This window comes from Rhamphochromis longiceps, linkage group LG20 (assembly GCF_057381845.1).
Source record: "Rhamphochromis longiceps isolate RC_006_pf linkage group LG20, R_longiceps_female_GT1.1, whole genome shotgun sequence".
Taxonomy (NCBI): Eukaryota; Metazoa; Chordata; class Actinopteri; order Cichliformes; family Cichlidae; genus Rhamphochromis; species Rhamphochromis longiceps.
In genome coordinates this window covers 26,002,201-26,144,425 of record NC_140576.1, presented here as the reverse complement: position 1 = coordinate 26,144,425, position 142,225 = coordinate 26,002,201, and the positions used below count along the sequence as shown (strand labels likewise).

Here is a 142,225-nt window from a genome sequence, read left to right as displayed (position 1 = left end):
TTGCTCTAAATTCAAGTTTAATTTGTTGTTTTTTCGATTCTTGTGTCAAAGGTAAAACCTGATGATCATATGCTAAACAAGTACCATGCTTGGCTGTGGGAGAACCATGAGAAACTGGGAATCTGAAGGACCAGAAACAAGAAAATCACTTCTATCACACAAACTGCAGTTACCCAACAATATAACAATATTAGCATTATGGAGGACTTGAAATTTTAATCGTGAATTTCTTCAATATTATGCAGTATTACGCTGGCTAGCCTTTAAGAACTTTTACTATGTGTTGAATAAAATGTTTTAAGCTGGTTAAAAGTTGAAATGATTCATGAGTGGTTTATTCAGCCTTCTCGCCTCAGGCTTTCTACATAGATGAGATCCAGGGACACCCCCTAAATATAGCTATTGGCACAGTCTAATCTTTCTTTATGAGTGCATTGATGCGTACCACTTAATGCAGCAGCTTTCTTTTGATAGGGTGTAACTTGATTCCCAAGGCAACTGTTGCCACCGCAAAACACTAAACACATACATCGGTACGTCAATATAATCTCTAACTAGCACCACTATAGCAATCCGGTATATTTAAACTTGGATTTGTTTTTTTTGTGTGTTGTTGCATGTTGATTTAATGCTAAGGCAACTACGCCTTTAAGAAGAAAAGTAGAGCTTTGAAAGTTTCATTGGACTCCTCTGGTGTGCCAACAGAAGTGTGAAGTATAAGATGAAACTACGTAAGGAGAGATTTTGTTTTCCATTTGTTGTCCTTTTTTTAAGTATTACTGGTTTTATTTAAAAGTATCTTTTAATTCTTTAATTCTGTTCACTTCTTTATCCTCACAGCAGCCATCTCCATAGCTCCCACGCCAGTCTGTATTCCTCGCGCACCTCCTGTCCGGCAAGCTCGCTGCCTGGTGGATACAACCGTAAAATTTCCCGTAATTTCGGACTCCGCACAGTTTTGGAAAAGCAATCAGGTAAGCAGAGATTTCTTAATTGTGTGGTTTATCATAGAAATAGATTGTTCAAAACAACAACAAGAAAAACCAAACCGATCCATAAATATGCTTCTTAGAGTATTCCCAGATTGAACCCTTTACACCCACCATTTGTTCATAAACGGACTGTCAGTCTGGAGACACCAGATGTTCACCAGCACAACCACCAGAGGACACTGATCATGCAGAGAAAAGAGCATTACAGGTAGGTGCACTAAATCATTTCACTATCACTGAATCACTTGTGCCATTTCCCTCTTTCCTTTGAAGAGCTGACTTCAAAGACAATGACTGAAAGTTGCTGTGTCAGATATCATCAGGTATGGCGAAAACCCTTCTATGGAACCAGCAGTGAGAGAGAAGAGTACAGGTAAAATAGTGGAGGATACCATTGACCTTTTTATATTGAAAAACAACAACAATTGTTTCTGGCAAAGAAAAGCTGCTCTTTTTTATCTCCGTAGGAAGGAGTTGCGAGAACAGCTGAAGAGACAAATAGAGGAGAAATGTGCAGCAATAAAGCTGCAGCTGGCCAATAAAATAAAGGAAGCGGAGACTCTCCGAGAAGCAGACCGCCTCGATCTGGCCAGTGAACGAGAGCAAAGGATCCAACACAGCAAAGCAATGGCGGTGTACAGAGATGAGAACAAGAGGGTACAGCCCCACACATACATTATATATCCACTATTAATGCTTTTGTGGTTATGGCCCCATCCGGTAGTGCCCTGGAAATGTTTCATCATGCTCTCAGGTTACAAAAATACAGCGAGTGTCTGAGTGTGGGTGGGTTTTTTTTTTTCCTTCTTGTTTCTTTCTCTGCTCGTGAACAGCTAATGGAGCAGAGCTGGAGGGACAGAGCACTAACACGTTCCCAGGAGGCCCTGAATGAAAGAGAGCTGCTGCGCCTCAACCCCATCAACTGGAGTGGAACACTGAAATAGGTCAAACCTCCCCAGGAGGTCAAAACGTCAGACTTAGGCCTCACTGTAGCATGTGTGTCAGGTGGAAAAATGGGATCCCAAATGTACAGTGCAGAATCACTAAAGGAACTAATTTTAAAACATTTTGGATTACATACAGTCGTGTGAAAAAACGGGTACACAGTCTTTCAATTCACAGTTTTTGTATCAGGTCATTAAAAAAACAAAATCTGGTCCTTGGCAAATCTTAAAATTAGGTCAATACAACCTACATATCATACAATGTCATAATTTATTTAAACACAAATTCAGACAAAATACAGAAGCAGTGTTTTAAAAACTTAGTACACCCTTATTACTTCTATAGGAATTCAGAAAGTAAGCAACACTAGGTGAGCTGATCAGTTTCCTCTTACTTTATTGATAACCAGGAAGCTTATCAAAAACAATTTGAAGTCCACCAGTATATGGTGATAAAGAGTATTCAAAAGTTTAAAACACTCAATACCGTCACTAAGCTTTCCAGAAATGGATGTTCCAAGAAATTCACCCCAGGGTCCAACTGCATAACACTGAGGAGAACCTGTCAAAAACAAAAAGGCTCTGCCTGTCTCAGTTCTCATGTTAAATGTTAAAGTTCACAACAGTATAATTAAAAAAAAAAAAAAAAAAAAAGACTGAACAGGTATGACTTGTTTGGAAGGGTGGCCACATGAAAACCAAACATCACTGGTACAAACACTTCATACCACCTGTCAAGCACCATGTTGTGCAGCCACAGGCAATTTGCAGTCATTGAATCAAGCGTGAACTCCTCTGTATGTCAAAGTACTCTAAAGTCAAATGTGAAGCCACCTGTTTGACAGCTAAAGTTAAGGTGAGCCATGTGAAAGGATAATGATCCCAAGCGCAGCAGCAAATAAACCAAATGGCTGAAAAAGAGAAGAATTAAGGTGTTGCAGTGGCCCACAGAAAGTCCAGACATTGAGAGCTGTGCATAAATAAATGCCTGCAAACCTCAATAATCTGCAGCAAAGACGTAATGAGTGGCACAAAATTCTTCTGACTGATAGAATCACACAGAAAAGCAGTTAGTTGAAGTTATTGCTGCTGAAGACGGTTTTACAAAGGATTCAATCAAAAAAAGACTTCAGCATTTTTACTTTGTTTTTTGTCTGAGGTTGTAGTTACATGATTTATGGAGCAGATTATTTTGTATCATTACATCCTGTAAGTAAAACCTTAGAATTGAAAGAGCGTGTACTTTCTTTTTAACATCACTACACAATAACAATGAGAACCTTTCTAATAAAAACACATTAACTAATGCCAAGAGTTTATCTCAATGATGAACTACTCCCGATTTCCCTGTCATTTATAATATGATGCAAACATGGACCTCTGACAAAGATCAAATAAATAAATAAACAAAAACAACAAACAGTGCCAGACTTTTTATTGTAATGCAAACATCGCTAATGAATTTTGACTCTGGACAACATTCCACACTCGGAAAATCATCAAGCATAACTTAAAATAAAAATAAATAGACAATTGGACGGATAAAAAGTGACGCTCTATTGAGTGGCAATCCAACATGATTCTAATGTATCTCCCAGAACTACAATTTAACTCTTAAAAATATATGCTGATAGCACACACACACAAGTATAAAGGAAATATTAATAAAATATGACAACATAAATATAACTTCAAAATAAAGGCAACACAAAACGCTTGTATGTAGAATAGAGCTGGGTCCTGTTCCAGGAGGTTTAGAAAACTGAGTTTAAAAATGAACTCCGAGTTGTTTATCTCTGAAATAGGCAACTTTGAAGTTTACCGCAAGTTCATTTAACTCTGATGACAATAACCCCAAGTTAAACGCACACATGAGTAGAAAAAGAAAGTAACCGTCAGTTACACTCTGATAATGCAATATTCCTATTCATGTGGATCTACACAGCATTTTTATCCGTTGTTTTCAAGTGTTACCTTTTGAGAAAGTGCCTAACTGGTTCTGCAGGGCATGCGCTGGCATGTACCCAGTGAAGGGCACGCCATCACTGGGTACATGATCAAATGATAGAAGGTACCACAAAGAAAATCAAGCAGCAGTATAATTTGTTGTTTCTTTGCTAGATTTATTTTTCAGTTTTGCACAGAGTAAAAATACGGTGCAAAGTGAGACAGTATGTGTGTGTCATAACTGTCAGATATTACATTAAAAAAAAAAAAAAAAAAAAAAAAAAATGGTATCCCAATCTATGGATATGTCCAAACTGAAACTGAGAAACTCTTCCCAGACAGCTAAAATGACAGTGAAATAAAACTGAAACAAATAAGCTTAACTTGTTCCTTGTTGTATTTACTTAGTTGCAACTATATTTAGCTTGTTTATGCTTAATGATGACTCTGTAAAAAGGCACAATTTACTGTCTCTTACACTAAATCAGAAAATGTTAGACTATTCAGCATTGCTGATGGATCCACTTCTGGTCACTACTGCTATCTGGGTACACGCAGCGAGACTGGTTTGGGCCATTTTCAGTGGAAAATATGTTCAGGTTCAGACACCAAACTTTAGAAACTGTCTTTCAAAACGATGACAAAATTTCATGACCGAACAACAATATGTGGAGCAAGTCGCTTTAAAATATGTTTAATTGCATTTTAGTGCCCTTTAAAGTTCTTGCAGCCTCATTTTCACTTGATTACAACATGACAAATGTGATCATTAACCAGCATCATGTGTCTAAAGCTTTATACAGATTAAAATGATTTAAACAATAAACACCCATTGTTTTAGGAACATTCAGTGGAGTTCAGACAGGTTGACAGCTACAGATTTTATTCTGACGTCTGCAGGATAATTTGCTTGGCTCTGACCTTTAACAGTGGCCTTTTGAATGAGGAAATGAAAAGTAGTTAACTCTATTTCTAGAACTGAAAAAACGTTTCTCGGGGTTAACAAACTCAGCACTGTTGGCTTAACCTGCTTCCTGTAACAGGATCCTGGTACTTAAATAAGTAATGTTGGTGACCCAGCAGCTATTAAAAAGTTATCTTCCATGCCAAGTAGGACAAATAAATACATAGGGTGCTGTATCTTTCATTTCCAATCCTATTTATCATGCATTATTATTACAAAGAATTATTCTGGGACAAAGAGGTAAAAAGTTATTCTGTGAACATAAATAAATGGCTGTTCTTAATGTAAATATCCCAGAGTTTTATGAGTGCTTCACTGGGGGAATTTGGGAAATTGTGATATCTCCATCCTACCCAATGTCCCACAGCGGTAAGTTCAAGTGCATTAGTAACCTGACACACTCACAACTCATGTGCCATTCAAACTATGGGAGGGAGGGAGAGCTGAAATGGGGAAAACGCAGATGGACTTCATGAATAGAGTAGATGAAAAAAAAAAAATCTTTTCAAGAGAGACAAAGACCAGACATCATATCCAAATGCATAAGATTTTCACAATCAGTAGTGGTCTTTATGTCACCCTTGTTCCCAACACAGCTGAGGTAGGGAAGTAAGTTCAGTTCCTTTCCATCAGTGCAGTGATGCTTCGTTACTCCTCTTAAAGCTTCATGGCTTCATGTTCTTTAAGTTCTCCCTTCTTCCCGTGTTATGCAACTCATACACATAAATTAACCCACGCCCTTTAAATTAATTCCCCAGTCACAAGTAAATCCCTGAAAATCTAGCATTGCAAAGCTAGTTTCTTGCCTCAAACTGATTCCTATTTACCCAAATTGACCCGTCTTTTTATTCAAGCTACGGTCCAATGCAGTCTAGCGTCCCTTCAGAAATCCGTCCAGCATGTAGTCTCCCTTCTCAGTCAGCCAGTATCCAGCCATAGCAGCCACACCTCCAATGAAAATAGCTGTGAAGACCATGTCACCCTTGGCAGCAAGGGTGGCTAGGGCACAGATTACCACTCCAAAGAACATCTGTTGCAGTACAAGGACCTCATCATCTGTCATATCGTCAAAGAGTCCCTTCTCTGGGCCAGCTGAAGAGGTAAAAGGAAAAGAAACCAAGAGGTCTGAAAAGCTGTACGCTGCATGTGTGTGTTTGCATATTCCTTATGGCTTTTTCTTACCAGGAGGTTTATTTTCAACACAGATGCTGTCTCTTCTGATAAAGCCATTAGCACAGTCACAGTGGAAGGAGCCCTCCTCATTTATACAGGCCTCATTGAGTCCCGGGCATGCTATGGCACGTTCACTACATTCATCTATATCTGTAAGAGGACACAAAGAAAACAAGTTTAAACACATCAGGAAAAGAGAAAAGGAAACTGATGTTGAGATTCAGTAGCCAGTTTGTGTATACATACCAAGACACTTCGCTCCCTTCAATCTGTAGCCACGCGCACATTTTTTACAGCGGGCAGGACCACTACCCATGCAGCCCACACATGCCTGGTCACATCCTACAAAACGCCAGAAATGCAGTGATCAGCATTACATATTGCTATAATAAACATTTTTTCACCAGGAATTCCACTGCACATTTATTAAGTCATTTTACTGTAAAAGTAATGAGGCTTTGTTACCATACTTGATAAATATCTTCGCCCTTTTTTCAGTTTTTTCTTACTACTTAAAATAACTTGTAGTCAACAAGTGAGGTTAGATCAAATAAATTAAAATTACTATATTACAATTGTAACCTCTTTGGGAATCCCACAAATTCCTTTGTGGAAGAAAAACTCTGTCCTACACCACCTAAAGAGAAACAACAACTAACCAGTAATTGGACTAAACTGTTTTGCATTTCATATTCAAATTAAGATGCGTTTGCAAGGTGCAGTCACCAGCCACGATGTCAGGTACACCCATTTAACTGCTTATTAACACAAATCTCTACCAATTACATGGCAGCGACTCATTTCAAGCATGCAAACAAGTTCAACCAAAGCATCAGAATGGATATGAAAGGTGATTTAAGTGACTTTGAATGTGGCATGGATATTGACGCCAGCCTGGCTATGAGTACTTTACTGATCTACTAGCATCTTCCTACACAACCATGTTTACAAAGAATGGTCCAAGAGAAGAGAAAATATGAGTGACAGTTCTCTGGATGAAAATGTCTTGCTGATGCCAAAAGTCAGAAGACAATGGCTGGAATACTTTGAGCTGAAAGGAAGCTAACAAGTCACTCAAATACCCACTAATTCCAACCATCTCTGAACTCACAACACATCAGACCTTGAACTAGATGGGCTACAGCAGCAAAAGACCACACCTGGTGCCACTGCTGTCAGCTGAGAATGAAAATCCAGACTGCAATTTACACAGCCTCTCCAAAGTTGATCAACATAAGATTAGAAAAAGGCTGCCTGGTCTGATGAGACTCAATTTTTGCTGTGACATTTGAATGCAAGGACTAGATTTGGCATAAACAGCACGAAAACATGGATCTATGCTGCCTTGTACCACTGGCTCAGGCCGCTGGTGGTGTAATGGCAAGGAGAATATTTTCATGGATCACTTTGGGCCTGTGCATCGAGCATCGTTTCAATAGGATAAAGCACGATGTTACAAACACGTCAGTGAGTTAGCGGTACTCAAATAGCCTCCACAGGCATCAACCCAAAAGAACAACTTTGGAATGTGGTGGAATGTGAGATTCCCATCAGTCATTTTAATCTGACAAATCTACAGCAACTGCATGATGCTAGCGTGAGAATATGGACCAAAATATCTGATGAACATTTCAATGGAACTTGTTGACTTTTTGACATGAAAAATTAAGGCAGTTTTGAAGGCAAAAGGGGGTCCAACTCATTAAGAGCAAAGTATAACTATCAAGTGGCCAATGAGTGCATGTCTTTATGCAGTTTGATTTAAACATTCCTTGAACTGTGAGAAGTAGCATACAATAACACCACTCACATTTTGTGATGAGACTTACTGAAACTGTATTATCACATATGCTCCAGATGTAACTAAAAACCTGCCTCTTATTACAGCAGCACCACAAAATATGCACGATTTAATAAGTTCCAGGAAAATGAAAATAGTAACTAGAGAAAAGAGCATACCTCTGCATTCATATGATCCATCTGTGTTGTGACAGTAGGTGTTAGAAGGGCAACGAGCCAGCTCTGTACCGCATTCATCAATGTCTAGGAGACATACAAGCCATGTCAAACAACAGAAAGTTGGCACCGAATCACTGAATTGCTATTGAGTGACCTCTAAAGCCACAAACTCACCAACACATTTGTTGTCATGAAGGATCCAGCCGGGTTTGCAGTCCAGACATTTGTAGTCCTGCGGCCCTGAGCATTTCTTGCATGAGTGGTAGCAGGCTACAAAGGATGAAAGACACAGTCACAGGGTGAGGGTCAAGTTTAGATGACCCCAGGCAGGATTTAACAGCGTGGAAACCATTATCTGAATCTGTGGCACCTGCACAGGCTGCTATGCTGTTATTGGAGCTTTTCTCTCTGTAGTAACCATCAGCACAGCTTTGGCAAAGATGGCCTGAGTACCCGGGATCACAGACACACTCTCCATCTCCCAGGCGAGTACCCTCCCCTTCACAGCGGCCCAGACCTCCACATGTGCCACCGGGTCCAGATGGACACTCTGTATGGGATAAGCAGGATATCAGTGCTACACTTTAAACCTACAATTAACATGATTCTGATTATCATCACTGAGTTCCATGCGTTTTTAATATTTTTTGGACCGACTAGGTTGTCAGTGCTGACATAAGGCAGCTTGTGTTTAAAGCCACACCTTTGCAGTCAGGTCCAAAGTGTCCAGGTGGACAGCAGAGTCTCAGCTCCTCTATACACAGCCACTCAAACAGGTCTGGTGCTTCCTGCTGTCTGTAGGATGTACAGATCACATCAGTTAGGAAGTTAAGACAGGGGCATGATATAAAAAAATAAATAAATAAATTTAAAAAAAATCAGCATAACCTAATTACACAGGAGAAACTGACGGTGCCACCTACACACTCTACAGACAACTTATTCTTTTAAATTACATTTCAAAATGTGCGTCAGAAGACCTTTTCCTGCTGATCTAATTCATCTCAATTTAACACAGGTTCATGCATGAAAGCAGCTTTTTTTACCTGTGGAACCACCATGTCTCCACTTGGTCCTCTATCTGCTCCAGCAGTCGATTACATTCAAAATCTGTTTTCTCACAAGCAGATTCTACTATCTCTAGTAGGCGAGTTTCACTGGAACACAAGTTTGGACAGAGACAGCAACATAGTCATGAAGTAAGAACATCCTACCCCTTAAATATGATTTAACCCCACCTTTTCCAGTAGAAAACTTTTGGCAAATATATATATTACACAATAGGGCTGGGCCATATTATACCGTTCACGGTAATACCGGTATAATGTTAGGCAACGATAGGAAAATGAAATATCGCGATAGAATGGGAGTAAAACGCGCATGCGCAGTGCCTTTGTTTTCATACGCACATGGCCGATTGTTGAGTGAAACAGATGAACCAGAATTGGTTTGTAAAAATGGTGCAACTTCAGTGATGTGGAACTGGTTTGGTGTTTGTCCGTCAGATATACGACAAAGCACATTTTTTTGCAGAACATGCAAGCGGCCGTTGTTATTGTCATATTTGTCGGACTAAGATGCTCTTAAATCTGGGAGTAATCTGGGTCCTAAACTCCGTAATCCTTCAGGTCAAACAACACTGCAGCATCACAGAGTTAAAAACTGTCTAAATTCTTTCATCTTTAATAAAACGATCAGCATTGCTGCTTTACCAGGTGTAACTATGAAGTTTAACTTCCAGGCATCCATGAAAACTAAAGTTATTACATTTAACGGAGTTAGACGTTAGCAGGAAGCTAGCGGAAGTTAGCAGGAAGCTAGCGGAAGTTAGCTCGCTAGTTTCGCTAGTTACCTAAGCATGATATTGCATGTTCTGACTGAGAGATTTCTGAAAAAAATCAAACGTACAGTTCTGCTATCACTTCCAACATAAATGAAGACAGGAAACTAAACAGCAGTGACGTTTGTAGGGTTACTGAAGTTGGGCTAGCTGGTATATAATGATGTGCTACGTGATCGCTAGCGACACAGCTATGTTAGCATAACATAAACAGTGAAGCTGGAGGACGAACACTAACACTTTTCCACTTATAAAAGTTAACGTGAAGGTTCTTCATGGTTAGAGACAAATGCAATCGCATGGCAGGATGTTGTAAACGGACCAAACTTCAGTCAGGAGAACAACTGAGATAATCCATCCACAATACGAGGTTAGTCATTAATAGACTGCAACAACATGGGAATAGAGCAGCTGCCAGAGAATTCAACATTAATGAATCAATGGTACAGAAGTGGAGGAAGCAAGAAGAATGAGTTTAATAAAGTTTGATTTATCTGACTGCTTTGTTTCGCTTAATGTGCCTTATAATCCCGTGCACCTTATGGTCCGAAAAATACATACTGCACACTGCAGTTTAATGTTGCAAAGCACCTCTTTTTAACTTCAGTGGATATTATACATGGTTATGCTCAGGATATGTCAGCCCATTTCTACTGGAAATGCCTTTTGGTTAAACTTTCAGCAAGGAATTTGCATTTGCACTGTTACATTTTTATAAAGCTTTAATGTACATAAAAACCAACTTCTTGTTTAAGTGAAAATAAATGGAAGGTTGTCTTTTTGCGCTAGTAATGTTGTGGAGTTGTATTTTGTCTCGCATCAATTATATCGTCGGTTATATCGTTATCGCAAATTTTCAAATATATATCGTGATAAATATTTTTGGCCATATCGCCCTGCTCTATTACACAAACTATCATACAAATATGCAGAGGACAGGATGTCTAGTAATATAAGTTATTATGTGAATTTAATTTAGCAAAAAGACGGAACTAGTCGTATTAGACATTGTGAATATATGAGCAGGTATTTGCTAAGTACTCCAACAAAAATTTAGTCTTACCTGGTTGCATATTTAGCCAGCTTCTCCTCCTCCCAGGCAGTGTTTCCTCCCCCAAAGTTCTTATTGGCTGTTCTCTCCAAGCCCTAGAAAGAGTAAAAGTTAGGGTCCTAAAAACATTCTTTTTAAGGTTTGCTCAAAGAAGACAAGCAAGCATTGACAGTTTCTTTGGATACAAGGACTACCTTAATGAAACTCTCAGTGAGTTTTTTGCAGGTTTGGCACGGTGCTGTCTGGACTCTCACCACAGAGAGCTCTGAGAGAAGCACCAGAGCAGGCAGGAACGGCCAGGCCCACCACATGATCCTATAGACAGCATGCATACAAACAAACGCACAAACAATTAATGTTTAAAAAAAAAACAATCTTTTTTTTTTTTTTTTTACAAGTTTTGTTTAAACATCATAGCAAGTGTCATCAAATGCACCTACACTTCCAGAAAAAACTGTGTTTCTAGAGATCTGATCACAACTATGTGGTGGACAATACAAAAGAAACTGTAATACGAACCCATAGCTGTGCAAAACGCACTAAAATTCTTCTTCTTGCTTCCTTTATGAATCAGCATGTCTTCTTCTTTCTTCACTATATCCATGAACCTCCTCTGAGCTCTTCCTCTTTTCATTCTGCCTGGCAACTCCATATTCACCATCCTTTGCCTAATATATCCACTATCCACCTGCATATGACCAAATCATCAGTTTGCCTCTCTAACTTTGTCTTCAAACAGCTCAACCTGAGCTGACCCTCTGATTTAATTTCAAATCTTGTGCATTCTGGTCACTCTTGATGAATATCTTAACATCTTCAACCTCCAGCTCTGGCTTCTGTTTTATTTATTTTTTATTAGGGCTACCATCTGCAAACCTTATGTCACAGGAAGTCTCATTGCCATCTTGTAAACCTTCTCTTTCACTTTTATGGTTATCCTTATTTCACAAGTTACCCCTGACTCCACCCTGCCTGCACTGTCCTCTTCGTCGCTCTTGCATACTGTGTACTTACTTTGGATGGTTGAGCAGTATTGACGAGTTGACAGGTATTTGTCTTTCATTCCTCTTCTCTCCAGATCATACCTTCACCTCTTCCAATTCTCTTCCCCCTGCTTGCAACTACTGCTACAAATCACACTGCCGTATGCAAAATTAGTCCACGAAGACTCCTGTCTGACCTAAGCTGTCACTCTGTTTATCAGCACTACAAACAAGAAGGTTTTTTACAGCTGATCTCTGATATAATCACACTGCCACCTTGAACCCATCTTTCACTCCAGCTATGCACCTCATCGCTACCTGACTGCTTTACATGTTTTCCCCATGCTCCCCACACAGTACGTTTGTGATGGTTGACTTTTGAAGATTGTAGTGAGTGATTCAATGCCATATTATTATGATATTACTTAAATAGCACTAGCACGGCTACATTGCAGTCATATTGTGCAAACCTCCAAGCACCTTCACCACACTAGTGTAGCTAAAATAAAATATTGTAAGACTCTTTTTCTGATCTACAAATAGCTGCATAAGTGCTGACTAAAACCAGAAGGAAAGAACTAGCATGCTTATACTAAAGCCAAGGGTGCCTGGAAGCTTAGTTTTGATTTACATTTTTATTTGTTAACATGACAGTAACAGGTTATGCACTGGAAAATGTCTCAGAAATTATATTGGTTTATGAAACAGGAAAGCCTCTCAGGTTGTTTGCTTCTCATTATTGCCACAAAGCAGAAATAAAACAAGTTGATGCTGCTTTCATCAGGTATGATTCAAGAAGCTGGAGTAGCCTTTCCACAAGATGTTAAAGAAGTTGGAAATACTCCTGTCCTTTATTTTATAATTCATTTATGTTATCATTTATGACTCATTTTCTAATATGCATAAATATTAACTGTACATTTGAGATTTTACCGAGTGTAATAAGTATGTGCGTGTGCGTGGTGGGATTAATCCTCTCCATTTTTTTAATTGACTTTAAACTGTCCAAAGTACCCATCTTTATTTTTTTTTCGAATGTATCTCAGCCTTCACTTCCTAGGTTTTTGATATAAAAATCTGGTTTCATTAAATGCAGTCCAAATTAGATCTGTGAACAGTATGAATTTTTGTTAGACTTGTTAAAAGCTAGTCTTTAAAACAAGCAGCTTTAGCCTGCCTTAGCTTCATCGTTAGCCTGGTTAGCTCAGCATCAGCACCACCAATTAGCCGACTAGCAGCTGGCTAAGGTCAGTAGTTAGCTGCTAACTTAAGCTAACGCTGTGTCTATCATAGTCTGCTTATCTGTCCGGTGTGTCTTTGAAGATTGTTGATATCGGTTACCATATCCTCCTTAGGCTATTTAGCGTTAAATATGGACTAACTAAGCCGCATTAAGGCAGCCAATTTGAAATTAGCTTCAGGCTTTATTGATGATCCAGGTCTTACCTTGCTGAAAAGCCACCACCTCCGTTGCTGCTGTCGCTGTGCCACTGATGATGATGATGATTGTCGGATTCCCCGGTGATTCAGGTTCATAAAAATGCAGGCAGAGCTTCACATTTTGGACATCCACTTCACGTTGAACGCTTCAGTCGTGTCATTTTAGCAGTTGTTTGCTAGCTAATGCTGTTAGTGCTCACAACGCAACAGAGGAGCTTTAGTACCGTAGTGCTGGGCTGCAGTGAGATGAATGAATGAGTGAACAGCTTCCAGTCGCTTCTCTGTTTTCCATAAGGAGGAACCACCCAAACCTTCTGGGATTTAAACAATCAACCAATCATTCAGCATCCAGCTTTACATAAGTCAGTGCTGCATCGTCCAAGTATGAAACAGTATGTAAACATTTAAGACTAACTCTTTAAATGTTTCATTCTGATCATATTCTGTGCCGTCATGCTATGGTTCAGGTCCATTTTGACCCGACCATGAATTCCCTCATAATAAATTTCTAAAACTCATTTTCAAGTACAGATCGAATTATAGTGTTTAAATAGTAATCGGTTCAATTCAATTTATATTGCGCCAAATCACAACAGCAGTCACACTGAGGCGCTTCTTATTGGGCTTTATAATACAGAGAAACCCCCCCCCCCAAAATTTAACAACCCTCTTAACATGAAGTAACTAACTATGTGCATATTAGTATTGTACAGCACTTTATATAGCACTTTAAAAACACACCTGGTAGACCAAAGTGCTATATAAATAAATAAATGATAAATGTTGATGATGATAATCTCAAGCAGAGCCAGGCTCAGGGGAGGGCAGCCAGAAGTGGTTGTGGGTGAACGGGAGCAGGACAGGATAAAAGACAAACCATGGAAGAGAGCCAGAGATAATGCATTCATGCAGAGTGGTGTATAAACACATGAGTGAGTAAAAGAGGTAAGTGAAAAAGAAACACTCAGCACATCATGACCCGGAGCCTAGGCCTATTGCAGGTAAGATTCAGTGTCACTTGATCCAGCCTTAACTATATGCTTTATCAAAATGGAAAGTTTTGAGCCTAATCTTAAAGGTGGAGAGGGTGTCATAAAGATCCTCATAACTAGCATTTATAATTATCAATAAATATTAAATAAATGCAGATCGGCTCTACCTTGTTTCTTTTGAGCTTGGTTTCAATCTCTGTTAGTTTAATCATATCTTTTAAAAAGATATATTATATTTTGCTATTGTTAAATTATTTTCTTACAGTGTGATTATTTGTGCTTGCAGATGCAAAGTGCACAGGCACAAATACCCAGTTAGGCACATAATGCATTCACATTTATCTACTCCTTGAGTGGTCTTACTGACACTTAAAACACTTTATCTACCTCTCATGCAATTAACCTACAATGTATGCCTCTGGACTGTGGAAGAAAGCCCACTCCAGACACTGTGGAGGTGGTATGAAAGGCCTCAGCTAGGATTTGAACCAGGAAACCTGCTGTGACCACTCTATCACCATGCCGGGCTTGACTCTTAACTGCATAATTAAAGCTTAGATGCATTTAGGCCCCCTAACTGATGATGATAATAATAACATGTTAAAAAAAATAACCCATTATTTAATAAAAACTGTTGTTGTAATGTGTTGGTTTTTTTATTCTTAAAGCTTTCACAGATATGCATGTTAAACAAATGTCAACGAGCTTATTCTGCAAATGCAAGGAAGCTTATTCTTTTGATGCCACAAAGACATACCAACATTAGCTTTTTATTTAAGACAACAAGAAAAAACGAAAACAGTATAAAACAAAATGAACATGCCAAGACAAACTGGTTAAATATATTTACATATATAAAGTCAGAAACACAACATTATGGTTTCTTTTTTCTTCATTACTTTCAGCGCATTGATACGCAGTTATACAGAACTGGTATTGGGGGGTGGGGGGGTGGGGGGGTAAATCCTCATTAGCAGCTATCGGAAATGTTAAAACAAAGGTAGAGAAACAGAGTTCACTCACTTTTTTCCCGTCTGCTCTGCCAGTTATTACTCACCGTGCTCAATAAAGACATGTAATAGCATGTATAAGTTGATGATGATGAACACATTTTATGAATAATCAATGCAGAAATTCCAGTTGTTCTTAACAGTCTGCAAAATTGCCAAAATACATGCATGTCAATCTCCAAAAATGGGACAGGTGCTGCAGATTTTTTTCATGAACTTCACAAACTTTTACTTGCAGTAGTAGTACAAGTGTGTAGTTGTGTCATAGAAACAGAAGTGTGTGCACACAGTGAGTTTTTCTCCACACTTTACTCTCATTTTGTAGCCCTCCTGAGCCATGCTACTTTTCAAAAATAGTCATCACAGACCTTTGGATCTGCTGTCACCTTTTTCTTTGGAAGTGGTGATATTTTATTGTTTTCCTAGAGCAGGGCTGATTTTTTTTAATGCCTCCTTTTCAACAGGCTAGGATTCCAGAGTTTTTCCTGAAATAAAGAAGCTGAAGTAGCAAAGGTAATGATGAGCAACCGTTCAGATTATGTCATTACTGTTTGCTCATCCCAAAACTGAACCATAGCTGTCCTGTCGCATTGTCAGGCCCACTCCATTTCACTGCCCTGCAGGTCCGTGTCAGGGCTGGATGGGGGTGTGATAAGACTGGGCTGCAATGGCACAGTTTCCCCAGAGTCTTCCCCTCCTACGGCAACACAACTCTGATGCACTCCCACAAGGCGTAATACATTTGACCCTGTTGTGAATGCTGACAGTCTCTGGGCTAGAGCCCGTGATGCCATCCTGAGCCCCCCTGCTCTTTTCCGTCTGGCTGATGCAGTAGCTACTTGACGAGCTCCAGCCAGTTCAGTCAGGAAACCCAGGCTCTGGGATGGAAGGCTGTAGACATGCAGGCCTCGGAAAAGTTCTGGCAGCGGTCGGAAACTACCTGGGGGCTCAGGTGGGAGGGATTCAAATTGCACCAGCATAAACCGTTCGCCAGCGCGGCCCTGTAAGTAGTCTGCTAGAACACAGCTCAGTGAAGCACTGAAAACATCTGCACAGCGAGAAGACCCAGGGTAATCTCTTCCTGCCTCTTCTTCTTTCACATGTCTTTTCCTCTCTGAGCGCTGAGCTCCCCATTCTTCAGCCTTTGTCCAGGAGGCCTGGGTTAGGACTAGCACCACTTTGCCCCCTTGCCTTTGTAGCTGATCAAGTTGTGAGTGGAGCCACGGCACAGGTCCCAGCATGCTGAGCTCAGCATGGCTCCACAGGTCTAGAGACACACTAAAGCCCAGTGATTGGAGAGATGAGCCCAAATGACACAACAGCTCTGGCAGGCAAGGGTTATCATCAGGTGGGTACAGCAACACAACATGAACACCGCCCACAGCCCCTGAAATAGCAGATGTCAATGGCTACAATCAGTATTTGATCAAAGAAATCTACAGAGAATTATCACTCAAATCAAGATTATGGCATAAAAGTCAAGTAAGCTTGGAAACAAAAACAAGGAATGTGGAAATACTGGTGGCCCAGTGTGAAATTAACATCAGGCTTTCTCCTACCTTTAACGTCTTCGTCTTTCAGCCACTTCCAAACATAGCCTGTATGGAAAACAAAGATACCTTCAAGATATTTTCTAAGAACACTTATTCAATTATTCTGTTTTTCAGTGACACTCGAACAGGAAACTGACCTTGTAGAATCCCTTGTATTAAATACGCTCCCAGTATTGCTAAACACACGAGTAGTAATCCAATGATGAGCACCACGCTCCATCGCAATCGAGATGCTGTAAAAATGTGAAAATATGAAACTTTAATAAAGAAATGGAATGTTCTATTTTTTTAAAAGGTCACTATGTAGTTGGTTATTTGTTACATAGTAATGAAAGAAAGTGGGATTTTTTAGATGTTGCTTGAAAAAAATAAATTATTCCATTAATCTAATAGACAGCAATGCAGTCTTACTGGCAAACGGACACTGGGGCTCTAAGAGTGATTTTGTCCCGTTAATCTTCATCTAAAAAATTAAAGGCAGACGTTTATGTTAGCACAGTCTGTATAGTGATAAATGCATTCACAGTTTCATGAATAATTTTATGTTTGATCACCTGAACACATAGCAGAGGGTGAGATGGCACATTGAACTCTCCGGTTTGCTGAAGGGTTCAAAGAAAAGTCATAGTCAATCACAGCCAATAAAGAGCGATAAAGAAAAAAGAGAAGATTCATCACCGATCCTTTTGACTTCAGTGAACCATCATAACAGAACAAAATGCAGCATGTCATTCAAATCAACAAATGCAACTGACAGAGGCTCTTCACGCATCACCTGACTTGCATTTTTCTTTTCTGTTGTTTGCTTGCAGCCAGTTGAAAAAACTTTTGTAAAAGCTTTGTTCCCACACATTGGGGCACTGGATGATGCGCAGACATTAAATATTTCAAGGATTAAAAGAAACAAAACAAAAATAGAAAGTTTGCATTCTCAAGACATTTATAAAACCTCTGTTACAAATTGTTTTTCATCTAGTTCTGATATTGTAAGATCACCGCTCATGAATGTGATCTCTTTTATGTGATCATGATAAAAGAAAGCGTCATGGCTTCACGTTCCCCATGGTTCTGCTTTTTAAGCATGTCTAAATTTCTGGTGTGTTTAAATCAACCTTCTGGTAATTTATTGGCTAATCCAGTCATTTTAAACATTCTAGTTTAAAACTGTATTTTTAGAGTTGAATTAACCCCCCCCCCCCCCAAACTGAATTAAGCCTTAAAACTTCATGTTGAGACTTCAAATTCTAGTACAACTGAATATCTATTTAAATGTTGGACACATTCTTTCTTTTCTTTGTTTTTTCTTGAGGTGAATCAAGCTTGGAACTGTTTCGCCATTCTTCTGTAGATATCTGTTTGTCTGAGTTATGTAAAAGGCAGAGGATGGTTTGAACTGAGTGACTCATGACAGAGATATTTCAAGGCAAACAAGGCAGCTCTGTATGAAGTTAAGCCCAAAATGAGGAAGATGGTCAGAAATAAGACTCCAGTTATTAAAATAATCTTAACTGACTGTTTGCTGTCTGCTTTATCTCTGGTTTGTTACATTTGGAAGAAGGGAAAAAAAAAATCCTATTTGCTTCTTTGTTTCTGCGTTTTTCTGACTATAAGGTTTAAAGTTTATTTTTGGTGCTAACAATGCATTGTTTTTCTGGAGACACAGTGAAAAGAACATATTGACTCATAGCAGTCATTTCCAAAATTATAACAGTGGCTCATGAAAACTACATTACATCACACTCAGGATTTTTGCTGTTTTTACCAAGTATCTGTTGCTTCGTTCATCCCATTTAGCTTGTAGTCTCTGTCTGGAACCCATCACCTCTTCACACTGGCCTCCCACCTGGCCTTTCTTGCACAGCCACACCTCTGCTTCCAGTATACACGGCGCACTTACATTCCAGATCAGCCCTATGCCACCATCCCTCAGCTGAGACTCCACCAAAGTTGCAGACACACTGTGCTGCATATTTTCGAGTGCACCTAAAAAAAACAACAACAAAAAAACCCAACAACAACAACATGCAATTCTCCATGTCTGAAAATTAATGTCCCATGCAAATGTCTTCTGAAGTTGATGTCAGGCAACACCATTTACCTTCATTGTTTTTGAAAGGGCAGATTTGTGTTCTTAATGATCCCTTCCACCATGCCTGTAAATAATTTTATATTTATTATATTATATATATTTATGTATTTTCCAATAGCTTAGCTGTCACTTAATATTTTGGCTTACCTGGAAGCACAGGCATGGTGCAACAAAGTCTAATGGTATGACCACCTCATCCTTCTCTTTGGGCTGCCAAAGATGAAAACAAAGTTAAACAAACAAATAAACATGCATGATGCTGATTTTGCATTACCAGAACAAAATATTGACCCACCCATTCACGCTGTTCTGCAGGAATTTTATCCCAAACCATCTGCCATGTGATTGCATCTCCTTGTCTGACATCAGCTTTTACAAGTTGCAGTTTGACATTCCTCCCCTGATCTTTCACACAGAGTCTGGGACCTTAGTTTCAATAGTCATAAATTAGAACTTGGCTGGATCAACTCACTCAATGGTGTAAAATCGTTTTTACCAGGCCTGCATTTTACTCCTGGGTTTTGAAAGTGTCTTACCACATTCCTTTATAGTTCCGTTAGGCTCCTCATCACAAACTGAAAAACAGAGGGTGTAGTAAATGTTGGGTAACACTGCTCTACAATTCATCATATTTTTGCTCCCATTAACTTAAACTCACCATTTTTTAAAGAGGGAAGTGTCATATTTTGACTCTTTGAGTCTACACTGACCATAACAGGACTGCCGAACTGCACTTTTTCTCTCAACAGCAGCTGGAAGTGCAGGAAATATGTAGTAAACTTTAAAACATTTAATTGTATATAGTAAAGCTCTTAGATTGAGTTTATGAGAATGCAGAGAGTCTATCCATAATGGAGAAAGCATTCATATCTGTTACTTAGGCAGAAACATAAAAATAGAACAGTTTAAAACAACATCCTTAATTGAATATTCAACTCAAGTGAAGCGCAAAGTACAAATGAGGTGTGATCCCCCCCCCCAAAAAAATAGTGCACTTGTTAAGCAACAAAATATCTCTAATTAATGGTTGATAGTCTGAGCTCCAAAAGAGCAACATGGGCCCGCCCTCTTGTGGGTGGCTGTAGCTCAGGTGGCAGAGCAGGTCAGCCACTAATCAGAAGGTCGGTGGTTCGATCCCAGGCTGCATCCTGGCTGCATGCCAAATATCCTTGGGCAAGATACTAACCCCGTGTTTGCCTACTGGTGGTGGTCAGAGGGCCCGGTGGCGCCTGTGTCCGGCAGCCTCGCCTCTGTCAGTGCGCCCCAGGGCAGCTGTGGCTACAATGTAGCTTGCTATCGCCAGTGTGTGAATGGGTGGATGACTGAATGTAGTGTAAAGCGCTTTGGGGTCCTATGGACTAGAAAAGCGCTATACAAATGCAGGCCATTTGTGGGCTCCAGGAGGTGTGGGGTTGTGCCGTGTCTGGGGGTTTGTGTTTTTTAATTTGTGTGCGAGTTCTGGTTTCTGTCTGCTATGTTTGCTTGCATTATGATTTTATTACTCTTACTTTAGTTTATTGTACAGGTTTGAATTTACTTTGCTTTTAGTACTTGTTGGTTTAATTCTAGTTACTGTTTGTATTTCATAAGTTTGCTGCACCCTTCAGTGCCTCATTTGTCACTGTTTAAATTAGTTGCTGTCATGTCTTGTTACCCTCCGTGTTTAACTGATTACCTCATATGTCTATAAATACCCCTAGCCTTCTGTTTAATCTTTGTATTAATATCCTCTTCATGCTTGTTTCCAGTTATTTATTTAACAAGCAACTTCCTTATAGAATTTTGCCACAACCTAAAAAAAAAAAAAAAAAAAAAAAAAAGAAAAAGTGTGACGTGTTACTTATTCCCTGTTATTTGAGGCGCAATTCCAATCTATGCTTACTTGTGCTACTATCTGGACTGGAACCGAAGAAGGAAAACCTAAACTCAGACGTTTGAAACATGAAAAATTGACACTATTTTGCCATGTTTGATAGTTAAGAGTTTGTTGTTTGAATGATTATGACATTTTAAATGTCTCTTTCATGTAGTGAAACAAAACAAATATAGTCTCCAACCCCACAGATTACTTAATTAATCCTGAATAAAAACAAATCAGACAATAAATAATACCTTCACTCTTTCCTAATGTTACCTTATATGTCGACTTGCCAACAGTGGTGTTGCTTTGTTTAAAATAGAGTATCTTCCAACAGTCTAACGTTCCCGGGACACTAAAATGCACTTTCACAAAATCTGTAATATAGAGAAAAATGTCATGGAAAAATATGTTACATTTTTTGTGCTCGAAGCACGTGATTCTAACTGCTAACAAACTCAAACTTTGTTCTGCTGTTTGACACACACACCTTCTTTTTCGCCGTCATCACCCGACTCCTCAGAAACATCCGTCACGATACCCATTTCGTCAGCTTGGATCATCATCATGTCAGCAACATTAAATACAACATTAGTTCATGACATGTGACAGGTTAACAAGCTCGACAGCTATGATAAGAATGCAGGAAAACATTTTAACATTAAGAGCGTTGCCATCAAATATGATGCTTGACATCATTATGAAATGTGCGTCCCAGTAGTCTCTCAAAATGATTTATGGCAAAGCTACCTTGTAGAGTGATGGTGACTTGAAGGCAAAGACTGCAGTTCTGTTTGTTTGAACAGCAGAGAACACTTTCGAGCTGCAACTGTGTAACGTCAACTTTACTGTATGGATCAGGGAAGTCATCAGAAAACGGAGCTGTGAAAACAAGAGCGTTTCTGCTTTAGACAAAAAGGTTTATTTGGGATTGAGATTGAGATGATAACAGTGAGAGTGGATGTGCAAGTACTGATCATGCTGCTACCTTGATCCACATGGCAGTCAGTCAAACCCTGAAGAAAGAATAAAATGTGAACGAGAGTTGAATGAATCACATCTAAAAGGTACCACTGATGTCAACAATTGTAAGTAAAATGTCTGGTAAATAGAGACATATCCTGCATATTTTTTAAAAACTAAGTTAAACGCTTTCAATTTATCACACAACTGTAGTGAGCAGCTTCAGATATTTGAAAGCCTGATTCCAAATATTTTTATAATAACATTTCGGTTATTTAAAAAAAAAAACTTTATGCATTTATATTTCCTTTGTTCTGTCTATTTTTTATTGTTATTACTTTTCTCTTGCAGTAGTAGTAGAGTAATTCTTCTACAATATCTTGCTTCCCCTTGTTTTGGCTGCTCCCTTTAGGGGTCACCGCAGCAAATCCTCTGCCTCCATCTGACCCTATCCCCAGCGCCATCATCCTCTTTTCTGAATATTCAGCATCCTTTGCCCACTTTATCAGCTCTCTCTGCTCTTCACATGTGCAAACCAACTCAACTTTGCCTCTCCAAAGTACTGTACCTGAGTTCCTCCTTTGATGTATTATTTTCTAATTTTGTCCATCCTGTTCACTACCAATGGAAATCTTCAGCTCTACCACCACCTCAATTTCTTGTCTTTTTTTAAAACATTATATTGGAGCTTTTTGCCTTTATTACAGTGATGAGTAGACAGAAAAGCAGAGAGAGAGTGGGGGGGGGATGATAGCCTCGGGTTGAAGCTAAATGCAGGCTGCTGTATTTTGCTTCCTGCCTCATGGTCACCTGCTCACTCTGGGAGCTACACTGACATCTGGCATCAGAGCCACAGACGACAGGAGGTCTCACTACCAAATTAATAACCTTCCCTTTCACTCTTGCTACCATCCTGTACTATCCGCTACTACCACAAATCACCCTGACACTTATCTCCACTCACTCCAACCTGCCTGCACTCTCCTTCACTTCTCTGTTGCTTTGGATGGTTGAACCCGGGTATTAAAACCACCTACACCTGTCTACTTCTCATTCACACACATGTATTCTTTCTTGCTTCTACTAACTTTCATTCCTCTTCTCTCCAGTGCAAACCTTCTCCTATCCAGCTTCCCCTTCTTTTTGCTCCCTACTCTCACTCATCTGTGAGCATCATAGTCCATGGAGACTCCTGTGTGATCTCATTTATAAGCATGTCCATCACCATCGCAAACAACAAGGGGTTCAGATCCCATAACGGATGAAATCCCACCACCAGCTTGAACCTATCTGTCACTCTCCATCACGGTTTCTCTCCTGATATGTGTCTTGCACCACTCTGTTATTTTTGCGCACACCTATAGAATTAAAGAGGATCCATACTCATCCTGCCATCACTATATTAACTCTTATCTGATGCTACTGCAATGACTTATTTGCTTTCATTCCTGCGTGCACATTTATGTTTATTCAATGTTGGATTTAAAGGCTTATGTTTCGTTGTATTCTTCTATGTATGCTCCGTGTTTTTGCTTTGAATGCTTTTATCTCTGTTCTTTGACAAATCAGCAACGCCTATGAAAATGTCATGTCGATGTCAATGATGTTCACTGCCGCTTAAAGTCAAGGAATAAAGACAGTTAAGATTTATGTAAGTAATGTTACATACTGCATCATGTGCATAAATACTGCCATTTCTGACACAATAGTTTCAGGGAAGTCAAGCTACCTTCCACGGAATTGGAGTGGCGGAGTAAGGTGCCAGACTCAGGTAGATGAGTAAATAAGTAATGAACATCTGACTCAGGACAGGGTGTCTCTTATCCTAATTTTCCAAGAAGACGACGTTTGCACAGTAAATTTTGTTCCCTTTGCACCTACATTTTTTTTAAATAGATAGCAATAACAAAATTTGGTAACACACTTTTATAGTTAGATCACTTAAATCATTAACCGCCCATAACTTGCGTTGTTTTTATTTTATTAGACAGATTTATGTCTGACCTGATAATGACGCTATAGTAGACATAATACAAGCGCTACAAGCTTAAAACTGAGCAGTCATAAATACTCTCGCCCCATAGAGAAGAGTCACTCTTTAACCGCTTGATTCCAAAAGAAACATTTCTCAGTTCCCAGGATTCCCACTTACCTTGCTGCAGGTGAACTCAGGTGTGTCTTGGTCAAAAATCTCCAGCGCGCCTGCCGACACGAACAGCCAGAAACACAGCGATAACAGCAGGGAGACCACGTGTGGCACCCACCGGCGTGTGAGACCCATATTTTTGGAGTGCGCCTAGCACAAGCCCTTTCACTCCGACGCACGTCTCCTGCTCCACGGCTACGCTCCCCTCCTCACGGGACACATAAAAATCAGAGCTTCTTATACTTAAAGCACCGAGCTCGGCAGGACGAGAAAATCGCGATCATGTCTAGCTCGACAGTAGCGACGCATCGTGAGGCTCCTGGGATTTTGCTTCACCGCCCTTCCTGATAACTGAATAATCTGGAGTTGGGCGTGTAGCTGCGCCACCTGCGCAGGTTTGATGGGAGGAGGGGGCAAAGCTGTCAGCTGCAACGTGAGTTTCTGCAGGGCTGGTGAATCAATTCAGCAACATAAACATAAAGCGACACGCACACCAAATTGTAAAAACAAACCTGCTTGGCAACATGACTCACACTGATTGTTGTGAAGAGAGAAAGTCAAAAAGTAACAAGAAGCTGATCAGAACAAAAGTCTGTTTAGTTTTCATTATCTTAAACGGTCACAACAACCACGTGTTTGCCAACATTTTTATGGTCTATTTTTTATGTTCTTTGAGAGTTTTTTTTTTTGCAACAGATTGAAAACAGTCGTAATGAGTCAGCGGGAAGAGTTTCATTATGTTGCTCAGTTAAACTTTGCCATCATCGTGACAATAATGATGTAGATGGATCCTTTATGGTTGTTGTTGTTGTTGTTGTTGTTTTCACTTGCAAGCTGCTTAGTCGTTTTTCCGTTTTCCTTTAACTTCTCTCTAACTGAACAGGTGATCAAGATGGCGCCGAGTATGGCAGCCTCGTCGCGAGCTCCCCCAAGCAACGGCTTTCTTCTGTGTTTAATTTTACTTTTCCTTTATTTTTTCACGAGCAGCACTTGTCTCCCGTACCAGCAGACTGAGAGACAGCTTTTTCCATCAGGCCATCAGACTGCTGAACACGTCATAGACACCTCAGCTTCACTACTGGAACTTCAACATTATGCACTCCATACTGTATATAAATGCCACTTGTTTTGCACATATTCAACTCTGTATATTTTATATATTTTATTATTATTATTATTATTATTTTATTTTATTTTTTTACTATTTAATTTGTAAAAATGTGTATACACACACACACACACACACACACACACGTAGGAAAATATTTAGTATACACATCCAGAAATGCATACACTATTATATATTGTACATATATTTATTAGTTTCAGGTTGGCCATTCTTGTATTTTGCTCGTTTGTGTTGTTGTGTTTGCACATCTCTGTTGCTTGTGGGGCTCGCACACAAGAATTTCACTCGCATGTGCTGTGCCAGTGTGCCTGCACATGTGATGTGACAATAAAAAGTGATTTGATTTGATTTGTGATTTGATTTGACATGCCAATTTGGTCCACACTGTGTGTTAGATTAGTAATCTTATCAAGAAAACTGAAACACCTGCACTAACAAACTCTTTCGTTTCACTTCTCATTTTATGGCACCTGAAACATGACCAACATTGCTTGTTTAAACAACTAAGACCCAAACTCTTTTTTTTTTTTTTTTTTTTTTTTTTTTTTTTCTAAATGACATCAGAAACAGCAGTATGCGACATTACGTGATGGCAGAGCTTCAGTTCATCCTTTGTCATTTTTTTTTTTTTTTTTTTTTTTTAATAAATAGGACAGGGGGAATGAATGAGAGAAAGAGGGGGAGAGAAAGAAAGAAAACCAAAGGGGAGAAGAGACGGTGAGAAGGGGGGGGAAGAGAGAGAGAGAAAAAAAAAAAAAGAACTCCTGGGTCACCTGTATGGAGGAAAAAAAACAAACAAACAAAAAAAACAAACAGAGGAGACAGCAAACAACAAAGAGCAACATAATAATAGAGAAAACAAAGCACCATCACAATAAACTAGCTAGTCATAGATATCAATATTTACTAAATAATAAACGATATTGTGCAGCACGCAAGATAGACAGCGCACAGTGTGCTTTGAGGCAGCAGCCAAGAAAGCTTTAGTCCGCGTCTGTGAATACCCATGTGTGCATACCTGTGTGGATCAGCATGCTTGCATTCCAAAGGTTTCTCCATGTAATGATCTGCTAGGGAGTGTGGGGGGGCCACAGCCCCGTCCTCCAGGGTGTGAAGCGGGTATGGAGGAGATCAAAACTCCAGACATCCAGAGGCCCCCAGAACACAAGAGACCATGGAAGACCAACAGAGGGGCAGCCGCGCCACTGTTCCAGTAAGAGCTGAGGAGAGTCCCAGATGAGGGCTCGCCCAGCAGCCGCGGAGCAGAAGTCAGGGGGAGTTGCAGTGACGCGCCCGTGAGCTCCGCCGGCCCCCAGCTGTACCTGAGTGACCGAGCCCCAGGCCGAGAGGCCGGGGGCACCCCACCTCCAAAGGGGCCCGAGCGAGCCCCAGGCCCCAGGCCCCGACAAGCGGCCGCCAAGGAGTGAGCCGGTGTGTACCCGGACGCCCACCCCCAGACACAAAGAACCACCAACACACCGACACCTGAGGGAGTCCGCCACCGGCAGGGGAAGTGGTGGTGGGTGGAGATAGGCCTCCAAACCTTGGAGGGCCTGAGATGTCCCCAGAGAGGTGGCGTCTGATACCCAACCTGACATATAGACACAGACATACAGGCACACACAGACACAAACATCCATTCCCACCCTCATACTCTCATATGCACTCACTCCACACTCAGACCCAAACTCTTTCATGGCTCGCATTTTTAATTTCTCTTTGATATTTGGGCATATTGGGACCCGATGAATGTAAAAACAAAGAAATAACAGATTTTTCCTTTTTTTTCTTTTTTACCTGAATTTTGTTTTTAAGAGAAATGAGAGCCTCATATGAAGATATTCGTTTAAAATTTCAATCGAACAGTATAATGTCCTCATAAGTGGATATCAGGCCCTTGTAGAACAAAATTGACTATTTTGGTTTAAATAACCCAAAATTGATGTCCACATATGTGGATGCCAGGTCCTAGGAGGTTAAGAGAGATATGCAAACCATGCAGATGCATATATACATTTGTCTATTACCAGAGTAAATGCCCTCCTTTGCAGTTTAAACAAAATGATACTAGCTAGACATGTAACTTGTTTGATTTACGTATTTATTTTATGTATTTATTTTATGTATTTATTCATGTAACATTATAAAATTGTGGCTTTATTGCAGCTACAGTATTACATCAAACTACCCTCCAGAGGTCTTGTAGGAATCTAGAAACTTACATGGAAACCTTCGTGTTTTCTTTGCTGTGGGTTGCTAAATCATGCAGCAGACGTTTACTTCACGATTAATCCTGTCTAGCAAGTCTGTCACTCAAGCTCCTGCTTGGTGATGTGCTGCCGGAACTCAAATGAACAAACAACTTATTATATGAAGTTCATAAAACAGGCGACAAATACAGAAAAAAGAAATTTCTGCGATTAAAGAGATACTTTGTCAAAGTAATTATTTTGTCAAGCAGTCTGTTTTTTATTCAAAACATATTCTTATAATACAAACAGTGCCGCAGGCTAATGCCACCTTAAAATACTTAAGAAGGGAAAACAGCTTCAGGGAATAACTAAAACTGAACAAACACTTCTTCAAAGGTCAATCACTTTTGTCTGTAGATCCAGATGAGATGTCACTTTTCTGTTTAAACTCACTTTGCATAATGTTCACCGTTGAAGTTCATAAATCTTCTGCAATAAATATAAGACATGGGAAAGTACCACAGACACGGTTTTCTTGTTCTAATGCTCTGAGATTTTGAGGTAACCACTGCACTACATGTTTTCCGTTGGATAATTTGAATAATACTGGCTTTATCTGTTTCTGTCTCATTGAGTCCCCCAGCCAACTCTTACCATTCATGTTCATTTTTCGTTTCCATTCATTAAATAACAAGCATAGCGAAAAACACAATGGGGAAAAAATACAACAACAACAAAAAAAGGCCAAAATGTTAATTATTCTTCACTTTTAAAATGCAGGAGGTAGTATGTGTGCAAAAAACACACTTGTAGACACAGCTGTAGAAGTAGCCCCAGTCATAAATAGGAGTTATTACTACAAAAAGCTATCAAACCCACTAAAGGCTAAAAAGATAAACACATGAATGCAGTTACTTTCTAATTAGTGAAGCACATTTTACATTTGCAGTAAAAGTGGAAATCCCATGAAAGCTTTGGCTTAATGTCTGTGTTTAGAAAATCTTATGCAAATTTGACGGTTTTTTGTAAACAGCAGTCACGCAGTTTGTCACCTGTGCTGTCACAACACTTTGAAACATTAAATGTGTTCATGAAAAAAGTGGGGTATTATTTGCAACAAGATTTTCATAGTGGTTAGCATATTCGTGCAGATAAGACAGGTGTTCACTAGGGCTCCAGTCACGAAAGCAATATAAAGAACCCTCTGTCAGAGGCTAAATGCTGTGCAAAGGACAGAGTGTTTACCTCTTCTTAACATGCAAAACATCTTGTGGCATACTGGACACAGCAGAGCTCGGTAATGAATAGTTCGTACAGAGTGAGGGTTTCAGGAGTTTGCAATGGAACACCGGCTCCCGTGTCTCGTGTTTCCAGCAAAACAAAAAACAAAAAAACCCACTTCTGTCACTTTGAAACTTGAGACTAAAACTTCTCTGCTTTCCACGGTAGTGGTAGTGTTTCTCCCGTGTAGAAACACATACACCTGCACAGTTCAGGGTCTGGCAGCTAAAGGCCACTTCAGACTGCTCTCAGGCTTATGTAATGTCTTTTTCATCGAGGATATTTTCTTGATTGCACTTTATTTCGTTGTGTCTGAGGCACGAGCGTCTGCAGCCTCTGAGATAGTTTCTGTGCCAGCCATATTGCCAGCACTTTAGAAAGGACTCTGGGCCAGCAGTGCCACCTAAATTCAACACTTCTTGTCATCTCTCCCAGCTCCCCTATTAAACCCCTGAAATCCTGGGGTAAGCAGTACTGACGGACCTCCCTGAAGGCTTTTGGGATATCCTTGCTGTGGCCAAGGCCCTGGAAATAGATAAGAACAACTTCTTGATTTTTGTGCTCCTGCAGCACCCTTTTTAAGCGAGCCAGCACAGCTGTGAACATTGGCTCTATCAATGCAGAGGCCTCCTTTTGTCGGTACGAGTCTTTATCGTCACATAATTTAGCACCATCTTTTTTTCCAACAGCTTTTTCTTTTTTAAATTTTCCTAATTTTCTTCCATTCTGCTTCACATCCTCTTCCAGCTCTGCCTTGGTTTTCTCATGTTTCGTGTGTGCATTTCTGCAGTCTACCTCTTTTCTTTCACTCTGATCTGTGTTTGCCCTCTCTATTGTCCACTTCTGATAGGTTTTCTTGGCTTCAGGACTCCAAATTACAAGCACTTTTCCTTGCTCCTTGCAGACAGCATCCCACTGGCCATACAGCCAGGGAAGTGGGCCCAGATCTGCCACACCAGGCCCCGACTCATCCTGGCTTTGAGAGTTTTGGGCCCACAGAGGTGTGCGTACTGTGGCACCTAGCTCCTCCTGAAGAATTGAGCCTAATGCACACACAGCAGAGATATGGTCCGACTGACCTGATGAACACACCAGCAGCAGTGGCTTCTGGATATACAGCCAACCTAAATTTATCGGAAAAGACAAGGGGGGGGGGGAGCATGTCCTTTATGTGTTTTAGTTGCTCCTTTAAGACCAACAGTGAAGCTAAAATAACAGAAATGAATTGAAATAAATTCAAGGCAGAGTAGTCATTCAATTTAAATTAGCCTGTGCCTTGAAACTGTAAATGGTTTCCATATGAAAACATGATTTGCAGTGAGGTAAATGAACTAACCTGCAGCTCCCCTCTTTGTAGCACGGTGGATAGAAATTCCAAACGACGCAACTACAAACACAAATATCAGAACTGCCACCGCATACAAGCCGCGTCTATTGTGGGTGTCTGTAAGAAAAACAGGAAAGAATAAATAAAACAGATAATGGTGAATGTATTTACTTTGTAGGAGTTGTGTGTGTGTATGAACATTCAGATGCACCAACTTATGCTGGCAGATTCAGGTTTGTGAGCACACTTACAGTCCGGGCAGAAAATTCTTCTTCCATGACGAACAGGATCCGACTGCCACACCTGAACAACAGCACGAGAATATAGATGATAAAATGCATAAAATCCAGAAATACATACATGTATGTGTGTATGTATATTTACCTGGACGCAAGGATTTTTAGAATAAAAGTGAAGAGGCAAATTTATTATTTTTTCACTTCTGTTTCCTTCCTATAAAATAGAGAACATATGCACACATGTTCACATTTTTGTCCTTTAGCATGAATTTTTTCCTTGTTTTTTAATCTGTATTAAAAATGCATATTTTTTTTACCAACCATTGTAACTGAATGTGCTTTCCCTACAGCTGTGCATTCCCTCTCAGTAAGGACACAGAGTTGGCTTGAAAACGTTGCTGGAGAAAAAGAGTTGACATGTACCATTATCATCTGCCTTCCAGGTCCAATAGAGACCTCCCAAGAAGGCGTATCTGTGGGGGACAAAAAGGAAGACTGAGTGCATAAGGGAAAAGCACACAAACAACCTGAGACTTATTAGAGCTGTTAGTAGAATTCCTCCATCCCACATCCACCCACTCACCTGCTGTAAAAGGGCAAGAGATGTTGCGTATTCCTTGTACAGAAAGCTGTAAAAACGAATTAACATCTGTGAATAAACGGCAGGTAGCGGTAGTTTCCAATCAACGCATCTAGGTGCTTCTCACCTGCACACACATCTGAGGGTGTTTGTCCACTGCAGTAGTGTCATATTTCTGTTAAAAAGTCAAAATTGGTGTTTAAAAAACAAACAAACAAAAATGTTTTTTTTCCACAAATATTCATCATGGATGCTGCTATGCTTACAAGACTGTCTTTCTTCTCCAGGGTGGAGTTAAGCACAGGCGTGCAGAGGTGTTTGTGCTGCATCCAGCAGAGGGAGGCAGAGATGTTCAGCGGGCTGGGGCACAGTGTGTACAGCGTAAAACCGTCCGTGAAGAAAGTGATTTTAGAGGAGGAAAACGCATCTCTGGCATCTGTTGAGGCGATGTTAACGCAAAAAACATTAGAACAACATGCCAATAACATTCCCGGGATGCAAACGTTGGCCAACCTGTATCACCTGTATCACTGGATCACAATAAACACCACCAAACAGACATGCATGAACGCACAGATGTATGTGAACATATGCATTTTAAGGGTCAGTTTTAGACAACGAGACAGACAAAAATAATAACAAAAAAAATGAACACCTTCTTGTTCATCGTCATGAAGACACTTTTAATTTTGCATTTGCATTTGCAAGAGTCTCTTGTTCCATAACTATAAACCTACAACTTAATAACAACACTAAAAGAATGAAGAAATAGACCAGGATTGTTCAGTTTGGTTAAGACTAGAAATTTGGGGATTTCTTACTTTCGGGCCTCTTATAGAGTCTTTTACCCTCTGGCCTGTGTTTGCCTTTTATGTTTGGTGTTATTGTACAGCACTTTATTGCTGTTTTTAAAAGTGCTTTATAACTCATTTGGGACGGCTGTGGCTCAGTAGGTGGAACAGGCTGTGGAAAGTCAGTGTATTGAACTCTGGCTCCTCCAACCTTCATGTCAGATCATAAGTTCAATCAGTTAATTAAGTGGGTAATTACGTGTATTTGTCATACGGATAAAAATGAATCTCTTTAATATGTATTCAATCTAAATGAATGAAACACAACCACTTTAGAGAACACAACCACTGCAACTGCAACAAAAAGTTGGCAGCACTTTCTGGTAATGCAATAAAACTTCCTTGAACACAACAATGGAAGAGGATGGGAGTAACTGACACAGATGTGCTTACGGAAATCTGCAACATCGTACGCTGCAGAATCCTGCATTACAAGAGTCAGTTTGTTTTGTTTTAGTGTGATATTGTAGCTTGTGTGAGGTTTGCATTTTTTGGCATTGTGAAAGATTGTAAGACAAGGGGAATGATGAAGAGCCTTGTATTTATCAAGTATTTCACAGATAAGCACTTTAAAAGCTGTAGAGCGCTCCTTTTCCAAAGCTTCTTGTTGTTGGAGAAACTGTGGCTTCCAAAAAGCCGGCATTTACCACATATTTTGGACGTGTCCAAAACTGAACACATTACTATTATTTGCAGAATTAGTTGCTTTATTAAGGACAAATAATAACATATTTCTTTTTTGTTTTGTACAATTATGAATTTCTAAATTCTCCATCTGCAAGTTTACAAAATAACGACCTACTTTGATTCTTGATAAGTTTAATGGACAGGAAAGCAAATACAAAGAAATGGCTTAAGCCAGAAGTCCTAGCTTTAGAGGACTGGCATATCCTTGTGAGAGCCAGAAGAAAAAATGTTTGGATATTTATTTATTATTTCATTAATTCAAATTTAAATGTTACATCTTTCAATTTTTCCTCAAAATTGTTTGTTTGTTTTCTGGGTTTTTTGTTGTTGTTTGATCACAGAATGATGTGATGCATTGTTTCCAATTAGTTTTACTAAAAAAGTTTTACTTTATGAAAATTAAAAGAGTTAGATGACAGAAACACGTCTGATTACTAAAACATCATATTAACAAATAACTTGTCAGAGTCTAGCTTCTTTTTTTAAACTCCATTCTGCAGACCCAACTCTCACATAAACCTGTTTTGTGAGGTCATGGCTCCCCACTATTAACAATGACCATGGATGGTATGATAGAGGGCTGAGTGACGCAGACAGGATTTTACTCAGAAATGTGGAAGTGGAGTCACACTGAGTGCTGTGAGGATGTGAGGTGGAGGAGGGCCACACATCAGAGAGAGAGAGCTCAGAGGAGGACGTACTACCAGGTCTTAGGGAGTTTGAGAAGGGGCAAAATGACGACACCCTTATACTTATTCAAAAAGTCAATTTTGGATAAGAAGTATTGGGTAAGCTCGGGCTCTGAAGTTATGGGATTTGGTTTCTCAATTGCCATGAAACTGTGACGGGACTCATTTTTGCATGCCAGCCTTTGAGTTCTCATTTCCCTGAGGGCTTTATTCTCTTTGACTTGTTACTTTATTAAACTGCCTTATCTTGAAGAATCTGTGTCACTACTGAATCAGCTATAACTAGGAACCAGTAAATTCAGGTCCTAAGTTATCTGAATCATGCTGTGAACACAGACACGCAGAAGAATGTTTCGCTTGTGCGCGGTTTTAATGCTGTCTTCAAACAGAAGTGCGTCCCTCTGGCTTGTGTGCAGTTTTTTCTTTCTTTCCCTAAAACCTGGTTACTTACTTATAGTTTAATGTAATCGGAGGACCATCTGCTTGGTGTTGTCCTGTTTTCACATTTTGCGTTTTAAAAAAGAATTCAATTCAAAAGTTTCTTGTCTCCCTTTCTAAACATCACAACGCCTAAAAACGTTCTCAGTCACACTCACCCATGACTCCCGTCTCTTCAATGGGGCACTTTTTACGCCGCGTTGCGTCGGTGTGGGTGTAATATGCCTGCCAATGCAAACAAGACCTGGTGTAAGAAAGAATACTGACAACATAAAATACTGCTCCACTGAAGATTACACTCAGCTCACCTCTATGCACACACAGGGCAGCAGGTAAGAGATGTTGAGAACAGCTGACTGGGACGTATCAATCTGTAAAGCACACACAAACACATTACAAAACAAATCGCGCCGAGCTCACTCTCTTATGGAATATTTACGTTTGAGTCCACTTTGAGTCCTCGGCCTTGCCCCAGTGTGAGATGTTCTCTGTGATTTTAGGTTACTTTCTAGGGACTTGTGTTTTGTTTAACTCTGTTTAACTCTGGCCTGTTTGTTTCTTATATTTGGTGTTACTGTACAATTTTTTGGTCAGTCCTATTGCTGTTTTTTAAAAAGTGAGTATTGCGGGAATTCAACTGTATTTTTTTTTATGTTTCCATTTAATTTTTTTTGTTCTTTTTAAACATATTTTAAGACGTTTGCAGTGCAGTAAAAACAAGAGCAACGTGCAGGCCAATAATTTGCCCACTTGAAACCCATTTTAATATACTTTACCTCATTTGGAGTGTAACTAGTTTTAATTTATGTGAATATAGCGCATCTGTAGTTTTCATTGGATTGTTAACTTAATTAATTAAAATGTTTAGTAGTAAATATCAAGTGAAAAAAGATTTTAATCACCAGTGTATGTTGTTTTCAAACAATAATACTTATTTGAGCACATTGTACATGTATTCAGTATGTTATGTATTTAAACAGTTATAACCTGTTAAACGTAACCTACGTAACAACACCATAATAACTATACTTACGATTAACTATACTCAAAAAGTAACCCATCCTGACACATTATTGTCATGTGAAATAGCTTTATAGAGCATTATCACCACTTTGACCTTTAGATAAATATATTGACCTTGAAAGAGACGTAAAATGTCAAATGTGGTCCTTTCTATATTTTGACAATACACACCACATTTGTAAGGGTAATAGTTTCTAAATTATATTCTTTTTTGCCCATTTTCAACCAATCGGTCATTTGGTTGACCTTGTGGACGTAACCCAAATTTTGTTGGATTGTTAACATCAGAATTATTTAAAAACTTTTCGAGCCATCGTGTTCACAGACAGAATGACACACGAGTGTGCAAACACTACCAAAAACAAGGTAATAAGTAAACTTGCCCGTAATACTCACTTTCAGGGGATGCCGCTTGGTCTCGCCCTCGCATGTCCATTTATTTTTGTAACAGTGTCTGACATAGACCTCCTCAGTGTTCATGGTAACAGTAAAAGATTCATTCTTCGTGGTGACGTTGATGGATTTTCTCTTCATAGCAACAGTGATAGATTTAGATGACGAATCCACAGACAGATCGAAGTCTGGGCTTTCTGTCACACACAAAACAAGCCACAGAATATTTGAAAAACTGGATGATGTTGAGTCACTAAGTGTTTTTGATGACTATGGAAATTATGTGATTTACATGAAGCCACCAACCTAAATCTATATGTTCACTGCTCTGTTCACAACCACAATTAAAATATCAAATGACACCATGTTGTCTGGAAACAATCAGTTTATTTATCCAGTAGAGAAATGCACAGATTGTATTTCAGATTCCAGATCACCTTTACCTTCTACTCTGTAAGTGACATTGCAGCTTAGTGACTTTGTGCTGTAGAGCACAGAAACAATGTTTCCAGTGTTCGCCTTGACACAGTCATATTCAAGCACCCACTGCAAATGAAAAAACAAAACAAAAAACAGCCACAATCAGGTTATATTTATCTATAAAACTATGCTTAATATTTTAGCAGTTCAAAGGAAAAAAGCCATCTTACCATGGGACGACTGGTATTTCTCTCTGGTAATTGCGGTATGTTACAGTTGCAACAGCTGAACTTTTCACCTTTACGTGTTTTATTCTCACGCTGAGATGGAGAGAATGAGAGATGATACCACTGTACCTGTTAACATCATGAACTGCATAGTCATACTGACATTTCTCACTCTTCGGTGCAGCTGCAAAGGTAACACCAACCTGTATTTTCAGTGGCAGTATTTTCAGGGTAGGCTTAAGTGTCTTCTTAATTGGACTGAGAATTTTAAGCTTTGGGCTCTTGTTAAAATCTGGAAGAAAACAACTTTGTCAGTTGTGCCACATAACAGTTTTATAGGTGGTGACATACATCCACATGTGTGTTTGAAGTGGATATGTGAACTTTGAAGGCATGGTTGCACTCCGTACCCTCAGCTTTCAACCAGACATAAACAGAAACACATTCAGAGTAAGCCTTCCCAGTGATAGTAGAACTTATCATTTCCACAGGGCATCTTTCATCAACATGATCTGTGCAGGGACAGAAGAGCGTTAGGACGGCTATCACACGCTTTCACAATGAGAAAAGTCAAAGAAATTAAATAACTTACCTTTTGGGTTTCCAATCTAAAGTAAGGAGAACAAAGATAAAAAAAATTATGTTTAGGAAATATTTAGAAATAAGGAAGAACATTTAGACATTTATGTCATTTTAAAAAGAAAAATGGCCCACTGGATATCTGTGAGGGCACTGTTAGTGCTATAATAAGCGATATACAGGTTTGGGGGCAACATATGCTGCCATCCAGACCAATGACAGTCTCAGTCAGCTTAATTCAAACCACATTAATCAGGTATCGCACATAAAAGCGTGACTCCGATATAAAGAGTCAAAGATGTGAGCAAAAAAGTCCCCCATTTTTGATCAGTCACAGCAAGAAACTGTTGGTCTCTGGGGAGGATTCTTTGTCTTGGTTTTTTTGATTGGCGTGTGTTTTCATTGTTATAAATTTAATAAGTCATTCAAATGATTCTTAAATCATTGTGTTCTGATTTAATTTACATTTCCTCTCTGTAAACACGGTTGCGCAACTTGAACCGATGTTCAAACATACAAAATAAAAGCAAAAGATTAAAGTACACTCATTAATTTGACTGGAAATAATAATAATACACTCTCATTTAGCGTTTACAGTCATTTTACGCAAATAAATCCTGCTCGTTTCGCTTTTGTAGTGCGCTCTGTGTTTAACTTACCCGACACGTTGTGGTATCTTTTAGCATCACCGGAGACACTAAGAAGCAAAGAATTGTAAAGGCGGCGGGAAAATGTATTTTACGAATATAAAACATATTGAAGTTGAAATATTCGCGCAATAAAGGGCCAGTGCGTCGTGTCATCACGAAGCGGTCCGTTTTTTCTGCTCATCTGTTAGGTTTCCTGCTGTCTGGCGTCAGAGCGCCGTAGAGTTTCATGAAATCTGCCTGTGGGGTTATCAGCTGGAAAAAAAGGAGTCGGCTTGTTTTTTCTGTGTTCTCAAACGCCACTAACTGGCAAATGACTAAAACCCGAAGGCGTTTGTTTGAAAAAATGTCAGTGTTTTTTCATGAATAATCTCTGCCACCGCAGCTCCGCCTCTCATTAAAGTCCCAGACCGCGGGGTGAGAAAAAAAGCGTTTACTCTTACAGATGAATGGGGACACTTGAGATGATGCTCACTCTGAAATACAATACGTACAGAGCTGCTTGTAGTAATCCCGGCGTTATATCAAAATATATATTTAAGGATAATCCACTGCTTTCAGAAATTGATATGGAGAGTCGCCTCTGTTTTATCACTTTATATTAAATTGAATAAAAACAGTTTTTATGGCAACTAACAATTTGTAGTATCAAAGAAAATCCAGTCAACCTTAGAATTTAACGTAAAAACTTTAAAATACTATTTTTTAAAAGTACAGTGGGAGACAGAGACTTCAAACAACTTCACTACTTTACATTAGGCCTTAAACGTTTCTTTTTTCTAACTCTTATAGTTGGGGTTGGATCAAGTGAGCCTAAATCATCCCTCTCCATGTTGCATAAGCACTCCCTTATTCTTTTTCTTTCCATTCCCCTATATTCATACAGCACTGCATGTCATAAGCTTTGGTCTACTCTCTCCTATGCCTCCTGCTTGTCTTTCTATGCACTCTTTGTCTCACTTCTCTTTCCTCTCACCTCCCAACAGGTCTCAGCAGTTGCCTGCTGCTCTCTGAGCCCGGTTCTATCACAGATATATTCCTATTAAAAGAGAGATCTTCCTCTCCACCATCACCAAGTGTTTTAGGAATTGCTGGGGCCTTCCTTTTAATATCACAGGACTTATATACTTTACAATACAAAGCACATTGAGACAACTATTGCTGTCAACTGCAGTAAGTAAAAATACTGAAAAAGCATCAAAGTTATGGGGGGGGGGGGGGGGAGGTGAGTGGACAAGAGAGGAAAGAAGTGGACCACAGAGAATATTTATAGAGCGATGGAAGGCATGCAGAAGTGGTGTTGGTGCACAGCATCAGAGCCCATGGGGCACTTTTATATATGTATGTATATATAAGTAGAAAATGACAATGGTAAAAAATAAACAAACCAGAAGAAGGAAGCAAAACCAAAACGACCCCTCTCATATTCTTCACCCTGCATTCCAATGGCTCCTCTCTGGGCGCCGCCTCCGCTGCATTTCCTGCAGGACTGAGAGGAGGAGAGCCACCTTTGTCCCCGAAGCCACTCTCCAGCCGATAAGACCATTTCCCACACCAGAAACTTCAAGTACTCTACACTCTTTTTATACTGCCGACACTTTATTCACTTTTAGTCACTTAAAGTAATTTATTCACCTATTCAGTCACTTTAATTTTAAAACTGTGTGTATACTGTATATTCTGTGTGCATTTATTATCTCACACTTATAGCCTGTTTATGCCCTGTCCTTATCTTCAACGTCATGCTGCTCTGTTGTATCTTAATTGCCCCTTGGGGATAAATAAAGTCTTTCTGATTCTGATTCTGAAAACATTAATGAGACATCAGTTTCTCTTCCATTGTAGTTCTCCGCCTGGCCGTAACAGTTACAAAAGTCTGTCCCTGCCTTTGATCATGGAGGTCCACGCCTGCAGAGTGCCTATTAAGACATAACCTACACAATAAAGGTAAAGGAACATGTGACTGAAAAGCACAAGGATAATAATGTGCAAACATTTAGAAGTGAGTACCACCTGGAATCCAAGCAAGTATCCACTCACTTATCCATTTCATCAAAATGGGGAGCGGGAACCTGGACACTATCCCAACAGTCCCAGAGGCGAGAGAGACGAGAGGCGGGCTACATCCTGCACAGGTTGCCAGTCTATTGCATGTGAGTCTAATCCGTTACTAAACTAATGAAAAGCTTATGTGGCAGCAGTAAGCAAACGGTGTGTCAAAATCTGATAAATCAATTCAAAGAACACCAGCTATGACAGACGCCCAAAGACCTGTGGCAACTCTGAAGGAAGCCTCTGAGGGTCAGACTGGAGAAGCGGTGAATACAGCAGTTGACCTGGACCAACACTAATGACAGCTTTGTGGGAGAACAACGAGACAGACTATTCACATTGAAGTTTGGTCACATCTTTAGTGTAAACACTTCAAACCAAAATAAATATAGTTTCTGCATTATGATACATGGATGTGTACGTGAGCAAAGTATACAGCCAAAACAAAAAAGGATTAAAAGAACAACATTTATGGAGCGGCAGAGTCATATGGACTTATTCCTTCAGGTTATGGTAAGAAAGTACCTTGATGTACAGATCTGATAGAGACATGCCCACATAAACTTATAATAGTTTGTTTACAAAGACGCATCAGCTAAATCTTGATTTGGATGAGGTGCAATATTTGTTTACAAACGGGTCACTTTGGCATCAAGAGCTAGATGCTAAACTACACATTCAAGGGTTTTCTTTGGTATTTCAGGTTGGCAGTTTGCTAAACAGTGAGGTAAATAATTATTTATTCCCCTGCTGAATTATCAAGTTTGATCACATCATATCAAGTTTGGTTCATTTTAATAAATAGAAACAGAATATCAATCAAAAATCCAGAAAAAAAACCCCAACATTAAATATATGTTATAAATTGATTTGCAAGTCAGCCAATGTTCAATTCAATTCAATTCAATTCAATTTTATTTATATAGCGCCAAATCACAACAAAAGTCGCCTCAAGGCGCTTCAATGGTGATCTTGGTGGCTGTCTTCCCAACTGCCTTTAGGTGATTAACACAAGATCTTGCATATAGCTCCAGACCAAATGATTCCACCACCTTCTCACCAAGCTTCTTGCTGATGGTCTTACGGCCCAGTTTAACCTTGTGCAGCTCTACAATCTTGTCCTTGACGTCCATTGACGGCTCTTTGGCCTGGAGAGATTGGAATGGGAGAAATTGATTCTTTGGATGGGTGCGATTTATACACACGAGTAAAGATCAGGAGTATCTTAGATTGACTGATTGATTGATATCACTGTGCTACGTTGGAGCACAGCCGATGCACGTGCACCAGAACTGTGGCTGAGTTGTAGGGCGTCAAATACTAATTTCACTCACTGACATTGTTGAGTATTGCAGCATCGACAGCGATCAACTCGAAGGAAAATGACGACGGAGGCAAAAATGTCCTTAACATTTTGGGAACTTTATTCCTCATTAACACGCGGCAAAACTTTTCTCATGGGTGCCATTTTCGTTGTGGTATACTTTTTTTTTCTTAGGGGCGTGATGACGCAGCATCCGTGCTCTTACAATGAAACAGTGCCTCCTTGTGGTGGCAACTAAAATACTGTCTCTGTTAAACCACAGTAACCATAATGCAGTTAAACACTGTACAACATGAGTACACACAATGAATATCTTAACACCCCCTCTTGTACTCAGGTTGCTGGAATCAAAGAAAAGTTGTACAATAAACGATAAACAGTTGTACAATCTCTACCACACTTCCTTTTTTCTTTTTCTCTCCTTTTTTCTTTTAAGCACCAAACATAACGTTAGCAAACTTAGCAAGTTTTAGCTTAGAAACAGGTTTGGTCATAACATCTGCAACCATTTCTTCAGTGGTGCAATATAACAGACACATTTTCTCTTCATTTACAATGGACCTTACAAAATGATATTTAATGTCCACATGTTTGCACCTCTGTCGGCTCACAGGGTTTTTAGCCAGGGCAATTGTTCCCTGGTTGTCCTCGTACACTATTGTTTGAGTGTAGCTGTAGTCATCTATACCTTTCAAAAGCTGTTCTAAATATATACACTCTTGCATTGTGGAAGCCAGAGCCATATACTCTGCTTCACAGGTAGAGAGCGCCACAGTGGGCTGTTTCTTGGTCTTCCATGAAACTAAAGAACTGTTGTTACATAGACGTACACAGTAACCAGTAGTGCTGCGTCTGTCGGCAGTATCACCTGCCCAGTCAGCATCACTGTAGGCCACTAGACCCAAATTTTCATCTGTGTTTCTTCTAAAACACAACTTCTTATCTTTGGACCCTTTGAGATATCTCAACACATGTTTCACAGTTCCCCACTGTTCTTCTGTAGGCTCATGGAAATGTTGCGAAAACTTGCTTACCACAAAACTCAGGTCAGGACGGGTACCTGATGCAAGGTATATAAGACTGCCTACAGCCTCTCTATACATCCTCACATCTCTTATCTTAGTAGCACCTTCTGTGTAACACAACTTCTGATCACAGGGAGTTCCTCTGGGTTTACAGTTCTGCATGTTAGACCTCATCAGTATCTTGTTGACATAGGTTTCTTGTGACATTGTTACACATCCATCAGACTGAGTGAAATCAATACCCAGAAAATGCTTAAGTCTGCCCAAGTCTTTCATCTTAAATTTGACTGAAAGCATTTCTTTCGCATCCTTCATTACCTTTTCATTGCCAGCAGCAATTATCAGGTCGTCCACCCAGATGATCATAATCACCTTACCATCTTTTGTCTCTTTGGTATAAACACAGTGGTCTGCTGGGTTTTGCCTGAAACTGTTCACTGTTAGGTATTCATGCAAGATCCTATTCCAGATACCACCACATTCTTTTAACCCATACAAGGATTTTTGTAATCTACAGACTAGCCCTTCTCCCTCTTCATAACCTTCTGGCTGATCAATGTAGATTTCATAATCAATGGGAGCGTGTAAATATGCTGTCTTCACATCCATTTGATGGAGTAACAGGCTCTCCTGCGCTGCTTTCTGTAACAAAACTCTTATGCTGGGTAAGTTGGCTGTTGGTGAGAATGTCTCTCCATAATCTATCCCCAACTGTTGGCTGTAACCTTTGGCTACGAACCTTGCCTTGTATCTGTCGTTTCCCTCAATGTCACTCTTAACGGAATAAACCCACTTCCCCCCTACAGTTTTCTTTCCCTTTGGCAAAGTGGTTAGGGTAAAAGTGTCATTTTCCCGTAACGAGTGAATTTCTTCATCCATGGCTTTGATCCAGTTCTTTGAGTTAGCTGATTCTATGGCTTCCTTAAATGTGTTTGGGACACCACACACTGCCCTGTAGCAGTAGTCTATGGTAGTGTGGATCTCATCGCTGCCACTGTTGGCAGCTACAAAGTCATTTAAATGTCCCGGTTTTCTTCTCTCCCTAAGAGGATACCTTTTGTTGACAAATCCATCACTTGTCACACTTGTCTCTTTTCGTTCACGCTCATCAGGTATACCACTTTGTGGACTTGTGTCTGTCACAATAGGTTCTGGAACCTCATTGTCCTTGTCACCTTTCTCTGAAGGTCTGTTAGCCATAGGCTGTCTTACTCTGCTACAGTCATCATTTAGTTCTCCCTCATCTGTCTGTGTTTGTCTTTCTACATTTACTTTGCTCACAAACTTAACAAGTCTATGTTTCTGAACTTTCTCAGTTTCAGGGTGGTAAACTAAGTAGGTGGGACTGTTCTTATCATAACCTACAAAGAAACCTTGGTCACATTTTGAATCAAGTTTCCCCTTGTCCTGTTTGTATGCATAGCACACAGACCCAAATTTCTGCATTTTTGACAAGTCTGGCTTTTTACCTGTCAGCATTTGGTAGGGTGTTTTCCCTGTTCGCTTACTAAAGCATCTGTTCCGTGTTACAGCAGCAGTTTGAATGGCATAGTTCCATAGGCATTTCGGTAGCTGACTCTCAATTAGCATGCACTTGCCCATCTCGAAAAGAGTACGCCACCCCCTCTCGGCGGTACCGTTCTGATGGGGTGAGTACGGGGCTGATGTCTCATGCTTAATGCCATTTTTCCTTAACAGGGTTTGGAAATCTCTGCATGTGAACTCTGTCCCATTGTCTGATCTAATGCATTTTACGTTGCCATATGGTGCAACATCCGCTAGAAATTTCTCTGTTGCCTGCACTGTATCAGTTTTCGTCTTCAGGAAATATACAAACACTGAGTTTGAATAATCATCAGTGAATGACTGCACATATTTGTACCCATCAATAGATTCAGTGGCTATCGGACCTGCTAAATCTGTGTGTACCATTTGTAAAGGAGCCTTTGCTCTTGTATCAGGATCTCTGTTTCGGGTTTGTGCAAACTTTCCCTGGATACACACTTCACATTCCTTTTCCGGTCTATCGGTTCTCCCCTTAATCTGCATACCGTTAACCACACCTTGCAATCTTACTACATCTTCATAGTTGCAATGACCTAATATCTCATGCCATGCCTGTATGTCATGACAGGTGTTACACTTATCATTACCCTCAACTTCAGTCTGCAAATAGTACAACTTGCCATACACATGAATGTTAAAGTTAGTACCGTCTTTGTGGGTCAACGTGTCCTGCCCTTGTTTAAAGGTGACTGTTGCTCCTAATGCAGTGGCTGACTTTACAGAGAATATGTTCTGGGGGTATGATGGAATAAACAGCGCATCTTTCAGCGTTGCTTTGCGTCGCTGGCCTGTATTGTCAATCAGGAACACCTCTGTGTCCCCCCTCTGTTGGGCGACGCCTCTGCACTGGGTACCGTCTGCCAGTTCTACGCTGTGTGACTCCGGTCTGAACGCGTCGTCGAAGCTCTTGAACTTGGCGATGCTGTTAATGATGTGTGAGGTAGCCCCAGTGTCCACCAACAGGCCTTTCTCCTCAATGCTGTACGCTGACTGCTGGACTTTGATGTCTACGCCCTTAATCCTGAAGGCATAATCTGGCGTTTCTGCTTTGGATCCGTTGCCGCTCTCATCTGCGACCTTCCGCGCGCCATCTTGTTTGTCTTTATGTCTACATGTGGTATCACTGTGTGTGCTGCTTTTGCAATGACTGCACCACGTCCTCCGTCTGCACACTTTTGCTCGGTGGCCTTTTAGTCCACACTTGAAACACACAATGTCCACATCGCTCTTGTATCTGCATTGTGCGCTGGATCTCGTGTGCTCACGCCCGGTTCTTCCTCCTGTTTTCATTACGTTGTCGCTACACTCGGATGCGCTTGACTTTTCAGTGTCTTCGAAACTCCGTAGCTTTGTTTTGAACTCAGCAAATGTCATATCGTCTTTATCGTGAGTAACGTGTATTGCAAATGGCTTAAAACTTTCAGGTAGACCTTTTAAAACCATAGCAATCAATAATCCATCACCTAAAGTCTCACCCGCATTGCGCAGTGCTGTAATGGCGGCCTCTGCTCTGATGACATAGTCTGTGACAGTCTCTTCCCTCTTTTTCTGAAGCGATGATAGCGTGGTGTACAGGTTGATGATTCGGGGCTTCCCCTTTCCAGCGTAGTAGTCCCTCAATATTTCTAATGCTCTTCTCCCATTATCAGGGGCATCTCTCATAATCAGTGAGAGGCTTTTATCGTCCAAAAATTAGATTAACTCGGCGTAAGCGTCAGCGTTCTTCTTACCGTCTGCTGCTACTTCAGCCTCACTGTTCGGTTCCTTCAGAACAGTGGCTTTTAATCCCAACAAGTGCAAATATCCTAGCACCTTAGTTTCCCAAAGTTCATATCTGGTCTGTTGCCCTATCATATATGTATGTGCTCTTAACCTGAAAGGTATAAATACGGAAGTGTGTGTGCAATAAATGATGGCGCAGAGGAAGGTGTGTCCCTCTGATGTAAAACTCTAAACAACGTGTGTATGGTTTATTCCTCCGTGAGATATGCGAGTAACCCCGGTATTTCTGCCCTAACAAATGGAACCTCCAACAGGTTATGGGCCCAGAAGGGATGTGGGAAGCCGGTGGAACCGTCTATGCTTCGACGGAGACGAGAGAAACTATGAACTGTGGGAAACAAAGTTCCTGGGATACCTGCGGCTACTTGGGCTAAAGGCTGCCATTCTGGACGAGCCCGGCGAGTCGGAGGAAGAAGACAAGGACTTGGATGAAAAGAATGAAGTAGCTTATGCAGAGCTAATCCAAGTATTGGATGATAGAAGTCTTTCACTCGTGATGAGAGATGCCAAGGATGACGGACGAAAAGCGTTGGAGATTCTGAGAGAGCACTACGCCGGTAAGGGGACACCACGTGTGATTAGCCTGTACACGGAGCTAACGTCGCTACAGAAAACTCCCAGTGAGAGCGTCACAGACTATATGATAAGGGCTGAGACTGCCATTACAGCTCTGAGGAATGCAGAAGAGACATTAAGTGATGGACTGCTTATTGCAATGGTGCTAAAAGGGTTGCCTGAATCTTTCAAGCCGTTTACCATACATGTAACCCACAGTGACAAAGCAATGACATTTAGTGAATTCAAAGCTAAATTAAGAAGCTACGAGAGCACCGAAAAGGCTACATGTTCTGAAGACAATGTGATGAAGGCAAATAACTGGAAGAAAGAGAGAGACAATGCAGAAATAATATGTTACAACTGTGGAAAAGAGGGTCATATAGCACGTGAGTGTTACACAAAGACCGAAAGGAAAGAACAAAAAGTGAAGCAGTGGTGCGGTTACTGTAAAAGCTCAACGCATAAGGACAGCGACTGTCGCCGACGAAAGAAGATTACTGCTAAACACGTAACTGATGCAGAAGATCATAGTTTCGCGTTCAAAGCCAAAGACTGTGGAAATCAAGGGCTGAAACAGAGAGGCCTAATGGTTGATACAGGGGCCACTTCTCACATTATTACGGACATTCAGAGATTTAAGAGTTTTGATGAGACATTCACACCTGGAAGACACTTCATGGAATTAGCTGACGGAACGAGGACGAGTGGGGTCGCACTGAAGAGGGGAGATGTGGAGGTCTATCTACAAGACAGCGAGGGACGAAAGGTGAAGGCGACACTGGAGGGAGCACTTTACATTCCCTCTTACCCGCAAGATATCTTCTCGGTTCAGGCGGCAACGGCCAAAGGAGCCTCAGTAACCTTCAAGAAGGGCTGCAACCAGCTTATCCATAAGAACGGGACAAGGTTTAAGATAAGTGAATATGAACGCCTATACTATTTGAACAGTGTTACATCTGATCATTATGTTGACAACGACGAATGCAATGGCTGTCATGATGTAGAAACTTGGCACAAAATCCTCGGCCATTGCAACTATGAAGACTTGGTTAAACTAGAGGACATTACCGAGGGTATGAAAATAAAAGGTAAAGCTAAACATTACCAAGACTGTGAAGTGTGTACAAAAGGCAAATTTATCCAAACCAGGAATAGAGAGCCTGATGAAAGAGCAGAAGAAGCATTAGAGCTAGTGCACACTGACTTAGCTGGACCGATAGAACCAGAAGCTAAAGACGGGTTCAGGTACACGTTAGCATTTACTGATGATTACTCAGGCACAATGTTTGTGTACTTTCTAAAGGCTAAAAGTGACACCGTAAAAGCAACTGAAAAGTTTTTGGCAGACGTCGCCCCCTATGGGCAAGTAAAGAGAATCAGATCAGACAATGGAACTGAATTTACATCTAAAGAGTTTCAGACATTGTTAAATAAAAACACGATAAGGCATGAGACATCAGCGCCGTATTCACCTCATCAGAATGGGACTGCCGAGAGACAATGGCGAACACTTTTTGAAATGGCACGGTGTATGTTGATCGAAAGTAACCTGCCAAAAAGATTATGGACTTATGCTGTTATGACTGCCGCAGTAATTCGTAATAGGTGTTACAACAGACGCACAAAGCAAACCCCTTATTACATGCTGACAGGAAAGAAGCCAGACATGTCGAGGATGGGGATTTTTGGATCAGTTTGCTATGGTTACGGGCACAACAAAAAAAAGTTAGACGCAAGATGTGACGAAGGAGTTTTTGTGGGTTACGATAAAAACAGTCCGTCGTATCTAATCTACTACCCTAAAACAGGACGAGTTCTTAGACATAGGTTGGTCAAGTTCCTCACTAAAAGTGTAGTTGAGCACCAAACCCAGACCACTCAGGTTGATGACAATGGAGATGATGATTTGACTCCAGGGGACATCTTGAAGTACCCCGCTAGAAAGGACAAAACAGGGAATGACCAGAGATCAGATGAAAGTATGATCCTGGAACCTGAAAGTGACATTCAGGACAATGGCATAAATGATGCACAAAACTCAGACAAACAGAGTGATAGAACAGAGTCTGAACGATATCCCAAACGAAACAGGAGAAGGCCAGATTACCTGAAAGACTATGTCCAAACTGCAGAAGACGACCAAACATCACTGACTGTAGATTACTGTTACAGGGTGATGTACGACATACCAAAGACTTTTGAAGAAGCTATGCAGTCATCGAACTCTAAGTGTTGGTCAGATGCTATGGAAGGTGAAATAAGATCCTTGAAAGACAATAATACGTTTACTTTAACCACGCTGCCAGAAGGTAAAAATGCAGTGGGGGGGAGATGGGTGTATGTGATAAAAGAGAACCCAAATCAGACTAAAACATTTAAAGCAAGATATGTTGCTAAAGGCTATAGCCAAGTTCAAGGCATTGATTACAAAGAAACCTTTTCGCCGACTGCAGATATGACGTCAGTGCGTACGCTGATGCAATTAGCAGTACAGCACAACTTTAAACTCCATCAAATGGACGTGAAGACTGCTTATTTGCACGCCCCAATCGATTGTGAGGTGTATATGCAGCAACCAGAAGGTTTTGAAGTAAAGTCAGACACAGGTGAAAAACTGGTCTGTAAACTAAACAAATCACTATATGGTTTGAAACAATCTGGCAGGAACTGGAATAAGATGTTACATGACCATTTATGTGAAAAAGGTTACAAACAAAATCCTGTAGACCATTGTGTATATTCCAGACAGACAGCGTGTGAGACAGTGATTCTTATCATCTGGGTTGATGATGTAATCATAGCTGCCAACGGTGAGGACGCTATCAGAAACGTGAAACAAATGTTGGATGAGAAATTTAAAATGAAGGATCTTGGTGAGCTCAAACATTTCTTGGGTATTGACTGTATACAAGAGAACCATGAGATAAGACTAAATCAGACACGGTACATCACAAAAATCCTGGAAAAGTTCAAAATGTCTGACTGTAAGCCACGTTCTACTCCTTGTGAACTCAAAAATGATTTTGGTGCACATGGTGAATCAGTTGATTCAGGAAAATATAGAGAATTAGTGGGCAGTTTGATTTACTTAATGACATGTACAAGACCAGATTTGAGTTGGATAGTGAGCAAACTGTCACAATCCCTGTCTGAGCCAAAAGAGCATCATTGGACAGCAGCAAAACATGTATTACGTTACCTTAAGGGGACACTAAACAAAGAGCTGTGCTATAAAAGGATAGAAGGAAACCTAAATCTTATAGCATACAGCGATGCAGATTGGGCCACAGACTTGAGTGACAGGAGAAGTACAACGGGTTATTGTTTTGTACTATCCAAAAATGGGCCAGTGATCTGCTGGAAAACCAGGAAGCAAGCTACAGTAGCTTTGTCAACGTGCGAGGCAGAGTACATGGCGATGGCCGCCACAGTACAAGAAAGCTTATACCTCTCACAGCTACTTAATGGCATGGACATTAAAAGGCAATATTCACCAGTTACCATTCTTGCAGACAATCAAGGTGCAATTGCATTGTCCAAAAATCCTATAAACCGTCAAAGATGTAAACACATCGATATCAAGTATCACTTTATTAGGTCTGCTATAACTGAGAAGGAAGTACAAGTTAAGTATTGTGCAACAGAAGACATGGTAGCAGACATCATGACTAAGTCTGTAAGTAAAGTGAAAATAGATAAATTTACGCATATTTTGTTTGGAACATAAAACGTTGATATGTGAATATCATGTAAATATGTATATCATGTAAATGTGTAATGTATAGTGTTAAGAGCAAGTGGGGGTGTTGCCCTATCATATATGTATGTGCTCTTAACCTGAAAGGTATAAATACGGAAGTGTGTGTGCAATAAATGATGGCGCAGAGGAAGGTGTGTCCCTCTGATGTAAAACTCTAAACAACGTGTGTATGGTTTATTCCTCCGTGAGATATGCGAGTAACCCCGGTATTTCTGCCCTAACAAATGGAACCTCCAACATGGTCTCATCTCCGTCAAACATGAGTCGAGGCAGCCTGCTTGCTCCTCGTTGATCCATGTTGCTATTTAGCCGTTAGCCCGCTATCCGTTGTGGCTCCGGATCTTCATGAGAAAAAACTCTTCTTCGAGTCGGCCCTGGGCCCATAACCTGTTGAGTATTGCAGCATCGACAGCGATCAACTCGAAGGAAAATGACGACGGAGGCAAAAATGTCCTTAATATTTTGGGAACTTTATTCCTCATTAACACGCGGCAAAACTTTTCTCATGGGTGCCATTTTCGTTGTGGTATACTTTTTTTTTCTTAGGGGCGTGATGACGCAGCATCCGTGCTCTTACAATGAAACAGTGCCTCCTTGTGGTGGCAACTAAAATACTGTCTCTGTTAAACCACAGTAACCATAATGCAGTTAAACACTGTACAACATGAGTACACACAATGAATATCTTAACAGACATGCAAATCTATCTACCGTAAAACTTTCGTGTAATGGTATATTTTTTCGAAATTTTTTGTATCCCATCTCACTCCATTAAAACAAAATCCACATTAAATTTTGACTGTTAATTTCTTGGGAAATGAGCAACCTTACAAATTCAGTAATGGATCAAATTACACCCTCCACTGTATATCGGAAGAACCTCTTTATGCCTCTGAGGGTGGCAATAAGTGTTTCAGTCCACCAATTTAGTAAAATGCTGCTAATGCCATGAGGAGCCGGATTCTTAATGAAAATTCCCTTAACTATCGGGCAGATGTGGCACAAGCATTCATTACTGGGTTCAAAGAATAATGTGTTTTGCTACCTTTTCATCTGGGGCCACAATATGGGCAATGCTTTTAAATTTCACAACAGCATTGGTTGTACTTTGTGTTTCTAAAGTATGATGGTGAAAAGGTAAGCATAATTATTTGCTCAGCTTAGACGTGCAGCATTACTGTTTAGCTGTCACTCTCTATGGTTTCACAAGCAGCCTCACAAGCTGTGGTCTACTTACAAAAAACCCCACAAACCTTAAAATAACTATCTTTAGTAGGTATGGATGCAAATGATCCTTCCTCACTGCTCTTATCATGTTGATTATCTCTTATCATGTTGACTGTTCAGATAAATACACCCAAAGATCAAATGCTCTAGATTAATCAGCGGTTGTGGTTTGTTGGTTAATTCGTCTTTTAAAATCTAAATTTATAATCATACTAAAACTATAGATGTGCTTAAAAAGACAAAATGCTGTAATTACAGTTAGAGCGGAAATCTAAGGGGGGTTAGAGTTCATAGAGAGAGAAAAAAAGGTTTCCACATCACTGTGAGGTCACCTCCCCTGTTAAGTGTGCTCTGCTGAAATGCTTGTGATGCTTATCAGTACTTTCCACTCACTTGCTCAGAGCCGGAAACAAGACGTCTTCAGAGAGGTGTGTCTTCTCAAATGCAAATCACAAGATATAAACTGTGTGGTGAGTGGGTTCTCAGAGTCGGGTGGGGAATCTTTACAATGTCTGGAAAGAGTGATTAAAAACTCTGACTTGGGTCGAGAAAAGTCACACTGGTTGTCGAGTGAACTCACATGACAACTGAAAATGTCAAAACAACCACCTTATGAGAAACGTGGCTTAAATGAAGGCACAAAGTGAAGTCACGAGGAAACCTCAACATCAGGCAACTGCTGGTGCTTCAATATAGCCTACATCTCAGAATTGTTCATCTAAAAACACCCTGAAACGGCCATGTTTAAGGGTGTTTTTAGATGAAATGCACAGAACAGGGCGTCTTTGTGACATCCTGCATTTTTCCCTAATACCTCCAAGCACTATTTTAAACTTGAAAAATTGTTGTTATTATATTATCTGTTAGATGGTTTTGTTCCAGCATTGAGGAACTTAAAACGTTGAAGCCCTGACGCCCTCTGAGAAAAACAAAAGACCCTTAAAGAAAAGAAAACAGACAAGCACATTGATAAAACATGATATGGATGTTGTGGAAAGGCTGTCTTAACAAGCAAAACCACTCTATAGTATGTCTGGCATCATATAGCAGAAAGGCACTTTACAGGAAAAGACAAAAACCCTGCAGAACCAGTGTGAGGGCCAAGTAGATGGGAGGTGCACGTTTAACACTTCACTAGCACTGTGAAAGTCTAAGTTGTTTAGACACACATCAGGAGGAAAGCATATCTTCAAAGTGTCAGATGTGACATGTCCAGTGTTTACCCTTTCAGAAGAGAAGTTGACTTGAGCCCTTAAGGCATAGGTGTCAAACTCTGGCCCGCAGCCTAATTACATTTGGCCCGTGAAGCCATACCAAATTACTATTAGAGCTGGCCTACTGGTATTATACAGCTAACATATATATTGTTTAGTATTAAACTTTGCTTGTTCCATATTCAGTTTTTCAGCAAAACTTGTTTGAGTCCATAAGAAAAGATTCATTCTTATATCTGGAGGAAGATTTTTTTTTTTTCAATAAATATTAATGTTAGCCCGCGACTTTGTTCCAGTTTTGAATTTTGGCCCACTGTGTATTTGAGTTTGACACCCCTGCCTTAAGCAAACACGGACACGAACACCCCCCCACTTGGCAGTGTTTCAAAGCAAATACAACACTTGACTGGTCATGAATGTTGATCATAAATCTTTCATCTTATAAGTCGTCCCCGTCTGTCTTGAGTTATTAACAAAATGACAGAATGCATCAGGCCATGAGAAGCATGTATGACTCACGATTACCCTGGAAAGAGGTAATGGGAGGGTCTGAATTTTCTGCTGAACATAGTGAAATATTTCCACAGAACAACAGAGAACAAGGAATAACAAGACGAACCACAAAAAACAGCACAAAACTTTAAAAAACTCAATTATTTTCTGTTTTGTTTTTTTTATTAAATCTCTATTGTTATGCAATCTGCTTATATAAAAGTTCTAAAGCCATCAGCCTGATACTAAGACAGACAGTGAGGCAATTGTGTGTTTCAGTTTAGTCCTCATTATTCATTGACCAAGTGGCCTGTGTGACACGTACATATCTTAACAAAACCGTAAAAACAGGAAACATGATGGACACGTACTGACAGACAAAAGAGACTGCACCGTGATGTTCAGTGCAGGTGGAGTGATTAGAAGTAGTCCGTGACGAAACAAGCTTGTGGACCTTGTTAATGAGAAGTCAGCAGAATAAATTACAGTAACGTTGGTATGCCCCAAAAGTGGGCTGCGACAGTCTCTTTGTGCTCCTCTGAAAAATGACTTCGACAATAGCACCAGGCCTGTCACCGTTTTCCTTTTGCGGAGGTGGATGATGAATGTGAGAGACGTGCTGGCGTTGTGAAATATCCACAGTGTGTGCATTCGACGTACACGACACACATTTCCCTGTTTACATATGAGATTACCTGTGTGACTGTGTGAGGAAAACCCCCCAAAAGAACAAAAAACAAAAACAGGGAAAGGCAGTTGTGTATACTTCATAGCATAACACTATGTTCATTTTGTGAGTCTGTAAACCATCATCTCATTTGTTATTAAACATATATCGACCACATACGAGGAATATTTCGATTCATGATTCTGAACATAGCATATTTCTCCATTTCTTTTCTTTTTTTTTATCAATTCTCTTAAATACAATATTTTACATGTCGGATTAAATATGGTTTAGTGTGCATGAGTGTGAATATCACGGGGCCAAGATAGTGGATTCTTTTTCTTCCCCCCACTCCTTGTTGCTGGCACTGTTTTATTTCCCTCTTCTTCTTTGTAATCTATGATGTAGGGCTGGGCTCTCTAGCGTTCGTGTGTGTTTGTGTTCAGTCACTGTCACTAGTTTCACTGCTGGGGTCCCCCTGCACCTTGCTGCGGTGCTGCATGGCACGATGATAGGCCACCTGCACTGATTTGCGGATGTTGGACTTCCTGCCTTCGAGCATCTTCTCTTTGTCCAGCTCTTGGTCGACGCCCAGAGGCACCAGCTTAGAGCGCGGAAGCCACTGCCTGCAAGCACATAAGCACAAGCACAACATTAAAAAAAACATGCATTGGTAAATGCTAAACAGACTGGCTTCTTATATAACGCTTCTCTACCTTTTATACTATAAGCCTCAATCACCCATTTAAACAAGCACTTTTTTCTACACCACTGTTTTCTATTTAACATTCACACTCCCGACGAATGCAACAGGAACAACCAGAAATCGAACCAGCAACCCTTTGATTAGACACAGTCAGTCCAGACAGAGTTATTGTTTAGTTAAAGAGTAATTGGTTCCTATGGTCCGTTAATTTCTTGATTGACTTCAGAGTTTATGCACCCTGAATGCCTCCTAACAACTGCTGTGCTCATCAACTTTATAAATTTCTCCAAACTTAGCAAAACATGATCATAAGTAACCTGCAGAGAACAAAGTGACCTAAAATAACACGTTCTTTCCCTCGTATTATCAAAAACCACGTTTGCCCCATTTCTGCTGAATGTTCTGTCGCTACACTTCCGTACAAAGGCTGCAGTTTGCTTTGAACTGTTGCCACAGAGCTACTTGTGTGCAAACATCCAGTAACATCACAAGCTGCCTTTGGTAGCAGGTTTTGTTTTATTTTTGCTTTACGCTGCTTGATTGTGTTAAAATAAAAATACAACATATCAGCAAAGAATTAGCAGGGAAAAAAATGGAGGTGAACTCTGAGAATGAGTCACCTCCCCCAAAAAACATCACTTGATAACCAACCATGTTCTCTTGTTGTCAAAGAAGAGGACCAGGAACAGGTGCTCCCTGGCCTCCTGGGTCATTTGCTCCCCAAGTTTCAGCACATCCAGAGGGGGGACAGGGATTGGGACACCTCGGTGGAACACCCCCTCCCTGGGCATCTTTGGGTCAATTATCTACAAGCGAACAGTAGCATGCAGAGGTTTAGAGAGCCAGTCATATTTTGACTGTAGTCTGTGCTATTTGTGTTGTTTGCCCATGTCTCACCAGAGCAGGATATGAAGGATAGCCTCTGCACTTGGCCCAGACCAGGTCTAAAGCTTCCAGAGAAGAATAATCATCTGAGGCCATCCAGCACCCTGACCTGTCCCGCCCACGCACCACTGAGAGTTGGGAAAACAGCATCCGTTAAGCAATCTCACTTCTAGTTAAAAACACACTTTATCACACAATAACACTGTTCTAAGCAACTGTTGGTGCAAAACACTTCCCTTTAATTTAAAATACGTTAACTTCTAATGCACCTGGGTGGGGAATGATACAGCTTCTCCAGTTTGAGCGGAGTATCCTGAACAAATGGTGCTACACAAATATAACACTTGACATAGTGAAGGGAGGGCACTTCCTTTGACCATGTTTCATTTTCCCCATTATCAAGACAGGGAGTACAGGTCCTGCTATGCTGACATGTGGTGGCTGTGACAGATTACAGCAAAGAAACTGATGGAAAATTCAAAATGTTGTGTTATTTTTATGTTTCGTTTTTTAAAATACACCCACTGTTTTACGCTATCTTTAGCACTATCAGAGCCACATTGCAGAAATGATGTTCTGCTCTGACGTTCTCTCCTATAAGGACTTATCCGTCACATCTCTGTGGCTATTATTGTGTGAGGAAAAAAAAAGTTTAGCATATTTTTATCTGCAGTAATGTCTTTACGGGTATTTAAGCTTCAAGTAAAATCAGATTCCGATCAGACAAAATATCATGCCAAATTATTTACAGGCTGAAAAGGCAAAGCTATATTGGGTGATTCTGAGAAAACACTCACTATCTAAATAAATAGAAACTAGCTGTGTGCACTTTACGTGAGCCTTAGAGGTTATAAAAATGTGCTTACGGTGTGAAACACCCCTCGAGCCACCGACTGAGTAGGAATCATTTTCTGTGCCTGATGTTTCCTCACTGCTATCTTCCTGGAAAGCGCGTGAGAACGACGCCTTTCCTCTGCCCTGCTTAGAGGGAGTCGTGCTGCAAGAGAAAACAGAGCTATCAAGAGGCGTATAACTTTATCACAAGTGTTACAACAACTGGATGCTTCAAGCGGGGGGGGGGTTCTGTTGTAAAGTTAAAACTGTGTGTTAAAGGTGTCATAAAATTTCAAGAGAGATGATTGTTAAGTCACTGGGTTTGTTTCTGCAAATGAAACCTTATGCTCACGTCAATTGGTAAAAGAACTAATTTTAAGAGTACCAGGCATAAGCATTAATCACCTGGTCCTGTCTGAAGCTGCACTGCTGCTGCTGCTGGTTGTGGACTCAGAGTCTGAGCTTGAACGAGGGAGATGAGGTTCACTTCTGTACACGCGGAAGCTTTCCGTTACTGGTTGGTTTCCTGTATCAAAGCCATTAGTTGGCAGTCCTGAAGGAAGAAAATAGAAACAAGTGAGTGAGGGTGCGACTTGGCATTTATTGTACGTTAAAAGTTTATTGCGAATCATCTAATTTACCTGGCAGCAGGTCATCATTGTCACTGTCGCTGTCAGAGCTGGAGCTGGTGTGAGGGCTGCGGGGACGCTTCCTGTGCCTGCTTGGTGACAGCAGGGGGAGTTGTGGGGGACCAACAGGACTTTGACTTACTCCTGCCCCACCATAACCAGCATCCCTGTTCTTGGGTGGGCGCCCCGGCCTTTTGGGGGGTCCAGCTATTTTTTGGTTCTTCTTGGAGAAGAGGACAGATGTCCGACGGCCCACCTCTGGAGTCAGGGATGAGGACACATTCAGATCTTGATAGGGAGAGAGGTTTATATGTTAAAACACAGGCAAATGCTTATTATTCGACTGCTATTGAACAGCTAATATCATTTTCGTTGTTATGTCGGACATTAGTGCTAATATTTTCCTAGACACACCCTTTCCACCAATCTCCTGGCTGCTGCTCTCTCCCCCCTCATCATGGTGTCCTGCAGATGATGAGTGATGGGGGAGAGAAGAACTCCGGTCTCCTCCGCCCACAGAGTCCCGGCTCCCCATGCCAGAGCCTCCTTCACGCTGGTGTGCAAGCTTCCTTTTGATCACACTGATCTCCTTTCTTAGGGCCTTGGCTCTGCGAGACTGGCCAATGCTATGCTTCCCTGAGCTGACCTCATCGAGACGGGACTGCAGGTAATGCAGCTGCTCTTCCAGAGGTAACCGCCGCCTGTTCTCTGGCAGGAGCAGGTCTGCGCAAGGCAAGCAGAAAGAGAAGCAGTTAGAGATGTTGGAAATGAAAAGAAAATCAATCTTATAAAGCAGTCACACATAGCCAGAAACAGAAAATATAAAAGTAGGTTTGTTTCCTGGTTAACTATATATGGGGTAGACCATCTTTGAAGCCAGACAGACGACAACATCAAGCTTTAAACATAAAGCACAAATCCAGCATACACAAGCACACAGGATGTATGATGATGTTTTAGCTCAACTGAAACGGAACTGCATGAATTACAAGCGTCACCTAGTGGTAGCAACATGAACTTCTCTGCACCATATTGTATGTTACTGTTCACCATTGAGCCTTTATTTTGTGACAAGGGACAGCACTGCAACCATGTTCCAGTAAACCTAAAATGTAATTTTTTTAAAATTTATTTTGTAAAACACTGTATCATACAGCATATTAATTAGACAAAAAATACATTTTAATGATCTAAAATCTTAAATCACATGTTTGTTTTTCTCCCTCCTTCTCCTTTAGCTGGTGCTTGAGGAAAAAATTATATTGGTTCCCAAGAACCTCCCAGTCAGAGACACTCACCATCTTCATTAGAAGACAACGGTCGATCTCTTTCTCTATCCCTGTCGCGCTCTCGCTCCCTCTCCCGCTCTCTGTCTCTCTCTTGCTCACGCTGGCTGTCCGGGCTTGGCTCTCGTGGTAGATGCATTCCGGTCTCGTAATCGAAGCCGATCCGTTCAGCTTGTCGCCTGGCTGTTCTTATGACAGCCCCGCCCATCTCTCTGAGCCGCAAGGCAGCGCGATAAAAGACTGTGTCCTTGGCGTTGTACTTGAGACAGTTGTTGACAATGAGCCCAAAATCGGCCTCAAAGGCCTCAAAAGTGAGGTAGCGGTGAGACTCCAGCAAGTTCCACATGGTCTGAAAATCCATTGGAGTGTCAATATGGTCCAGGTAGTCTGGCACCTAGGTGACAAAGGAGTAGTGAGCAGACCGAGCTATTTAAAAAAAATCCAATCATATTTGTACAGTGAATGAAGAAGAAAGAAGGAAAGCCTAAAATACATTATGCCAGGTACGTAGTATACAGACATAAAGTAGAAAAGAGTCAAATATAAGTATCTGAACATAATCAGATTTCTTGTGCTTGCGAGTATGTTGCATTTACCTCTGCCAGAGGCACAGGCTCAGTGAAAAAGTTGTTAGTGTCTCTCTCCTGTAACTGTTCCAAGGTACTCCTCAACAGCACCAGGAAGGGAGTCAGCTGCATCTCCAGCGCCATCTGCTGCACTTTAATCTGAAAACAGACACATTTTTAGCAATAAACTAACAAAGTAGTGCACAGTTAGAAGTATACAGCCTGATCTACAGAAAGGAGATGCATATTGCTCTTTGTTCTGTAATCTCACTATATCTTGAACAAAAGAAAAAAGAAACAAAACAAAACTCTCTCTTGCTATTCTTCACATCTCACCGTCTCCCTCTTGAGCTTCTCCCTCTTTCGGATGAGCTCCACCAGTAGCCTCGCTCTTTCCAGGTCGTGTCTCAGCCTCTGCCATGCTTTTAGCTGCTCCTTTAAAGCGGTCTGTTTCTCCTCGCTATCTCTCTGCAACATTAACGTGCACAATCCCATAAACATGTTAGAACAAATTACATTAAAAGGTATCAAGTCATGTCTGTTTATTTTTTAGCACATTTCAACACAACAGATGCTAAACGAAGTGTTTCAGGTATCAGACAACAGAATGAGACAAACACAGAATCACAACAACAGAAATTACCGAGGAAGGTTGTGACGCAGGCTGTGGTGGGAGTGGGTCAATGTGTCGCTGCGACTGTAAGTGTGTCTGAAGCCGGCGCAAAAGAGGCACACCGTTCCGACTTTGCCTCTTCAACGTCCAGAAGCTGTGAAGTCGTTGCATGAATTGGCTTTTCCTGGGTACTGTCAGGTTGCTGGTGATTTTGCTCAACCTGCAGAGACGCAAATACTGTTTAACTCTTAAGCATGTTGTAAATGTAAAGCATGTTGCAAACGCACTAACAAAGGTAAAGCCTTTAAGACCAAAATGTCACAAAAGACAATGATAAGGTATTTAAAATTATTTACAGTCTAAATCAGAAACAAAACAGAACAGAATGTACAATCATCATTTCTAATAAGTAAAATAATGCAATGTGACATAAATTATTGTCTTACAATACCAAAATTAAATAGTATAAATAGACGAGAAAGAAAAAAAGTATGTGATGATTTCTTTATTTGTTTTGCCCAACATACTGCTGCATGGACAGTTTTCTATTACCAGCAAAAGGCATATATGTGCTTACTGGGCGCACGACTTTGAGGCACAGACAGAGCAGGTGAAGTACAGGCCTACCTGTGCGGTGGTATACAGGGCACTGACACCACTGGTGCAGCAGCTCTCCTCTCAGCTAAGATCTTTCTGGCTCTTTTCATCTTCAGCCTGGATTTGGCCTTTGCCCTCTTCACCCGCTCAGAGCTCCAGCCCTTAGAGTCATCATCATGGCCGATGCTAGGCTCGTCATCTTCCTCCAGCTCGCCCTCGCTGTTGGATGACCCCATGCTGGCCCCACCGACTCCTCCTAAAGGACGTGCTGAACCGGGGGGCGTGTGGATGTCACAGTATGCCGTCTTGCGTACGCTGAAAGAGGTACCGTTGGCCCCAGTCTCTCTTACAGGCTCCATTTTCATATAGAGGCCTGCCTGCTGGGCACAGGTGACATGGAAAGCTGTGTAACAGTTGGCTTTGTGACACTGGATGCAGGCGCCCGAGCCACGCTGTTTGCAGATGTAGCAGGTGAGCTTCCAGCGTGCTGGAGGGATGTGCTCGATGCTATCGATCGGCTCCAGAAAGACTGTGTTCGCAAAGCAGACCTGCAGAAAGGCAGGAGAATTGATTTAACTGTGATGATGTTTATAAAGTAAAAAAATAAAAAATAAAAACCCAAGACTGACTGAGCATGCTTCACTGTACATCAACTGAGACAGTATCTATCTGGCTGTTAAGTTTAACATTCCCACAGTCTTTAACTGTGTAATATCAATAATAATTATAAACTTCTTCTTTTTTTCTTTTTTTCTTTTTACATATCCCTTTTAAAATAGGGGGTTTAAAAAATGACAGCGAGACTGACGTCAACTCAGACTGATGTTGCACAAAATAATTACAATAGACAGTAAATTAATAATAGTAAATATCGCTGAAATATAAAAGGAAAGGCAACACAGATAAACAATCTTTATCTCCTCTGCCAGGTTGTTCTAAAGCCAAGGGGCTTTGATGGCAAACAGCATGAGCACCTTTAAATTTAAGTTTCTAGGATCTAAGGCTGTGAACTGGCTCAGATGAGTTGAGCTTATTCAGTTTGTCGATATCGGCATAGTGATGTCGTTCCAAATCAAACATATATGGATTTACCTCTGGGATCCAGAGGGCGCAAACTACGTGGGCCCAGCGTGCGTCGTCTGTCTGCTTGAAAGCACCTCCTTTGTTCGGGCACAGAGCACAGTCCACAGCTCTGCTCGGCGACTGCAGGCACCGGCGACATAACCACTGGCCCTCCGGGATATAGGGAACGCCATAGCACTCCTGGTGTACTGCCAAATTACACATGTCGCAAAACAAAATCACGTTGCTGTTCTGACACTCTCCATCGTTACAGATGCAGCAGACGGCATCTTCGTCAATCAAGGTACTGGGGTCCGCCTGAGAGAAAGGAGCACAAGGACACATTACAGATGAAAGCATTTATGTCAAGTTTGAACCATCGTCTCCCTCTTTTGTCTGATTAAAGTACCTTATTGTGACTCTCAAAGTATGACTCCTTCTCTAAGCGGTCCATGAGATACTCAAAAACCTCCTGAGGGATGGGTGTCACACCGTCACGCCGCCGCTTGTCGTTCATGATATCAAGCCAGATGTAGTCCTCCTCATCGATGTCATACTCTACCTCCTCATCTAGCTCCTCCACAGATTTATCAATGTACCTAGAGTAAAAAAGAAAGACAGAAGAGTCAAATTAAGACGTATTCATGCAAAGAATACTTAGCGTGCAAAAAAATATAATTCATTATGGTGCCAATTGTAATTCAGTGTAAAGACAAGAATAATGATGGAAAAGTATGAATCTGAAGCACAGTAATCAGTAATTTCCCTGCTAATAAAGTGGGGACTGGCTGGACTGTATCAAACATTTAGGTCAGGAAATATTTATTGTATTTAATAACTTATATATACACTCAAATAACTCACTACCAACTGCTTTTGCTTTAAAATGGATGGTCCTCTCAACAATCCTGCTTATAATACATATATGAATTAAAAGACTACATTTATTTGCAGACCTGTAGTATGATAATGGCCGAGGTGGGGCATCAGGTCGGTCTTGGTCGAGTTCTCTGAACACAGCCTCCGGTAGCTTGACTGCAGGACCAGACTGAGCGCTGTGATGATGAGATAAGCCATCCTTCTTCTTGGCTTTGCTCTTATGTTTCCCAGTCTTTGGTGTGGATTTTCCCCCATTAGAAGATGGGATATCTGAGCGGTCCTTGCCACTCCCTCCTAACTCGCTGCCCCCGGCTCCACCGTCACTACCATTACACATGCCGCCACCACTACTACCAGTTCCAGATGGAGGAGCGTCTTCTGCATCACTGTCTTCATCTGACACCACATCTATATTCTCGAAGATGCTAATGCGGTGAATGCGCCCTTGAATCTCCACCTCCACCATGCGCTGTGCCTGGGCGTATGTCATGGTCTCTCTCCCCGGGGAATGGGAGCGTTCTGATCGGTTGGGGCTAACAGGCGTGTTCCCTCCATGACCCAGTCCTCCTCCTCCGTTACCCCCACCATCATCCGTATCTCCTGAACCAGTCAGCGAGGCACGAGGAGGACGTCCCTTCCTCTTCTTCTGAGGCACAGCCTGGGCAGGAGTTGGGTTGTCATGGTCATAGTGGTAAAGGTGATACTCAATGCCGCTGTAGCTCTTGTAGACCTTACGGCAAGTCTCCACGGGACACTCATAAGGGGGCTTAGTGGCCCGCAGGTTGTGGCAGAATGTCTTCACGTCAAAGTCCAGCCCCATTGTGCCAACAGCCACTGCTGGGACAGATGGTGTTCAAGTTTACATCTGAAACACATGAGCACAACAGGGAACAACGATATTTGTTAAAAACAACGCACATAACAGATACTGGGCACTTGTCTCCCAAGAGTTGCCTTAAAGAGCCCCAGACACCAACGAAATGCACCTGTTATGGTGCAATCACGTGACCACTGATGGTAGCAAACAAATTATGATCTGTTATTCAGTAACAGGTGCACTAAGCTCAGCGTGTTTGCTATGATCATTGAGAACTACAATCATGTAATACAAGCAGCAAACAGTAACGGCAACAGCTACAGCTGGGCAGCTGTAAACCCGAGCTCATTTGCGGTTCTTGACGAAAGAACTCAACCTTTATCTCGTTCGAACCCTTCCACCCTCTACCTCCTAAGCTAACAAATGAACTTTGTGTATTTTAACACAGCTAACGTTAGCATTAGCATTTTGCTGCTGCATTCCCCCCAAAACAAAGCTGCAGTTAGCTTGCTGGCTAACAGCAGCTAGCAAACAACAACACTGGCCACTACGTAAACAAGCACAGTTCAAGAGAATAACCCTACAGCACATGAAGTAACCTTACAAACTAGCCACGCTAGTCGCCATTATTATTAGATACTGTTCTTATTTTTTATTGTAACCTTTGCTCGGTATTTCATTCAAGCTCAGTAACGTTTAAATAGAGTGCCAAACGTAGTTGTGTCCCCTGGGCAAACGCTAGCCTCGCAAATCAAACCATTACAGCGCATTCCAGTATAGTTAATATTAAAGCAAATAAAACACACGTGAATGTTTGGGGCTATACACACCACAGCCTGGCCGTTCAGACCCCAGTGTTTCCCTCCACAATGACCTCACCCTGTGAATTTCTGAGGCAAAATGACAGCCTGGCTTCCTGAAGAGCATGTGTGGAGGCTTTATCAAACTAAGGTCCATCAAAAGCGTTCCTTCTCCTCCTTTAAGCCAAAATATCAGCGAAATCGTTTTCTCTGTGACGAGAAACAGCCAGACATGATTATTTTTTTCCGCAGTAGGGCTAACACCAAGGTCTGTTCATGTTGTCGGAGTACGGTGGGTTACTATGGATAACACCAATTACTGTAAAAATACACACACAGTCATCTAGTGTGATCTTTTTTAGCCAAACATGGCCCTTTTCGCCATTTAAAGCTAATACTTCTGATCTAACGTTATAAACACTTACTACTCCACGTTCCTCGAGACCTGCGTGCTTCGGAAACCTCACAGCAGCTCACAGCGGTTGTTGTAGATTGATTTTTAATTCATTAAATAATCCCAGCAGAGCTCAGAAGAGGCGTAGGTACAGAAAAAATGTTTTCATGAAACCATATAATAGCCAAAGAATTTCATTGTGTTGGGAATAATTCAGGAACTCGGTTGAACAAAAGGGGCAACCATTACTGTAACGCTACGACAGATGCGGATCGACAGATTCGCCACACAAAGCGGGGTCTTATTTCTCCACTTTCTTTCCTGACTGTAGCCTGTTAGAACATATTGAGCGAGATTTTGTAATATAATTAATCTCTTTAAAGGGTTTGTTAAAGTGTTTATTTTCATTGCCAGGGTTTGTACTGTATGTTGCGAATCTGTGGCGTCTGTTCAAAGACGTCGACGGTGTGAAAACTCGAGCCTCACAGAAACACTTCCTGTCCGTCGTAAAAATATAATAATATAATTCTGAGTATTTATAAATTTACAAATTTAAATAATAAAAATGAAAACTCTTACTCCATGCTACTTACAAAAAATAAACAAATTATTTATGAAATACACGGAAGACACTAAAAATGCAAATAACAACGAGACATGCTATCAAGCATAAAATATTTATTTCTCTCTCAACATACAGTCTGTGATAAGAGTGCAGCAGGATAGGGTGGGGTAATGCAGTGGGACATACAGCAGGCAAAAAGCAATCCCACAGTTTGAATACAAGCCTTTGACAACCAGTGCATATTCACCAGGGGGCAATGTTGTCCACAGAAGAGCGAGATGAGCAGAGGGAGAAGGTGTCAGAGCTGCTTTCCCCTCTGTGTGTATCAGCTCTTCATTTCATCAGTGCATCCAAATGAATATGCCATAGAGTTGTTCCCTTCTCTGCTCTCCAGTAAGTTAGCAGCGAGGGAGGTGGAACAAAACATACCAGATACAAATGACAGAGAACAGAAATCTCTTACTACTGGAAGTATTTCACCAAAGCAGAAGACTCTGCATAATATCCTATAAAAGTCCAATTCAAACCGAATTGATGGAATAATATACTTCAAAGCAACCCCTCCTCCTCATCCAATACCACCACCACCATCAATATCATTTTCATCCAAAAAAACAACAACCAAAAAAAAAACACAAAAACAGAAAAACAAAATGTACAAAACAAGAAAACTGTAAAATTCACAGCTTGGCAAGATTGGGGGTGCTGAAATCTTTCAAATGTGCTGTGAAATTTCTAACCATAATAGCAGTAACTGTTAAGCTTTGTGGAACATGAAAAGTTGGCCATGCTCGTCGGTGATATAAAAGTACAGATGGGTGAAACCCACTTATATACAGTGTAGGAACTCTTTTAACGCAGAATAAAAGGAGAATATGTGTTGTGCAAATCTCCCACATCGAGTGTCGTTTGCATTTTGAAATATATCACTGGAAAGAAACTGGAAAACAGAGCAGACATCAAAAGCAACGTGTGAAATGAACAAAATTTCAACAAGGCAATAACACTGCTTCATGAGTGTCCCATTTGTTAATCTGAGGAGTCTTGTTTATTATAGTGTCATTGTATGTGAACAGAAAGCCTAACTATACAGTAGGATCACCTTAACAGATGATAGCAGCATCACCAAAAGAAAAAGAAAAGAAAAGCATCAAACATCAAATAGGTTGAAAACATCAGAGCTAACTTGTGATTGCACAGAACATTTTACATACAGTGTACGCTGAGTACTAGCAAAGTTGAAAGAACATTTACTGGAAGTGAATTCAGTTTGCTGCGTGGATTGTAATCTTTATACTTTGCCCGGTAACTTCTGTCTTCTGTCTGGTGCTTGGTGATTTGCGACATTTGTTCAACTTTTTAGCTTGCTCCTGTTGCACACATTAGAGATAAGGCTTGTGGCAAGGCCACGATCAAAGCTTTGTTGAGGGGTTTAAATTGCACTTTTGAGCCTCAAGCCTTCACATATTAATCGCTACATTCTGATCAGAACACTTCCGGAGGCATATACTGTAGAAAGAACTATGTACAGTATGTATGGCTCTGGACACCGCCTTTCCTTTGAGCAAAAAGCTACAACACTGCCAGCTCTTGTGCTGTCTAATGTATCAGCTATCCTATCAAAAAGAGGCCGTGTCCTGCTGAACCATTTTGACCTGAATGAGTGGATTTTGGCTGCTGGCATTTTTTTTTTCTCCCTTCCCTCATCAGTCGTACATTAACCGTTTGTTTCTGCAAGGCATCAGTACGTCTCACCGCTATGGCATTCCATCTGTCACAGGGGTGGAAAGTAAACAAGAGTTAAAACACGATTCTGTTATTTAAATAAAACTACATACTGTGATGACAGTGCAGTAACAGAAGGGCATTCATATGTAAACCAAAAAAAGATAAAAATAAAAATTGCAATGTATTAAAAACTCAAGACTGCATTCAAGCTACATTAAAATAAAATAACTTGGATGCAGACTTGTGTTTTTTTTTTCTTTTTTCCAAGAATAAAAAATTTATATAAATTAATGTTCAAGGCACTACATTCTTTCCAATAGATTCATCATACTGTCCTATTATTGTATCTCAAACCACTGATATTTGGATTCCAATGTAGTGTTTAAAGTGTACTTAACCCAGAAAGGCAAAAGCAACAAGAAAATTGCAGAATTGAAGAATAAAATGAAATATGGATGTTGTGACCACACATAAAATGACTAGTATGGCTGAGTCATGACTAAAGCCAAAAAAGTATTCAAACATACTTACTTAACATGTATTGTATAATATACACACATATCTACACTCACACACACACACAATTTACTACAGATTAGTGTTGCATGAAGAATCAACACTTTTCTCATGGTATTTACATGATGGGATTATGTACATGTGTTGCTCTGAACAGAGCAGAGTGGAGCTGGACTGTCTTGCAAATACACACTAATAAATTTTGGTAAGCAGATCAAGTAGTCCTTGTGGTTTTTGGACACGGGCCATTCTCGGGACTGTGGATGACCAGAGGGTAAGCTTGAATCTGTGGGTTTGCCATTGTGCCATAGGGCATCATTCTTGCTGCACCAAGCAAGCCTACGGGGACCACAGACCCTACAGGACTGGGCAAGCTGGGCCATCTCTGGGGATAAAGAGGACCGGGAACCATCCCAGCATAGGAGCCTGCGGGAATGAGGTAACCAGGAGAGGGCGCTGTGGATGAGTTTGACGATAGGGTTGCAGGTATACGAGGGCCTAAAGCAGCAGTCGGGGGGCATGAAAGAGGCAGCTGGAACTTGCCGGGACCATTATGACATTTCATCTGGAACAGAGGGGACAAAATATGTGCACAGACTCAGGCTGACTCATGCTTACATTAAGAATGATGAAGTACAGCTCCTAAACTCTCAGTCACTCTCTGTTCCAAATACCTCACGAGTAACTGCTCCCATCGGTGCTGCACCGCCTTCCAGGTCTTGCCGACGCCTCTGCTGTTTCATCTGGTTCAGGGAAGGTCGTGCTTGACTGGCCGCTGCTACAGTTTCCTTTGTCCAGTCATCAACCAGTTTGTGAAGATCATCAGTAAACGTGCCTCTCTTGTTGTTGCTGTTGTTGGTCTGGACCTGAGCGAGACGTGTGAATGGCTGAGGAGAGGGCGAGGATGTTGCTGCAGAGAGTGATGGCTGAGTCTGACTGGAGGCTGTCTGAGCAGTGGTGGTGTTGAGAGAGGACCCTGAAAAGACACAAAGGTCTTAAAATCTGCCTAGTTAGAAAACAAAACAAAACAAAAAAACAAACAACAACAACAACAAAAAAAAAACAAAACAGCTGTCAAATCAATTGGCTGCTGTATGGCAGAATTAAGGACAGTTTCACAAAAAAATCCAAAAAAACCCTGTAATGTGACCTTTCATGAAAGCCACGTTTAAATAATCCTCATCATTCTGGCGAGGCTAGAGCAAAATGAGTGTACAGCTAAAGTTGTGACACATATTTTGCCAGCAGCCAAAGGATTACAACATACATGTCTTTCATGAACAATTAAATAAAAATGAAATGTTTGATATGCAAGCAGTGACAAAATCCAGCAACCAAGACATGTAGGCACACTGCCATGCAAAACATGAAACAAATTAATGCAACAATCTGTTGAGTACCCACGTTTAAACAACGGAGACATTTTCAAGTGCCAAATTAATTTCAGAGAAAAAAAGGACTAAAATAGTGAGGACGAATAGAAAAGACAGAGAATAAGAAAGTAAATGAGATAGTTACTACTACTGCGTTCTTTGCCTAGACATAGTCGTTTCAGAGTGGACCCTATAAAAAGGTAAAACAGCACAAGACAGAAACAGTTAGGCCAGGACACACTGCACACCACAAGTAGGTGGACAAGCTGCTTCAAAAGCACATTCAGCTATCAAAACAACTGAGGAGAGAGAAAGAGGAAAAGGAGGAAGAGGGGTGTAAAAATCAGTGAGGAGGACTAGAGGAGCAAATCTAGGTGTTGTCTTTAATATCATTTGAAGAGCTGATGTTTAGAAAGTGTACAAGCCTAAAAGAAACCACAACTTGCCTTTACGTGTCATGTTGCATGTTTGTTCCTGCACATTTATTGACCTTTTCATGATTATATTTAATATGGAATATATCAAAAAATATTGGACAGAAATTTGGAAAAATGCAGCTACTATCGTATAAATTTGTACTTTTTGTTTGATCATTGGAATAACGGATGATTTACTGTTTCATTAACTGGTAGGGAGAAACTACAAAATGTGTAACATTGTGTTTTCTGGGAAAGAATATTGGAGCCTGGATTTAAAGGGAAGCAAAAAGATCCCTTTGTCGATGTGAGAATGCCTGTGAAACAAAACATGAAACCAAAACAAAATAAAATTTAACCAACTGAAAGCACATAGATACAAGCTGGAACTCATCAGAGTCAGCAATTAAAAAGAAAAAAAAAACAAAAATCCAAACATGCAGGTAACTCAGGAGAGGTGAAAGAACAAAACCATAATAATATTGATGATACAGCCCTTCATATGGCGGAGCAAGTCTCCATCAGTGCCCTGCCTGGCGCCTGCACCATGCACGTCTTCTCCATCCAAACATGAGGGACAGAGAGAGCTTTCCTCAATCAAAGCATAGGGCCCTGCCTATTAGGGAAGGGTTGGGTTTTTTTTCTCTGTGTTAGTATACACAGGATGGCAGACTTAGTGCCTCGACTCATCTGTATGTGTGTGTGTGGGAGGGGGTGTTACACAATCAAAATTAACTGTGGATGGAAACACACAACAAATAAATAGGGTATAAAGAGTTTGCCATTCTCTCTCAGATGCACACACATACACAAACACACTCACACCATCTTGTATTAGGCCCATGTTTGGACAGGACTAGGCATTCACAAGCTCCAGCGTGCTTGTGGGGTCTATTTTTGAAAGCCAGAAGCACTGCACAAAGCAACTGTATGAAGAGCAGGGGGTAATATAATTATAAATTAATAATTATGAATGTAACTGCAGTTCTGTGAATTATGGATGATTGCCAGAGGAAAGACTGTAAACTGACATAGGTACCTACAACATTAAAGTTATTGCAGCCTGGATTTTGAATATAAGAGGCAGCACACCCTAGAAATGTTTCCTTTTCAATCTTAAGGTCAACTGGATGCAATCTGGGTCCTCAGGGACACTGAATTCATAGAAATATAGCTACTCCTTGTTCTACTTCCTTTCTCCCACTGACTAAATACAGCTCACAGTACAGCACTGGGTTGGTAAGATGGTTGATAACAATTACATGTTGTTTCACAGCTCTCTTTCTATCTGGAAAATATTCCTCTGTGCAAATGAAACACTGGAAAAACTGACTGCATAGAAATTACGCTCTACTTCAGTGCACAGAAATTATTTTCAGCAATTTGGACCTGCAGATCTCAACACCCGCACAAAGAGCCACACGTCTGAGTCATGCTGCACTTCTTCAGAAAAATATCAAAAAAGGCTTTAATTCAAGCTGAAAATATACAACACAGCCAGGAAAGAAAGGTCACCCTGCACGAATGAATGAATTGAAATGTCTATATTTTTCTCTGAGATCCCCCAGAGTTAGGTAATTCCCACTTCTATATATAGCTGCTGTAATCAAGTCACTTTAATTAAATCACTGTCTTCAAGTAAACTAAATCACAGAAGAAGAGTGATTTTATAATGCTAGTAGTAGATTTTGCTTAGTAAATACATTCTAACTCGGGTGTGATTGTGTTTTAAATTATATTATAGACAATAAGGGTTTTATTAGAAGAAGCCATAAATGCTGACTTACAAACACAAACAAGTCTAGAAAACAGCAGAGACTGTATCTATCTGTAAATGTCACACTTTTGTACCAATTACAAGCTTTAAAAGCACGGGTGCCGGCCAGTGCTACAGCTCAGCCTCCTAGTAGATGCACATATGGCATAAGTTTAAAACTAGCTCATTTTTGAGCTATCGTGCTCACAGACTTGGATGTCCATACCACCCACCAGGTTTGACGATGTCAGTCTTTTATGGCTGAGGGGTAAAAGCCCTAACACATTCGCAGACTTTCAGCAAAGTCACATGCTATAAAACAAACAGTACACAGACTGACCTGTAGGGCTGATCGATATAACGATATATATCGGATGACGATATAAAAACGTCTATCGTTTCATTTTACGCTATCGTTTGTTTCGTGGTGTCGCAAAATAAACTGTTTACGGCAATATTTTTTTCTCCGTTTTGATGGTCACTTTAGTTGCTAAATTAATTTCTTAAAGTTCTCTCTTTCTCTTATATTTAATATAACCACACTACGGACGGACAAGCGCCTGTTTTTATGCGTTGTGGTTAGCGACAACAACGGTAACACCATCGCGCGTTCGCTTGTTTATGTACCACATAAACCTTTCACAATAAAGCTCAAGATCCTGTTGAGACTTTTCAAAATAAACTGAATCACGTGAAAGAGCAGATTATTTACGATGAGAAGTAAAAAAAGAGCCGCCAGGTGCTAAAAAATAAACCTTAGACTTAAATGTTAGAACAGGCTTTTCCCCGCAGCACGCCGTGTAATAAATACTCACAAAAAAACGGCGGCTGTTAAAATGTCAGTCTAAAAATGTATCGTTTCATGAATCGGTTAAAACGCTGGACTCCAGCTACATGACACGCAGCTGGAAACACTTCCCGCAAGTCGAGCTGCCCGAGATTCACAGAATTTACAGAAAATGTTACATTTTTGTGATTTATATCGTTATCGGACGACAGAATTCTTATATCGGGATATGAGATTTTGGTCATATCGCACAGCCCTACTGACCTGCTTCACTGTACAGTATGTTTTTATGGCAAGAAACATTTCATGGCTGCCTAAATCTTTCATCTGTATTAGTCAGATATATCCAATTTTAAGTTTATCACAACAGTATCATGCTAATGTGTCAATATATATCATCTGTTTTTTTGTTCCGGCCAACAAAATAAATAAAATAAATTAGAAAATATACAGAAAACAAGTTTTAAGGTTGTTGAGAAGTGTGGGTGGTAGGAATAAACAATGGGTGTATGTCTGGTGAGAAGACCTGCAGGGATGGTGAAATAAAATATCCACTATATTCCACACAAATAAAAAATAGTTTGATAGGAGAGAGAGGCAGATAAATAAAGAGAATATGGAAATGAGTGAGGGGAAATATAAAAGAACAAATACAAACAGATGGACAGAGACACAGGTCCACTGAGGAATCTAGTGCGTGGTTTGCTACTAGATTTATAGGTGACTCTCTCTGACGTTTGGTGGTAAACCGTCCAGCCTGCAAAAATGAATATAAGAGGGAAGAAGAGAAGAAACAAGAAAGACACTATGTAAAAGTGCACAGAGACTGGGATGAGAAATCCCCACCATTAAAAGCACCAGAAAAGGACAGAGCATGATATGCAGGATCCAACCATAGTATCTGGTGATGAATGAGACTATTTTGACTCTCTGATGATAATTCAAACTGGCTGCCTATATCTTGCACTCCTCAAAACATTTAAGGGAACACTCAATCATCACAGTGTAACACAAAGTCAATTAAACTTCAGAGATATCGGTCTGTCCAGTTAGGAAACAAACCATTGTGAATCCATTTTACCTGTTTTGGTGTAAATGAAACTTTGGCTCTGCAGTGGCAGGTGCCAAGCTGATGGTCACAGACCAGTGCTCTCTCCTGGCTGATTTTTCTCTGCTTTGCTTTTTGCTAGTGTCTTTGTCACTGCTGGGAGTAATTCCAATCCAGCCTATTCGAGTTGCACACATGGCTCCTCCAGGACAGTATATCTATATGTGCTGTCACAAGAAGGTTTGGTGTGTCTCCAGGACAGTCTCAAGGAAGTACCAAGAGATGAGACATTACACAACAAGAGCTGGACATGGCTGCAAAAGGGTTTCACCCCAGCTGCAGAACCTGTATCTGCTCATTTGTGAAAGGAGGACCTTGAGGAGCACTGCCAGAGCTCAACAAAATGACCTTCAGCATTCTACTCATGCTCATATTTCTGACCAAAGTGCCAGAAACAGACTCCATGAAGGTGGCATGACCGGCCAACATCCTTCAGGGAGACCTGTGCTCACAAACCAGAACTCAGCAGTTTGACTGGCATTCACCTAAGAACACCAGAACTGGCGTCCCATTCTCTTTAGAAATGAGAGCAGCTTCACACAGACAACATGTAGCAGATGTGAAAGACACAAGCAACGGCCCATTCTCGTGGTATGGGAGACACAGCCAACCGTTTTGAAAAATAAATATGGATAGTGCCATCCTGGAGGAGCTGGACTACCTGTGCACCTTTTCACGTACCAGCAATGATAAGGGCACTAGCAAAAAGCTAAATAAGGAAAATAATCAGACAGGAAGGATAAGGAAAGAGCAATGGTCTGTGGCCACACCTGTAAAACCATGTTGTCTCTCCAGTGCGCCTGTTGTCACTTTCATTTACACTAAAGCACAGATTATACACTTTTATTATGGGTCCTAAAAAATATATAATCATCAGGTAAATATAAAGTGGAGGGTTTGTGTATTGTTATGCCTATTTTATGTATTTATGGGATTATAGTGTCTATACCTTGGAATACGCTGAATTTAATATGAAACCTAAAAAAAAAATAATAATTAAATAGCAATGTTTGAAAGACAGAAATCACCCAGCTTCAAATAACATTTTACAGTCACTAAAATTATTTCCCTTCACATTTCTCATTTCACTCTAAACACTGTTAGCAAAAAGCTAATTATCTAGTACTAGTTGTTTTGAGTTTTCAAGTAAATAACATGGAAATTCAAATGTTCAAATCTTCATCCTCTGCAGAATGTAGCAGATTAATAGAACCAGTGTCCAGATTTCTTTTGTTTTTGTTCTTGGTATGAACTGCATAAAAACTCAAACATCCCCAGCTTTCAGACAATTATCAGGGAATTTATGAGCTCAAAAGTTCAATATTAGTACACAAGTATTGTTCCTGCTAGGACACAATTATTTATAGCACAGTCCACTTTTGTTTCTCAACTTGAAAAAAAAATGGCATAAATTTAACAATAAAATCGTGTATTTGTGAATATGCAGAATGTGGTGCTGTCAATAATCCTATAGTACACACAGTATGAAGTTTGAAGCTGGTAAAAATGAGGTGGTTCTCCATCCTCCAGTTAGCAAAAATGCTACCCAGGGGCACCATTAACAGTTGTTAAAAATGTGTATAATGGCTGAATGCATGTCCATCTGCATGACCACACACAAACTGCACACACACAAACCCATGAACCTATAATATGTACCTTGACCAGGGCCAGCATGGTTGGGATTTCCATCACCATGTAGTCCAGCGTAGATGTTGTCTGAGGAGAAAGAACCCTTCAAAGAACAGGGCTGCTGGGTGTGGACATGCTCTGGGGCAGTGCTCGGCTGATCGCTGGAGCTGGAGCAGCCGCTGGAGTGGGCTGAGCCATCTGATAGAACTGAACTTTTAGCCGGGGAGCCGGACGAGCTGGCAGCACTCTCACCTTGGCACAAAGAGAAAATAAATAAATAAAATAAGTAAAGTGTGAGTCAGAATGAATCACACACTCCTACGAGTTTTCTGAACCTGGTGTCATTCCTGTGTTCTCCACAGGCTGCAAACACTCTCCCATACACACAAATCATCACATCACACGGATACATAGCCACTCATCACCCCACGTTCCCAACCTACATACCTTTTCTGTCAGCACTGGTTGTATTAAGATTGTTTTTGAGCTGCTGCACCATTGGATTGAGCAGTTTTCCAGCCTTTAGCTTGTGTTTGCTGGCTTTGCGCCTACGGCCACTTGGAGGTGCAGCATGAAGCAGGCTGACATTGGGGGGCAGAGTTTTTCCCAACTCCTTGTACAGACGTTCAATCTCACTCCTCTGAAATGCCTGCAGCTCTGAGATCTCCTTCATGTGTCTTAAAGGTAGATTCAAGGAGAAAATATTTAGTAACCATCTTAAAACAAAAAAAACAAACAAACAAACATCATTTCAAAAGTTCCCTCACACATTATTATCCATCTCCTGTACTCTGCATTGTTAAAAGTCAGTATTAGCATGATTTTATATGTTGGTAATTGATCATAAAAAAGCAATTCTTAACTTAAAATAATTCAATTAAAGGTGGTTTTATAATCTCCTGAATCATTGGGTATACTTTTTCACAGGACTCCACCAAAATAAAGTCACCAGGGGTGTCATTTTCACTAAGTTCATTCTTTGTGTAATTTAACAGTCTCTTTGCCTTAACTATCACTGTTACATGCATATTAAACATACAAAAATACCCATTTTCAGCCAAGACACATCCTGTAAAATATCTATTAAGGTTTTCTGTTAAATGCAAGCATTACGTCATACCTACTTCTGATTACCATGCAGAGGGATATACTTGAACATAGGCTCCAGAGAATGGTGACTATAATTCAGCCATATTCCCAAATAGTCTCTTTTTTTAATATAACTAATTATGACAGTTAGACAATCAGACTAGTGTGAAGCAGCTTCAATAAACTGAAACGGTTATGTAATTAGAGCAGTGAAACAATTAGAGTGAATACACAGGAACTGTATTCCACTTAAAAAAGTTTTTAAACACCAGCTAATTAAAAAAAAAAAGATTAATAAAACAGGCACATTAGTGTAGCTGTGTTTGACTGTAAGCATGCAGTCAACCACAGCTAAAACTTACTTTTCTCTAAGTTTCTGTAGTTCTTTTCTCATATCTGCATCCTCAAACTCAGAGTCATTGTCACTGCTGACGTAGGATGAGGGTGCATGTCCTGCTGAAGGCGAAGGAGTGTGACCATTCATTGACACGGGCTGTCGGCTCGGTGAATCAGAGCTCTGTTCACTTTTGCTTCGCCCAGAGCGCCGCAGGAAGGCGACTGCCCTCTTCATGAGGTCACTTCCACTGTGCTCAGACAGGGTATGAGCCGGAGGAGCTGGATGTGCAGGAGGAAGAGCTACGCTGCTGCTGTCCTCATCTGCTGAGTCAGAGCAGAGGTGAGAGGGGAAGCGATAGTGGTGATGTGCTGAAGCGTCAATAGTCTGGGCCCGGGGAATGTGGCATGGGGTGCTGTCAGGACTAGAAGAAGGTGTAGCCTGGTAGAAGTTTGGCGGAGCAGAGTAACGGCTACTGCGGTGAGATTTAGATGTTTCTGCATTCTCATCTTCATCTCGAGGTTTCACTGATGACCTGCTCATAGCCACACATCCTCTCTCTTTCTTGTTCATGCTCTGAGCCTGGCTGTAAGACCCACCAGAACCACTAGAAGGAGCTGGGGAACTGCAGGAGCTGCAGCTTGTCTTGCTTTTTTCCAAGCGACAAATAACATCCGGCGGAGTTGGGATGATCTGCAATAATGGGAAACCCATGTTCATAACAAAATTAGGGCCCATAAACAACTAATGCAATATTAAAGCTACAAACACTGGAACTCAGATAAACACTGGCATAAGCCATGACCTGTAATGCAATTTTATTAGGGCAAATGACATTTACATTGAGCTGATTTGCTCACTGAAAGTTTGAAAGCAGGGTCTTACTTGAAAACGGCTTTTGTAGCCATGTGCACCAGAGCTGGCAGGCACATCACTTCTTTTTAAACCCCTGTTAGTACCTAAAAGACCAGTAAGGAGATTTTTGTTTTCAAAACAAAACTATCTGCAAAACATTATGCAGTAACAAAGTGACATGGATATTACCCAAATAAATGTTACCTACCTGGCACTGCAGAGTCACTTAATGTACCCACATCATCCGTGCGCTCAGGAATCTGAGGCTAAGACAGAAAGCGAGAAGAGTGTGTGTTGGACAGGTCACAATGATGTGCATAGTGACAAGTGTTAAAACATGACATACACAGGGTTGGTGCATTAAGGCTAGCTGTTATCCTTTCCTGACCTCAGTGTTGTCTGAGTCAGAACCTGATGTGTTTCTGCTGGCATGCATGTACACAAATATAAGGGAGGTCAGGCTGAATCATTGTTATAAAAGGAGTAACTTAGTTACTCTCGCTTCTTTCGAAACACAGTATTTACCTTGCTCTTTATAGATAATAGTCAAATCAATAACACAGAGCAAAGAATCGATCCACTGTTGCTGCTATTTATATACCATGCAGCTTTTAACCAAAGTCTGGTTGCTCACATTTCTCCCTTTTACTAACAAACACAGTGCATTTTACCAGAGGTTCCCCCTTCTTCTTTGTAAGTGCTCCTTCAGTGCTTTGGCCATCTGAGACTGGAGGGGAGCTGACCCCCTCTGTGCTGGATGCCTGGGTTTCAGATGTAAGGCTCGAGGGCTGGGAAGGAGCATGCTCTTGGTATAACAGGTTTCTCAGCTTCTCATCCAAAGTCTTGATAGTGCGGTCAACAAACTCCACCCTGCGTGGCCCCTCACTGTCTGACTCGCCTGGCCCCACACACTGCTGATGGCTTGAAGACTGGGAGTTCTGATGTGCAGGACTTTGAGGCTGTGAGGTCACAGTCCCAGGCTGCATGGGCGTTGCATAAGGTTGCTGCATGACCACAGACTGAAGGGAAGTCAGCTGAGGAGGAGCTTCTCCAGTAGGGCTGGCCTTCTGGATTGGTTGATTAGTCTGAGATGAAACCAAACCACCAGGTGTTCCTTTCTCAATGCCATTTACATCCAGCGAGACAGGGGGCACAATAGCGCAGCATGGCATATCAGTAACCATAGAAACAGCAGAGATGCAAGGTTCTTCCACAGAAAGTGAGCTGCGATGGTTGGCGGCACTAGAACCTAGGGCATGTTTAGTAACACCGGGCTGGGTCTGCTGGATGTGGGCTTTGCTAGTGATTTGGTCCGGAGGCTGGACCGAGGTTTGAGCTGCGGTGGTCAGTGAGGAAGATGAGGACGGGTTTTGGGAGGACAAAGAGACGACCTGAGTAGGCACTGCAGCTGTGTTGCCGTTGGCCCTGACTGACGATGAGCCAGACTTTTCAGATTCTGGAAAAATAAAGAGATGACAGTTAATTAGCAGGAGAACAGATTGATATGTAAACAGCCAAGGCTAAGAAAGGAGCTAGCTCCTGTGAGTGCCAAAGTGTTACATCATTGTTCGTCTTCCCCCATCAGGCTCTGTCAGTTGGAGTATAAATCCTGCCCTTCATTTTTTTTCTTCTTTTGCCTAAAACCACTGCAGACGCACTCTTATATAACTGACCCCAACGGAAGAACCAACACAGATAGACTCTAATGCATGTGCACCGTCTTCAGTAACAACAGCAGCAGCAGCAGAGAAAAGCAAAGAAAGGAAAGCTGCAGATTTCATTTTCTAGAAAATATACTCCAACTAGTATGTAAAACAACTCTTCATATAAAAGATTCTTTGTTTAACAAGAAGTAAATCAGAAGACATTATAAATTAATAATGGAGTGTGGGCTTACCCTGGGCGTGTGATGTATTCTCTTTGTCGTGCATGGGAGTCTCAGCCACGGGGCAGATTATAAACCAACGCTTACCAGTGTGCAGGACTGTGAAGGGCAAACAGAAAAACTCAAGCATCCACATCTATATTCCCAGAATTTAAAAATCACACCATTACAGATCATTTTCAGCACAACTGCATTCAATTCAATTTTATTTATATAGCACCAAATCACAACGATGGTAGCTTCAAGGCATTCCAGACGATTATGCTTTCAACAATAGCACCCTGTATAATTTGTCATTTATGATAAAATTAAGTATGACTGAAAAGGCATTCATAACAAACAGTAACAAAGTGCAAAGTATATAATCAAATGAGCCTTGTTCAAAGTGACATCATAATATTAACAGATGAGATGCTGGCTGGTAAAAAGCCTTACCATTTTGTTGGTACACTAGCTGTGGGGTGCTGGGAGATGAAGCCTTTAAAGGAAAAGAAAGATTACCAACCAGTGCTAAAGCATGTGCATCAGTCTAATGTACATTTAAAAGGCTTCCCCTAAAGAGCTAAAAAAGCTGAACCTCAGAATAAATTCAGTTAGATCAAAATGTAGCATCAGCAAGGCTGGTATTTTTGGCAGCAGTGCAAAGTCATCTTGAGAGTGCTGCCTGGATGATGCATCTGAGGCGGAGGCACTCGTAGACAGATTGCACCATTTCATCTATTAACTGTCAACAGTGCGTTTCTCACCTCTGTTCCCAGTGTGCCAGGTCCTTCACTCTGTTTGGGGCTGCCTCCCTGGTCTGAGTTCCTCTCACCCTCAGTGTCCTCACTCAGCATGTCCTCAGCCTTGTCTACGATGTCCTTCAGCTGCTCAATGAAGACCTCTTTTTCTAAAGGTAGAATAAAATCGTTCTCCACCTGAAAAAAACAAAACAAAAACACAGTGCAACATTAAAGGTTTTAGCTTAACAAGCAATGCTTAAAGTAAAGTGTTTATGACTGTGCTGGGAACAAGAGACGTAAAAGTACATTCAGAAGGCAAACATGAGAAACAAAATAAATAATTTATAGCCTTCTGATACATTAACCTAATGTCATTTTATGCCAAGATCAAATATTATCTGCAGTGTATTATTATTGTATGATATAAGAAAATTCAATGACTACAACGACTATTTCATTTTGCTTTTACATTTTGAAGTATTTTTGCTAGCAGTAGCATTCACAAGTAGATATTCACCTTCTACTATTTTTTTTACATTATAAATTAGTAGGCATTATGTTAATGTACTGCTTATGCATCTGTTCCCATATCTATCCATCTGTAAATATGCCCAATATGAATGACCTAGGAAAAGGGAAAGAGACAAAACAACAGATTTTTGCTGCATTGCAGGTGAGGACAGCAAACAGTCCATGAACAGCTTGCAAAACACTTCAAAAGCCCTTTGCATTAACTCAGCTGACTTCGCCTTCACCTCCAACATACCATGTATGTAGCAATCTCTTCTGGTGCATCTCCATCCAGGTCAAATTTGAAAGTGACCATTTTATGGTTATGAGTCTCCAGCTGACACTCGACCATTTTATCCCCAGTGTTACACACCTGCAACAGGAGCAAATGCAATAAAATTATTGTCTTATGTTGCATTTTTTTGAGAAGCACTTAAGGAAAAGTCTTTCTTTTGGTTACCCACATTCAGCATGCTAAGCTTTGGTCTGCTGAGCTTTTCTTGCCGAGAACGAGTGCGTGAGGACCTGCGGTGGTGTTTGCGGACTTTCCCATCGCATCTACCTCCATGTGTCCCTTCATAACCATCACTCATCTCCTTTCCTGACGTGGCATCGGAGTTGACACTGGTTTGGGGAAAGACAGGCAGTTATACAAATCCATATTCACTAAAAACCACTATTAATCAATAAAAACCGAATACCCAGCACTTCTTTTTACTCTATTACTCTAGTACTCAACACATAACAACCTTCAAAACAACAAGTATGCACAAACCTGTCCAAACCTGTCTAACCAGTATGTCCACACAAATGTAGGGGGGCTGACAAAGACAGATTCAGTTGATAAGATGTGTGATAGACAATCACGAATAACCTACTTAAATCTGAAAATACAAGAGCTCTATTACCACAGAGCCTTCTGTTTGCAACTGAAATCTTGTATTGAGAATATTGTACTGGTCTTTGCCTCCTCTTGTGTTTTTAAAACTCGGTGAAAAGGTTTTGTGAAGTTTATCACAGCTATGGAATGCCTGCAGGATTTAAAATGTCTGATACATGATATCTGTTATGCAAGTACTATTAAAATGCTTTCATTCATGTCACTATGACCAGCAAGAGTGGCATGAGTGTTCAGATATGTTTATCTGTCTCCTGGTCAACTGGCAGTGTTGACCAAACACAATGTTGCACTCCATCTACACACAAAGTTAGGGTGGTCAACAAGGTTTACAGGACAACAAATAAAATAAGAAGTAGTAGTAAATGACAACTTTAAGACAAAAAAATAGTTGCTAGTTGTTCCATTATTTATACTTATCAGGTCAGTTATCTATACCTCATGAAAAATTGTTTATGCCGCATTAAAATGAAAACAAAACAGATGCAATGTTGCCAACCTGTGCAGGTTCTTGCCAGGCATCATTTTTCATCATCATGCTTTTAATTTTTTGGTAGAGATTCTGTACAACAACAGTGAGAGGTGTACCACCTACCCTGAGGGTGCAGGAGGTTGGGCACAATTGCACATGTGCAAAATACACATTGTTGAGAACCTGCAACTAGCAAATATGGCTGAGAAGAAATAAGCTAGTACCTGTCATAGCTCTGTCCTCCTGTGTGTTTCTCTGCAGCTTGGTCCTAACGACAACAAAAGTCAGCGTTAAACAAGAAGAGAAAAATAATGGGATAACGGTGAATATGAAATCCTTTACTTTCTATTTTATGTCTTGAAAAGACGCACAGGGATGCCTCACGGCACTATGCCGGTATTGCTGTTAACCAAACTAACAGGGAGAAATAATTAGTGAGAACTTGAAGTGTTCAAGTAAATGTAAATGAGTCCATACCTCCATGTTAATCTCTGATGGACCCTGACCTGCAGCTCCTGTGACATTACTCAGTTGCTTCTGCTGAGTCCAACAGGAACTGGCAGACCCAGATGATGCTCTCTGGGAGTCTGCAGACTGCAGCACAGGAATTTGGCTTTGAACCTGACTCTGGGGCTGGGCCTGTGGGGGGAGCTGGCATGGGCTCACACTGTCCAGCTGGGCAGCCGCAGAGGCTGTTCCCAGTTCTGCCCCATTCTGCACATGTGAAGAAAAGACTGCAGCTTGTTTGAGCTGAGATGGCTGGACTGACTGAGCACAGGGAACAGGCTCGGGATGGCTAACCTGGGACTGCTGAGGAGCCTGCAATGACATACAAACAAGAAGACACATAATTATCATCCTTAAATAACTTATTTCAGATATTCGGCGACAGAGTTTCTTTCACATAATCCATGTATGAACTCCATATCTAGATTTTAGCATTGTTTCATATGCAATATTTGATTAAATTATGTGAAAAACATAAACGTTTATTATGTTCACCATACCTACTCCAAAAAAGTATATTTTTGACACAAATAATATGTAAAAACAACCCAAGACAATCACAATCTTAGGTTTCACCCCCTTGAGTAAAAACCACCTTTAACAAACACACACAAATGCTCAAATTCCAGTTCACACCTTCTTGGTAAACATCTGTGCTCCACTGCAGTGGTCATAATTACCTGTATTAGTGGCTGACTGCTGCCAATTGTGGAAGGGTGTGTGTTCTGGCACCGGGCAGTGTGTGTGTGTGTGGGGTGGGTGGTTAGGGCTGATATAAATGCAGGTGATGCATGAGAAACCTCAGATCTAGCAGTGTGTTGTGGTTGTGGGGATGTGGGCTCTATCTTACTCAGTGCATGTGACGGGGACGGTATGAGGGATACTGAGATGGGTGAAACTAATGTGTTTTCAATGTGCAGAGGAGAAATGGGAGAGACAGAAGGAGTCGCAGGGACAGTATGCCCAGGAGAAAGGAAGATGTGATTAAGAGAGGTTGAGGCTGAAGGGGGAGGAGCAGTGCAAGAGTGAGGGAAGGAAGATTCAGAATCAGTCACAGCTGCCATCACCTGGACTGTGGGATACTGTGAAGGAAACTAAAAGAAAAAGGAAAAAAAGGAAGAAACATTAAAAAGTCAAATAATCTAGAAAAAAAAACGTCTCCTGTGTGCAGGATGCAGGATGATGCATCAAAAGAACTTGCTTCAAGCCTATAAAAAAGAGAGTATCATGGAGGTAAGATTAGCAGTGATAACAGACTGACAATACCTGTGGTTGGTGTGATGGTGACAGTGAAGCAGAAATCTGCAGAGGCTGGAGTTGCTGTTGGTGAGCAGTTGACTGCTGAGCAGAGAGTGCCTGTGCTGGCCCACTGGAAGCTGGCTGGCTGACATTCTGCCCATGGCCCTGTCCACCCTGTCCAAGCTGTGAAATGCTCTGACCAGCAGAGATATTCTAAAGAACAAAAAAGACAAGAGACAAAAAAAGAGGGACTTTAATGATGGCAGAGACGTATCCCTCACTTTGAAAATCTACACTTCCTTTCATTGACCCAGATTAGAATAGCTCACATTTTCCATTCTCTCCCTATTAATGCATTCAGTCTGAATCTTCCACCTCAGTGAACATTTGTACCACAAAACAGCAAGAGCAAGCCTTAGAAGGCTAACTGATACAGAGATGAAAACAACTGTTATTGTTTCATTATGGTTTCCATTATCTCTCTGTTGGCTGATGTCTGAGGAAACTCCTGTTTGTTGGCCTTTTCATTTTACCATTTTCATTTTCATTCACCTACTGTCCAGAAACACAGATGTTTCCAATCCTATTGACCCAATCAAAACTTGCCATTTTAATATAAAGAGTATCAAATTTACACTGTAATAAATAAAAATGTCAACTTCTTTCATCATTTAAAGTCTCTCCCACACAGAGCATCACTGTTGAGACAACTTAATGCTGAATCACTCCTCCTGCTCCACAGTTATAGCACTGAATGACCACAAGATGCAGAACAAAAGGATGAAACAAGCAAACCTTTGGGTGCAAAATGTTATGAATTAGAATGTGATTTTTTAAATTATGACCAAAAGTGTAATCTGACTATTTCCCTCATGAAGTTTCAATTTATTTAACATAGTTTCACTTCATATGTTTTCCCTGGTAATCAATATCCCACCAGCAGCTGCTCACTGTTTGAGCCACTCCATTAATGTAGCATACAATTAGGAAAAAAAACAGACTTACTCTTACTCTATGTTAAATTAAATTTCGGAAAACCTCTCAGATACATTAAAAGAATGGAGAAAAGACTGTAAAGACCCTGAGACTGGCCAAGGACTGGTGAATGTCAGAACCACTGTCCAGGATGAGTACATCAAGAAGATGACCATGTGCTTAGTGAATACCTCAACAGAAACCTGAGAAAGAAGAGGAGCAAGGAGAAGAACCGTCATGGAAGGACAGGCCCCTGTACGGTATGTACCAACGGCAGACAAAGGAAGTGGCTGACATCCAGAAATCCTATCAGTGGCTGAACTCAAGAAGATGTGAGGGTGATCAGAAATTCAAAACCGGGGCACTATGTTGGTAAATGGTAAATGTCCTGTATTTGTATAGCGTTTTACTTAGTCCCTAAGGACCCCAAAGCGCTTTACACTACATTCAGTCATTCACACACACATTCACACACTGGTGATGGCAAGCTACATTGTAGCCACAGCTGCCCTGGGGCGCACTGACAGAGGTGAGGCTACCGGGCACTGGCGCCACCGGGCCCTCTGACCACCACCAGTAGGCAACGGGTGAAGTGTCTTGCCCAAGGACACAACGACCGAGGCTCGAACTGGTTACAAGACGAACTGCCAACTCTTGAGCCACGATCGCCCCTATATGTTACCTTCATATAGTTATTATACAGTAACCATCTACACTATATGCTCACCTGTTGGGTGGTATGTTCAGCCTGGCCTTGCTGAGAAGAGGTTGAAATGCTCTGAGAAGTCAGTACCTGGTTAGCTGCTATGTAAGTCTGTGGACAGACTGATTGGGCAGGCAGGTACTGACTTTGACCCGGAGCTGTTTGTTGAAGTGCAGAATGTGCATAGCTCTGAGAGGCAGCATCATGTGGACCTGCAGCTGAGTAACTCTGATGTTTGGCTGGAACCTGCAGAACTTGAGTTGCAGTGGTTTGGGGCTGAGACTGGGATACATCCTGACTCTGTTGTGGAACTGCTGTTTGGATAGTTTTTTGACTGTGCTGCTGGACATTTGGAGTGTGCACTTGTTGCTGTGTCGAACAGTGAAGACTTTGTGATTGTTGGGTTGGATGTTGTGCCATTTGCTGGTGCATGGCATACACAGTTTCTTGGCCATGCTGGAGTTGAGACTGAACACAGACCTTCCCAGCATTTTGCTGTGCATTTTGTGATAAAGACTGTTGGTGCTCTTGTTGAATGGATATTTGCTGACTGTAAAGTGCTGGTGTGGCAGAGTTTTGACTATGTTGCTGATTGGGCAGTTTGACTGTGGTTTGGGCCTGCTGCAGTGTGCTGGAAGCTTGTACTGGTTGACCCTGAACTGTGGGTGCCATAGATGGGGCTGCAGATGCACTAGGACAATTTTCAGTTGGCTGCTGTGCTGGCAGAGTGGTTGCTGCAGTTGGCTGCTGAACTGATCCTGATGCAGACTGAGCCTGTTGTAAAGGTGGGGCCACAGAGTTCTGAGATGTTTGCTGCACTTGTAAGGGAAAAGTCAAAGAGTTCGCTGCAGTTACTTGCTGCTGTTGCTGGACTGGTGCTTGGTAGCTTTGTACAACATGTTGTGGCACAGCTGATGGTACAATACTTGCTGCAACTTGAGCCTGTTGCACATTTGGCGGTGAGTAGCTACCAGCACTGGTCGCATGTTGGATGTTGACTGAACATAGACTGGCTGGAGCTGGTGTTGGTGCACAAGGCTGAGGAGCATACAAAGTAGCAGGGTAGCTGTGTCCAGGCTGGAGGTACTGTGGTGGTGCATGCACTGTGGAGCTGGAAGAGGACAGACCTTGGACAGATTGTTGAGTCTGGTAACCTGCAGAACTGGCCTAAGGATCAAATGAGATATTTTTAAGTTAGTATCTGTTGGGAATGAATTTTCTATTCAATGATCAAATCTAACAAAAGCTTATACGTGTGCCAGTTACATTAATTCATGATGGGTGAAAATATAATGAGAGGATGAGGGATAAAAATAAGTTCATGAAACACGTTTTAACAATGAGGTCTTGACAGGTGTGAGCTAAAATGAGAGCACAAGGGAGAAAAAGTGGGAGAGAAAGAGGATGTAAATCAGACAGCTGCCTCTTCCCCTTTGGTTAGAGGATATCTTTCAGTGTCAAGCTCAACAGCTGTTGCATCTGGACAGTCAAGCAGAGAAGGAAAGGTTAAAATCTGGATCAGTAGTTAAAGGCATTGGTTAAGGTTGATCGGAAGGAAATGTAATATGTTAGAGGTTGCACCATTGTTCTCCGTCAGCAGCAAGCTTATGATTTCTAAGAAGACAGTTAGCTCTAGAGGCCTATGAGGGCAGCAAGACTCAGTGGGCAGTTAATCAGACCAGCTCCATGCAGAATAATGCAGAACCATCTACAAGCTGGGAAAATGTGTTAAGCAGGTTTTGGCCCCATCATAGGACGCGAAAACAACTTTTTCTTGTGACCTACCACTCCTACAGCCCTGGTAACTTGCTGCTCTCTGGCACAGCATCTGTCTTCACACTCCTGGAGAGGTTCGTGGTCCCCAACAAGACTGCTAATCTGGAACTGACTCTTTAGGCTGCAGTCTCCATCACTCCCGGTTGGACTGAGAGCAGCTGAAGAGTACAGTGATGAGGCTTGGGCAGGTGTGGGGGGACAAGGGGCTGCTTTGCGACTGATTATATTAAAGAGGGACTGCTGCAGCTGTGAGAAATTGGAATAATCACTTGAAGCCTTCAGCAGTCCATAGCCAGGAGTGCTCATCATTCCACCAGGTGATGGGTGGTGTCTAAAGTCAAATGGACATTGGTGCGTTGGCATGACAACAGAATGACAGTGGTGCCTCCAATCTTGTGACCTCAAATGAAGCATAGAAATACATGCCTGGCACGCAGAGCCCCTGTGCATCGCAATATGGTGGTTGTGATGAGAGGTCAGACTCAGAAGACTACTAAGGTCAGAGTGCCTTCGTTCAGTTGGCACAGGAAGTGATAATGTCTCTGATGGCGATCTGATGTTGATATCACTAAGTCGGCGGTGGTCAGTAGGTGAAGAGACGGGGGAGACTTTGATTACTGGCATAGCACTCTGTGGGGAAAACCCTCCATAAGACTCTGAGTGCAGCTCAGCAGAGCTGAGTTCTGACTGTTCTGGTACCGTTGGGTTGGGACTGACTGATCTCTTAGACTGAATGAGGGCATGCAGTCGAGCAATGTGGTTTGCCCTTTGAATGTCAATAACAGGGGCACTTCCCCTCCGGCCTTCAGCTCCCAATCGAGCCCTGAGCTCTGGGCTCAGCGTTGCCTCCCACACTTCACCCTGTTCGCAGTACTGGGGTCGATCTGTCAGAAAATGGCTACTGCTCGGGCACTGATTGAGGAACAACCCAAAAGCAAAACATATGTTACTCAAAATAAACAGGGCATAACAAAAAGAATATGATGATGTGGTGAGGACAAACAAACTTGTTCACAAAGACAAATGACTGTATGAAAAATACATGGGCAACTCTTAAATGTGTGAATAAAGCATGTGTGTGGGTGTTTGTGTGTTCAGTTTCAAGGTCAAGTGCGTGTTTGCTAGTTCTAAATAGTCTATGTTTTTAAATAAAACTGAATGCACATGGTCCACCAGGGTGTGTAAGCTCCTGATACAGACCTGCTGTGTTGCCATAGTAATAGGCTCGAGCAGGGACTGGTAGAGGACACTGTGCTGGCTGCTGTGGGAGTCCGAGTACACTGTGGAGCCCATGCCACTGTCAAGTGTGCTGTCTGCTGCAGAGACACATAAATCATCCACTCATAAAAAAGTCAAAGATTAGGCTTGTGCTTCGGGGTAGATGAGAACAGAATCTCTTACATGTTACTGAGGTGGCACTGGCTGTGAGGTTATGCAGCCTGTTGTACTGGTCTGCCTCTGGCTCTTCTGGTTCCAGCACAAGGGGCTGCCCTACATGTGGCACCCCAGCAGAGATGCCCTGAGATGGTGTCATCTGGGTGCTGTGTCCTCCTTCACCCTGATTCTCTGCAGCCGCTGCAGACACTGTGCGCTCTCGTCTCCATTTGATCAGTGCCACACGGTCCCTGATCGACTTTCCCACGGTCTTAGCATCACTCTCATGGAAGAAGCCAGACTCCACCTGACAGAGAAAAGGGAAGAGCATGACTTCCAGGATATTTTTAGCAGTGAGCCATGTGAGGGAAGAGAGGGTGCATATAAAAAGGGGAGTGCACGAGGCAAAAAGAAGGAGCAAGAAAAGGAAGGAAGAGAAAATCTATTTTAAGGGGATCAGAGCAGTGGGGAAACGTTTCCTTTGTCTGCTGCTTGGCTCACTCTTCACAACAGAACTGTCTGGTCTGTTACATCAAAACGTCCGTCTTTCGCTCCAGTGTTTACATGTGATGTACAAACAAATGCAAAAATGTTGTGCTATGTACTGCACTGTTTCGAAGGAAGTATCATCAGGAAAATTTCTCCACGTTATTCTCGCTAAAGGTATGACATCTGCAGTTTTACTGTGTGCTACCCTTATTTTCCTCTCAAAGTCTGTCTTCGGCTGAAGAAAGGCTTACAATGACAATGTTTACATTCCCTACCTGAAGATAACCCAATACACTTTCTCCAATACCCCTATTAGGGCACTTTTTCTATGGTGTAAAAGAATGTTAGACAAGTGACAAAACAAGAGTTTGAGTAATGAAAATCATAGCTCCCACAATGAGAACTGTCCATTTTTTTCTGGATCTTGTTTTTATTGCTGGGCCTGTGGAAACCTTATCTGATTGCGTTCACTTGAGAAAACTATGTAAACAAAAAGAAAAGAATAGTACTATATTCCTGGAAGTTATCAATCTTAGCAATCTGCACTATATAAAACCAAACACTAGAAGACAATAAGCCTCTAAGAAATGCAAAGCATAAAAGTGTGGTGTCAAAAAAAATAAAACGACAAAGAAATAGAAACCATTTCTAGTACTCAACATTCAGATTTAACATTTCCATGTATGAAAAGAATTCTGTAATGTATAGCTAAAACCATTTACTCACCATTTCTTGTGCGACAACCTCAGGGACCTCCTTCTCCAGGTCAAATGTAAACTCAATGGCCCCACTCTCCTTGTATTTCCCTTTTAACTTCTTGGGGTCCTCCACCCACAGTTTGAGAGCTATTGAGGACTTTTTTCCATCATCCTCCTCAGCTAGCTCCACCCTCACACCTGTGTCCTCGGCAAAAAAAGCGTGATTCAACAGATCTTTGATCGTGTACCTGGAAGCAGAAAAAGAAAAGCTCTGACTCCAGTGGAAAGATGTTCAAGATACAGTAAAGTTAACAGTGACACAGAGCCATTCATGGTCACATATTACTTGTGCTTCCCAGATCACCAATCACTGAACCTAATCATGATTCATTAAAAAATAAATAAATAAACAAACAAAAAAAGCCACAAGAAACTAATTAAACGTTATTTGCCCCAATGTACACGAACTAATTATGTAACAGAATTGAAAGACACCCCGCAGATATGGATAGAAACTGCAGTGCTGCTGAGAGCCCAGCTGTCAGTGCCACAGCAATGAAACGGGGGAGGTGAGACAAGGCATGAAAGACGAGAGGGCACCTTGTGGGCCCTGTTGGCTGGACGCTGGACATCGCCGGGCACAGTCACTCACCGTTCCTCTTTCTTTTGGCAGATGCACTCTCCAATGATCTCCTTGATTTCAGGATCCATGACCTTGTTGTAGCTGGCTGGCTTTACTCCCTGAGCAAAGGGAAATATAAGCAAAACATTGTGGATATGTCATGAAAGGATGTCATGTTGATGAGAAAACATAACAAAAGAGAAAAAAAATGAACACATGAATGGAAATTTCTTTTTTGTGATGCTCCACCCAAATCTTATCTTCTAAGTATCACACACTCGCTCTCTGAAAAGAGAGCCGAAAGTACCACAGCAGTGGTCAGTTTGAATTCATGTCAGGTCCCACAAAGCATAAAAACATCCAAAGGAAGCCTCACAAAAACTCCGGCAGCATAGTAAATTTCTTAAAAGTACAGCTCAAAGCACAAAAACCAACTCGTTCTCATACAAAGGCTTTGAATGTTCCAATTCAAAGACTGCGGCACCCACGGTGTGGGACGGAGAGATTTCGCAGGTCTTTCCTCCCCACTGCTGTCAGACTCCACAACAAAGACTTTAACTGAACAAACACACACATCCACACATGTGCAATAACACTAAGTGCAATAATCTTTTCTGGCATCGTTGTATTTTTACTCAGTTGTATATAGCATTCGTATTCTATTTTTATCTTATTGTATATTTTTATTCTATTTTATTCTACTGTATATAGTATATTATTTTATTCTATTCTGTACAGCTGTGTACTGTATTTATTCTTATTGTATTCTAATTTTTGCGTCATAACTTTTGCACTGTCCACTTCCTGCTGTGACAAAACAAATTTCCCACGTGTGGGACTAATAAAGGTTATCTTATCTTATCTTATCTTATTTACACATGTTAGAGCAGCCAGATGTTGTTTTGTAAACTACTATTACAGTCAGTTGGTCTAAATTCGGCTGTTTTGACTGTGCAGACGGTCCTGAGTTGTCACAGCTGGTGTGGTTTAACAATATATTTGATGCCCAATAGATTTTGAGCAGTTCTTCTAAAAATGGATGAATTCTGTCTTTTCTTAACATAACACTTCTATTTAGTTTCTTACAGGTATAATCTACCCAGTTATTTTTTTAATTGTGCAGCCAGACTATATAAAACGTGTGATATAATTAACTGGAGAAAATAAAGTTTCTGCATCAAAATAAACTAGATGTAAAGTATATGCATATATCTGGATTAATATTCCACCAATTATTCAGCTGGATGTTGTATCTCTTCAGGGAGTACACACAATGTATAATGCTATTAGGGTTTCTCTTTGATCAGCCTTCTATTAACATCCCACTGTGGAAGGCACATTCATATGAATACAATGCAAAAAATAGCAACTATAGAGAGCTGCACTGATGCTCCCTAACCATTAATATAGGTTGAGAGATTTCTTTAACAGCTACTAACAGGTGAAAGAGTCTGTTTTTTTCAGCTCCAACCCTGCCAAGTTTTAAAAGTGAAAAAACAAAACAATCAGTATTCAAAGCACTATGCTTTGCTAGCAAAGGAAGATGTACAGAAATACAGCCTTTAGGCTTCATCCAGAAAACAAAAGAAACTTGGACCCCCTGAGTGACACCATATGGCTGATTAGACTCTTCAACCAAGAAATTCAACACTGAGGAATCATCTACCTGAAAATGGTGCTGATTTTGTACTCTGAGAAATTCTCTGGACTTATTATCTGAAATGGCAAAATAAACATCCCAACCTTGCTATGCCATGTTCACAAAGCATGACACTGAATTATTAATACATTAAAGAAGTCACTTTCTTGCTGAACATTTTAGAAACCAAGTTTTACAGAGAAAACTTGGTAAATGAATATATGGAAAAGTCTTAGTATATGAAACTATCAACTTCTTAATTTTAATAAACAGTGCATTTATCACCTTAAAGGTTTTGCATTTAATACTGGTGACAGTTGATGAGCAATTAGTTCAGCCTCTTTTTGCCTGTATATCATCTTTTATTCCAAGCATATAGTCATTATGGTTCATCATATTTCTATTAGGGCTACTTAACATTCATTCATTAATGTTTAAATACTGGACAGATCTCTAGGTTTCTGTTAAAATCCCTGAGTGTAAGCCCATTTTTGACAAGTCATTATCTTAATCTTAATTTAACATAAAATATTTAGAAGTTCAATTTGTATGCATAATTAGAGCTCTGAGAAATTTTGACCAAAGTATGTTTTCCATGAACAGGTGATTTTGGTGGAAACATATTAATGTAAATGTAAAACACCATGCTGTGTGACCAGTTCCAGTGTACTGCATAACTGTAGCATCCCTGGTTTGATTCCAGCTGAAGGTCTTTGTTGCATGCTATAAGCCCTCTCTGCCCCTCTCCCTCTCCTTCACAGTCAGGCATCCAAAATAAATGCAAGAATTAAAAAAATAATAATAATTGCACAGCATGACTCACACTGGTAACTTTGCGGTAGATTTGAGCAGCATTCTGACACTCAGAATAGGGATATTCAGAGGTGGCCATTTCTAGCATACACATGCCAAAGGCATAGACATCCACAGCCTCGTCATAGTGTTCCTCATACATCTCTGGGGCCATGAACTCTGGAGTGCCTGCAGGAGCAGATGGAGAGAACAAGAGAGCCCAGTTGACAAATGACTAATACTTCTTACTGTAAAAACCACAAATCTGTCAAGTCACATGTTAAAAGTCTCCTACCTATGACACTCTTAGCAAAAGAAGCTGCCTTGAGTGTTGCCAGACCTAAATCCCCTATCTTTACTGAACCTGTAGGTCCAGTAATAAAGATGTTGTCACATTTAAGATCTCTGTGGATGATGGGAGGCGTCCTGGTGTGGAGAAAGTGGAGGCCTTTAAGGATCTGTCTACACCAGCTCCTTAACACTTTGGGCTTCATTACCTTGAAACGCTTTAGATAGCTGCATGAAGGAAAGGGAAACCTATTAGACCATAATTAAATGAGCAGCAAATTAAAAACAACTGCCTACATCCATACTCACGTTTTTAGCGTTCCTGACGTCATGAGCTCTGTTACTAAAACAATGCACTTCTTTCCTTTAAGCGGTGACTCCCAGAAGTCGTAGAAACGGACAATGTTGGGATGCTGGAGGCCTTTCAACATTTCTGCTTCCTCTTTAAAGCGCTGACGTTCCATTTTAGAAAGCTTACGATCCTATAGGAAACAACAGATGAAGAAATGATGACTATCAAGCCCCTAAAAATAACTGTAAAACATATTTGCTTCACAAAAACTACCAGATGGAAGAGCATCCCATCATTCCTCCACATTTTAAATTCATGCTTCTAGTATGCTTTTGATAGTGGGAAATACGGAGTAGTTGAGGTGGAGGTTAGTGTCAGTCTCTGAGACATATACACATCTCTAATTAGACCATATGTGCGTCAAAGCACACACGTCACAAGTGTACGTGTGTGGGAACATTCAGATGAGTGTCTTTTTCAATCAGTAAGAACATTCTGCGAAATCTTTTGTTTGTAAATACATTTTTAGATGTAATATGATCAGATGTGACCTCTTACTTGCTAGCTTTGATTTGTCCAGGAACACTGAGGACGTGTAAAGAGAAAGAGGGGTGACAAAGCACAGCCGCTCCTGGGAGAATGAACCAAGGCATTAACATCGTCACACCCTCAAAATGCTATGGCTAAAGGTTATGTGTCATCGATCTCTGCCATCTTTCACTCGCTTTCTCACTCTCTCACCCTCTTAGTCCCCTCCCCCCACATCTGCAATCTATCTCCTTTTCTGCACCCCGACCACTCCCTTTTTCATCCCCGAGATCCCCCACAAACACAAAAAGCATCTTCTGTAGCTACTCTCTCACCATTTCTCAGTTCCTAGTCTGGCAGCACCATGCTGTATCTAGTGCAAGGTTGTGGTTTCTTTCCTGTGATTTTTTTTTTTTTGTCTTCTTTTTTTTTACTGCCACTACATCAACGACTTATATAACACACATACACACAGTGAGCTGTGTCTAGCAGCAAGACCCCACCCATCACAGAAACCGACGACACTGATGGTGGAATGCAGTGAAAACAACCTAGCGGGATTTAATCTATTCAATTATTCACCCAAAGTCAACTTCCTTCTTAGATGAAACTGCAATTAGAAAATGAGCATGAATAACCAGAAAAATTAACAACATTGTGATTCAATGTGTTGAGGAGTGGATTGATGTGATGGATAAGGCTTGCATGTATAAGAATGTGGCATGTCAGGTTTTTTTGTGTAAGTGTGTATGGTGGTGATGGTGGTGGTGAGGGGTGTGGGGATTTTCACTGCACTCTTCTGAAGTCCCATGAATAATTCAGTTCTGCAGAGAACTCTTTCTACTGAAGCAAGCTGAGCAATGAAAGGCTTGGGCTGGCTAAGTTGGGCTGGGTTATCCCCATGTGCTGTTTGTTGCACAGGAGCACCACATGGTCTGAAGCTTACCTGAAACATAGGTCTAAAAAAGAGCAACAAAGAGGAATGAGGAAGACTGCTTAAAGCTTGAGTGCTGCAGCTTTCTTTCCTTTAGGCAATTCCCCCCCTCCTCTCCCCAGATTACTTCCTTTACTGCTCCCTTGCTTTCTTGATCTCATCTTTCAGGAAACCTGCTGCTTTTTTCAAATAAGCCCCAATTCAGAGTGTTCCCCAAGCTCCAGTCACACTCCCCGCATCACCCCCTACATTTGCACCCTCACTTGTCTTTCCCTCTTAGCAGACACTGGGGTTTCTGCATAATTCAGAAGCCACATGCAGGCTGAGAGGCGTGGTTCACTGCGTCGAGAGTTATGTGCACTTATATGCTTTTGCGCACTGAGAGAATGGAAGAATGTCACTTTGAAAATCAATTTCCTCATAGCTACTGTGAGGTCTTTAACAAGTGTGACTCATTACGGTACATTTGCTGCACTACAAACAGACCATTTATTGTTTGTGTGCATGTAATCTTATCACACCTGTGCTTCATAGCAGAGCAGGTAACTGCTTGAGTGAGGTCAAACACACAAACTGAAAGCTACAGCAGGCAGCAAGGGCAGAAAAATAGATAGTGACATTATCAGGAAGGAATCTTTAAACCTGTTCTCTACAATGCTGCCATCCACTATATCTGTATGCTCACCTCTGTTAATTCCACAGCTCGGCTAGCTCATACAGCGACACAGAATATCAGAATGAGAAAGCAAACCACTGGGTTTTTTGGTGTTGGAAGAATCAAGTAATGGATTAAAATATTAGATCCAGGAACTCTGCAAGCTTATCATAGTATATAAATGCAGTGTCAAAATCATAATCTTGACCTAATGTCACATTAAGTAGGAATAGCATACTCCTATTGTGAAGGGATTGCCATCAGTCCAGCTACTTTACCTGAGGATTTAAGGATAATTATAACAAAGCTGTAAGAGTTACACTTCCTAATGAAAGGAGCTTACTGATTGTATATAAAGGGCTTTAGCCTTCTCCCTGAAGGCTACTGACATAATCAGACATACTTACATTTTTTTGTGGATCATGACATGAACATTCCCTTCGTCTGGATTTAAATTACACCGATGCAACGAATGCTACCCAAAATTACAGTATGTACTAGCATCAGGTATGACTCCAATTGTACCATTTTACATGATCCCAGATCTCACTACATGAAAAATTAATCCCCCATCTCTGATAAAAGATTCAATTCACAATCCATCTGAAAGCATAGAACAATGCTAAGGTTGTGAAGTGGCACATGGACTGAGTGGCTAATGAGTGGCTGCTGACAAATGTAGTTCACACACAGCTCCGTTCTGTCTGAAGAAATCTTATGACTGTAATTTTTTATAGACACCAATTCGTCTATTTTAGTTTGTCACAGTTTCCCCCAATGAGACAAAGTCTACAAGTTCTTACCTAATATACAAATATCTGAACTTACTGAACCAGTGAGATCCGCATCCTAGAGGATAAATGTATTAGGAGAGAAACAGGTTTATGCATTAGTCCTGATTATGCCAGCCAAATTACAAATTGTCTGGCTGTTTCTTTGCCACTACAACTTAGCGTTCCTAATTACTATTTCTGCTTTACCTAATTAACTTGGCCTCATCTTGATCCTTCGTTAACAAGGAGCAGATTAGCAACACTGGGACTCCATAGCCACAGTGTTATTGGGATTTGTATTCAAACAACTTGTCAACAAATTGTAATATAAAAAAGGACAGCAGAACTCATATTTACTGTCACATGTTTTTGTCAATAAATGAAGATAAAGAAATATTTTACATGAATATAAGTTATTTGTAAAATCCAGTAAAACTTGACTAGCATGCATACCCCAATATGCAGAAATCCCACAGCAAATAGGCCTTAGTATAGAATTTAAATGCCGCATTGAAAAGCTCAGGTTCAGTCTCGCTCACAATGATAATGTGACGCATTAACAATCAATACAGGTCATATTCCTTTAACCATAGCTACAGAACTACCTCCTTACTGCCACATCTTATTCAGTTCATGCAGACATTTCAACAAAAAATGTTTGGACTCAAGGGAAACAAACCCTGGTTGCCAGGCTGAGGCGGTATGATAATTTACTTGGAAACCCTTTCCACCCATCCTTAATAACAGATGACTACTGCAGTGCTTCCGATGCTGTAACAAAAGCTGGTGCAGGGTGAGCCATGAGCCAGCAGACTGCCCGCAGCTGAATTGTGTCCCATCAGTCATGACTGCAGGAGGCTTTGACCGGCAGCTGTGCCAGCTACCATTATCCCTGTATTCATTGTTATACACCTGCCATACAACCATGGTAAACCCAGGCAGAGTAAAATGGCATACCCGGCATTCAGGGTGGCCCAGTATAATGTTTTGAATAAGAAAAGGCTGGTGAAATATCTGAAAAGCATTCTGAAAGAGACAAATGTATGCTTCACCTAGCCTTGGGAGGGAGGAGTCAAAGAGGCAGAACAACATTCAAGATGAGAAGCCACTCCGATACTGTGGCAGAAAACAACAATCAGACTATGCCCAAATGATTACTTTGCTGTTTGGGCATCAAAAGTGTGAGCTAAGAAAACAGAAGGGGAGAGACAAGCAGAAACTATGCAAAATAAAAGCATCACAGACACACTGAGAACAGAAGAAAAACAGAACATAAGATACTAAATGAAATAAATGAATTGGGTGCTGATCATATTAAGAGCACTTGTGATTGTTGCTTGGATGTTTATGTGTATGAGTGTGACTAGCTGATTGTGACCAGCAGTTAGCCAAAGCAGATTAAAGCATAGAAACCTCCTATAAAGCTTTTTTCTGTGAAAACGCGTAGGCTGAAAAGGAAGTGGTTTTTTTGGACACAAAGAAAAACATTTTACTAATACTCACTTATCTACTCAAGAGACCAACAGTTGTGTATGAAAATAGTTGAATGATTTTCAACATTACCAATGTCTAAGAAATCAAATACACATAAATATTGGGGTATATTCTTCATTACGACAGTCTTGAAAGTGATGCCTATTTTACAATTTAACAAAGTTGAGATCACTAGAAACAGACGGTTTAACAAAAAGAATCATCCGGTTGCAAAAGTCTATATTTTTTTTAAAGCAAAGGACATAGAAGTTTGCAGTAAATTTTAAATACCTGGCTTAATATAAAATTTTATATACAGAACTTTCAAAATTCACAAGTGGTTAATGTGCCCCTCTCCAGTTGCACGAAATCAGATGTGATATATATATATATATATATATATATATATATATATATATATATATATATATATATATATATATATATATATATATATATATATATAAAATATTCCATATGTAATCGTGTATATATACAGATAGATATAATTACATTATTTATTATTAGATTTAAGCCAAGTAGATGTTATTTCATTCATTTCTAATCTGCTTTAACTGGTAACATTTTTAGCAGCATTAGCCTGTGTGTCCAGCCAATCCAACCCAAGGTACGACAGCTGGTGGTGACACTTTCAATACACTGACCCCAAACACTGATACTTAACGGTAACACGGTCACTCAGACCCATTGTAAAAACCATGGAGGAGCTGACAGAGTGGCTACAAATAGCTGCAGTGCTATGATACACCGGGTGGCAAATTTTACCCATCTGCTCTGAACTTCAGACAAATTCACAAATGTGTTCAGTGTCCATGTAAATGACTAAAGCCTACTGTAGCCAGTGTGGACCGGTGCAAGCCAGAAAGTGAGAGTGCGGAGGGCGGACAGGCTTCCACATGTCCTGCATTGTACAGACCACTGATGATGAGGGTTGGCACTGAGATAAGGACAAGAGCAATGATTTGTCGAGTAGAGCTGCCCTGATTTGAACTGGGTGGCCTGACTAAACTCCCTGGTTTGACAATTTTAGAATCTGCTGCAGTGTTTGGAGCCACAGAGCCACTTAGACAGCCTTTATTCGGCATAATACCCTGAGCCAGACTAAACAAGTAAAATACCAGGAAGAAGGATTCCTACATTGTTTAATCAAAGAATTAGAAACTTCTTATAGCAAAGACAACAATCACATATTCAGTTTATCAGCACATTTAAAGATTTATAAATGAAATAAGCTCCCAGCATAAATGTTAATAGCAGTTTACAGTAATAGTAACTTAAGATGGAAGTGCTACAGTGAGCCCATTTGTTTTTTAGTCATTACATAAACAGCTTAGTAACGCAGAGGCCAACTAGAGTGAAGTAACCCTTGTCTTCATACCACAAAGCCTAAGCAGGAGGCCTTAACAGGATACAGAGGTGCTCCAGGTTTGTTCATACAAATAACCTTCTTGAATTCCAAAAGGGATTACTAGTCCTAATGAGCTGCTGTGACACTTTCTATTGTTGGGGGGGAGGAAAGAGAGCGGTCAAAGGCCATTTAGCTAAATGTCCTAACGTAAGGTGCTGCTCTGAAAGCTGCTTAGAGAATCCCTGTACGAAATGTTAAGGCAATACTACAGCGGAGGTACTAGCACAGCAAGTCAGATACAATATATATAGACCACAAGATAAAAACTGTGAAGACTGCAGCATAGCAACGTGTGTCAGCTTTAATAAAAGTCTAGCCAATGTGGCATTTAAGTCAAAACAAGGCTGCATACAAGAGGTCTGATAGCCACCCCTGTAACTGATAGACCGTTTTAGGCAAACCCTAATGTGTAGCTTCCATTACTGGTCAATTAACTAATTAATCAGTTGAAAATTGCTCTGCAGCTCCCTGATAAACAAATTTGAGTCTGCTTCGAACAGTTATAACATCAGTGCATGTTTCAGTGTGGGATATTTTATAAGATCAATAAAAAAAAAGAGGTATGGACCACAATATTGAACTGCAATGTGCTGAACAATACCGCAAACCTAAGGCTTTAAATCGACAAAATATCACATCTCACAGGAATTATAACTGATATGATTCTGGTTTTCTTAATTTTATCCACCTGTGTATAATGTAGCATTTTATAGTAAAAATATTAAAAATACTGCAACTGTCTCTTTAACCAAATGTTTGCTTAAATCACAGTAAAGAAGTTTTCCCAATTTTTTGTAATCTAACTGAAAACATTCAAAACATTGTGTATGTCTGTGTATGTATGTGCTCCCCATTATCCCTCCTAAACATTAAGATAAAAAATTATTTATTCCTTTGCAGCTTTTCCTTTCAGACGATGTGGGACAAAGACCATGAATAAACCAACATACAAGGTGAGAGTTTTTGGGTAAGCATCATTTTACCAGTTAAGACATGCTGTGGATTTACAATTCTTTCTAAAGCCGTTTCATCAATAGAGTACATACACTTCAGGCCTAGGCTATGTTCATAATGATAAGTGATGGTTACTAGATCCAATTATGTTGCAACTTGAACCATAGAGTGACCAGCACACTGATTCAGCCATACAGCAAACACATTCAGATGCTCTCAAATGAATGGAAATGACTTAAATGAAAACAACACCAACAACAAAAAGACTGTACAAGAGACAACTATCACACCTGCAGCATGCAACTATACCACACGTCACACCAGTAGGCATATCTGTCTTTGCCATTGCTTTTCAGTTGACTTGGTGACGTGGGAATTCAGATGTGATGAAAGATGGGGGAACGGATAAGGCACTGCCACAGTGAATGGCTCTCCATGCTGCCCAGGGCCTCTCAATGCCAGATGGGCTGTAAACAATGACCCATTTGGGCATCTCCAACTTTGTTTACCTTTTTTTCATCTGTGCAGACAAGGAGAAGATGTGTTATTACACATGTTAATCCAGAGAGAAAGCGTGGTATCATCTTGTCAGATGAGAGTGCAATCTAAATCTATGATTACAGTGAAATCCAGCATTTGGAGTGAAGAAACAGATCTAGTGAGTAAGCTGCTGGGTTTGTTTGGTTCAAGAAATCCCCAATCTTCAGCAAAGACAGGCGGCCTGATAACACTGCCATGGCATCATTGCCAACTCTGCAGTCACAAGCTGAAAAAAGAGATTTAATCTACAAAATAGCTCACTGCCAAATACCTGAGAAGTCTGCAAAAGGTCAGAAGTAAACTGTCTGCAAGTGTGCACACAGCATTCAACACTAAGATAAAAATCAATACACTGAGCCACAAGTGGTGGAAAGAAAAAGTTTCCAAAGTTTAGAAAAATTCCAGAGAGCAATAATGATTAAGACAAAGTAAAAAGAATCACAGGATGTGTTTCTTCTCAACAATGAAAGGACTGAAAACAGGCATCCTTCTCTCACATTAACATCCTTGCATGAGCCAGGGCCATCTGTGATATGCCAGCAGCCTGGCACAGAAACAGAGATGTGGGGGAGATGGGCATGAACAGGAAGGGGCAGGGCTAAGGGAGAGAGACGAGGGAGGAAGAGAGCAAAAACAAACACGAGACCAGATTAAAATTTCTAGGGAGGAAAGCCATGTGACCACGGGAAGGCGAGAATACAGTGGAAAATCAAGAGTGATATCTCATGTTTCTCTGTCTTCCATGGGGGTATCTCCTGTTTTCCACAACAGTTTGCTTGGAACGGCAAAGCTGGCATCATACACATGCCACACGTAAGATTTTACCCCCATGTTGTTTACTCTGACCTACTTCAGATGCAAGCTTAAGACTTGCTGAAACCTGCACTTTATTATTTTGTTGAATATGACCAAAAAGATCTTGTGTGATTGTGGGCAGGAGAGCTCTGAGTCTGTGCAGCGATTTTTACCATGCTATCTCAGGGTAATAGTATGAAGCAAGCTCAACACAGCTAAGCCCTCTTTGCATTGGATGGCTTGGAAAAACCAAGAAAGGCTAGAAAGATAATGGATATAATGGTGGTTATAAACTGTCTTTAACCACGTTTTCCACGTGCTCGCATAAAAGACACTCACAAAACGAACAAATTGATTGGTGCCACAAAAAGGGTAAGAGAGGAATCCATCCATCCATCCATTCATTTTTTTTCCCACTTATGTAATTCAGGGTTGCAGGGGGTTCTATCCCATGGGCCAAAAGATAACGTATACCCTGGGCAAGTTGTCTGTCTATCACAGGGTGCAAGACAAGAATGATGGCAGAGAATTTATTAATGGCATAGTTTTTCTATCATATTTATCTTATCCAGAGCATGCCCATTGCTGGTGTTAACTTCTAACATAAAAGCTGCTCATTAGAACGTCATACATTTAAACATGAAACACATGAAGTACATTTGCACTTTCAGTGACAGATACCTGGAAATTACTTTGACTACTTTGAATGATTCATTTTACAGAATGAATATACTCTGTGATTTTCTGTAAATACCAACAGAATAAAACATGTTATTATCTGTGTTCTATTAGCTGTAATACCTGCAGTATAAAACAGGCTTAGTAACAAATACAGACCGAGAAGAGAAACAATTTTATGCGCTTTTACAGCTGATATAGACGATTCACTGCAGTCTTCAGACACATGTTGCTGTTCAGAGAAAAAAAAGAAATCACAGCTGGAATCAGAATAGAATAAATTCAAAACATTTTAAAAAACAACTGTTGAGGTTTTCTGCAAAATAGCTCAGCTTCCTGAAAGTACCAGCAATCCCACTTAATGGTGTATCATAGAGATGCTGGAAGAGACTGATCTGCCTGTACAATTGTGCTTCCAGCCTGTATGTGCTGACCATCCTGGTTTTTTATATATATATATATATATATATATATATATATTTTTTTTTTTTTTTTTTTTTTTTTTTTTTTAAAGCAAGCTGTATAGTAAGCCAAAACAAGACCAAAGAACCCTGCACAAGAGCAATCATAACATCAGTTTTGGCACTGGCTGCTGTGCACAAAGAAGAAAACAGCTTGCATGCACCACCTGTGAGATGTGCAGTATATATATTACTATGGTGATCGAGTCAGGTTCAAAGAGCTCCACCTTGAAAAGTCTGCCTTTAGGCTCAATATACACTACGATCCTATTGATCTCACTTCTTAGTTCATCTCTCCAGTGATTTCATCCTGATTACAGCTTGACAGACAATAACATTGAGGATGTTGATAAAGCCTACTGAAGCTACTCCTTCTTCTACTTTCTTTAGGAGTAAAGAATCTCATTTCCCGTACTACAGTCTGCAGATTATTACAAATGCCCATAATTAAGAAGTGTGCTGTTGGTCTAACTGCACAATGCAGCAACTCTAAACTTAAAATTGAATTCAGACATTGTGTAATATAGCAGTGTAAATACACACTGAAACATCCAGAATGACAGATTAAACAATGTTCAAGTAACTTTTCCACAAAAACTTCAAGCTTCTCAAATGTAACTTTTAATATGTTTGCTTGGCCCTTTAAAAAATAAATGAAACACCTTAGAATTTAGACAGGACAAGATATCTGAAATGTCAATTAATCCAATTCTGTTTTATAGTCACTCAATCTATAAAACATCAGAGAAGGAAATTAATTGTCTTATATTTTGTATTCTGTGACCAACAGCAAAAAATCCAGAGTAAAAATCATTTGGGAATGTGTAATTATGCACAATAAATAGCTTCAACTGACTCATTAATCAATAAACGGCTGCAGATTAATTCTTCAGATATCACTAAGGAGGCAAGGAAACTCCTTTGTAAGACATTTAATGATTCAAATGGCCAATAAAGAAAATAAATGGATAATAATTACCTAAACTGCATCTGCTATGACAGTTTAACAACACGTGAAAGAGTTCTGCCTGTTATTTTGTTTATCCAACAGTACCTAATGGAAGACCTTCAGCTCAAAGCTACAACAGTATATATGAGATGACTACATGATCACTTGAATCATGATTAACATCCATTGTCAACTGTCCACTAGAGGGAGTTTTAATCTGTCTTTAGGGAAAAATAAAATAAGAGTACATAGATCCCTCTTCCACATTCTCCATCCACTGGACTGAACTACAGCTTTGCGTTGTCCAGTTGAGGAAAGCTCGGGGCTGCTTCCTGCTGTCAGCGTGCATGATATCATCATCCAAATGAGGCCTTCGAGTCTCAGTGTGTCTTTGCATGCTCAACAATGGCATTCTATCTTTAAAGTCCTTTTATGTGATGCTATGTGTCACTGCGCTGTAATGCTAAAGTCAGACAAAACAGGTTTAATTCCTGCCAGTGGATGAAGTGGTTTGCATTCTTTCATCTTGCACAGTACTGACGCAGCATGTTTTCAGTACCCTAGGCAAAGTATTCACTGAGGCCACTGACTGCCACAAGGCTCCCAGCAGGCTATGGGGCAGGTTCAGCTGCTTCCTGTCTGCTCACCTCCTGTTACACAGAGGGTGCGATGCAGGGAGTAGCACCACTAATAACATGCAGACACACTGCTGGTAGAGAGCGAACCGGCATCTCCTGCACTGTCCACTTCAATGATTGAGCTGAGTGTCATCATGCAATCAGCTGGCCAAACTGCCATGGAAAATGAAGGCTGTCTGAGCACACACAATGTAAAATAAATCCTTTACAAAATTATCTAAATAGGGAGAAAAAATAACAAATCACAGGACATGTTTTTGTACTTTGAGGGGGCCAGTCATGCTAACTATAGTCCCCCTTAAGCCTCCTGGGAGAGGGAGAGAGAATAATCCTTGTTGCAGTCTCAGAAGGATGGAAATAATTAGTTAATACCTTTGCACAGTCTAAGCTTGTGATTTCCTTGTGTCTATGTAACGCAAGAAAATGAACTCCCCTTGTGCATTTGCGAAACTGTCGATCGCCATACTTCAGCGATGGTATGTTCCTCCATGTCATGTCTACAGCTACTGCTTGTCAATCAGTCTTCCAGTGTAAACCATTTAAAATTTAGTGGTGACCAATTTGCAACTCAGCATACTCCTTCATGAGACTAGAGGCTGATTGACAGCTCCCTGAAGACATCTCCATTACACTATCATGATGAGTGAGAACACAGAGGAGAAAAGATAGAGGGCTTCCTGTGGGAGTCAGGCATTCTTCCACTAATATTAATCACGCATATATTTATCGTAGAGGGAAAAATGTGAAGACACTTTTAGATAGCTCTGGTCAGCATCCATCTCATGGATTAAAAATGTGACAAATAAGCCTTTTTTTCACAGATATGAAAAAGATAATTGTGCCTTGTCTGTAACTGCTGCATACACAACGAATTGGTGTCACAGAAATTTTGTTAATGAGATGAGACAATTTTACTGCCTTACCTGCAGCTCACACCAGGCCACCTCCACCCAGGTCTCAGTATCCAGGCCTTTGTAGACTGTCTTGAAGGAACCTCTCCCCAGCTCTATGTCAAATTTAAGGAACCTTCCCCCTGGAGACGTGGAGACTGCCTTCATCTCTGCCTCCTCCTCATTCTCCTCACTGGCTGCCTTGACAGCAGCTTTACCACCATCACTGCATGTAACATTTAGCGCGTCTCCACCTTTCTCCTTGTCCTCATCGGCGCTGGCGCTCTCTGTTGCACTGTCTTTAAGCCCACCTTGACTTTCAGTGCTGGATCCCTCCTGTATCCCACAGCTGGTCCCCCTTGACCTGTCCACAATTGTTCGCAGGTTAATGTTTAGGATCTTACTCCTGTTATTACATTCAGGTGCTTCAAAGGCCTGCTCATCTGTGTCTGAAAACCATAAACTTCTCCTGATGAATCTCTGATGCACAATCCTCTGATAACTGGAGGAAGGATATGCGCTGGGGTCACTCCCACCTCTCACTACAGAGTCCACAAGACTGACGGGTCCATCACCCATGGCCTCGCGCACATTTTTGCCCGGTTCACACTGAGACTTGGTTACAGGCGAATTTCTCAGGTCTTGATGGTCCCCGGAGCCTGATTTAGACTCCATGGTGACTTAAAAGTTCAGTCGCTTTGGTTTCCAGGTCATTCGTGCCATCACGGGTAGACTTTCCAACACGCAGATCGACAGATGAATACCTGCAGCGCCCACTCGGTGACGCAGTTTGCCGGGAGAGGCCCTTAACAACACTGGGATGGATGACATAGACAAGATTTTATCCGCTAATAATAATAATAATAATAATAATAATAATAATAATAATAATAATAATAATAAAAGAACCTGCAAAAGAAATACGATATGCCCCAGTTATACATTATTGCTAAAGCTATCGATGGGCGTTAAGCATGGTAATAATCACTGAGGTGAAGTTAGCTGCTGTCAGTAAGAGGGGGTTGACAAAAAGACAAGCCCAGGAGTTAAAGCATTGCTTCCAGAAGCCATCGTCGTCCAGGTGACCGAGAAACTAGCAAGCTGGCTTCGGCGACATAAGTTTGGCAACTAGCTAGCACTAAATTCCCCCCAGTATACCCACAATATTATCTTACGTTCAAATACTGACATTAAAAAAATAAGGCACGACTTACCTTGTTCAAAAAAGGGGCATAAAAAACACCCTCGAGTATAACTGACGCTAGTGACACACAGCAGAGACAAACCTGCCAGGTCCAGTAGCAGCACTCAAAAAAAATCCTCGCCAACGTTAGCCGACTGTCCACGACAAAAGGTGGACTTCAAAAACGCCCTATCTGCATATTATCTCCATTTTCAAGCACAGGAGCCGCCCCAGCGACCGCAAACAAATTCGGGCTTTCTTAACTGAACACATACCACATGCTGACAAGAAATAACTGACGAATTTCTTGTATTTATCTCCTTTTAAGTCCCCGCATCCCTCTCTTCGGTTGCAGCTCCCGATGCGACTCTCCCCACTGTTTCTTCTTCTTCTTCTTCGCTGCCGCGTAAGTAAATAGCACACACGGGTCGCTTTAAGACTCGGGTTTTTTTTATTTTTCCTGTAGTCCCCTCGGTAGTTAACTTAAACCAACAGCTGTTTGCGCTTGTCATCGCCTTCCACCATTTGGTTAGTGCACCGGTGAGGTACACCAAATGTGTTTCCCATTCAGTTCGCTTGGCTCCACGCCCCTGGTGAGGACTATAGAAGGGAGGAGGATGGAGGTGGGGGGAATGGTCCATCCAATCATACGGCACTCTGGGACGCCACAGAAAGCCTACTCATCATATTGTGTGCTGTCCAACAGACAGAGTGACACGGGGTGAGACAAAGGCTGATTAGAGTCAGTGCAAGTAAATTACACAGCAATTGAAAACATAAATAAATAATTTCTCACACCCTTTGCAGACTCAGTCACGTGTCTTAACTCCCGAGCCTGCTGTTGAAACAACATTTTTCCATTATCACTGCTGTTGTGTCACTATAATATAGTAGTTACACGTGCATCAGTAGCTCTGTCACGTAGCCTTGGCTACGTGCTTGCGGGTCCAGTCTTCTCTACCCCTACAGGATATTTTGCCACTTTGCTGCAGCCTGCATCTGAGGTGTAGCAGCTCTTCGCACAGGGCAAAAATGAGCAGCAGCATCAACAGGTTAAGTGGCACCGAGGTAAGATATTTGCAGCCCCTTTTTAACATTCATCGAGGGAAAATGTAAATCCTCTGGTTTATAGATGTCTATAGGCTAAGTAGATTGATCATACAAATTGACATGCTCACAAGTGCAATAAATAAAAGATGCACGAAGAAAGATTACCTGATTAATAAGAGTATTCTTGCTGTTTTGCATGCTTTTATACAGTAGAATAGAAGGAGTGTTAATACAGTGCAAAAATGCACGGACCGCAAAGCAATCGCTTGGATATGGGCACTTGGGAAATGTGCTGTCATGCAATAATTTTTGTTTAGGTTGAATTTTTTGTTGCAAGAAGTGTTGATTCATTGTCGTGGTCATTTCTGTACCCAGAGTTGTCGGTTGTTACTTTTTATTGTAAGCCGATCGTGTAAAAGTATCCACCTCCTGCGGTTTCTGCGCTTCCATGCCACTTCTGTGCCTTTTCTCATGTTACATGTCATCTGCATGTGAGGTACATTCAGAGGTGCATACGCTTTGCAGAATAGAAGTGGTGCTGAATAAGACGGATTTTATGTCTCCGCAGAAGCATTTGACCAGACATCTTAAAGTCTTTTGCAAGCATGCTGGGTCAGATGACAGTCTGGTCTGGCTTAGGGGTGAAGTATTGTTGGTACCTGAGTGACCTTATAAACAATGAATGCCCTCCTTTGTTACCAGTGCACTGGCTTAAATGCACACATAAAAACAGACACAAGGTTTTACTTTTGTATTACATCATCCTGCTTCATGCCACAACTGTAAAGCTCACAGATTGATTACTTTAGTTTATTAGGCAATTGAAGCTGCCATTTAAGAGTAGTTCAGTCCTGCATCTAATGTGCAGCATCCAGTTTTACAGGGCAGGGAAATGGACTTCACTCTGTTATGCGCATGGTCACTGTCTTAATAGCGCCATTTAATTTCAGATGTGTGTGTGTGTGTGTGTGTGTGTGTGTGTGTGTGTGTGTGTGTGTGTGTGTGTGTGTGTGTGTGTGTGTGTGTGTGTGTGTGTGTGTGAATTTGAGGAAGAAGGCAGGAGGAAGAGAGACCCTGGCAGCCACAGATACTTCCTTGCAACAGTCAGAGCTCAGCCAGCATTTGCAAAATGTAATACCCTTACGCTCGATAAAATGAGCAATTGATCTCATTTACAATGTGTCCCCCACCAGTGTGAGTCAATATGAGTGTTTTTTTTTTTTCAATCCGTGGCTCTTGTAGGGTGAATATCTCACAGGAAGACTTTCTGCAGGCTTTTAATATTCTTGCCTGCCTTTCACTGAAATCTAAGACCGATGAGATGAGTCAGATTTCACTTTCTTTGATAACCCGTAGTTTAAACTGCAGCTTTTCACTAAATGAGAAAGTGTTTTTGATTTGTTTGGGGTTTTTTTTCCCACCATAAGTGCCTTAGCTGCATAGACCACACTCAGAAACAGTCATGTTTGCTTTGCTTTGTGCAAGGCTGTAAAACTAAAAGCTCTACAGAGATTCATGGAAATTAGATTTACAGTTGGGTCGATTGTCATCTGGAAGCTGGCCAGATTTTGAGGTGAGTGAGAGAAGAAGGCTGCTGATAGGACATGATGGATGGAGAGCAAAGAAGTGCTTATGCACGAGGAAAAAAAAAGTAAGTGAAATACTCACTCATGCAGTTAGAGTTAATTTAGCATTTCATCATATAGCTGAACACGGGCTCAATTAACTAAATAATAAATGTACGGTTTCACTGTCTTAAGTGGTGTCTTGCTTTGTTGCCTTGAAGAGCTTTCTACATGTCAGACACAGAGCTTAACAATACAAAGCTAAAGGCACTGCATACTCTCTAAGTAACTTACATGCGGGTGTAATCAGTTAGTGTGACGACATGGGAAAAGGAGAAAAGTTTAGGATTAGGTGTGCAAGTTGAATGAGTTCATTTAGTTTTTGGGAAATCAGCCAAAACGTTCATTTGCTTCTGAATACACAATGAAAAATGGATTTATTTGATCTGAGGTTTGGGTTAAATCACGGGAATTAAGAAATTGCAGTCTTTCCAAAGTTGTAAAAAGCATGTATTATACAACTCTGCATCTAGCTTTAGCATTAAAAAAATATGAGAAGTAGCAAATGTGAATTGAAGGGTCTTTTATTTGTTTTTCACCCTTGGTAATCCTTTGCATTCTGCAACCCGGGTTGAAAGGTAAAATAATGTCATATTTTCTCATTCAATTCAATTCAGCTTCAATTTTATTGATATAGCGCCAAATCACAACAACAGTTGCCTCAAGGCGCTTTATATTGTAAGGTAAAGACCCTAGAATAATACAAAGAAAACAGAGGAAACCCCAACAATCATATGACCCCCTATGAGCAAGCGCTTTGGTGACAGTGGGAAGAAAAACCTTCTTTTAACAGGAAGAAACCCCCAGCAGAACCAGTTTTATTCTCAGTTTTATTTAGGTGATTTATAGGAATGATTTCAATTGCTCAGTTAAGCGCTTAGGTCAACATTCATTGTTTGAAGAAGCCCTATATAAATAACTTACTGATTAGCTGGTTTCCCTTCTCATTCCCACATTGTAGTGTTAGTGACACCTTACAGCAGAAACTGAATAATGTTAAATATTATTACATGATTTCATCTGTTATTCCACAGTGACACATAACTGAGAGTTAAGATCCAAACAACTTTTATGTCTCTGACTATCTCCCCCTCCCTCGTTACCTTGCTCCTTCTCTCCCCTCGGTGTATCTCCCCCGAGACTGATTCAGACTAGAAATGCACTGTGAATAATTCATCACAAAAATCAGCACTGAAACCTAGAACCAGTACAGGACAACTGATTTAATGAGAACTTTTCTCTTTTTTTTCCTACAGTTTAGATAGCTATAAATCTGGTGTGCCTAGATGACTGACAAGCACTGGGTTTCTCTGGGATATAAAATTCTGTCCAAAAATGCAATTGTGAACGAAACGAAAACCAGGATCACGTACATTCTCTTTTTAAAAAAAATAATTTGTTGCATGTTATCCCTCCACTCCACTCACAGCTGTTGAGTAAGACACATTATAAGAGCCTGTATTTGCTATCATTTTTGCACTGAATGTCTCCTCTGCTGTGATTAGTTGTTGTGCTATTTTGCCAGCTGTATGATGCGAGTAGACAGCAGGATTAATCGTGATAAATAGCTTGGGCAGACAGAGGAAATGACCTTTAGATTTGGCCTACGCACATGTCAAAAAGGAGTTCTTTTTTGGAAAAAATAGACATAGTGACTCCATATTTCCAACCTGCGATCTCACAACAAGTATTATCTCACTGTGGTCTGTTGACTCTGGGATAAAGGGCTGTATTTTTTGAAAAACCTATGTCAGTGTGTGAGAGCAGAAAGGCTGACCCTGACACGTCATGACAGTATGCCATTTGTGGTATTTGGAGCAGATCACAGTCACAGGACACCCTGCCACACCACATTGCTTTCCAGCGAAAATGCATGTTTGGCTTCACAAAGCATGTCCTAAAATGTGTTTTAATTCCTCGTTGTGAAGGTGTAACACAGTGCAGTGGATCTTTGAGTTGAAAGGAAAAAACACATTTTGTTTTTTGTTTTGTTTGTTTTTTTTAGCATTTGCTGGATACTGCCGAGATGTCTCTGAAGTGTTCACATGAATCTATGATAAAGCATAAAAGTTAAACTGATAAGTAGAATGCCAGATGATGAATTTGGCCAGTAACCCATTTAATACATCTTCTAAAAAGCAGAGATTTATTAAGAGAATTAAACATGGCTTGTCCAGTGGTTATCACAGGATTAAAAAAAAAATCTAAATAATTACTGCAACCAGAGTACCAGATCATTACCAACCCCATCGACCACACCTTCTGTTCAGAGTGTACTTCCCCTCATACATCAAGTTAACCCATGTCAGTTGATTGCTGTGAATCTCTTAAATACATTGTAATTCAGCTGTAGCCTCATCCATGGTAAATTAGAGGGTGCAGCTTTTCTTTCCTTTCTTTTTGTCTTTATCCCTCGAGCAGAGGGAAGACAGCTCGCACCACTTCTGCAGTTTGGTTAATCTCAGACAAACTATGCTCTCTGCAGCTGCAGGGAGTGTTATGATAAAAACGGAAGATTTTGGTGTTCAGGAAGAGACTGCTGATTTTTTTTTTCCTTCTCAAAGAAAAAGAGGCATTGGCATTGGCATTCATGCTTTGACCTTGTCGCCACTGAATTTTAAAATGTGGTTCTCAGGTGTAATGAGCCATCATTTTTTATAGAGACAGACTCCGTATTCACCAATAAGATAACTTTTTTTCCAGAACCTTCTGGTCCAGTGGCTATGTATGGTTCTCTCTTTGCAGTACATAGTCCACTGACATGGAGTGAATACACAAACACACTCACAACTGAGCTAATCTAATGTTGCATCACGCTCACCCACACAAGAATCGATAGGTTACACAACTCAGAGTAAAAGTAACTTTCTTAAACGCTTTTGATCAACTGCTGATTAATCATAGAAATGAATTACCATATTTACTCACCTCTCTTCCTAAGTCCCTGGTTTATTGAGTATAAAATATAACAAAATAATAAAGCACATTTTGTTCTGAAGTGAACATTTATTTCAATTCAGTTCATATATTCAAGCTGGATCTTACCTTAAAGACCTCATAGTATCACCCTATCACCCTAAAAGAGCATTTTACTCTCAGACTTCTGGCTCCCAGTTTGGATCCAGGAGACAGATAGCCTCTCTAATTTTAAGATTAGGCTTAAAGCTAATACCAGCTCACAACAACAGTCATCCCAAGGTAAGGTAAAAATCATGCAATATTAGAGAGTGAACTCCAAAGATCCCCCAACAATTGTGGGGAGGAAAAGCTCCCTGTCAACAGGTAGACCCTCTGGCAGAACAAGGCTTAGAGAGGGACTGCCGTCTGGACAGAGGACCATAGGCGCACGATGAGCCACGAGCAGGACATCACAGAAACTGCTGAAGAAAGTAGATAAGAGTTAACAAGATGCAGCAGTGGCCTATGAGTGTATGGGAAGTAAAAGCGAGGAGCGAAGAAGAAGTGCTCAGTGCATCCACTAGCACCCTGGGTTTAGAGCAGCATAACTAAAGGAACTTGATGAAACTCTTAGATTTGTCAAAAAGGAAAGTGAAAGATTAATTTTAAGAGTAGAGAGGGTGTCTTTCTTCAGAACCAAAACTGAGAGTAGGTTTCACAAGAGAAGGTCCTGATAGCTGAAGGCTCTACCTGCCAAAAGATGGGCAAACTGAGGTAAACTGCTATCATATAACACTGGTTCTTCTTGTTTTTGCTCAGCCCATTTCTGCAGCTGTCCATCAAGCTTCAAGAGAATGTGATATGGGCAGAATATGAACAAAGGATCACTCTATTACTCTACACTGATAGTTTTTTTACAGATAAGAAAATCAATCATTTGACTGTTTTGATTTATAAAGTCAACAAATACTGGAATAGAGGGCAACAAGTGCGGCGCAGGCTCATAGAAGCAATATAAAATGCCCAGAGCTCAATGCTCATATGACACTAGTGAAGGAGAAAATGTGCAGACTGAAAGTGATCGCTTGAAACTATTCGCACAAACGGCATATGCTGACTTCGTGTTTGTCATGTTTTAATGGTACTGTTACCGGATTGTCAGTATCTCCTTGCTGTACTAATGGCTCTGTTTTCAAAGGTCACTCTTCTGTAATGGCTGTTGTTGTTCTAATTAGGTCAGAATGATAACCAGATCCTCACCATCCGTGCTCAGGAAACACAAAATTACTGCTAGTCTCATCAAAATGATGCCTTGTTGGCTCTACTGGAAGAACAAAACACAGCACAGAGCAAGCCTTTCTGCTTGTTTCCCGGCGTTCTTCTTTCTGTCATTATCTGCAAGCCATAAACATTATCTCTGTGCCAATTACTCTCTTCTCTCCCCCAGACCACCCATCCAGATGCTTGGCCCAGAAGCCCAGCTCCTCTGAACATGAACCACTATGCCAATAAGAAGAGTGCAGCTGAGAGTATGCTGGATGTGGCCCTGCTGATGGCCAATGCCTCCCAGCTAAAAGCTGTCCTGGAGCAGGGGCCAAGCTTCCACTTTTACACCCCCACCATCACCCTAATCAGCATCTCTCTGTGTCTACAGATCACAGTCGGGGTCCTGCTTATCTTCATAGGTGAGAAAGTAAACATAGCCTGAGCCCTTCTGGTGTATCAGAGGTGTTTTTGCTGTCTGGCATCTCACATCCTTTACTTGCCCACTTCATCCTTCCTATTCTAGCAAGATTACAGCGATCTATATGCCACATTTTGCCCTACAATGCACCCCCTCCCCCATAAATGTCAAGTCTACTGACTCCTGACAAACAACCTATTAGGAGCTGGATTCAGTCTCTATAGCAACCAGGACTGAGAGGTCAAAGGGTTCACTAGGTTTTACTGCTGATATCAGCACTGCTGGGAGTTGGGAGAGGTGCTGTGTATGTGTGTAAATGTGTCAATATGTGTCAGTATGTATGTATCTCCATGTGTTGGAACAAAGAGAAAAGCCCAAAAAGAGACAGATGCAGCAACAATTTTTTAGGAGGTCTGCTGATATCTCGGGTTGAAAAATTTGTGCGTGTAAATAAAAATAATATAAGTTGGGGATAAATAAACTAATTTAGTTTTTTTTCCCTGACACACTGAACAACAGGTTAATGAACTTTAAGCCAGTCACAATGACTCAGCTGTTCATGGATGAGTAAATAAAGTGAGTTTTGTTTGGTTAGTGTGAAACTAACAACCCCACATGTCTTATCTACCTCCTCTGTGAAACTGCTGAAAAAAAATCTTAAAATAATCAATTATCAATCAGATATTTCAAAGCACGCCCAAATGAATATTTCCTCCCTTGTTGCTCAGATTTCTGCAAAAAAAATATTATATCATCATCAACATTGTTACAGTATGAGTATACAGTACAATCAGATATTATTAACTCTGACATTTGCACATTGAGGTATTCACATTAAAAACGTCACATGTCCATAAGACACATCCAGCACGTGAGAGTCATCACTCATTCATTGCCCCTTTGACCTCCTTCACCAGACTTAAACAGCATCCCTTGCCTTTACCAAAATATCACACACATTTCTTTCTCATTACTCTTTTCTTCATTTTTGTTTACTCTTCTGAACTTCTTTGGCCTCTCGTCCTCACATCCCTCCCTCCCCGTTGGATCCAGCTCTCTCTAATGAAGCCAGTGGTGCGTGATGTGAACGGCCTACATACTGGCCACCCCAACCAGACTCTAGCCCCCACCAAGACAGATCAGATACACACACACACACACATCACAGGAAGCGTTCTTACGCTGTTTAACCTCTGGTAATTTCCATCAAATACACACACATATACATGGCTACTGCACACCCATTTGTATGAATATGCATTCATGTGACCATTATTCACAGGCGACTCCCTGTACTGCTGATGACACCATAGTAATGTCTTTGTCACAACACTAATTAGCTGTTTTCATAACATTTAACACATGCCATGATGCTATTAAAACACAAAAGAAATGACACAGTTGCATATAGGAAATACAAGCTTCCCTTGATCAATTTTCTTCCCCTGTATTGTTCTTTCTCTGTGATTTGAACCTGACACTTGTTTTCTTTCCCTGTGTGACATTTATGCCTGCGATGTATAGTAAATGTATCACATCATATACATGTTTACATTGGGGGACGCTATTGTTACAAATCCAATTCCAAAAAAGTTGGGAAGCTATTTTAAATGCAAATAAAAACAGAATGCAATGATTTGCATATCTCACAAACTCATATTTTATTCACTATGAAGAATAGAAAACGTATTAAATGTTTCAACTGAGAAACTATACTATTTTAACAAATGTATTGGATGCCGTTAGTAGCAACAGGTCTAAACAAAAGTTGAGACAGGGCCATGTTTACAACTGTGTAGCAGCGTCTCTTCTTTTAACAACAGTCCATATATGTCTTGAAACTTAGGAGACCAGTTGTTGGACTTTTCGGAGAGGAATTCTGTTCCATTCTTGTCTTATTCTGAAATATAGGATTGTAGCTGCTAAATAATTCTGGGTCTCTTTTGCCACATTTTTGGTTTCCATGACAATTTCATGTCTGTTTTTTTATGGCAGTGTCGCCTGAGATTCCAAAGATCACGAGCATCCAGTATTGATTTTCATCATTGTCCCATGTGCACGGAGATGTTTCCAAATGATTGGAATCTTATGACGATGTTATGAATTGTAACTGATAAGATGTTCAAAGTCTTCACGATTTACAAAGAGGAACACTATTCTGAAATTGTTCCACAATTTGTAGACGCAGTTTTTTTGCAGACTGATGAGCCTCTGCCTACTGCACCATTACTTTTGACAAACTCTGCCTCTTTAAGATGATCTTTTTGTACTCAGTCATGTTACTGACCTGTTGCCAATTCAGCTAATTAGTTGCAAAATGTTCCTTAAGCTGTTTCATTTAAGTACCATTTACTTTTAAAGCGTTTTGCATTTCCCTGTCCCAACTTTTTTGAGTGATCAAATTCAAAATGAGCTAAAATTTTTAATAACATAGTAAATTGATTGCAGTAGATCTAACTTTTTTTTTTAATCTGAGTTTCCTCTAAGTGAAAAATGAAAAACTGAATATTGCATTGTTTCCTTACATGCTTGCGTCATAAAATAAAAGACACAAATAGATGTATGAGCATTCTGAACCCAGAATTAAGTAAATATAGATTTGTGGTTGACAGTAAATCTTTGCACCATAATGAGTTGGCTTTAGTCCCAGAATAGAGTAGATTGTTGTGCAATTAGACATTATCTGAGTTGTGTGTTGTTCTGCTTTTGTTCACAGTTCGATGGAACCTGAATGATGAGCAAAAACACCAGAGGCTGAACTTCATGGAAAACTTGGCTACAGGTCTGGTGTTCATCATCGTGGTGGTCAACGTCTTCATCACAGCTTTTGGAGTCCATCGAACAAATTACAGCAACTGACCACGCACACACACACAGGCACATCTATGTATGTGTGTATGCATTATTTTCACAGTCTTTCACTGCTCCCCTCTCTCTTTTCAAACAGGTATTTTCTCTCCTGCCTTACTCTGCAGTTTGCTCCTAAAAACTTTCATGTCGTCAGCATGTTTTTGCTCTACTCCTCTTCTGACCGGACCTTCACAATCACCTACATGACCTACAAACACAGTGACCTCTCCAGGCTCGCAGAGAAATTTCCACCAGAAAACAACTCGAACAAAATACACAGCTGTTCATTTACCAGAAAATCATTGTCCCGCATGGCTGCAGGCACCGAGAGAAAATAGCGAACAAGAGAGAAACAGCCGTAGCGACAAAGAGGTCTGGTACGTAAACAACACAACATTTGTTCTGAATGGACAAACAGGAAAGTGGAGACAGCAGCAGTCAGGACCATGTGACCTCATGCTGTCTGTCTCCTATGCTGTCCGACAGTGACCCGACGCACTAGCCAGACATGGATGCACAGTCTCACACACACACCTGAACACTCTTTAATTTTTAATTGCACCAATGACGTTTGATCATGTTTAATGGGTGTGCTGAGCACATGTATGCAGCACAGGGCAGGCCTCATCCGCCTCAAAACCACTACCCACCTCCACAGCTTTAACTTTACTATCAACTCTACCCCACAGGTGTCATGCCTAACATTCAGTTATAACAGTGTTTGGTTGTGCTATGAATCCCTCTGTGACGAGCAAAGCCGGACTTTGTTTGTGGTTCTTTGGACCAGAAGTAGCTGGTGAGTCAGAGTCAACAGAGCACAGACCCCGGCAGAACTACTTGTTAAAACAGAAGCCTTAATTAGGCAGCAATGCCACTGAAACCCCAATTAGAGCACAAGCAAATGCTCATTTTATACACTTGAGTGGTTTGACATAAATATCCAGTAAAGAAAATTTGAGGCTGTTTCACATAATTATCAGCTAAAAACCGTAATCGCATTCATGCAGCTATCTATAATTTCTCCAAGGTGGTTGTGAGGAAGCACCTTTCAGATGGCAAAACGTCGCAATCTCATCCTTTTCCTCCCCTACAACTATCATTGGTAACCGTGGAAACAGCCACACTGAAAGCCAGATTTGATGATACACACAGCTTCACTTGGAGGAGATCTGTAGATTGATATATATACATAATGTATATCCATGGCTCCTACCGCTCTGTCTTGAAGTTTAACAAAGTGACTCTGTGGGGGCTGCGCATCAGAGGATGCTGATGATCAACGAGGACTTTTAGTTCCTTTGAAGCGAGTGTATTAATAGCTCTCTCGTGGGAATGTGGATGCCAGAGTGTGAACTGAACAATCACTCTGGTGACATTTCCAGCCCCCTTTAGCACCTCCCAATTCCTCCTCCCTCTCTCTTTGACTCCCCTCTCATCTGTTGCTCTCACTTCGCAGGGAAGACAGTAGCAGAAAAATGCTGCCGAGTGCAGATAATCTCCTGAGATCAGACACCTCTGCTCTGCTGCTGTGATGTAGACCTTACCTCTGATGTGACTACTTTCCTGCACATTGTTTATTACAAGAAACAGAGAGCATTCAAATGCACCCATCAGGGTATTTCAAAGGCATTCTAGCTAGCAGCATTTAATAGAGCATTTAATCAAGTTAGCTTAACTCATTCAACCAAATTGATTGCCATTATTCATTAATGAGGTCTGATCCCTGCTTCCCATTGTCATTGTTATAGCACGCTTGAATATTTTTCTGTTTTTTTGTGTGTGTGTATGAGTGAGGAAGTAGTGCCCTCTAGTGTATGTGTTGCTGCTGTTGAATCAATTAGATGAATAATTTAACATAATCTCCATTTCATGATGACAGTGCAGTGAACAGTGCCAGAAACTAACCCGGAAAAGCTAATCAATGCACTCCTAATTACCTTTAATTCCCCTTTGTTGCTACACTACGGCAACATATACAGCATTTAATTAATGATGTTCCCATTTCTACAAAGATCTTTGTCAAATATTTGTTACACAAGACTAAAAATAAGATGCAAACACAGGTGATCCAAATTTGCTGTGCTTTATTTGAAAATAAGTAACACTATTAGAGTGCCCTTTATTTTGCAAATTTCATAAAAGGCACTGGAAGTGGGCTAAGGTGTGAGCATACATGTATTTGTTGTGTATTTAAAAAAAAAGAAAATCTTTGTTGTGAAATGCGTTAACAAACGGAGCAATGAAAAAATCAAGTTGTTAAATTAAGTGCAAACCAAGAGCCTTCCCACACAGATGCTCCTACTTGAAGCTCTCCTCAAAATACACTTCATTGCCCACTCTTGGGTTTGTTGCACCCAAACAACCGACTCAGTCTTTAGTAAGTGAAAACAGCTTTGTGGGAGTGCAGCTGCACAGTTACACTTGGTTATTATTACGCTTTAAGCATTTTAGTTAAAAAAAAAAAAGAAATTCATAGCTATCTACAAACATGAAATCCAGGCAAGAATCATACATACAAGTACTCTGGAAGAACGTTGCATAGTTCTGCCATTTCAGATGTACGCTGTGAGAATTTGTGACAGAATGTGTCAGGTCAAGTTACGTTCCTCCAATTAGTACTTTCGTACATAAATTAGTATTTGAGGTTTAGGAAAATGATGAGTTTGGCACAGAAAAAAAGACATTTTTCATGGCTTCTTCTTCTCATTGCCTCGATGTTTTCATTTTTTTTACTTTCCAACTTCTCCATATGAAATGAAAACATCTCTAGCATCTTTACTCAGTCTTACAGCCGAGCAGTGAAGAAACACTCCAGTGCATCTCAAGGTTTCACCCTCTGTGTCTATAAAGAAGAGCAAAAAAACTGAGTTTTGTGTGTATGGAAGGTATGTTTTGAAATGTTGAACATGATCAAAGTAAGTAAAGTAAGTCTCAAGTCTGTGTCCCTCTCACTTTTTGTGCCACGACTCACCTCCGTAATAGTAGAGTATTGCAATTCCAACTACAAAACCGAAGCAGCTCAGGAAGAACATTGGTCCTGCAAGAGGAGAGAATAAAGTCATTAACTATACAATTATCTGATCAGTCTGCAGTGGCTCATACCTGCTTAATAAATTAGATGATCCAAAAAAAACTAAATACCACAAGCAAACTGAAATAATAGCCGATATTCTGAATGGCAAAGTCAAGAGTCCTAAATCTGCTCTGTGTACATAAAGTTGTCTTGCTCACAAGCTAAACAAGCTCCTTGGTATGACTTATGATCAGGAGTCAGTGTTTCACGGCATCTCTGATGACCCATTTCCCTGCTGACATACCTTTGACCCAGTGGATGCAGCTCTGACTGTTCAAAGGAATGCAGGCCAGCTTTATACATGAGCTTAACTGCCCTCACAAAGCTCAAGCTCTCAGTGTGATGGAATGATGAATGGTGGAAGTAAAGAGCAGTGATGGGGCCGGCATTCTGATGCTAGAGGTTAAAAGGTTCAACAGACAACTGCGTTTGCTAAAGTCCACAGCTTAGTTGAGCTTAAGGGGCTTATCTTGGGATCAGCGAGGGGGTACAGAGGGACCCTGACACATACTCACACAAACTGTAAAACTATAATAATTTTTAAAATGCCATGCAGGCAAGATAAGGAAGAAAATGACACATATAGGGCTTTTATGAGTCATTACTTACATATTATCATTAAATATATTTCACAAGTGATTACCAGTATCCGATTTGTTTTCAAATTGCCCCTTAGTTAGTGCCATTGTTGGATTGAAAGTCAGTTTTTAGTGTTTAGTCATATTTTTAAGCTGATAAATCAACAGAATAACTCAAACATTAACAGCAGTGCATTTGTGAGCTTTTCTGCCATCAAGTCAGTGACACCCTATGGATTACACTGTTCATTTGTTTGTTAGTTCATGTTTGTGATTGTATTTTGTGAACGTCATGCAACTAAATCTGCATGATTCCTCCTGAGAGGGATTGCAAGTAAGAGTGTGCATGTTTTTGAAATAAATAAGTCCAATTTCCTGGAAAGCATGTCATGAATTGTCTAAACTATAGCAGAATTAGTTAAATAATTACAGAATAATTACAGAATAACTAAGAAACAGCAACCTTTATCGTATAACATCATTGTACAAAATCAACGAATGTTTTTTTAGTTTGTGAAATCTCAATATTCTTAAATTTTAAAGATTTGAATGATTTACATAGAAACAACCCCTTTTTCTGTTGTTAATGATGGTGATTATATGTACCTCTGTCGCTAAGCACATATCGCTCTTGCCGAACTGTCTTGTCGTTAGTGCATTTTGAATCTGCCACCTCTAAAAACAGAAAGTAAAAGAGGTTAAAATGCAGCATTCCACTTTAACAATAACAACCTGTGAAGTGTTAAATGGCTACTTGGACAGCAGTCTAGGCAGCACATTAGCTTCTCTTTGCATCTTAAACAGGATAAGCCGATGTAAAGCTAGACACAGCAGGGGAGCCACCTTTATAGGACACTTTGGAAGCTGCTCCTGTAATTTGTCTAACCTCATCACACCAAACATACAAGATGCACTTTTTTTTTTAACATGGTAGAAAAAGCAACCAGTGCTGAAAAAAAAAAAAAAAAAGCTTAGCAGACACAAAACTTATGCTTTAAGGATAAAACCAGAACATTTAGGTCCCACAAAGACATTGGTTCAATAGTTGTGTCTGCAATAAAATTAATGTGAAATGAAATTGAACTTTATGGAGAAGAAACAGCTATCCTCCAATCTGGAATCTGTAGCCAAGAAAAGCTCAATGTTTCACCTCTTTCTCTGACTCTGCTGGGCAGGCTAGAGTAGATGTCCTCTGTATGGATGTGAAGGGCTCTGTAGAATTCATGGCATGCCTCTTCGCCTTTTCTGTGCAGGTGCTTCAAGAGGTCTGCTAACCGCACCTTGGTGGGCACACTTAGGTTCCTGAACTGCAGGGAGACACAGGCTGCATTGAGTCACTGCACGCATCTGCACAGTATGCTTCTGTTTTGTTTGTGTAACACAAATAGCTGCAGTGACCCTGTGGGCTTCCTTGTCACTTAGTATCTGCGGGTAGATCCTGTTGAGCTGCAGGACAAGTCTGTCAACCAGCTCAGTGTCCATCCTCTGATCTGAGCACAGGAACTGGGAGTCACTCTGCAGCTGCTCTTGGTAACCATCGGTGTCTAGTAAAGGAAGATTGATGACAGTGAAAAGACATTGCTTAACAAGGGGTGTCAAGGCCAGCGCTGGTCAAAGCGTGGAGACCAGGTCAGAAACAGGCTATGACCCTGCACAAATGGCTCATGCGACAAAGCCCTAACAGAAGGGCTGCAGATTTTATTGTTAGTTTTAGTAATTTCTTAGTAAGCTCGTCTTGGAATCAGCCATGTTCTGAAAATAAGGAACTAAGAGGTTTATTCTCTTGTTTAGAAAGGCGAATACAATAGCTGCAAATGTGTCAGTTTCACTACACTTTATAGCTTCTATAGCATAATGTTAGTACTGAAAATCAGCCAACTACAATTTAAGATGCATAAAATGGTGAGAGACAGCAGAAACAGGTAAGGTGTTAGTGTTAATAGTTTGGACTCTGAACCAGTTTTTCCCCCCAGAAATATGCATGAGCATTGTCTGTTTTCTTAAAAGAAGATGCTACACTTAAGAAGAAGACGACAAAGGGGGATCTATGGAAGTAAATATCCACACTGCCAATCATTAAGTAATATAGATATTGTATTTGTCCTGACCACTGTTGATATTCTTATGCTCAGTTGTGTACTTAAACAGGCTACAGGCTGCAGCTGATGAGCAAACATACTACTAATATTTCTGCCATCTGTTCATAAAACATAAACTATTAACTAAATTAGTAGGTAAGTGTCAGATACTGTCATAGTGTTACATTGCATGGTAGTTATTCTCAGTATCGTCATCCCAGTATGAAAGATTCTACTAGTTTAATATTTTAACAGGATTTACTTTATCCCAATGTACAGTTAATGCTATAATATCTCTAAGGACTAGACTGACAACAGAGGGAGCTGCGTGTCTTTAATAAAAGTCTGGATGCCTCTGATGACAGAAGTCTGCCGATTTAGTTACCGGTTGCATATCAGGACAAACGATGATACTGACCCATGACAAACTACTAAATAACTATGTGTAACAACAACTACTTTATACTATGACTTTACAGCAACAAGTGGCGCACCCAGAGAGAGAGCCTGGTAGGATATCCTGGAAGTCTTAGCTCTGGCGCAAGGATACGCGCAAAGCACTCACAACAAGGCGAAACATCTTACCCTCGCTTCACAAACCTGACATACTGACAAATTTACACCGTGTGTGAACTTGACAATCGGACCGACAGCCTTCCCGGTAAAACTTCCTGGTCTCCCCCGTGAGTCGGTGCTCCGCTGCCCCGTTACATCAGCACGCTTGGCCGTGGCGTCACCACATGACCGACCTCAAGGCTACATGATGATGTTAATGAGCCGGGCAGACAGTGACGGACTACAGCTTTATGTAGCAGACACTGAAGCACAGAAGTGCAACAAATAATCATACATCAGGTTATTCTAACCTAAAGGCTTGAATAATAATAATAATAATAATAATAATAATAATAATAATAATAATAATAATAATAATAATAATAATAATAATAATAATAAACGTGTTGTTAAATAAACTCTTCCCACTCCAATGCATCACTCATTGTTATTATTATACGTCTGTCATTTATTTACATTTCTCAAAATTATTATTTACACACACGCCAGTTTTTTACAACATCTCTTCTCGTGTCAAGAGTGAACTTTTCCCAGATTCCCACACTCTCCTCAGCTGACAGCAAAGTTAATTATATCGCAATAGATCCCTTAAGTGTTAGCCTCAAGCAGCAGAACTTCCTTTTAAGCTCAAATCTCTTGACATCCGAAGAACAGCTCTCTCCAAGACTGGCGTCCTGAAAATGCACTGGCTCCTCTTTACAGACAGGGGGCAGTGTGCCATTACAGTTTGCATAAAAAGGCACATTAGTCTGTCAGATCAATGTCTCTTTAGAGCCATCTCGCCACTGCTGATACACCAAAACATACTGATATAGTTCTTACATCCCGCAGTCCTCGTCTATACAGCTGACACTGTTGAACAGATTTAGATATTAAACAAAGTCTTGATTGATGATTTTTGTGTGCTGTCCTCACACTGATATAATCCTTATGGAAAGTTCTTTGGGGTATATATTCCTGTTTGAGTTTATATTCCTCCCAGGGGCCTCATCTGCGGTTAATAGGTTTGCTCCTGATAAACTGCTCTGTTGTCCTTCATACTGCCACACCAAACCAGATCCCCCTGCTGAGATCTGGACCAGGCCCGGGCTTGTACTTTGACAGGAGGACAGGGGAGGGCCGGGATACTGAGGTGGGTCAGGTTCTGGCATTCGGAGTAAGAGAGGCTGGTTATAGTCGTGCCCAGGAAGAGCAGCAGGGGGAGGTGTGGGGCCATAGTTTGTGCAGGCAGGACAATAGGCGTAATGCTGGTGACATCTGTGTAAGAAGACAGGAAGTTGGGTTTTTTTTGTTGTTGTTTTTGTTTTTGTTGTCACTGTGGAGCATTCAAATGAAATTCAGCACATCTCACCTGCAAGATCGTATGCTGTCACACAGGGTAGGGCCAGCAGTGTCCCATGGAGAAAGCGGATTCTCCTGGGTGTTGTTGTTGTTGTTGTTGCGGCCCTTATGACTATATCGAGACATGTTGTTCTCCTGGTTTGGGGTTGGCTCCTCCCATTGCCACGGATCTGAGTCACTGGCATAAAAAAACCCCATACATGTCAGTATTTCACCAGACCTAATATTGTATTTTGGCACCTGTGGTTGTAAATAAGTAGATACATCTATTAATACATTGTATTCAAGCAGTCCTTTTGTTGCCATGCCTTTGTCATGTTTTAGACTGTTAGAATTTCTCTGTGCTTCATATAAATGCCACTTGTTACTCCAAAGAAGCAAAATAAAGACACATACACACATCTGTGTAGCAGATCAGGCCTTATTTTGTGTTCCTGTCCCATTAATGTCTTATAACCCTTAGGTTAGCAATCATTTAAGCTAAGAACCCATCTAATTTATTATGTATGCATATGTATGCATATGCATATAAAGAATCCAGTATTTTGCAGTGTATTGTGATGTATGCTTTCCTTATAATTACATTTTACCAGTAACGATACCTCAGTAGATTTACTTTTACTTTTAAAAAACTTAATTTCAACTTTTCCAGCAATCCTTAACTCACTTCTCCTCCTTTTTCCTTTCTTCCTCCTTGATGCAGTCAAGCAAACAGCAGGTGATGAAGGCCACAGACATGAAGAGGATTATGCCTGAACTCACAAAGGATGCCACCACAGCCACGCGGTAACCAAAATCATTGGGCGACAGAGCTGAAGAGTGACAGAAGAAGAACCAGTTGACTGATGTATTGACTGATTTTTGCCTCATGCACTGAGTGTTTTATTTTTCTTTTTTACAATTCCATTCATCATACTTCAAAACCTGTGCATAACAACAACCAGAAGTCTCAAATGCCACCTCACACAAGGTTTGCAGATATTGTCTACCTCACAGACTGCTGTAATATGTCACAAGTGTTTCATTGTCATTATCCAACAGAGACTTGCAGAAATAAAAAGTCATTTTGCAACAAAGTGTTCTTGCCAGCTCATCACTGAAAGGACAATAAAATATAAATTTATTATTATTTTATTTCTTTCAGTGTCACTCAGAAAATTTCATCTCTCCCATGGTGATTGATTCTAAAAAATAGAATTAAAATTCTGCCCTCAGTTTTTCCACTTCCTCGCTGGCTGTACACCTACCTGAAATGATTCCTCGCTGCCAGTTAGTAGCATTAATATTATTGCTTAATGAGATGTATCGACAAACTGCACATCATTTTCCCTCCATTGTGTTCCCACACAAATTAAGGTCATAATTAGTGCAAGCCAAACACAACATAAGCATCTGCGTGTAACTTGGTCCCTAACAAGAATGCCTACACATAATGTTTAATATATATTCCATCACTTTGGAATAATGAGCTGACAGACATTTCAGTGGGAGTTTTGCAGCCTCTGCAGTTTTTCTAGGAAAAGCATTTGAGACATTTAATCTGCATACACACACATTTTGGTAATGCATAATGAATATGCAATTAGGTCCATGAAGTGACATGTACCTGGCTACAAATGGGTTACTAATATGTGCCATTTTTTGTATATTAACTGCCATCTCAAGGTTTTGGTTTCTACTTACCTTGACAATAGGAGTCTCCTGTCCAGTAGGTGCTGTTGGGGCCCATGACACACATCATATCACTGCCTACAAGTTTGTGCTTCCCCGGGCACTGTAGTGATATGACGGTACCCACATTAGTGCCATTTCCCTGGATGATCTGGTGGTTGCCCAATGTTGGCTGAGGCATGGGTGTGCACTGAGCTTTGGAATTACCTAAAGCAGAAAGCTGGAGGTCAGCTGGTGTGGAAAATTTGCAGCAATGTCTACAGTTGTTGCTGCTAATGATGTTTGAGATACTGTGAATATGCATTAATCACACAAAGTTCATCCAAAATTTGGGTACATGTATAATTCATGCATCTTCAAAAGAAAATTTGTATTCATAGGAACGATAAGACAACTTGGAATTCATAGATTGCACAACAATAATTCAAGGTGAACTGTATGAACAAACAAAAAGGGGGTGGGGGGGCACTGCGGATAAGAGTCAGTGTGGAATGGGGCAGTCATTCCATAGCTATCAGCACTGAACCCCTAAAGGGCTGCGCAACACTGCATGACAAAACACAGCCCCCCGTAACAGCCGAGTGCCGTGCTGAGATTAATTCTAACGGTATCAAAGAAGGAAATGTGATAAATCATTAAACAAAAGGCCTGCAAGACTGGTGGAAAAACACAGGCCATCTGGAGCAACATTAAGAGAAAAAAAAACAAGGTTATCATACTGAACAGCATGGAGCTCAGCATATTACAGGACGGACGGTCTTTCACTGTGACAGCTCAGTACACCAGCAGTTCCTGCATGTCTACAAGTCTCAGTCTACAAGAGCATGACTTCACTGTAAAACAAGTAGTTGGAATGCACATAAACACAATGACATGAAGGCGGTGGTTTCCAGCACAACTTGGAAGTATGATGTATTTGGTTTAGGGAAAATCAAAACCAGATTTTTGATTTTTTTTTCTTTACTCTGAGATATCTGCTTTTGGTTTTCACTTAAATAAAACAGACAGGTTACAGGGACTGATTTAGTGGAGGTTACTTTTTCGGGATTTCCATACACCTGTTACCATACATCATTTTTGACCCCAGGACAACACAAGGGTTAAGTTGGAGGAAAATATCCAAGGAGGAGTTGTGCACTTTGAAGAAAGACATGTGGCAGACCATAAAGTGAACCAAACTATATCAAAAGTCGCTGGTAGACAAATAAAAGAAGAAGAGATAATAGTAAACCATAAACAAGATAAAATTGTAACACGGAGACCATTAGTAACTCAGATCCCACCACAAAGACACACTTCGGTGCACAGAAGAATAATTTTATGTAACTTGTATGTATGATCATACATACAGTACATAGAGTGAAATGTCCGGCTGCTTGACGTCAAATCCACCCCTTTTCGTTTCCTCTTTCTGTCTTTCTTCATAACACCTGACAATTATATCAACTAACCGTTAATCGGACACCAATCCACCCTTTTTTTAAGTTTCATTTTATTACTGCGATGTCTAGTTCACACAATCTATCAGGTCTTTATATTACATAGGACCCTAAGCTACTAATCCTTGCAGTGCAATTGTTGTTACAGCAAACACACACATGCATGGACGCGCACATCACCTGAACAAGAAGCACGCAAGTTAACAGAATAAAACTGGCGTCAGTGCACAAGTGACATTTCGGTCCTGCACGCTGGCTTCTTCTAAATTAAATAGCATCTGGTTTTTCTATGCCATCTCTCTTACCTGACTTATTTCGGTCATTTTTGTTTGCGGTATCAGTCCTGGATACATCTGATATTGATGCTGTTGCCGCGGACATGGTGGTGACACACAGCCGTCTCTCAGAAAGCTCTTCTGGTTGTGCGTAAAGACGGCGCAGCTGTTCTCCTCTGGACCCCGTACAGGGTAAACGAAACGAAGAGTCTAGCTGCTGGCGCGGCGCTTGAGTTTCTCTGTGCGATGTTACTCGCTCCTCGTCCAGTGAACAGCTTGCCACCACCCACACTGCACCGTAACATTCACTTATTCTAATGTTCTTTCTGTGCTCTGGCTGTCGCGCAAGCGGATGAGCGCTTGAGAGGACGACGAGAGATGAAGTGATCAGTCGAGACCTTGTCGACCAAAGCAAAAATGACTTTGCGGATTAAATCATGTCGGGTCAAGTTAGGTTTCAGGTCTGCAGCTAACTACAGCTGCAAAAAACAGTCTACCTCAGTAGGTACAAATCAGGATGTGGTTGAAAATGTGCAAAACACATGAACGTGTGAACGTAGTCTATTAGAAGACAATCAAAAGTTACATCCGTTTACCAACGTCCAGCACGAGCACGTCAGCCTTAGAGCTTTCCAGTCTAAAACAGATTCAATTCAATTGTCAATAGTAATAGACTGTTGCCTGCTCAGGGACAAATACAGCACATGCAGGACGACATTTTAAATATGCTGTAAAAACTAAGCATAACTAAGTTTGCAGTGCATCTCTCCAAAGTAAGGCTAAATGATCGTTACATAAACGGAGAAGAAGAGTTGTAATACCTCGATTAGAAGGAGGAAATTGAAAGTATAATTGTGGTAAAGAAGGAGATCCCACCTCTAAACTGAGCCAATGAATTAGGTTTTTCTTTGTTTACATCATATGACATCACATTCCACGTAAATTAAAAAAAATATACAGTTTCTCTGAAACTAACCACACAGATTTTTCTTAACGTCATTCTACTTCAGATTTTACAAATGAAGGTTTCCCCACCGCTTTCTTTTCCTTTTTTATGCTGTGTCACATTTTTGTTGAGTTTGTGGTTATCAAACATTCGAGTCATTCAACATGTTTGACTTCTCTGTTCTACTCACAGCTTCCTTCAAACAGTTCACACTGTAAACAATAACCTCCGTGTCCAGGTATACACTTCTTGGCCACTTTATTAGGCACATCTGTTTAACTGCTGTTTAGTAAATACCTAAATGCGTATGCAGCAACTCAGTACATTTAGGAATAGGCACCTCATTGATGCCCTTGGTGCCACACCCATGAGCTAAGAACAGGAAACAGAAGCTAGTCTGCACAGGCTCACCAAAATTGGACAATAGAAGGACTGGAAAGATGTTGGCTGATGACTGTTGATTTCTGCTGCAACATTTGGATATTAGGGTCAGAATTTGGCATTAACCACATGAAAGCATGGATCCATCATATCCTTGTGCCAAGGTGTGGGTGTTATTTTCTTGGTACATTTTGGGTCCTTGGTTGAAAATTGAGCTAAAATTGAGCATTAGTTAAACACAACAACATACCCGAGTATTGTTGCTGACCATGTACATTCCTTTATGTCAACAGCATAAACATCTGCTGGCTGCTTCACTGTACTCACAGTTCACTGTACTCAAATGGCTTAAAGTGACCAGATCTCAATCCAATACAGCACCTTTGGGATATGGTGGAACAACACACACACACACACACACACACACACACACACACACACACACACACACACACACACACACACACACACACACACACACACACACACACACACACACACACACACACACAAAGCTGACCCACATCCTGTATTTAATTCTATAAACACCCTATAGAGGCTCAGAGTTTCACTTTGAATTGACATTTGAAAAAGCAGAACTGTTCTCTCTCGGTGTACTATCATTCAGAACTCTGATCATGCATCAGACTGTTTTGCTGTATTGGAACGTCCTTGTTTACTTGAGCACATCTCCTCAGACGCATTGAAAGTCTTTTTTCAGACAGCAGATTGCCGCATCATTCATGGATAATGCTGCAATTACTGAAAAACTTACCATGTAGAGAGGCCAAGATTCAGAAGAATCGGTCGTTATCTACCGATTTTCAGGTAAAGAATTTCTTGCCAGAAAGAATTTTTTTAAAAAGTGCAGTTCTTCTGGGGTTATTTTTGCTTTTCTTTTTTGTGCGTGCCTTTACATCCTTCATTGCTATCTGCAGAATATTAGAAGCCTCCACCAAAAAAACAACGACAACTACTTTCTCTTTTAAGTTTTAAATAATTCTTTATACATGAGTGGAGTTCAGCCCCAAAATGTCACAGATGGTTACAGTGTTTGTTTGTGAGTACTGAATTTCAATAAGTAGATAGCTGACGGAAAGAGAACGTCTGAATATGTACTTCCACTTTAACAGGGACCAATTAAGCTTATTTTCAGCTTCGTGTTTTATATTCAGACTCTACGAGCAGGTTATGATTCACGTACTGACCCTGGACTGTCATCTAAGCCCTCTCCCTCCATTTAACTTCCTCAACTTCCTTCTGATTGGCAGCCTCTCACAAACAGAAGGGCCGAACAGCTGGTGGTGTGGCGGTTGGTGCTCACTGCGTGCCTGAGATGACTGAATCAAGGATATTTGCTCTCACTGACATCATACAGAGCCAAATGCAGAAAAATCAATCTGACACTCATTTTTCAGTGTTGTCTGAAGAGTGAGATTACTTAAAACTTTGTTCTTGTTTAATACAAGCATCCACCGCTGGACAAAAAAATAATCAAATGTATGGCAAAGCAGACTGGCACTTATATAGAACCTTTGTACTCAATTTGAGTACTCAAAGGACTTTCTACTACACTGCAATAAAAAATGCATTATTTATGTCTAAGAACTTTTATCTAGCTCTTGATTCACTCCAATGGATATAGCTGGGTTAACTTGAAGCTCTGTGTCTTACCCAAGGATATATAGACACAGACATGGATCAATCCGCCAACCTTCGGACTTGTAGTTGACCCGCTCTACCATCTGAGCTACCTCCAGTAACAGAAGCTTTGCAAAATGAAAACCATGGAGCGTCTATAGCTGAAACACTTATATTTTATATTCAATGGTGATTGAGGACATAGGAGGTGACAACAACACAGCAAATGAGAGCATTTTGAGAAACTGATCTGAAACATTTGCTACAGCAACAGTAAATTGTTCCTGTGTGCTCTTAGTTGGTACAATTTGGACACTCAGGGCCTTCGGCTTTTTTCTCCACACAGGCTTGTGTTTTCTGTACTCTGCAAAATCCAATAACCCAGCAGGAGACCTGCTAATGAAGCTTGGAACAGTCAATAATGCCTCCTTTTCTGCATTAAAAAGAATAAAGCTAATGATGCCAAGTGTCATCATTGCTGTCTGTGTAAAGAAGTGGAGCAAAGATATTTAAAAGAAAGAGTTGGGTGCAAAAAAGCGGTCTCACAAGAGTGATAGATAAAGATGAGGCAGGCGGGAGTGGTCAGCTCGATGTGTCTGCCCCGTCCCTGACACAGTGACTCTGCTAGGGGATAACCACTCCATCATTGGAGGTAATTAAGTATAACAGGAGGGGCATCATCTCCCACTGCCAGCGGCCCCATCAACGCTGCTCCTCAAACCAGGCCACATATGGCTGGAGGTCTGGGCAGAGGAGACCAAAGGTGACCTCTCTGTGTGTCCTTGGTTAATTCCTACAAAATGCACCCAGTGAGGCACTAATGTGAGTTGCTTGGCTACCTGTGAATGCCCAAGATATAAGTGAGGCTTCATCTACACAGAGGATGAATGGCTTTGTTTGAGATGTCTGATATGCAAATCAAGCCCTCTAAAAGCACGAATCATTATACAAAAACAGCAAAACAAGGTCTGTTTTGGAGAACTGCAACACAAGGCTTCTAAAGAGAAGGAAGAACTTGTTTAGAGGCCATCTAATATTAATGTCAGAGTCACGTTAAAGATGAACTTTTTTTCTACCCTGCTGTTAAAGCTATATGGCTGACTATCCTTATCAAACTAAGTAGCGACTACTTCTAAAAGGACATCTCTCTCTCGCACACACACACCAATAGTCTGTCCATAACATCATTAATGCTGCTCTCGCTGTCGTCTGTGTCTGTAATCTCTTAACAAATCACTTTTCCTGGCTGGACCGACGCCATCACTGACTGGGCAACACCATAAATCTGCACCTCTATACACTCGATGAAAGACAGAGGGAAAAATGGAAAGAAAAGGAGATGGGAAATGGGTGGCAGGTAAGAAGAATGACACTTTTGGAGGAAATTGAGTTGATCAAGCATTTCTTTCTTTCTTCAGACGTGCACAGCGTACTGCAAGGGATACACGTCCACGCTGTGTTTCTCAGACACCAAAGAAACGACAATATTTCTGTGCTAGATTTGAGAGACAAAATTCAGGGATTGTTATTATAGTAGGGGTGTTGACTCCTTTAAAACCTTTATACTTGCACTGCGCACTCTGCCATATCCAATGGTGATTGTATAAGTCCACAATATTAGACTTTGGAAACCAGCACTGAATGACAATCCAAACAGATTTGTTTTCTAGTGCACATGCAAAGTGCAGAAATGTGCAAAACACATTTCTGCACACAAAAACACATTTTTTCCTCAGTGATTCACTTATGACACATCAGTGCAATATAGCTGGTGTCATTTCTTAAACAGAATAACTTGTAGTTCCTTACTGTTGCTGCCCAGACTCTACCAGATGAGATTTAAGAGCCGGCAAGGATGACTTGAAGTTTGATGCCGACCACAGATGGAAACCAACTGGGAGGCAGTGGAGGAAAACAACAAAGAATAAAATCAAAAGGTGTAATTTCCTGTGAAATTTGAGCAACTGTGAAACAGAATGCTTATGATCATGGAATAACAACCCACACGAAAAAAAGGGGAAAAATTGTAAGAATTTACCTCTGCAAGTATTACAGATTTATAAGCTGTGAGTCATACTGTGATTTACTCAAAGTGTCCACTTTCCAGCTTCTCTCATGCAACACAGTGGATTTATTGAATTTCTGTTGTATATTTCCACAGGAGAAAAATACGAACAGGACCCACTTTCATGAGTAGACAGAATATCAGAGACATATAAGTCATACAAGAGAAGCATAAATATTTACTGTAAGTTTTCCCCAAATAGAGACGAGGCAAGCAAACTGAAAGAATTTCAGCAGACATTGAATATTTATATGTGTCCTCCAGATCTATTTTTGCAGAACCACAACGTGGCCACATGGATTTTTATTGCCTTTATTGCCTTGAATGTTATGTTTTTTAATATAGTTTGTCGTACAGTCTGTGTATGTGATCTGAAAACAGTTTCATATTTAGACAAGAAGGACGTGACATTTACAGTTACACTCACATTGCTTGTTAGATTCATACATTCATTATATTTATCTTTCAATTGTAAGCTTATACATATAGGGACATAATAAACATAATTCTGTCCTTCACATGTCCTAAAAATAGGTAAATACATGATGATGAACAAGAACACATGATGTATTACACCATGTCATTACTGATTTCACAAAAAATTAGGCCAAAAGATGCAGAAACAATGTGGAAAAACACCCTTCCTCCTTCCAGAGGAGTCCACGGGGTAAGTAGCACAATTGATTGACTCTGCAAGCCTCGGTAGCACCTTAATTGTTAAAGTTGATGAAAGTACAATTAGAAAAGACTGAACAAGTATGGTTTGTTTGGAAGGGTTGCCAGAAAAAAAGCCTCTTCTCTCTATAAGAACATGGCAGTTTGGAGAAAACTAAGTACAGCATATCAGCACAAAAACCTCATAACTACTGTCCAGTGTGGTCGTGGAGTGGTAGATTTGGCCTGGTTTTGGAGCCACAGGACCTGGACACCTTGTCTAACCTGTAACATGTAAAACTTCAGAAACTAAAGAGGATAAACTTTAATTTTACCATAACTGCACATCTTCCTATAGCTCTAGAGTTACTGAACCTGAAAATCCAAACCCTCCCAAATCCCTTTCATCAAAGAAGGGGAGACCTAAATGAGACCTAAGTAGAGAAGAAGAAAGCATGAACTACATTTTATTTGTTTTGTCACTTTCCCTGCAAATTCTTAAAGTACTTGAACATCCATGTGTGCCAGACAGTGTTAATAAGACTGGTGCAGCCTGGGCTGATTCCCACTGAGCCATCAACAAGGAGCAAACAGCAGGGTAGCCCAACAGCGCTGAAGACATCAGATCAATGATTAGAAAGTGCAGTGAAGGTGACAGGAATGCATGTACTGACCAGAAAAACATCAGAGAAAGAAAAACGATAAAGTACTTTAAAAGAGCGTGAAAAATGGACATCAGGTTAAGTGAGGTGAAGTGTGCAGATGGTTAAGTGAGGTGAAGTGTGCAGATGCATCACTTTTTGTTTCATGAAGAAGGAACAAAACAGAAACCAAGCAGACAGGGCACTCAGTTTGATAACGGAGAAAAGCATTTGATACGAGGCAGTCCATGGCCTGATGGCTCCACTGGGAAATTTATTTACTTCTTATCTTAAATTTGGTTCAGTGAATGTTCATCTTCTTCCATTCACGAGGCAAATCACGATCGCTACACATTATTACTGGGGGCATTTTAGCAACATGGCCTCAGCAAACCTGTTATAATAATACATGATGTCCACACAGATTGCCAACCTGGGCATTGAGGATTCACAGTAGATACACAGCTTTTGTAAAAAGGCCTTCATACTGAATGTCCTCTTCAGGTTGATAATTGCTAAAGTATTTCCTGGAAGCGGTTCTGAAATACCATTTTTATTTATTTTAAATAAACACAGTACAATACACTATTATATCTGAGGACATGTAGGTATTTTGTTTAGCAGCATCTCACTTGACCCGTTCTCAAAATGATCCATCCTGGAATGATTGCTGCCTTTTTTAAATACTTCTTTATTTCTTTTAGTGATATTTAGATGCTATTAAGCTTCATGTCACTTCACAATGACATGTTCTGGGAAATGTATAAATAGGATATTCAGGTCTATTGGCTTACATCATTATTTATCTGACAGCGAAGAGCAGACACTGTTATGGAAGGAGGTCAGATGGGTTGGACCCTTCATTAAATGTGTTCATTTAGGCTGCGGTATAGTGTTTGCTCAAGGCAACACACATTTACATGTTGCAGCCAGATTTGTTTTAAAACTGCAAAACCTGGGGGAATAAAATAGATATCAAGTTTGCTTATTAATGAATATACAAAGAGTGTACGGTACAATACTGTGCAAAAGTCTTGAGCCACCCTTCCTAATAGGAAAGTTCTTACTGAAAGAAAATTGGGACGATTGTGGCTCAAGAGTTGGGAGTTCGCCTTGTAATCGGAAGGTTGCCAGTTCGAGCCCCGGCTTGGACAGTCTCGGTCATTGTGTCTCTAACAACTTGGAAAGTCAATGGCACTTATCACTTTTATTCTTCAACACGGCCTGAATTATATAATTTCTTTCAGTCATCTTCGGGAATAGTTCTCCTGGCGTCTTCTTTCTGTGCTTTGTCAAAATGACACTAGTTACACAGAACTACCCTCACTAGCTCAATAATATTGAGGTGTGGACTCTGGAGAGGCCAACCCCTGACTGATAGCATTTCCATTCTGTGTTTTTTACTGCTCTGGGGTGTGTCTGAGATCATTGTCATGCTAAAAGATAAAGTAGCTGCCAATCAGATGCTTTCCAAATTGTATTGCATGGTGGATGAAAATCTGATGGCACTTTTTTTCTTCATAATTACATCAATTTTGACTAAATCCACAGCACCACTGGCTGTTTTACAGATGGCTGTGACACTCACTGTTCTACCTCTGTCCTGACCTCCTCCATTCATAATGTACGTACAAATTTCAAACTTGGACTCATCACTCCATCAGATCTGTTCCCATGGATTGTCGGGGCAGTTCTTATGTAGTTTGGCACATCTTAGCCTTTTCTCCCTGTTTCCTTTGCTTAAAAATGGCTTCTTGACAGCCGCCCTTCCACTGAGACCGTTTCTGTTGAATCTTTGGTGACCAGTAAATGGATAAAATTAAGGGCCAGATGTGTCTCTCAGGTCCTGTGTCAAGTCTTTGCTGGATTTTGTCCCGTTTCTTAAGGATATGACTTTTAGATACGGTTCATTTGCTGTAGATAGATTTTTAGGCCTGCCTCTTCTTCTTTTGTCCTCCATTTGTCCATTTGTCTTCAGATGTTTTTTGGGATACACAGCACAGCATACTGAGATATGCCAGGATTTCAGCTGACAGCTCTTTGGGAATCACTTTCTTAATGTAAAAATACAATTTCAAAAACTGCAATTTTGTAAATCGCCTAAAGATAGAATTTATGATCTGCTCTTTGCTAAATTATTTACTGTGTGTAGATTCAACACTGATTCAGGTCAGTGTTAGATGGTTTAACAAACAAACAAACAAACAAACAAACAAAAAACAACAATAAATGAGTGAAAAAGTAGCCCCTGTCCAAAGAAAAACTCAGAATGACCTTGAAAAAACCTGGAGAACTATTAGATGAAACACCTTTTTCTCCTTGGAAACAAAATATAAAGAAACTACACTGTAAACCCGAATAAGTTACCAGAACTCAAAAAAATTGAGGCAATCGATTGCCTCAATTTTTTTGAGTTGATCAACTCAAAAGCCAAATTTTTCCAGAACATAAAAGTCTGGATTACATGGTACTTGTATCTTTTGAGAACGGTCAACTCAAATATTTGCAGTTAATATGACTTAAAGTTTCAAGTTTACAAATTCAAAGAAATAAGTTCACAGAACTTATAAAAAATAAGTACACAACTACAACATTTTTATGTTAACAAAACTCAAATGTTTATTAGTTTGTGTTGTCATTATTTTAAGTACACGTTAGTCAAATATGTTGACTACTTGATACTTAAAAACATGTGACCCAAAACTTAAAATTTTTGAGGCAATTGATTGCCTCAATTACACTGAGTATCGGTAACTTAATATGCAAAAGTCATAAACATCTGCCATTGAACAGTATCTTGCCTGCTCCCTTTTAGCACTATGTTGAAATTAAATACATTTAAAAAAAAAAAAAATTACATAAATTAAAAATAATTAACAAAAATATTTATAAATTAAAATAAGTAGACCAAAAATTGTTTAGTCAGGAAAACTGTCAGAGTAATGAAAAATAATAATTAATAATATCAAAATGTGCTTTTGGCTCTCTGGCTAATATCTGAATAAGACAACAAGGCAGCAATTTGAGTGAATTACAATGCTATTTGTTTTACATTAACCAGTATCAAACAGTGAAATTTAGGTCATCTTGCGCAGCCCACAATGTTTTGGAAATAGTATTACGAAAAACATTAAAAACATACAAAACATTAGTGTTGCTTTGCATTATGTTAATGAGAACAAAGGCACGTTGTATAGTTTGGACCTATTGGCTGAACACCTGTAGAGTAATCTAATAATGTTTTGAGGCATTATTTAGATGAAAGGAGAGAACTTTGAACTAGCCTTTTATAATGCTTCACCCTGCATCCTTCTTTCAGATGAGTTCCTACATAACCAAGTCATTCTTGAGGGTCTGTAACCTGGGTGACAGTTTACCACTTTCTAGACCAAATAAAATCTTTTGAGTAAATTCTAAAGTGTTGGTCAGGGCTTTGGGGTAGCTGAGGTGAAGTGCATAGATCAGTCCAAACATTACTAGGAAGGCTTCACCAAATCTGGGGAGACTGAACACGGCATCACTTTCAATGACGACAGAGATTTTCACAGGTTGGTAGTGAACTGGACTTGTTGTGTGATGGTCACTGATGACAGTGAAGAGGGCCACTTCAACACCATCAAGCTCCAACTCATCAGATTCGTCCTGAATTAATGAAAAAGAGATACTAATCACAATCTAACCCAAGAAATACAACAGACGACATATAATTTCTCATTTTACCAACTCCCACTGAGATCCAATACCTCTTTTACAAGGGAGACCTGAGTCTCACTGTAAGAGGTGAAAAACAGAAGATCCATGTTCTGCACACATAAATCAGCTAATTCACCAGAGAATCAAGTGGTGTGAGATAGACTGAAACTAAGCTAAAGGAAATACACAGGAGTAGACTAAACAAAGGTAAGTCCAAACAGTGCATCAAAATACATGTTTGTACTTTGATGCACTGTTTATATACACAGTAGTATCTGTTAGATACTTAAGGACACTCACAGTGCAGGTTCTGAAAAATCCAGAGACATCCTCATGCAGATAGACAGGAAGGGCAGGGAGAACGGTAGTGCACTTGGTGTGGATATCATGGATTTCCTATTTCCAGATAAAAACAGAATTTTATATACTGGTGAGTTTACTGAACAACAACAAAAACAACAGTCAAATCAGAACATATGTCCACAAATAACCTGTTCACATCTTTAATACAGTCAGACAAATAGCAAACACAAAGTGGAGTAATAGCAAAATTCAAAAAGCTCATTTAAATCATTGAACCTGTCCAATGTTCCACTGGTTCAACCTATGAAATGTGTAACAATCTATTATTACCTGTTCATTGTGAATTCTTAGAATTTCAACCAGGGCATCTGCTGTCTTCCCAGTTTTTGATGCCCTGGCTGAATAAGGTCATCAGTCGAGGAAGATGGCGGTCAAGTTCAGCGTAGAATGTATTGGGCAGGTTCTGATTTGTAATCCGCTGAAACTCTGCATACAACTACAGCAGAAGGACACAACCCTAACCCTGCACATATAGTTTAAAATATAGCGTTTCTAACAAGAAAACTGCTTGAAAGCACTCTCACTGCAGACAGGCATCTCCGTTGTGTAACTGCAGGGACAACGGGCTTGTTTGGACCCAACTATTCTGAGTCATGAGAGGGGGTTTAAAAATTTAGAGAGATTAAAATACTTTGTTTCATACTAGGCGACCGGGCGCCACCTCTAGAGCAAGTAGTATCTAACTTTTTAAACAGCCTGCGACCCTCATTACAACAACTTAATGCTAGCTCTGCAAGCGGCAAAGTTTCCTTCGGGGAGAGCAGCAAAGCACATAAAAAACACGGACCGACATTTCTGCTATTCTTTTCGACACGCACCCAAAATACAACTAAATATTCGTATTTTAACAATAAACTAATATCAACATTGAAAACTTACTGTAAGTCCAGTGATGCTAGTTGCTGCCGTTAGGTCCAACTTTCTCCAGTCGTCCGTGTTGCCTCTTTGGTGCTGTTCCCGCCCATATACCTTTACTTCTTCTGTGTTTCGTATTAATGCTCATTAGCGCCGCCTTCCGCTTCGGAGGGTGAATCAGAGATTAACTCGGAATAAAAATTGATTCCTGCAGCTGCTCAACACTTACGGAAAAAATTAAAAATATATATGTAGGACACAGTGATAAAACAATGAATATTAAAATAAATACATTTTGTCTTCCACTAATGCATTTAAGACAATTTGATTTTACTTATTTGGTGAAACACTTTGAGATTTTATTGTATTTTAGCATGTGCTACATAAATTAAGTTTATTATTAAATCCTACCTACTTGAAACAACAAAAATAACAGGACTTTACCATTCTTATATGTCCTAACTTAACTGTGTTACGTTGTGCTTAAGTTATTATTTTAAGTGATGCTTACTTAATATAGAAATAGTTAAATTCAATCAAATATTATTAGTTTCATTTACTCAAAAAGAAGAACATGTTATACGAACTTGACATATTTAAGTTAACAGAACTTTTTAAAGACTTTGAGTATACACTACTTAATCTGTTTAATTACTTTGAACATTCGGGTTTACAGTGTAAGAGTGTCTCAAGTCTTTTGAACAGTACTAAAGTTATGGTGCCTTATAATGGAACACTATAGATCATGCAGTTACTCTGAGGCTATTCTGGTTATTCACTTGAATAGAACTCAAATTTTTATCATCAAATCCATTTAATGGCTTCTAATTAAACTATAATAGTAGGATGACTAACCCTCTCCAGTGCTTTTAAATCTGAACAGATTCCTTTTATCACCCACCTCCACTCAGGGTGTGAATAACACAAAGAAAGATGTTAGGTGATGTACTGTTACTATTATGAAGGTCTCTTCAATCCTTATCACGAACCTTGCGTCATTTCAGTTTCGTTGATTAAAAGCAGGTCATTTCCTCAGGACACCTGGATTTTTAATTCAGAGAGGATGCCAGGGTGTGTTGTGCTCAGGTCAAGACTAATGGTTATGAGATTCTACTTTAACAACATCAAACTTCCAGAAGATTATTTGTCTGGCTGGTTGTTAAAAAAATGTCCAGCATGCATCAAGTGACTTTATTAAAGAAAGACCAAAATATGGACACAAGCAACGAAACTGGAGTAAAGCAAAAGTGCACATAAAGTTTCTTGCAACAGTCGCAACCATTTCCTTTACGGGAACTGAGAGCTGTCTACTTCCTTTACTTCAGATAGAAGAAAGTTTCAGTATTTGCATTGTACGTGGGTGGCACTGCAGAGAGCGATGGATGGTACAGTGCAGCATGTTGCAAAACATGGGTGTGTCGAGGCTCAGTCTTACCCTAACCTTATCAAGATACAATCAAAATAGAATACAGAATGATTTGAGTGGAAAATAGAAATCAAAGACAGAGAAATTTGGCTCCCCCCCCCCCCCCCCCCCCCCCCCCCCATATTACTGTAAAGTTTGAATATGACACCAACAGATGCGCCTACATATTCGTGAAATCCAAAGATGTTACCACAGTACAGTCGCTAGTTTAGCATGCCAAACTGAAGTCCGGCAGTACAGCTAGTGATGCATCGTCTGTCATTGGCTGAAACTATGGCTGCAACTGCTATATTTACAGTAGCAATAAATCAAATAACAATATGGAAACAATTTCTCTATGTAGAGTTGAAGGGGTTGGAGTTATGGACCTACTGAGCATCAACACCTGAATCTGTTGCTGGCTTAGCAAGTTTGTGCTTATTATTGAGATGCACTGTCTGCAACTTCACTTTTTTTTCATTCACTCTCACAACTCACTGTGTTATTTTTGCTTGCAGCAGGTAAATGCTTCGGCTTGAAAGCCCTGAAAACCTACTATACCCTACAAGCTCAGATGGCAGACAAACACAGTTAGAAAGTGGATGATGAACAAAATGTAGTATTTAAATCACAAAGTGAAACGAGAGTGAGTACTGCACAAACAATCATCAGGTGGATGATAACGCCGATAACGTTCTTACATACTTTATATATATGTACTCTAATTTTAGAGCTTTGCTAACAAATCACATTTTAACAAGATGTTTCCCAATGTGACACATATGGTCATCTGCTCTTCACACAGGCTCCAAATACAAAACAAAACTAATTAAATTATGAAAAATAAGAATCATTCTCATAGATTTTGGACTAAAGTGTTGGAAACACATGCTGATCAATCACATTTGACGATGCTACCACCTCTGCTAAAAAGAGAAGAGGAGAAAAAAGAAAAGAGAAGTAAAGAGAATTGAGACATGTCATCATTTCTATGTGAAAAGCAGGTGTTAATTTGTTCTTGTTGTTCTTTCCCCAAATAGCTGGTTCAGAAGGAGCGTGCATTCAGAGGTTTGATGGTACAACATGCAAATGTTTCTGGGCCACGCAGATGCATGTTCACACACATGCTCATGCACACTCACACAAACAGCTGGTAAGAGGCTTACGCTCCAGTGGCGTATAACAGCTTTCCCATTAAATTCATTCTCTTCAGCTGTGATGGAAGAGGAACAAACCTCAAAAATCTGTGGTCACAACCTGAAACCTTGAAAAAAAAAAAGTCTCTCTTTGAAATGTTCAGATTCTATTTGCTCTCAACTATTACATTTCGTTTTTATACTTTTATACAGCAACAATGGCTCCGATCAACCAACCTTGTCTTTTGTGTTCATTCAAAGAGGTCTGTGCCCTTGATGAATAGAGCCATTAAGAGAAGCCTTGGGGCTTCTGTTAGAGGTCAATTCGACATGTTAAAGTTCCACTACAACCTTGGCAGAGTCAGCTGTTTCTGGCCAACGCAGATAAAGAAGTGCGAGAAGGAAACAGAAAAAAAAAAAAAGTCAATTGTCAATTAGGGTGGTTTGTCATCCACAAACAAATTGAATCAAACTTAGGCTGTAATCAGCCATAACCTCACATTGTATAGCTGAGAAAAGAGCAGTTAAAATAGGTTTTCAAAGAACAAAAAGTTTAGCTGGAAAGAAAAACAACACACAGAGCAGGAGAGAGGCCTCTGGAGGGATGATGAGAGCTTATCTCAGCATGGTCTCCGTCCTGCAGCACACTCAGTACCCACCCTGCTCCGGTCTGTTCTAGATGTACAGCATGTAAAACTATGACAGAAGGAGCAGTCAGCATTTTGCTCTCTATCTTTGCACCACAGCTCACGGCTCTACAGAGAAGCCAGCCTTCAAATTAATCATTTTGACACCTAGTGTTGACTTGCTAAATAAAGAAGTTATGGTTCATACCCTCATATCAATACCTGTCCTCTCGCCGTTTTTTGTGAATGCGCACATCAATAAATTTATGCTTATAAGAAACGCTGGAACTAGTGTGGTGGCTTCAAAATAGAGACAAAAAAGAGGGGGGAGGGAGGTTAAAACTGAATCAAATCAAGATGTAGAAAAATGCACAAAGGCAGCTGCAACAGCTTTTCTACGCTCGTTCCACGCCTTCTTTTACACACACACACACACACACACACACACACACACACACACACACACACACACACACACACACACACACACACACACACACACACACACACACACCTGAGAGTTGAAATCACATGCAGTCGAAGCACCCCGCTCTTTCAGAAAGTTAGATTTTCCCATATCCCTTTGATTTTGCTCTTTGCACTTTTGAGGCAGACATAAACAAACAGAAAAAGTATAACTTGCAGATGCTGAAAAGTTCTAACTCCCTGCATACTTCTTATTAAGAGCGAAGTCAACCATTAAACCAGATAAATGACAATAATCTGTGTGCTGATACTCAAACAATGATCACTCTGTACACGTTTAACTGATCTACACCAACTTGCAGCGAAATAAATCGTTTTATCTTTTGCTTCTAGGTTATATTTTTGTTATTACTATAATTATTAGAGAGGGCACACCTTATGCATAGTTACAAGGACATAACCAGACACAATAATCTCACAGCTGCAAATGACAAAAAATACCTGCTATTAAAAACTCAGACGTGACATAAAATTAAAGGGATCAGAATTTGGAAACAGTTAAAAAAAAATTCCCAACAGCTGTGGTGGAGCAATAAAAGATCAAAGAAATGACTTGAGCTTGTAAACTGTAACTTGCACTGTGACAGCTCACCTGTCTGAAGTAGGAAAAGGTACATGGTATTATTTGAAATAACTTGAATCATTTGTGCCACATGCACAAATGTGTGCAGCTTATGTCTCTTCAAGGTCACTCATGTTGTTGTTTCTGCTCTAAATGAAGTGAACCTGAATGCAAAACAAGCATATCTGAGTATTGAGAGACCGCAGATCTGTGTGGGTTAATCCCACACAACCATCTGAAGAGTTTACAGAGTTCTCTGATTGTCTTGTTGATGCTAGAGTTCAGAAGAGAATGATTGGAAGGCAGCAGTAACCCAGATAACCATTCATTACAACCAAGGTGTGCAGAAGGTCATCTCTGAATGCAGAAAAGAACAGGAAAATTAGACAATAGTAGACTGGGAAAATATTGCCTGATCTGATGAGTCTGATGATTTTTAATTTCTGCTGTCAGAATTTGGTATAAACAACATTAAACCATAGGTCCATCTGGCTTTGTATAGCATCAGTTCAGGCTGTGGGTGGGAATATGTTCTTGGCACACTTTGGGCCCTTTAGTGCCAAATGAGGATTATTTAAATGCCACAGCCTACCTGGGTTTTGTTGCAGACCATGTTCATCCCATAATTACCACAGTGTATCCATCTTCAGATCTTGCAGCAGTATAATGCGCCAGCTCAAATCGTCGCAAAGCTGATTCGTGAACATGACAATGAGTTCACTGGACTCAAATGGCCTCGATGTTCACCAGATCTCAATCAAACGTTGATCCTTTGGGATGCAATAGAACACGATATGCAGACATCTGAGGAATGTTTTCAGATCCTTTTGAAAGATTAAGGTAGTTCTGGCTACTAAACTTGCCAACTGATACAAGCAGGCGGCACTTGTGGGCAAAAAAGTGCAGTCTACTTGTCTGTAGATCTTTTATTTTTTTTTCTATCAATTTGAAACAAAAGTAATAAGATGACTCTAAGGTACTTGGATAGCTTTCCAAAGTGAGAAGATGCTACAGTAAAGAGAATTTAAGTGCTGTTATCATGCTGACAACTGAGTATATTACTGCACACAGCAGGCAAACTGGGGTTTTTATGTGGTGTGCTTGAATTCATGTGGATAGAGGCTTTTGTTCCACCAAATGACAGAGATGTGTCTTGTTTAACAGTCTGAATCCAAATGGAAACGCTCACAATAACTCTGTGCCAACAAGGAAATTCAAAGCAATCACAATAGAGCATGAAAAAAGTAAAGGGGGAGGTTGAAAAGCCTGAAACATTAACTTTGAATGTTTCATTAGGAAAGTAAAGTGCTTCGGGTATCCTGGCATGATCTTCGATGCGTTTCTAATTCAAAAGCAAAAATGCATTCACACGCACAAAAAGCGAATCTGTTCTTTGCTTCTAAAGCAGAAAAAGAAATCCAATCAAATCATAGTTTGAATAGCTCAGTAATCTGGTCATGGATTACTGAGATATTCAATCTGTATGTTTAATCTGTGTTCCAGATAAATCCTATAGCATTTGACATTTCGATGAAATGTCAGAACTGTAAGACTGTAAGGGTTGGAGCTTTCTTTGCCACTAGAAATCCTAAACTCTTTCATCAAGGTGCTAAAAACATTGCTCTGAGATCTTGGGTCATATTGACATGATAGCACCACACAGTTGATTCACATCTATGATGTAAATCTCCTGTCCCACCACATCCCAGAGGTACCCTACAGGACTTACATGGTGGCTCTGGAGGCTAGTTAAATACAGTGAACTCACTGACAGTTTGAGATTATTTTGAGATCTTGTTGGAAGCAGTTATAACAAGATGAATACGCTGTGGTTATAAAGGAATGGACATGGAGAAGTAGGCTGTGGCGTTTAAATAATGCCAAATTTGTACTAAGGGGCCCAAAGTGTAGCAAGAAAAGAACTTCCACTCCATTACAGCATCACTAGCAGCATAATCTGCAGCATCTTTGAAAAAAGACGGGATAGATTCATGCTTTCATGTTTTTTTTACACCAAATTCTGACCCTTACCGTCCAAATGTTGCAGTCGTAATCACGACTCATCATACTAGAAGTGGTTACAGTCTTTTACTTTCCAATTTTGGTGACCCCATGCAAACTGTAGCCTTAGTTTCTCTTTCTTATTACTTATCTGAGAGGAGTGGCACCCAGTCTGGTCCTCTGCCGCTGTAGCCCAAGCAGCCAAAGGTTCAAGGTGTTGCGCCTTCAGAGATGCTCTTCTGTATATCTTGATTGTAACAAGTGGTTATCTAAGTTACTATTGGTTTCCTTTCAGCTTCTGTCTGGACATTTTCTTTTGCCTTCTAGCATCACGAGGGCTTCTTTCCTCAGAGAACTGCAGCTGACTAGAT

The 142,225-nt window shown here is 40.5% G+C and overlaps 10 protein-coding genes and 1 long non-coding RNA gene across 22 annotated transcripts in view; 3 read left to right on the top strand and 8 right to left on the bottom strand.

Annotated features, from left to right (window-relative positions):
* mbd4 (methyl-CpG binding domain protein 4) overlaps nt 1-293 on the top strand; it is a 3,042-nt gene extending 2,749 nt beyond the window's left edge. Inside the window, exon 7 of one of the 2 annotated variants that reach the window (XM_085393701.1) lies at nt 52-293. In XM_085393701.1, coding sequence (XP_085249827.1) covers nt 52-126 — 75 coding nt within the window. In that variant the 3' untranslated portion in view covers nt 127-293. The remainder of the gene's footprint in view (nt 1-51) is intronic. The other variant, XM_085393700.1, reaches the window with a different exon arrangement.
* A 237-nt stretch (nt 294-530) lies between these two features.
* Nucleotides 531-4,168, top strand: LOC146645449 (uncharacterized). Of its 2 annotated transcripts, XM_085393705.1 has the most exons (6): nt 531-731; nt 841-974; nt 1,073-1,200; nt 1,306-1,365; nt 1,460-1,649; nt 1,826-4,168. In XM_085393705.1, the coding sequence occupies exons 1-6, from the start codon at nt 722-724 to the stop codon at nt 1,934-1,936; spliced, it is 633 nt and encodes a 210-aa protein (XP_085249831.1). In that variant the 5' UTR covers nt 531-721; the 3' UTR covers nt 1,937-4,168. The 2 variants fall into 2 exon arrangements, with proteins under 2 accessions (XP_085249831.1, XP_085249830.1); XM_085393704.1 differs by having other exon boundaries at nt 1,460-4,168.
* creld1b (CRELD disulfide isomerase 1b) lies at nt 4,132-13,560 on the bottom strand. The gene is made up of 11 exons (XM_085393702.1): nt 13,300-13,560; nt 11,065-11,185; nt 10,883-10,965; nt 9,026-9,136; nt 8,683-8,774; nt 8,350-8,529; nt 8,154-8,249; nt 7,980-8,063; nt 6,267-6,362; nt 6,030-6,170; nt 4,132-5,939 (listed from the first exon to the last, which is right to left on the bottom strand). Exons 2-11 carry the CDS (start codon nt 11,179-11,181, stop codon nt 5,719-5,721), a joined length of 1,221 nt encoding a protein of 406 aa, XP_085249828.1. The 5' UTR covers nt 11,182-11,185; nt 13,300-13,560; the 3' UTR covers nt 4,132-5,718.
* Nucleotides 13,561-14,958: 1,398 nt separating this feature from the next.
* Nucleotides 14,959-24,545, bottom strand: LOC146645447 (interleukin-17 receptor C). The gene is made up of 16 exons (XM_085394691.1): nt 23,911-24,545; nt 21,784-21,811; nt 21,546-21,677; nt 21,286-21,348; nt 21,072-21,172; nt 19,596-19,689; nt 19,474-19,512; nt 19,233-19,363; nt 19,085-19,147; nt 18,947-19,001; nt 18,611-18,831; nt 17,403-17,450; nt 17,260-17,311; nt 16,986-17,081; nt 16,855-16,893; nt 14,959-16,682 (listed from the first exon to the last, which is right to left on the bottom strand). The coding sequence occupies exons 1-16, from the start codon at nt 24,037-24,039 to the stop codon at nt 15,889-15,891; spliced, it is 2,085 nt and encodes a 694-aa protein (XP_085250817.1). The 5' UTR covers nt 24,040-24,545; the 3' UTR covers nt 14,959-15,888.
* Nucleotides 24,546-27,470: 2,925 nt separating this feature from the next.
* Nucleotides 27,471-36,922, bottom strand: LOC146645446 (uncharacterized). Its single transcript, XM_085394870.1, has 17 exons — nt 36,619-36,922; nt 35,973-35,988; nt 35,791-35,892; nt 35,584-35,672; nt 35,384-35,473; nt 35,177-35,279; nt 34,737-34,930; nt 33,626-33,688; nt 33,476-33,542; nt 30,919-31,088; nt 30,780-30,827; nt 30,656-30,701; nt 30,394-30,545; nt 30,218-30,286; nt 30,085-30,136; nt 29,843-29,950; nt 27,471-29,630 (listed from the first exon to the last, which is right to left on the bottom strand). The coding sequence occupies exons 1-17, from the start codon at nt 36,760-36,762 to the stop codon at nt 28,777-28,779; spliced, it is 2,367 nt and encodes a 788-aa protein (XP_085250996.1). The 5' UTR covers nt 36,763-36,922; the 3' UTR covers nt 27,471-28,776.
* Nucleotides 36,923-52,410: 15,488 nt separating this feature from the next.
* On the bottom strand, nt 52,411-62,600 carry brpf1 (bromodomain and PHD finger containing, 1). 3 transcript variants are annotated; one of them, XM_085393868.1, is made up of 16 exons: nt 62,373-62,600; nt 60,408-61,195; nt 59,861-60,050; nt 59,482-59,769; nt 58,420-58,937; nt 57,823-58,012; nt 57,516-57,647; nt 57,210-57,338; nt 56,626-57,007; nt 55,742-56,050; nt 55,340-55,615; nt 55,104-55,251; nt 54,731-54,861; nt 53,877-53,992; nt 53,631-53,785; nt 52,411-52,899 (listed from the first exon to the last, which is right to left on the bottom strand). In XM_085393868.1, exons 2-16 carry the CDS (start codon nt 61,148-61,150, stop codon nt 52,716-52,718), a joined length of 3,891 nt encoding a protein of 1,296 aa, XP_085249994.1. In that variant the 5' UTR covers nt 61,151-61,195; nt 62,373-62,600; the 3' UTR covers nt 52,411-52,715. The 3 variants fall into 3 exon arrangements, with proteins under 3 accessions (XP_085249994.1, XP_085249996.1, XP_085249995.1); XM_085393870.1 differs by lacking the exon at nt 62,373-62,600 and adding an exon at nt 62,027-62,175; XM_085393869.1 differs by lacking the exon at nt 62,373-62,600 and adding an exon at nt 61,978-62,128.
* Nucleotides 62,601-63,920: 1,320 nt separating this feature from the next.
* LOC146645444 (serine/threonine-protein kinase WNK2) lies at nt 63,921-103,841 on the bottom strand. 7 transcript variants are annotated; one of them, XM_085392833.1, is made up of 30 exons: nt 103,293-103,841; nt 102,112-102,893; nt 90,399-90,571; nt 90,097-90,317; nt 89,833-89,990; nt 87,401-87,489; nt 86,777-86,996; nt 85,589-85,868; nt 85,388-85,503; nt 84,197-85,099; nt 82,436-83,578; nt 80,761-80,946; nt 80,175-80,588; nt 79,465-79,806; nt 79,212-79,255; nt 78,082-78,241; nt 77,874-77,990; nt 77,132-77,302; nt 76,821-76,863; nt 76,398-76,484; nt 75,172-75,956; nt 74,709-74,766; nt 74,531-74,604; nt 73,674-74,338; nt 72,670-72,899; nt 72,250-72,474; nt 70,141-70,239; nt 66,669-66,713; nt 65,825-66,126; nt 63,921-65,715 (listed from the first exon to the last, which is right to left on the bottom strand). In XM_085392833.1, the coding sequence occupies exons 2-30, from the start codon at nt 102,751-102,753 to the stop codon at nt 65,365-65,367; spliced, it is 8,343 nt and encodes a 2,780-aa protein (XP_085248959.1). In that variant the 5' UTR covers nt 102,754-102,893; nt 103,293-103,841; the 3' UTR covers nt 63,921-65,364. The 7 variants fall into 7 exon arrangements, with proteins under 7 accessions (XP_085248959.1, XP_085248952.1, XP_085248955.1 ...); XM_085392826.1 differs by lacking the exon at nt 80,175-80,588; XM_085392829.1 differs by lacking the exon at nt 80,175-80,588 and having other exon boundaries at nt 85,388-85,500.
* Nucleotides 103,842-104,087: 246 nt separating this feature from the next.
* On the top strand, nt 104,088-115,264 carry LOC146645443 (ninjurin-1). Its single transcript, XM_085394449.1, has 3 exons — nt 104,088-104,329; nt 110,282-110,519; nt 113,235-115,264. Exons 1-3 carry the CDS (start codon nt 104,294-104,296, stop codon nt 113,375-113,377), a joined length of 417 nt encoding a protein of 138 aa, XP_085250575.1. The 5' UTR covers nt 104,088-104,293; the 3' UTR covers nt 113,378-115,264.
* Nucleotides 115,265-115,440: 176 nt separating this feature from the next.
* LOC146645442 (caspase recruitment domain-containing protein 19-like) lies at nt 115,441-119,847 on the bottom strand. 2 transcript variants are annotated; one of them, XM_085394446.1, is made up of 6 exons: nt 119,698-119,847; nt 118,418-118,563; nt 118,170-118,326; nt 117,626-117,694; nt 116,340-116,405; nt 115,441-116,210 (listed from the first exon to the last, which is right to left on the bottom strand). In XM_085394446.1, the coding sequence occupies exons 1-6, from the start codon at nt 119,702-119,704 to the stop codon at nt 116,098-116,100; spliced, it is 558 nt and encodes a 185-aa protein (XP_085250572.1). In that variant the 5' UTR covers nt 119,705-119,847; the 3' UTR covers nt 115,441-116,097. The 2 variants fall into 2 exon arrangements, with proteins under 2 accessions (XP_085250572.1, XP_085250574.1); XM_085394448.1 differs by having other exon boundaries at nt 115,444-116,210; nt 119,683-119,847.
* Nucleotides 119,848-120,586: 739 nt separating this feature from the next.
* Nucleotides 120,587-124,843, bottom strand: susd3 (sushi domain containing 3). Its single transcript, XM_085394445.1, is given in 8 exon segments — nt 120,587-120,788; nt 120,791-120,830; nt 120,833-120,930; nt 121,025-121,100; nt 121,102-121,192; nt 121,682-121,826; nt 122,698-122,892; nt 124,430-124,843. Coding segments are annotated over 8 exon segments (801 nt in total). The 5' UTR covers nt 124,506-124,843; the 3' UTR covers nt 120,587-120,708.
* Nucleotides 124,844-133,320: 8,477 nt separating this feature from the next.
* Nucleotides 133,321-136,167, bottom strand: LOC146645440 (uncharacterized). Its single transcript, XR_014909098.1, has 4 exons — nt 135,663-136,167; nt 135,054-135,219; nt 134,721-134,816; nt 133,321-134,369 (listed from the first exon to the last, which is right to left on the bottom strand). It is a non-coding gene; the product is annotated as an uncharacterized LOC146645440 (long non-coding RNA).
* Nucleotides 136,168-142,225: the final 6,058 nt, after the last annotated feature.

Coding starts and splice junctions, on each gene's coding strand:
- LOC146645449 (XM_085393704.1), top strand. Junction 975..1,072: donor AGTTTTGGAAAAGCAATCAG/GTAAGCAGAGAT, acceptor TATGCTTCTTAG/AGTATTCCCAGATTGAACCC. Junction 1,201..1,305: donor CAGAGAAAAGAGCATTACAG/GTAGGTGCACTA, acceptor TTGCTGTGTCAG/ATATCATCAGGTATGGCGAA.
- creld1b (XM_085393702.1), bottom strand. CDS start 11,181: ATGTGGTGGGCCTGGCCGTTCCTGCCTGCTCTGGTGCTTCTCTCAGAG. Junction 10,966..11,064: donor TCACTGAGAGTTTCATTAAG/GTAGTCCTTGTA, acceptor TACTCTTTCTAG/GGCTTGGAGAGAACAGCCAA. Junction 6,171..6,266: donor GAAGGGAGCGAAGTGTCTTG/GTATGTATACAC, acceptor GTCCTCTTACAG/ATATAGATGAATGTAGTGAA.
- LOC146645447 (XM_085394691.1), bottom strand. CDS start 24,039: ATGGGTCTCACACGCCGGTGGGTGCCACACGTGGTCTCCCTGCTGTTA. Junction 19,364..19,473: donor CGGAACTATAAAGGAATGTG/GTAAGACACTTT, acceptor ATTGAAACTAAG/GTCCCAGACTCTGTGTGAAA. Junction 16,894..16,985: donor AATACAAGGGATTCTACAAG/GTCAGTTTCCTG, acceptor TTTTCCATACAG/GCTATGTTTGGAAGTGGCTG.
- LOC146645446 (XM_085394870.1), bottom strand. CDS start 36,762: ATGACACGACGCACTGGCCCTTTATTGCGCGAATATTTCAACTTCAAT. Junction 33,543..33,625: donor TGCCCTGTGTGTGCATAGAG/GTGAGCTGAGTG, acceptor TTGCATTGGCAG/GCATATTACACCCACACCGA. Junction 30,546..30,655: donor CTCTTGCCCTTTTACAGCAG/GTGAGTGGGTGG, acceptor TGTCCCCCACAG/ATACGCCTTCTTGGGAGGTC.
- brpf1 (XM_085393868.1), bottom strand. CDS start 61,150: ATGGGGCTGGACTTTGACGTGAAGACATTCTGCCACAACCTGCGGGCC. Junction 57,008..57,209: donor AGCCTGTGCCTCTGGCAGAG/GTAAATGCAACA, acceptor TTTGTCACCTAG/GTGCCAGACTACCTGGACCA. Junction 52,900..53,630: donor TTTGACAACAAGAGAACATG/GTTGGTTATCAA, acceptor ATGTGCTTGCAG/GCAGTGGCTTCCGCGCTCTA.
- LOC146645444 (XM_085392833.1), bottom strand. CDS start 102,753: ATGGAGTCTAAATCAGGCTCCGGGGACCATCAAGACCTGAGAAATTCG. Junction 89,991..90,096: donor TTTTGCTAAGAGTGTCATAG/GTAGGAGACTTT, acceptor CTGCTCCTGCAG/GCACTCCAGAGTTCATGGCC. Junction 66,714..70,140: donor ACCTGTGTCTCTGTCCATCT/GTTTGTATTTGT, acceptor ACCTTTTTATAG/GGTCCACTCTGAAACGACTA.
- LOC146645443 (XM_085394449.1), top strand. CDS start 104,294: ATGAGCAGCAGCATCAACAGGTTAAGTGGCACCGAG. Junction 104,330..110,281: donor ACAGGTTAAGTGGCACCGAG/GTAAGATATTTG, acceptor TCTCTCCCCCAG/ACCACCCATCCAGATGCTTG. Junction 110,520..113,234: donor GGTCCTGCTTATCTTCATAG/GTGAGAAAGTAA, acceptor TTTTGTTCACAG/TTCGATGGAACCTGAATGAT.
- LOC146645442 (XM_085394446.1), bottom strand. Junction 118,327..118,417: donor GTGACAAGGAAGCCCACAGG/GTCACTGCAGCT, acceptor GTCTCCCTGCAG/TTCAGGAACCTAAGTGTGCC. Junction 116,211..116,339: donor AATACTCTACTATTACGGAG/GTGAGTCGTGGC, acceptor TCTTCTTTATAG/ACACAGAGGGTGAAACCTTG.